The following is a 140759-nucleotide window of genomic DNA, read 5'->3' on the forward strand; positions in this document are numbered from 1 at the left end:
TAATTTTCCTTACTTTTCCTTAATTAAATTTTACATAAACTGAACAAGTCCAGACTACCATAGCCTATTTAATCAAATCATTATCTATCTCTGGCCATAGCCTTCTATCAATCTAGAAATAATACAACTTAATATTTTTCTTGCTAGGCACTGTACAAAAACACTTGGTTTCATTAAGTAAACTCCCTTAAATAAATAATTTAGAAAATTATTCTATTTTGCTCAAAATACACTAAACATTTGCCTTACTTAGTGATGTAGCTTGTACAATATTTTAAATAATTGATTACTCAATATGGGCAGTTGTTTCTTCTCTCTGCCTTGTTTTCCCAAACCAGATACTTCATGTCTTCTGAAGGACATATTCAAAAGTCTAAGACAGCAAGAAATCAGGAAGAGATAGCAGGAAATCAGGTACACACACACACACACACACACACACACACACACACACACACTACAGGAAGGTCTATGACTCAATGCTGCACACATAAATCTGTGAATGCCTGATGCTATACATAGCCAACATGACACTAAAGACCTTCTTCACTCAATGGGACTGTGGAAGACAATACTGGTAGTCAATTCAAGACAGTCACACAAGCGGTCATCAAGTGTGGCGCCAATGTGATGCGCTGTCCCCATTACTGTTCTTCATAAACTTAAACCCCCTCAGCCAGATAATCATATGCCCTGAATATGGATACAAGTTCAAGAGGAGAACTATCATCAGGCACATCTTCTGCCTGGGTAACATCAAGCTGTGTGCTAAGAGTGAGTGAGACATCAACTTGCCATTCCATCTGACACAGATCTACAGTGAGGACATTGGAATGTCATTCAGACTGGAAAAGAGTGGCTGGATAGTAGTCAAGAGAGAGAAGGCATTTAAGACTGATCAGGTGGGACTACCAACAGGCCACATAGCAGAGATACAGATCAGCTACAGGTATCTCACCGTCTTGGTATCTCACAGTCACATTGAGGAGGCAAGGAAGGCAACAGAATCCAGAACCACCAAAGGATAAGACAGGCCCTGAACAGCCAGTTCAATGAGAAGAACAAGATCCACACCACCAACCATGGATGCCCTGCAGTCATCAGATACTCTACCAGTATAGTGAGCTGGACAAAGGAGCATATAGGATGTGAAGACCTGGAAGCTCCTCACAATGTATGGAGATTTCCACACCAAGGGATCTACCACACTAGTCAGAATCCAAGGTGCAGACTAAGCATAGAGGCCTTAGAGACAGTCCAACACTTAGAGACAGGGTGAAAGATGCAGGCAGTTAGGGCATGCACTAATCAGCACAACCAGATATCTGGCATTGTATACAGGAGCATCTGCAGAGTGTAAGGGATAGACCCTCCCAAGGCAGAATGGAAGATTCCACCAGAAGGTTGTATAGAATAAGAGGGCCAACCCATCCTGTGAGACTTCCAAATCCAGACAGTCAGGAAGGACCGACCAATCACCCACACATTTTGGTGGCATTACTGCAGAGGATCAAGTGTTCCTCACACTCAGGGGATCAAATAAATATGTGGAGCTGAAGCCAAGGTCTCATGATTCCCACGTTTCCTTTCCTCTCCCATCACCGTTCTTTCAAATGGAATGTCACTTTTCCCTTCTGTGTTTAATATCTTTCAATGCCATTTCTCTATTCCTGTTACTTTAAATAATAAACGTGTTCGTAAAAAGGCTTCATTATTTTAAGACCTTTTGTCTCTGCAGCAAAGGATTCATTAATAGAACATCATCAGTTAGTTTCCATAACAAAATGAAATGTAAAGCAAGCTTTTAAGAGTCAAACTTACTGTGATCAAAAATAAATAAAACATTTACTTACCTACGCACATTATAATACCGATTGTCTGAATGAAGTATCTGAATGAAGTTAGGTGATTTAATTAGAGATACCAGATCTGGGCTGCAAAAATCCAGGCAACCACTAGTTGGAAAGAAGGAGACATTATTTGTCATGAAGAACAGTTTAGTTGTTAAATTAGTCCACAAATGAAATGAACTTTTCCACCCTGGACAATCACATCTACTGCAATAGGTCTTAACAAATCTTGAAAATGCTGATAGCCCTCAAATTACAACCATTTGTTTGTTGAAAGTTAAGGTGGCACTGGAAAAAAAAAAACATGACTTACAACTGGTCCTCACACTTATAAGACCATTGCCGCTTTCCTTGGTCATGTGATCAAAATCCAGGCACTTGGCAACTGGCATGTAATTACAATAGTTGCAGCATCCCAGGGTCACATGATTCCTTTTTGCGACACTCTAGGGTTCTTTTAACAAGTCAATGGAGTCATTCACTGAATGACCATGGTGGCTGACTTAAGCACTGTGGCCAAAAAAAAAAAAAAACTTGTAAAATTGGGCATGACTCACATAACACCACACCACTTAGGAACAGAAGTTCTACAGGAAGTTCCTGTGGTTGTAAGTGGAGGACTATCTGCCCTATATCTTCCATGAAAAAAAAGGACACTGTTTGGGGCTCTCAAACTTGAGGCCCTACAAGAATCTGTACAAGATTTTGCCAGAGCCGAAGATGCTGCCAGCAAGGTCAGAAAACAACACCACTGTAGGCTTACAGGCTGCGGAGTGGAGATCCAGTTAAGGGGCCTTCCAGCCAGGTCATGCAAACCATAGCCTGAGACCTATTGTGCCTGCTTGCTGTCAGGCACCTTGGCAGACAGAGCTCTGAGGTGGCTGCGGGGAGGAGGGCCAGGTCTGGCTGCCCTTCTGCAAAGGGTCCCTGACGGGCAAGGAATGGGAAGAAGAGGGGAATGTTAAGCAGGGAGAGGGGAAAGAAGGAGAAAGAGAGAGAAGGAGAGAACATTTTCTGTTCTCACAAGGAGAGAGGAGAAAAAGAAAAGCAGTTTGTGCAGCTCTCAGTGGGACGGTTGCCTAGACTATATCCTCCTAGATATAATCCTGGGATAAATATTATGTATCAGCCCAGTCGTAAATCCAAATGTTGGTGTTCTAGTTAATAAAAAATGCTGTCAGCTAAGTGGCCAAAAGATAATGTGTTTTGTAGCTCTATTTCATAAGCAGTTGATAAAAAGATTTCTTTCTTTAATAAGTTTATGTTTGATGGCACACTATAATATGCCTTGTTTTCCTTTATTTCTGACTCAGCAAGAGTTTTGTTTCCCTATATTAAAAGATTTCGGTGTTGTAGCACTTAGGCCAATGAACAAGTCTTTGTGTAAAACCTATGATGATTTGAGGTGGAAAACCCAGATGTTGTTCATAATGCTGTTGATGTGGACATGCACAATGCACAACCCACATCAAGTTATCCTGATCTGGGATAACTACCACCCAGTATTTTTTAATCATAAAAGTTTTTTTTAATTAGTGAATTTAATAAACGGAAACAATCCAGTTAGAAAGGGTGTGAGGATATATAGACACATACGTTAAAATGGGAATGAAAAGTTTTGAAAAGGGGAAAAGAAGATTTCTGTAAAATAGTTCAGTCCATTGGCACATTTTTTAAACTATACCATGTAGAAGCAGACTGCTCCATCTCCTCATTTCTACCAAATAAAGATATTTCAAAACAAATTGATCAAAAACACATCTCTTGAACCACTCTTTAGGATCTAGTCCAGTGGTGGCTAACCTTTTTGGGGTCCTGTGCCAAATATTGTGTGCACGCTTGCATGCTTGCGCTTGCATGCCAGGATCCAGAAGGCAATGCACGCCCCCACCCCCACACACCCTATGCACGCATGCACAATCACCACCCACTCACCCTCCGCTGCCCCCTTACCTGTACTGTGTCTCAGACTGATTTTCAGCTGGTTTGAGGCCCTTTTTGGCCTCCCAAAGGTTTGAGGAAGCCCCGTTTCATCATTTCCGGTATTTTCGGAAAAACAGGAAGTGATGAAACAGGGCTAGTTTTCAGCCTGCAAAGCCTGCAGAAGCCTTCCTCAAGCCTTTGGGAGGCAGAAAAAGGCCTCACACCCACCAAACATCAGCTGTGAGGCAGGCACATGTGCAGTGAGGTAAGTTTGCCTGCAGCTTGCATGCCAGCACAAATGGCTCTGCATGTCACCTGTGGCACGCATGCCATAGGTTCACCACCATGGATCTAGTCCCTTCTTTCACTTGCTTAGGACCAGCAGTATCCACAGAAACAAGTCACTTCAACCACAGTAACAAAATTGGTATTATAACGTTACAATACCAGATCCAATCATCTGGGGAATCTGTGCAGTGTTGTCATACATGGACAGAGCTTGTGCCGTGACATTGCAACCCTGCTAACACCAGCCTGATCTCCCTTATTGTCTCTCTTCCCATCTTATTAGGATAATTCCTTCAGCTGATCCTCATGTTCAATAAATTGGGGTTCTTCACCAAATCTCAGATTCTATGTTTTGGAATGCAGTTAAATATCACATCCACATCTTTGATGAACTATTTTTTTCTCCAAAGTTATGTTAACATATATAATAACTTGAAAGCTAAAACCAAAAATGGGTCACAAAGGAAGATGATCTTGGAATGAAGAAAATTATCAGAGCTGCCTCAACTTGGTCTTCTAAATAAAAATGATCCTTAACTCCATTTGTTGAGAAACGTATAGTTTACTAGAGGTCAAGTGAATTGCAGTAGTGCAAAGCCAGAACTAAGGGTTTAAACGTGGATTTCAGCTGCCAGAATTGCCCAATAGCATGGGTCCACAAGTCTTAAAAAGTTACCAAGGTTGGACACCCCTGACCTAGAATGATTAAAGCTATGATTAGTAGTGGACTTCAGTCTCTATGGCTCCTTTTGATGAAGACCATGGTATATGGAAGAATGTTCTTTGAAATCTAAGAGGAGTAAATATTGGGGTTTTATGATTAAGTATTTGATTGTGCTTTGTTTATTGCTGTTTACCAACCAGATTCCTCCAGGATTTGAATGGTTTCTAAGAATGGTAAAATAAATAAGTAGGTTAAAAAACATGAATTAATAAATGCAATTAAGTGAACTAAGAATAGTTTTTATGTTCTGTGTCTGTGAATTAAATAGAAAGGGGAAAGGTCAAGCATAACTGAATCCATAGATTGATGATACTTGCATGTTATATTCTAGTGAGTGGTGATAACAGCTGAAAAGATTAGTTTGGGGAAAAACTATGTAACATTTTGAATGAACACCATCCATGGGAAAAATTATTTTTCTGGATGACATGAATGGAAGAAGATGTGAGGCACGGAAAATGTTATTGGACCGTAGAGACCAAAATGAATGACAATGGTGATTGATGAGTATCTGCTTTAGAAAAAGGTCTGTTTGTTTTGGATATATAGCTTAAACAAAAATCTACTCATATGAACACATGGCAAAATAATGAAAATTAATCTAAAAATACAAATGAATTGTTTGTTTATGAAGAAGTGTGTATGATGTTTATTGATTAACGAAGACCAATTCAGCTTATGAGTGCAATTACTTAACAACAATGGAAATTGAGTCTACACAACTGAAAGCCTGACCTAGAAAACTCTTTCTGTGTCTCTTGATGACTTACACCAGTTCAAATGATCTACCGGTAGACATTTCTGAAAGTCTGTGCAGCTTCACGTTAAAGAAGCAAAACAAATTGATTTGTCCATCAGCACCATGGCGTGATTCCAGAAGCAGGAATCCATGCTTCCCTCTGCTGAATTAGATTCTAATAGCTGTAAATATTGCCGCCGCTTTTGGAGTTGCGCCACATGGTGATCTGGTCCAGCATTTTGGAAAGCCTCCAGAGCTGTGTAAAAGGTAAGTCAGGAGGAGATTATTTGGCCTTGTGGGACCCAGTGGGAGTGGGGAAAGGCCTGTGAGGCCCAAGGCACAGGAAGTAGAACATGAGATGTCATGACAAGTGGGCCTCTGTCTTTGCTGGGCCCCCAACAGCTTCCCTCATACCTGAGGCACTCAATGCACCACATTCGCCTCAAGACCTACACATTCATTTAAAAATTCATTGGGGAGAGCAGGATGTGGAGATCATTAAGTGAGATGCTTCTTTAATGGCTATTCTGACAGGTGACCATAATGGACAAGCTTCATTACAGTTGCATCTGGAGGACTATGTATATATAACCTAATAATAGCTGGTAGGAGTCATGATTGCATACTGTTCAATGTGTGACAAATGGCTATACTGTAAATATTGTAGGTTTTTTTCTACAAAATTAGCAAGATATATAGAGTAGAGAAACTTGCTCTTTTGGATGGGATATTTTGTGAAACAACAGCTAGACAGTAATATCCTTTCCTCTGCAAAATCAGTGTTGCTTCCTAAAATGGCTATTGTAATGTAAAGAACACTTTGAAAGATAAATGTTAACTCCATTAAAGTTCCATCACGATTTTTTAAGGCTGCTCTCTTTGGTTTCAAAATTGTCGAATTCCACTGAGAACTGGATTGGTGCAAGCAAATTCCTTCTTTAAATGCAATAACATAACCCATACTATGATGGAAGAAGAAATGCATTAAAGACTTAGAAAAAGAATGAATAGGGGAAATGGTGGGAAAAGTCCTTTTAAAAGGGGAGAAGGCAAATATTCATGTTTAAAAGGGGAAATGATAAAGTAAAAATATTTCATGCACATAATTCTGATTCTATGGTGGAAGACAGGTTATAATTTAACAGTGGTTAGTTCCTGGAGAACTCTGATACCATTGGAGAACATGACATAAGAAGTAATAAAGCAGAAAGTCGTAAGGTATAACATTCTTATCAATCAAACTACTGCAAATACTATTATTTTATTAAACCAGTTCATGGTTCTTGCACATTTCTAAATGATAATAAACTTAAACTGGTGAAAATGCAGTGAAAAGTATTGCTCATTTGTCACATTAGGATGTTTTCAATTTGAGCGAATTATGGTTTCGTTGTTTTAAAAAGATTTTAAAAAGCAAGCTGAGATATAGCTTTCCTATTTTGGAATGTACTAGATCTGGAGGTCACACAATCAGATTAACATGACTCAGCTTTTAAAGGATGAACAGGAAATATTTTTTGAATTGTGCACTGTTATTCTACATAACTGAGTTATATATTCTTTGAAGACAGGAATTTCAGTAAAACACAAATAATTAAGGCATATTTATTTTTAGCAAGGCAAATCTCTTCATATTGAAACTGATCAATGTTATTAAAAAAATTTGTTTTCTCCCATTTTTATACAATTATAAACAATAGATAAAAAGGGAGGTTGAGAGACTGAGGAAGTTTCTCAGTTAGTATCTGTATCAAAATATATAGATAAAGGTAATGGTTCCCTTCGTACATAGTAGTTTCCGGCTCTAGAGGGTGGTGCTCATCTCCGTTACAAAGCCGAAGAGCCTGCGCTGTCCAAAGACATCTCTGTGGTCATGTGGCCAGCATGACTAAATGCTGAAGGTGCACGGAACTCTGTTAACTTCCCACCCAAAGTGGTCCCTATTTTTCTACTTGCATTTTTTGCATGCTTTCGAACTGCTAGGTTGGCAGAAGCTGGGACAAGTAATGGGAGCTCACTCCGTTATGCGGCGCTAGAGATTCAAACCACCGAAGTGCCGACCTTTCTGATCGACAAGCTCAGCATCTTAGCCACTGAGCCACCGCGTCCCTATCAAAATATATAGGGAAAGGTAAATCTGTCCTTGATTCCAGTGGAGATGGGTGCTTCTTTGGAAGACCTAAAGTAATGTTCCTCAACCTTGAGCACTTGAAGTCTACACATCTTTAAGCTGCCAACATTAAGGGCAGGTTGTGGGCAGATCATTCTGGAGAAGATATGTGTGATTCCTTAGTCAACACTGAATTGATGGCACATTATCAAGGAAATCCAAACTCTCCACAGAACAAACTGGTGACTGTATCCATGCAAGTTTTGGGGCAGTGTGTAGAAGCAACCTTCCAGGACTTTTTAAATTATCCCTCTGTCTAATCAGTGGACCTGATATTCTGAAGTGATCCCCCAATCGAATGCTAATCTTGGCTTACCTTGCTTAGCTGCCAAGAGCAGCCAAGTTCTGCTAAATGTCCAAGTACAAAATACTGTACATGTATATATATATATATATATATATATATATATATATATATATATATATATATATGTATATGTATATGTATATGTATATATATATATATATATATATATATATATATATATATATATATATATATATATATATGTATATATATATATATGTCTCACCCAAGAAGATGCATCTATATAGAAAGAAGCAGACACAAAACTAAAGGTGATCAGGAAACATAATTTCACACTGTTACATTGCACGTTAGGTATGGAGCTGGAAGGAACCTTTGCTCATGCCTATTTTGAAGGCATCTATAAACAAACTGAAAATACTAGCTCATGAGAAGATTGATTTTATTAGCACTTAGATGTTAAATTTCTTTAGGACTCTTCGGACTTTGTAGTACACAACATTCATCTGGTCATTCTTACTATATGATTTTTTTAAAAAAAAATCTAGTCCACTGAAACCAGTCTTTTCAAGTCTTTTGGTTCACTTTTTTTAAAGCAAAGCACATTTATTTATATATGTTTTGAGAATATTTTCTATCAGTTTACCCCAAACAAACCAATAGGCAGGCAATTTCCTGAATTCCCCACCTTTGTACCCCCAAATTCTTTTTTAAAAATTAAAAATGCTTTGGTGTTTTTAGTCTTTTAGGAAAGAATACCAACTTTAGGGAGAAGTTGCATATTTTTGTTAACAAACTGGCAATTTTATAGTAGACTCTTCAAGATAGTTCAGGTAGATGCTACCTAGAGCTCACTATTTATTTATGTCAGATCCACAACTCCATCTCTTATTAATCCAGTTTTGTCAGTTTTCCAGATTTGCCTCCAGTAAATCAGTTCAGGCACTGAGACCTGCTGCATGATTCCTGATCAAGTGGTTTATGCGATCAATTTCTTGCTTCAAATTTGTTGAACTGAAGTTTATTGTTGGTCATAATGTTCTTTGCTCTATCCTTATTGCTTGTTTTTAACATGAAAATGTTTCATTTTATTCATCTCATTTGAGCAAGACGTCTACATTTTGAAGGAGGTTTTGTTGCTTTTAATATATTTTCAGATTGAGGCAACAGTTTCTAAATATTTTCTGTGGCCAGGTAACAATCTTTCCATAATTTCTCCCTGTCTCTCTGTCTCTCTCTTTAGTTTCTTCCTACTCTTCCTTATTGTACCCTCTAAAGATTGAGAAATGTTCCAAAACTTCCTTGCATACAGTACATGTTTCAGAACTCCTCACAAATTTTGGTAATATTCATATCTAAGAATTGGTTTAATCTAAAATCTAATCCTTTAATCTATTCCTTTCCTGTAAGTACATAATTCTTAATTTATTTGAAGGTATGAGTCAGATTCTAACCTGTTTTCAGATTACCTGTGGGACAATAGCTTCTAAGATGCACTGGCATTTTGATGGACTGGGAAGTATTAAAGTGTGAATGATCTCAATTTGCTTCAGAGATGTTTAGTATTTGCATATAAACACACTGTCTCACTACAATGCCAAGCAGTAGCTAAACACTTGAACAACCAATGAAGCAAAACAGAAAATGCTGAAAAACCAACAGCTTTATCAGTTTTCTTCAAATGGATGTTTTTGCCCTTTAGACATTTTGGAATACAACTCTAATCCAACACATCTGGAAGAAACTGATAGAGGATCAGAAAGGAAAACTTTGAATATTTAATTAAAGTAGAATAAAACTCTACTTCGTATTTGCAATTCCTCACTCTTAACCAATTCCTCATCCCTGTCCAAAGTAAAGCAAAAGGACTTTTTATAGCTATTTATCTTCCAGAAAAGTACTTTAAGGTTTTGGCAACACAAAGAGATAAAAACTCAAGTTCAAGTAGAAATAACTAGCCATTTCAATCCATCACTGTCTCAGCTAAATGAATCACAAAAGGCAGAACACTCAATCAAATGGCCAAAATGGCTAAATTGGTTGTTCAGCCACACAGTCAACTATGGCAGAGGGTAATCCTGCCAACCGTCAGCTATTATTCATGGAAGAGACTGAGTCTATCTTATTTGGAAGCTAAGCATGGGTCACGTTGTGCTAATAGAATGCTGAATGATCATTAGTTGTTCTGTTTTGACTGACTGATGGAAGAAATCTCAGTTGGAAAAAAATTATCAGTAAGTTGAAATATTCACTATTTGAATATCCATATATCCTAGGCTTGGAGTCCTTCTGATGAATTGAATTAGAATGTCCATCATTACAAGCCATCATAGTCTTTGAACACGCTAGCTAGGAAATGAAGCCATATGTAATCTAAAACCTTTAGAGAGCACAAGATTTGAGAAGGCTGGGAAATTCTATTGCACCCTCCATTTAATTTGAGACACACACACACACACACACACACACACTATATATATATATAATATATATACACATACATATACATATACATACACATACATACAAGTAACATTCATATGACCTTATCTGATTATTTGTCCTGTCTATATCCCACAATACAAAGTCAAGAAGGGGAAAGTTGAACTTCTTTGTTAAGAGAAATTATGATGAGATTCTTTTGTTAAAATCATACTAACTTCCAGTGACAATTGCATTATTTTCAGATGTATCACCTTATAATCTGTTCTACAGCATTCCCTTATTGATTTTAGCTTGATTGATCTACAATTTCCCAAATTCTCCTTTCCCCTTTTTGAAGTTTGTTCATTCCACTCATCTGATACTTCTTTCTTCCAATTTCCCAAATTAATGAAGTATAGCCAAATCATCACAAGTTCCTTTAGAAGCATAAGATAGGATTGATCTATACAGGAAATTCCAGCTCATTCAGGATCAACAGGCATTCCTGACAATATTTCTACCAAACTTGATAGAACATCTTCCACTGACTTTTTCAATTGCCTGGTAGAATGCATATTCTCTTCTCAGAAATCACTGAGCCAAAATCAGAATTCATGGGGGGTCTTTAAAAAGAGGCTGGCAGCCAGTTGTCTGAAATGGTATAGGGCAGGGGTGTCAAACTCACGGCCTGTGGGCTGGATGCATCATGGGCTGGATGCATCATGGGCTGCCCCTCCCTCGCCTGGTTTAGCGAAGGGGGAGAAGTCCTGATACCTCACATCATGCCACCGTGACAATGTAAGTTTTGACACCCTGCTGTAGGGTCTGCTGGTTGGGTTAGAAGACCTCCAAGGTCCCTTTCCTGCTTTATTCTGATTGATTGAGTAGTTTTGCTTTTTCCTTATTATCTGTTATTGTCTTCATTGAACAGATAATATTTTACATTGAATACATCTGAAGTATGTCTTTTTGTTATTCTTGTTATTCTTCACTAACCTCATCTCTTTACAAACGTAAGTCTTCAGGCCAATCCAGTTTACCTGCATGTATAATTCCTGGATAATCTGATCCTCTTTCTGCTCCCCTATATTTATTATTGTGATTTCCAGATTTTCACTAAGTGTTTTGTGAAGCCAATTATAAAGAAAACCAAATTAATAACAAACAACCACCCTTGCAACTGATAATGGAGATACTGAAGTGAAGGATAGCTTCACTTCATTATCAACAGTAAAGGAACAAACAGTTAAGTAGTACACTGAAGATTGGCAATTGGTAGAGCAGCCATGAAGCCCTTGGAATGGATTATGCCATGATAAATTTTTGTCTACAAAGATGATAATAGCGTGTGTCAGAGTATTCCCTGTAACACTCTATGAAAGCAAAAATACTTTAAAGAAGCAAGATAGGAAGAATAATGCCTTTACACTTTAATGATTTTGAAAATACCTAATAATACTGTAGGAGTCAAAAATGACTTGATGGCACCTAATCAATCAATCAATCAATCAATTTCGTGTTCTCATATCATTTCAGTTTATGATAGTTTTGGGAAACAGTTTTTGAATAAAGAGTGTTAAGAAGCTTCAAAAATTCAATGGTGTGATCCACAAATAATTTCACCTAGCATCACAAACTTAAGAATTCGGAGAATCTCCTAGTGCACAATTCCAGAGCGAATGTAGCTACAATAGAAATAGCACTTAGATTTATATACTACTTCGTAGTGCTTTACAGCCCCCTTTAAACAGTTTTCAACAACGTATTGACCCCAACAGTCTGGGTCCCCATTTGACTGAAGGATGGAAGGCTGAGTGAACCTTGAGCCAGTCAGAATTGAACTCCTGGACTGTGCAATGAGTTAGCCTGCAGTACTGCATTCTAATCACTGTGCCACCATGGCTCTTATGTGCATAGAAACAGTTATTACACTTTATAAGTGTAAGTATCTATGTATGTATATAGTAACAGGTATTACACTTAATAAGACTCAGAAATTTAACTATACTTTCTTTGGAAAATTGAAATGATACTGTAGATATAAATTGTAGCTTTAAATAATAGAGCTTTAGGACAGAAAAAGGTATTTTTAAAAAATAAAAGCAATTAATGCAATCCTTATATTAAAAATGACTGAAAAAGTTTGTACAAGTTCAGTAATCAAAGCTAGGAAATAACTAACTACAGTATTATAAACATTTATTCAGATGGAGTTTAATCCCAAGCAAATTGTCATCTCAATTATTCTTAACTCTTCTCAAAAAATTAATTAGACTTAAACAATTAAGACTGCCTACTTTTTGCTGAGAATAAAGCAATAACTGAATGATGAAAATATTTTATCTACATTTAGATAATGTAGATAAAATATTTATGTCATTCAGTTATTGCTTTATTCTCAGCAAAAAGTAGGCAGTCTTACTACATTTAGATAATGTATTCATATGTTTTATCATGAATGCTTCCTCTAAGGCAATAGTTGCTAAACATTTTATTGCAACCCAAATAATTTTAATTAAACATAAATATTTAAATTTCTTAATTGACACCACCAGCTATATAAAGATTATGATAATACTAAATTGCACAGTATGTATTATTTTATCATTAGGTTCCAGAATTTTGCTCTAGAATCTCAAATGTTTGCTATAATATTCATTCCCTGCCATTTGATTTTAGAAACAGGACGTGTATATTCAAAATAGTTTGGGAAGGAAATTGAGTATGCACCATCAAGAAATATTGAACACATATTTCTGTGTAAAAATGCAAAATTGCATTTTTTCCCCCCTAGCACAACCCATCCTATTAATTTACTGAAGCAGGTTCAACTCACGCTCGGAAAATACTATCTGTTCTGAAAAGGCTGATGCCCAGATTGCCTACATTGAATCATTTTTAATCTTGAAATTACATAATGTTGTATCTCTTCAAAGTCCTCACTTTACAAATGGATAAATTAGCACTATTTGCATATTACTCTTTGATTTTTGTTTGCCTATTTCTTTCCTCCCTTTACTCTTTAGCTGCATCAGAATACTATCCTTGTTCTAGCTGTCTGCGTTGTGAATGGCTCCGGAACAATTAGGAGCTCTGGTGTCTTTTAGAACACATCTAAACAATAGGGAATAAAAGAAAGCATGTGCTACATTGCATTTAACAAATCTGCCAAGCAGAACTAATGTAAACAGCTGGTTCTTTCTTAAGTGCAATATTTACTGTCTCTTTCCAATTATAACTGGGAGGGGGGGCACAAGATGTCAGAGCTGTGATACAACATCTCTACTCCCATTATTCAAATGACTTTAATACAATTCTGGGAAGTGCTTTCCAAATGCTATTGAACAACACCTTCCAGCAGCTCCAGTGATGAAGGATGTTGGGAGTTGTAATTCAGCAATGTTGGAAGTACCAGAGTTTGCCCAGTCTTAGAGCTGCAATCTTAGGTTATATTCAATTCTGTGGGGGTCTACTTGAGAGTTGCAGGAGAAAATGATACAGTAGTTGTATCTCAGCCACTTCCTAAGCATTGTTTGGTGGGAAGATCAGTGGAGCTATTTTATGCTTATCTATTCCCCTGGTCATCACTTCCTTTTTTCACCTTCCACATTTCCCTCAGATAGATTACTTAAACCAAATCAAAGCTTGTATAAAGGGGGCAACCTAGTTACAGTAGATCCTAGTCTGCCCAGGTATACAGAAGATCCTAGTCTGCCCAGAAACATTATTTCCTGCACTTGGACATCATTCTAACCATCTTCAGGCAGCTTATAGCAATTTGATAGGATTTGGGGTAGAAGAGTTGTAGGGATGAAAGTGTTAAATTAGCCATGTATGTATCATTTCTAAAACACATCAGCTGTTACTTGAGTATTTAGTTTCACTTCAAATGTTACTGTACTTTTTAAAATCAGACTATGCAATGTTTGAATTATAACCAACCCTGCCAAGACAGACATAAACATGAGATGTAAAAGACAAGTAATTTAGTCTGTGCATTTTTACTTAGTTTGACACATTTCTCCAATAACTTGCAAGATTCATGTGTTTACATCTAGTGACACACTAGTTCTAAACTTCATCAAAGCAAACTATGTATTTATATACATTTCTAAATGTGAATATTAAAACCTTAACCCATTTTTATTGAAAAAAGAAGTATACTATTATTTTCAGAACAATTCCAATACTTGGGTGCTTTCAAGCAAGCAGAGAAAAAGTGCTGTGCTTTAAATACATTAATAATAATATGTTATAAATTAAAGGATTCAGTAATATTTCTAAGATGCAAGGAAAGATTCAGGTGTATTAACGCAAAGAAGTCAATAATGCCCTAGCATTTTTGACATTCTTTTTTTTTCTGCAGATAGAACTACAATCCCTATATAGAAGGAAACAAGTCTGACTATCAGAGTTTAATACAGTAGAGCCTTTAAAAAGCAAACTATTTAGAACAATTATCTTCTCCGCTGGCCATCTACAAGAACTCATCCTATAAGAATGCAAATAAATATAGCATTTTGTAGGCTGTCAACATCTCCATGAATTAGGCTAGAGCAAAAGGCAACTGAACCTGTTGCACACCTCACAGCTTAGCAGTGACTTGAAGCAAAAAACTAGTAAGATACCAATATATGAATTTTTGGCTCGCTTTCAGTCGCCCTGACTCTACCCCAAATCAGGGACTTACATGGGTCATAAAAAGGTTTTTTTCTTTTCTTTTTAAGAACCTTGTTGTGCAGTTCTTAAATGTGGGCTTTGCTGAATAAGAAACCAAAAGGAAACAAAACAACAAACAAGAGAGGAAATAGCAAGTCAGTTCTTCCTGATACTGTTGTTTGTAGTTAAAGAGGTTTGTCAATGACTCTCATGTGCTTAAAATGTTTGTATCCTTATTCCAAAGTTTTGAATATATTGGGAGAGCACGCACAATCCCACAGTTCTAGTTAACCATAGGTCATTGGCAATGAATGTGAATGTGCTTATTAATATAAAATGCATACCAGCATGGTCTGATACAATTTCCAAGTCAATCTTGTCAAATTGACAAATACAGGAATGCATAGCAAAGTAGTTGTGATATATTGCTATTGCAATGAATTTCTCTCCCCTTCCTTCAAGAAGCTTAAATGATCAGTTCCAACTTTCATGTTTATGACTTGCTGGACAATGTTATAGAGTGAGCCAAAAAGGTTCTGAGAGATTCAGCTCGAGATCAACCCATACCAGTCTCCCAATTACCTGGTTACAAAGAGCAAATGAACAGAGCAAAAAAAAAATCGTTTTATTTTTTTATTATTATGCAACGAATGGCTCTCTCCTTTCCACTTATACATACATAACGAGAGACTTGTGGTTTTATGCTTGTGGTCGTTATTCATCCCTTTCGAATGTTTTAGCATCACTAGAGCCGTTTTTAATTCAACAACGTTCGGGTCAGGAAAAACCTCGGTTTGTGGACTTCAATCTTTGATCCTAAGATGCCTTTTTCTGAGGTTTATTTTAGCGGTCTCGGGGATCAGCAGGTCTGGTGGGGAACTCTCTCATATGCCCTTCGCTTCGGCTCTTTTGGGTCGGCGTGTTTCGTGCACCTATTTACTCCGTCCCACCTATCTGCTTTCTTCCCCACTAGTCACTTCGTTACCTCCGCCTTCCGCTAGAACCCCGATTCCCCTTTCCTCCCGACGCGATTCGTTTCCTCTCCCTCAACATCCCGCGCCACTCTGTCAGCTCCCTTCGAAGCATCCTCACACACACCCGCCGCCGCCGCCTTTTTTTTTCTCTCTCAGCCCATTCTGTCCCGAGCTCGGCTCCGCTCAGCAAGCCCCACCCCGTCATCTGTGGCCGCCTCCACCCGGCCTCGCACTTTCTGCTCTTGGCCCACTCGACCTCCCGCAGCCGTCGATTAACAGCTCCGGCGCCCTTCCCGCTTTTTTTTTCTTTCTTCTTCTTTTTGCTCGCTTCCCTTCCCTTCTCCTTCCACTTTTGCTCGCTCCTCACACCCAGCTCAGCACCTTCCCGGGACAGAGCCATTGGCCGAATTCCTCAGTTGGCTGAGCCGCCCAGGCAGGAGGACTCTCTGGCAGCGACAGCAAAGGGGAGGAAAAGGAAAGGGAAGCGGAGCCGAGCCGTTCCACCCCCCACCCTCCTCCGACGGCCCGTCCGCTCTGCTTGGGGGCGGATGGAGCGGCGTTTGCGCCGGGCGAAAACCGGCCGCTCCTTCCAGCAGCAGCGAAAAAAGATGGGTCCGTCTCGCCCCGCCGCCTTCCTTCCCCGACGGGCTGTCGCCCCGGCGCCGCGAATGGAGAGACTGAGCGCGCTCTGCCTCTGCCTCTGGATCGGCGTCGTCTCGGAAGCAGGTGAGGCAGGGCAAAGCGCACCATCGACGGAGCGCACGCTTGCGCCGCAAGTGGCGGGAAGGAACGGAGACCGGGGTGGATGTCCCCGGGGGGGGGGAGGGCAGCATGCGCGGGAGGCTGAAGTCGGATGGAAGGACCGGTGTGTGCGGGGGTCAGTGGGGTGGGGGGGAGACGGTCTACTGTCATCCAGTCAACCCTATCCGAATCCGGCAAGGCAGCGGCACACGCGTCCCCGACAGTTCCCCTTTAGCCTTCTCTGGGCGCCCAACGTTGCCTCTTTTCCTGCCTTTTCTCGTCCTTTGCAGCATTTGTTCCTATCGTCCCGCGTCAATGCTTTCTCTCTCTCTCTCTCTCTCTCTACCTGCCGCACCCGGCTGTCATTTTACACGGGATATCCCGCTCAATTTTGGATCCCAAACCCCACTTCGTGATCTTTACTGCCTTCCATGCTCCGTTCCTCTTGCTGTTGCTTTCCTCCGTTCCGGGCGCAGCATCTGCCTGCTAATTTAGCTTCTTCCAGCGCGCGTATCTTTTTTTTCTGTTTTTTCCTCGACGAAGTTGAACAACTATGCACCGGCAGAGGGCACTCTCAGGTGTTAATTCCCTCGCCCCCCCCCCCGCCCCCCATTCCCTAGAAAAAGTGATTTAGAAAGGACGCCTCCTTATAACTATTGCTAATAAGGATTATTTGCTTTGTCAATGCATGATAAGAAGAACAGGTGCTGGGTTCTTTAGGAAATCTCTTCTGCTGAGAACCTGTTCTAAGTTATCTTGTCCCTGGGTTTATGTACAGTTAGTCCTCAATTTACAACAGTTCCTTTAGTGACCGTTCAAAGTTACAACGGCACCCCCCAAAAAATGACTTATGACCATTTTTTCACACTTACGACCTTTGCAGCATCCCTATGGTCACGTGATTTACATTTGAAATGATTGACTCACATTTATGACAGAGTGTCCCAGGGTCATGTCATCCATCTTTTGTGACCTTCTGACAAGCAAAGCCAATGGGGAAATCAGATACGTTTAACAGCTGTGTTACTAATTTAAGAACTGCAGTGGTTCACTTAACAACTGTAGGGAGAAAGGTCGTAAAATGGAGCAGATTCACTTAACAACATACATTTCGGGCTCCATTGTGGTCATAGGTTGAGGACTATCTGTAATGTGTTTTTTTAAGTACAGCCTGATGCTTATGATTGCTGCTGTTCTAATTTAATTCAGCGGGCTTTCCAAATGAATTTGTTTGGGATTGAAAAGGTTTTACAGGGAAGGGATCCATTCATATTTCCTTTCTCAAGGGACTAGATGAGGTTTTGCTCTTATTTATTATGTATATGTCATGTGTCATTATGGGTTATAGGCCATTTCCAATAAAATAAAACCACGAATGACCATAAAACATAAAAGATACTCCATGTAGGATCAGCTGCTCCCACATTCTTCATACTTCGTTGTAGAAGCCTCTGATACAACTTGGCTCTCCCAAGTTTGTTTATTTATTTAGAACATTTATATGGCCTCTTACACACTCTCAGTAATTCTGGGCAGCTTACAAAAAAAATAAAAACCCAATATACAACAATAACAACAAAATAACCACCACCCCTCCCATCACAGCAATTAGTCAAAAAAGCCATTTGATGGGCTCCATCCCACTCTGTATCCTCTAGGCCTGTTGGTGATGTTCTAAAGGAAGGGAGCCACCATGGAGAAGGCCCTTCTTCTGAGTCCCACCAGAAGTACCTCCTTAGGGGATGGGACTCAAAACATTCCCAAGTTCAGTGACTGGTAATATATCTGGGCTTTAGTAATCAGTGATAGGCTGTAGAATTCTCTAAATTAGAAATATATTGTGGAAAAATAAAATTTCAGGCCAATTTCCTAAAGAGTTCACTTTTATATCTATACTTTCTGACTAATTTTAAAACTGGACGAAAGTAGGTGCGCATGGAAACAGCTGTTTCAGGTGCGTGTTGGGACACTTTATGCCTATCATGTTTCTGGCGATTTTAGCATTTATCAATAAAGCAAAATGGTGTTTGGGTCTGAATAAACATACTCTGGATCGAGCCCTGTAAAGTGCCAGGCAAGCCTGAAAGTGAATAGCTTGTCTGCGCAGGAATAAACAAAAAAAAATCTGTAGGCTGCATTTGCTGACATGGAGAAAATGCTTTTGTAGCAGACTGATACATGATTTGCTAGAGTTCAGCTGAGAGGCCATAAAGAGCTAGAGAAACCACAGAAAAATCTTGCTGCAGGAAGCTTTATATGTGGTAAGATCAATTTTTGCAGCGTAAGATCATTTTTGATAGCCTCAGCTCTAGAAGCATCATGATTGTAGCGTATTATTTATGGCTATTGTATCAAAAAAGTGATATAAAACAGGATCCTTAAATGAGCAATAGTTGAAACGTCTATGGAATGCAGCACAATGATACTATATTATGATCACTGCCATATGGGAATTTAATCCAGGGTGTATTAACTGAAGATACTGCTGCCTTTTTAATACTAGCTTGATGCATATACCATGGATATTATACACTGGATTGGAGTGATCAAGCTACAATATTAAAATGCATTTTAATTAATGTTACAACCAAGACTGAATCTAGATGACTTTGCCAACATTTCTGAGATATTGGCAGGTGATATACAGCAAGAATGACATCACTCTTGCGTGCAGAGTGCATGCTGTCATATTCAAATAAAATAATTTACTAATGAGGCATCGAGGTACTGGTGTTAGAACAGGCGTGCAAGATTCAAGGCCTCTTCATCCAAAGAGAGCAGGCCAAAAGAAAATGTACTTTTGTCTATTACTAAATTTTTACAAGTTTGGAGAGGTTTTAAGGGGCAAAGTAGGACTTTCTGCAGATATTTAAGGCTCCAGTTTCATCCATTAAAATTTTCAAAACCATTCCCCAAAGGATCCAGGCCATGCTGTCTTTTGAAATGCTATTTTCAACAGGACACACAAAGCCTAATGTGGCCCTTGAGCTGATAGAAGTTATGCACCCAGAGTTAAATTGTAAAAATAAAAAAAAAAGCTTTGGCTGCTTACATAGAAAATACTTTTAAACAAAACTATCATGTATTTGAGAATGGACTTAACTGTACATTATGTACATTATGTATATTATATACCCGTTGGGTTCTCATAACACCCTAAGCCAAAAGCATCTAAATGACCCTAAGGTTTAATACAATGTACAGTATAAACCAAGTTGCTCTCCATATAGCCTATTTCATAAGTAATAAAAGAAATATGTTTTTTTCTGTAATGGTGACTCTGGTGGAACAGGTTCTCCCAGAGATACGAATGACCTCAAGCCTGTTGGCCTTCAAGAAAGCAGGGAAGATCTAATGTGGTTGGTTGATGGATGTAAGGTTTATTGTGCGTGACCTCAATTTTATTTTTATTTGTTTGAATTAGTTTTTTAAAAAATATTGTTTTACTCTTGTTTTACTCTCAGAATTCCTTCTTGTAAATGGGTGGTCAAAAAAGGTTGCAGAATGAATAAATGAAACTTAGATAAATATCATTTATCTAGCTCATTTAAATCAGGCTTCAGCTTTAGTGTATTAAAACAACTTTGTTATCGATTACTTCTGTTGGGACAGGGACTGAGGGATTGCTAAGGGAATCTTTCCCTTAGCTACTAGACAGCATTGAGCAGAATTTCTTGGAAGAACGATTTTGTGGGAATTGGGGGATTTGGTGAAATAATTAGGTTTCTGCCTTCAGGTTTGCTGCCAAAGACTTCTGCTTTCCCCCACGGTTTCTTGGTTATGGATTCTACCAGGTTCTCTCGGTCTCTGCATGTTAATGCTCATATGAAACTTCTTGAAAATATTATAGGGATTTGAACATAATGTCTGATAATACCTTATGATCTATCTTTGCATTCCAGCTGAATAATAGATGATTTGCAGGTACCCAGCTGAAACTGGGAGCAATGATCAGTTTGATGAGAGTACATACAGTAAAGCTAATTGTTGGTGAGATGCAATGGGTAGGCTTTTTAATGAGACTGTGTGCAGTGCAAGAAACTTCTTTGATTCATAAAAATGGTTATTGTAAGGATAAGGTATGGTTATATTCAACTTTAGCCGGTTCTGTATGTATTTTCCTGCATTAGCCTAGCTTTGCAGCTCCCCAAAAATGTAAGAAAGTCATGTCCTAATCTAAGTCCTGCCTGTGGTAAAGACCCATGCGGTGGTGATTTAAAAAGTATTTCACTGATGAAATTCTCTTTAAAAATATGAGTTTTTTAAAAATCACTGCATCATATTTTGCACAATTTAAAAGTCGTTTTCCCTGCTCATTTGTAATACATTTCTGGAATTTGAACTGAGATTCGTTTTAGCTATCAATTTGTGGCCTGTGCCTATTTTTCAATTGTTTTTATGGATGGCTTAAATTCTAGTACTGGCTGTGATGTTATTGGTCTAGGGCAGTGTAAGAAGAATGAAGTTAGATGGTGATATAATGCATCTTTTCTAGACGCTATATATTCGTTGAAAAGCTGCAATTGACAATTCATTCTTAAATCCTTCCATATGATAGGATTTGAATCAAATATAATTTCAGGCAAGTCTGCATAGAATCAAACTATCTTGTACAATACAATTGTTCACCGGTTATTGTTAAAAATGTTGGCATCGGGCTCATCTGTTATCTTACTATATTCAGCCTTCACTGCAATTTGTAGCATATACAGGTTTTATTTCTGAAGATTCCATTCCAGTTGTCACAAATATTTTAAAGCAGCAAAATTATGAGCAAGAGTTTTACAGTACTGTCCAATGCATGTGTGCTTGGAAATAAATTTGACTTTTTTGGTGGGATTCAGTCCAAAAGACACCTGAGTAAATGAAAGGAGTCACAGTGATGCCATTGACTGTACCATCATTGACTGTGAAGTCAAAAAGGCCTGTCAAATGTATTCAATCGACTATGCTTATTGCTACAGTAATGGATTCCTAAATATTCCAATACTGAGCCAACCAAACCAGTTAGCAAAAATGGACGTTTCACTGCCATTCCTCTTGCAGCACTCTCACTTCCTTTCAAGCAAGGTTGTGACTTACCTATCACTAATCAAAACGAATCTGTGGCAGCACCATTTCTGGTTAATGACAATAAGTTACATACTCTTGTTGGTTAGGTTGGCTTCTGTGAAAGGCAAAGTGCATTGTAGTGCTCCGGTGTTTTTATTTTTGCCTGATCTGTACATTACTTTGAAGAATGATGAAGATTGATTTTTCTTCCAAAACTCTGGCTGTAAAATGGGGGACTAGACTAGAGGTACATATTCGGAGCCAGGTAACTTCTTAGACTACAGCCCAAATATAACTCTGCAGTAGTTAAGGTAAACAGACTCAGATCAGAGAGATACAAATTCACTTCCATTTCTCCAGGGATCTCACTGGGGAGCTAGTTTAGTTGGTTCTTGTTGATGTCTGTGAACTCCACAGAATTGTTGGGATGAAATAATTGAATTCCTCATATTGGTCACCTTGGGTTCTGTGGGAAAAAAAGGAGAGAGAAAGAGAGGGAGGGAAAGATTAAAGTTGTAGCCATGGTGGTACAGTGGTTTGAATGCAATACTGCAGGCTACTTCTGCTGACTGCCAACTACCATTAGATTCCCACCAGTTTAGGATTGACTCAGCCTTCCATCCTTCCAAGATCCGTAAAACGAGGGCCCAGATTGTTGGGGGGCAATCTGCTGTCTCTGTAAACCACTTAGAGAGGACTGTGAAGCATTGTGAAGCGGTATATAAGTGTTATTGCTATTATCCTGGATTAGGAAGGCTCAGTTTCCAATCTGTTTTCAATTTATGAAGTTTGTTGGGTAGCCTTGTTCAGTTATCTGCCAAAGCATTCTAATTTGCCTCATTTTATTGTGAAATTAAACTGTATATTGGGAAAGAATTCAAACAGCATACCTCACCACGAACACTCCGGAGAAGTATAAAAAATATTAATTTGTACACATTCTATAAAAAAAAATAATCCTGAGTTTTGTAATTTCAAAAGATTCCTTGCTCTTTTTTTCCAACAATCCGCTTAGCAATATCTATTCTAAAATGGCTCTTTAATTTGAACAATCTGGCAAAGTCTGTTGATACCTAATATTTAAATAATGCGATCTGCAGTCATCACTTGAATTCATTTTCCTACTAGCCAATCTAGCCACATGATTAAAGGTACACTAATTTTTCTGGTGAACCCTTGATTGACTTGCCCAGTTTTACGGATCAGATCTCCATTTTTAATGAGAAAACATCTAAAAGTATCCTTTGGCAATGAGCCAAGTAAAATCCAAATCCGCCACTTCTAAGAATGTAGTTGAGGGAGGCAGACAAATCCTTGCAGCAGACATACTGGATCATAGTGATATGATGCAGAGGCATATGGAATGTATAGCTGCCTCCCTCTTCCTTGATAGATCCCCACGTGCTATGGCACCTGCTTTAGTACTTGGAGCACTTAACATAATGTGCTCCATAGAAGTTCTTCCCGGCTGTAGCCGGTGACTTGGTGCTAGGCATTCCAATGGATTGTGATACAGTCCTAATTTCTCCTTTGTGGCGTTGAAGAGCCTCTGCAGCTGCTCCCAGAATTATTATGGTCTGTGGATGTCTTTGAACTTTGTTTCATATTTCGTGCCAATAAGGAGGACATTCAAGTTAGTCCTGTGATTATATTTTCCAGGAGGTCAAAATTGTATTGCTGCTTGAAAGAGTGTTTACTCTTTCAAGCAGCAATACGATTTTTAAGAAAGGTTTACTTTCTTAAGTGCTTCATCATTTAATTCAAGATAGCCATTCACCTCCATTATTAACTCTGGCTCCACCTCGGATAAAAATGGTCTTTGGCTGATGAAACAATGGGCTGCTGGATGAAAGTTTTGGAGCCATTCAATATTCGCATATATGAGGTTATGTATAATATATGTAGCTTCAAACCGAAGCTATTACCTCCCAAGGGAAATTCTGGAAGTTGAAGTCCATATCTTAAGAGTTGCCAAGTTTGAAAAGCTCAACAATAATGTATAATGTGCTTCACAAGCTTTCTTATTTTTTAAAAAAAGTGGGCATTTGCAGTCCATTGTTCAAGGAATGAGCATATGTAAGATGCTGAGAGACATGACTGGAGTGACATATAAGCCTAGGTAATGTATTATGATATACTGATAAATACAATGAAAATTTGGCATCAATATTCTTTCAACTTTTCCAACTTTCACTGCAGAGAATATCACCAGGAAAACAATTGCCAACATGATTCCGATCTTTGTAGATATAGGCACCTCCTGACATCTGAATGTCTTTTCCAAAGCCTTCATTGCTACTCTGTCAAGTGCTTGTCCATGGCATATTTCTTCACCACTGGTTCCCTTATGGTTGGCAGTTGATACTAAATGATAGATGTTATATATTGCTTACTGCAGGCTACTTCTGCTGATTGCCAGCAGGTTGGCAGTTTGAGTCTCACTGGCTGAAGGTTGACTCAGCCTTCCATCCTTCCGAGGTTGGTAAAATGAGGAGCCAGACAGTTGAGGGCAATATGCTGACTCTGGAAATTGCTCAGAGGGCTATAAAGCACTGTGAAGCAGTATATAAATCTAAGTGCTATTGCTATTATTAAACCAAGCAAGGATAGTAGGGTTATTTTCCAGGATCTATGATATAGGGGTAGTAGGTAAAACGGTGTAAAGCAATGCTTTGTAACAATTTATATTTCCCCTTTCTCTTCAGTTACTGAATGAGTACCAGTAGCCATTTTGTAACGTGATTCCAAATATTCCTACCAATCTTCTTTTTATTGTACTTTTCCACAATTATAAATCTCTTGTACATTCTTTAGAACTCTGCGACATTGACAATTTCACATATATCTACATATATACTTTTATATATTTTTAATTCTTATTTCTACTATCTAACCAGCTATACCACTTATCCCAGATCATAAAATATTCTAGTTCCTCTCTATCTTGCAGTTCCAAAGTAAGTTTAACCATTTCTGCACAGTCCAACACTTTCTCTATTACCATACCATCGCAAGGGGTATTGTCCAATTTCCAACTTTGTACAAAGGCAATTCTGGCCACTGTCACTATATGCAGTATAATGTATTTGGGTTTTTTACTGAATTCTCCTCTAATTATTCCTAATAAAAACATTTCAGCTTTAAGCTCAATTTGAATACCTATAATTTCCTGTAACCAATTTCTTATTTTTAATCCAGTATTTCCTTGTTTTGGGGCATGACCACCACATATGAAAAAGTACCATATTTGCACTTCCAGCATTCTGGACTCATATTTGGATATATCTTTGCCAGTCTTGCCAGTGATAAATGCCAGTGATAAAACATTTTATAGAGGTTTTCCTTGTAGGCAGCAGACATTGTTAATTGGTAGTTTTTTGTCCAAAATTTTTCCCATTCTTCTAGTTGAATATTATACCCAAAATTCCTTGCCCAGGCTATCATAGTCCCTTTAACTATTTCTTCTTCCCTATCGAATCTTAACAAATAATTGTGCATTTTTGTTATAAATTTCTCTTCTGATCCCAGTAGAATTCCTACCCATCTTAAAGGGGCCCTCTACCCTTGTTTGCTAACTTATCTGTCCCAATATTAACAGGATTTAGGCAAACAGTCAGAATCTGCCACATCTCAACAGGCATTTGAGAGGGAAATGAAATGAGAGAGATTCCTCTTGTGTTGAAATATAATATATGGGTTTTTAAGCTGCTCAGTGTGGAATATTTCTGTGTAATGTTTATTTGACTGTTTTTTTTTAACTGTTTACTCATGGCAAGATTGTAAGCTACTCGAAATTTTTGAGTGTAGTATAGTTCTCTCCCAAGGCAGAGCGGCACAAAGAGGTGTGCACTACTGTATATTTCATATAACGAGGCCTCACCCCTACAGGTTATTTTCTTTAATAGGTAGCCTCCAAAGAGTTAAATAAAGAAACTTAGCTGTGATGCCAGGTATGATGTCTGAGCCTTTGGTGGTAAAGGTCGGCAGTGGTTCATGGGAAAGGAAAAATTGGCAGCTGGGCCGGATATCCTGCATTTCCCCTCTTCCTGCAGCCGCTTGAACTACGTTCCTTATTTAGCTTTCCTGATAGGCAGGAGAAATCTAGTGGCGGAAACTGTCCTAGCCTGATAACAGCCCTTTTGATGGGTGCTGTAAGGTATTATGGCAGGCAAAGGGTTAGTTTTCATTATAGTAGGATAGGACAGAAGAGCCACATGACTGGCTTATCTTCCCCGTTTTCTCATTTAGGCAGAGCTCAAGTAAACCATTTATTAAATAGCATTTTTCACTGGAGATGGCATGTGCATTTGAGGGCTTTGGTTTGTATGTGACTCATTTTGTCTCCTTGTTGGAAAGCCATCAAGGCTGTGAGCTGATGACGTACTCCAGGGAAGCTCTGATGTAGGTGTCTGAGTCAGCTGGTGCAGGAAGGGGCTCATAGGGGAGAGAAGAGGAGAGTCCTGAAACATAGTTTCTTGGCAGGTGTCCAGATCTGGCAAAGTTTTCCACTGACTTATGTTAGTAAGCTGGCAGTTAACAATGGCATGGTATCTAGTGACGGAGGGTTTTTTTGGCTGGAAGTCAGGAAGAATTCTATATCCAAACAGCTTTTTTTAAAAAAAAACAAAACTTTGTAACATGTTCAGCATGAATCTGTTTGCAAAGACCCACAGTGATTTATAAATGCATATGAGAAGAAACAAAAATATTTTAAGTAAGTGTATCCAATGTGCATGGGTTAATTTGGAGTTTACTTATGGAGCAGCATGCTTCACAGATTCTACAGACAGGTCAGGCATTATGACTTTAATCACATAATACATTTTATAATAGGTCAACTAAATAAATGCATGTTTGGTTGCTAAGCTTGGTTAATGGTAAAATTGGCTAGTTTTTTTATCTTCAGTATATGGGGTGATCCGAACCTGTTTGGCCACGCTGTTTCAGTATACTGTGTTTTGAAAACCCAGAAAATGGCTTTAATCCAGTAGCAACTAATCCAGTTGTGCTAACGCAACCCATTTGTGCACTCAGTATATCTTAAGTTTATCCAGGATATCCATTCTGAATGGGGAATCTGGTCATTGCAGCCCAATAGGGCTTCAAATTGCAAAAATCTGAAGTAAAGGTTGACATGTCATGAATGGTTTGACACGGTGACTAATAAGTAAAAACCAGAGTTCTCAAGAAATAGTTAAATAAATCGAAACAAATTAAGAAAAGCAAACCAAATACATAGCACACTTATTCCCCACCACTGACCTAAACAATATTAACCCCCAATTTCATGGCACAACTAAATGAGTCATGCAAATATTTTCAGCCAGCAGAATTGCAGGCTGTTGTTTTTCCACGATGGTTTTGGGGTCTCTTGAAAGCGACAAGGCAAGATTGATTTCAGAAATTTATTAACAGTAATAGTAGGGCCATTGGAATTAACTGTGATAACATCTTTAGTGGTTGTATTGATATACTTTCCTTTGCCATTGATATTTTAGAGGATATTGTAAACCTTCAGGAGTCACTGAGATGTTGTAGTATAAAGCAGCATTAATTTCTGCCTGTCAAGTTCTTAGCCAGAGAACTATTGTACGTTAGCATCATATTTTGGCTTCAATGCTGGGGCCGGGGAGTTTTCAAATGGGATACTGTCTGGTAAGAGTGCCAGGGTTTTGGTTTTTTTTTTTAAATCATCCTCCCATTTCCTTCTAACGTTCTCAGCCATTATTAATAGGTTGCCTTTGCTGGTATTTTAATGTCAAATTAGCCCCCAAAGTGACTGAAGCATGAATCCAGGGAGAAATTCTGTGGAAAGATAAGCATTTTGGGCCACTGATTTGTCCCTAAAAATGCTCCTGGCTTATGTCACTAGCAGATTTTGCTGAGTTACCCTGTATTTACATCCTGATTGTTTAATAATGTCCCAGACTATTTTTTGGGGTGGGGGGAGGCTGCTGCAAATAACCTCCAAAAGGAAATGTGAAGATAAATGTTTGTTAAGTCAGCCCATGCACCTTGAAAGATACTCCTGCCTGTTCGGTGCCCTTTCTCTTTTATTTCAGCCCTATGTCTAATCTGTTTTCCTTGCTCATAGTTGAAAGCTTTCCGCATTTCCACTGTAGCATTTAGCATCTGCAGGAAGGAATAAAGACAATCTAGCAGATGGTGGCTGTACTACTAGAATAGCTGATAGCCGTGGTCTCCGGAGATGTAGACATAAAGAAAAAGAGCAGGGTCCTATAAAGTGTGCCTCAGAAGGAAGGAAGGAAGTTTTATTACTGGGCTAACTACTAAATTCATTTTTCTCTATTCGATGACTTCCTAGGGAATATTGTCTGATTAAAACTGGGAATAAAAATTCCAAGAATTACTTCAAAGGCCTACTGCAGAATTGCTTGGCCTTTGCAAAAACATTTGGCACATCGGAAATTTTATAGAAATTACACTTTTCTTTGCTTAAGGGGAAAATCAGGAGGAACCTGGATAATCCAAAAGATACAGAATAGCTTTCTCTGCCCTGGTATTCTCCAGATGTGTTTTTTGACTTGGTACTCTCTGGAGGCTAGAAGGTTTGGGAAAACTATTGCAAAACAAAGATATGTAGACTGCCAAGCTCTGTGTGATTTATGGAATATGCAAGACCCCCCCGTTCTCAACGCTTTCACTAAACATCCATGTGGGAAAGCAATGGAAGATAAATGATGACAAGTGTGCTGGTGTCATTGTGCAATTGCCAAGCCTTATATACTAGAAGCACACCTTGTGGAACAATGTAATTTCTGCATCTGTGGTCTGTTACAGCTGCCTGACAATGTGCAATGCTAGCTGGGTCTACTGAAAGAAAGCTTAACTGAGTTCATAGGACTTACTTTCAGCTAGATAAGGAGACACTGCAGCAGCCTTAACTTCTCATTTACATCAAACCAACATCACAGATTTTTAGTATATATTTGGTTCTTTACATATTCCTCATCTGCTTTTTATGCCATCCAGGCCTATCTTTGCTACTTATTTCTACAATACGGCAATACGGTATAACAAAGTTCCATATATAAAAAAATCAATCGTTTGCGAATGTGTCTTATGCAGCTCTTATCTTGAGCTGAGGTTTTTCAGCCTGTGAGCTTCAATTGAGTTATACTTGGTTAATTCGTGAATTGGAAAATTTCCATCAAATGCCAGGATTGTTGGCTAGAATGGGAGACTGAAAAAAACATTCTTAAAGAAGGCAGTGGTGATCCCCTTCCATATTGTCACTAAAAAACAAACAAACTTGAGAATATGTTCGTGTCATTGTTGGGAGTCAAACTTGAATCAAGTGAATTTTTATTTTGTACTTGGAAATAAATATATAGATGAAGAAAGAATTACCAAAAGGAATGAGAACAGAAATGTTGTTTGAAACACAAAATGGAATATGAATTTTGTCCAACCAATCTGGAAGAAAGGGATTTTTATTTATTTATTTATTAGCTTGTTAAATTAAGGAATGGCTGGTCCAAGGGTGTCTACAAGGGGGAATAAAAAAAAATCACTATCACAATTGTGGCCATAATATTCACTTTTTTGACTACTCTTTGTGGATCCTTCTGGGCTGGCTTACAGCCACCTGTTCAGAGTGGTGAGTTGTACCTAGCAATCCAACTCAAACTCTTGCAAGGTGTATTCTATTTAATTATTTTTCAGTCATTTTGTTTGGGTTGACCCAAGATGTAGCAAACTTCATTCAGAGGAGAAAATAATTGTGTTACTTTGTGCCGTTCTGAAAATTTAGAAATTGTTACTTTCTCCAACTGCATTTTTTATTCTTGCTATTTTGTCTGTTTTCACCCTTCCATAATCTCATAGATATGGGAATAGCCTCATTACATGCTTTTTTTAATGAATGGGTTCATATTTTACTCTAAGTCAAAATGTGATTTGGGTTCGTGAATCCAAGGACTTTAGTTTATAAACAGTATGCTTTGATTTAGCATGCTGGTGAACTCAATTAATGTGGCTCATTCAATAAATCAGACTTTTTCTTGTCCTTACCTCATTGTAAATAAAATCTATACAATGACCCAAGAGGATTTTTTAAAATTAAATGGTGCAACATGTACAGCTATATGCTTAGAAAAAGTTATTTAGAAACTTTCAAATAAGGAAACATGCAGGTTTTTCTTGTTATAATATGCTGTCTTGTTCATCAAAATTCACTACAGTATTGAAATGTCTGGACACATTCATATTTTATGCATTGTACCTTTGCCATAATGTAAACATATATACAAAACTAGTTCATGTGATTTTTGAATTGTGTCAAGCTTACTCAACTATTAAATGCTAGATATTTAATAGTAAGTGCTATCAGAAAATGGAAACAATTAGTATATATAAATATTTTCTTGTTATTGTGCTGTATTTTTTTTTAGTATTGCTAGAGTTTGAATGATCTTCTTAATAGTTCTGGAGAGGAAAATAACAATCTGTTGATTCGTCCTTTAAAAAAAAAGTGGATAGAAGATTGATGATTTTCTGGGAACAGTTTGACAAATGTTTATTGATATTTCTTTTTAGCTTACAGTTGATTGGTAAGACTACAAAAATAGTCACATGTAGCATGTTAGCTAACATATTTTTAAGCACAGTGGGGGAGATTTGTTATGGGTACAAATTTTTGGTGAGTTATTTGATACCCAAGATATCTCTATTAGATCATCTGCTATCCTTTTTAACATTAGGAAACTATTGTACTGTTTCTGCTATTTTATCCAAGAGGAAAAAACTATGAAGGGGGCCCTCAACTTGGAGGCTGAAGGAGAAAAGCATAAAAGCATACAATACAGGTAGTCCTTGAGTTACGACCACAATTGAGCCTGAAATTTATGTTGCTAAGTGAGACATTTGCTAAGTTAATTTTACCTCGTTTTATGACTTTTCTTGCCATATTTGTTAAGTGAATCCCTGCAGTTGTTAAATTAGTAACATGGTTGTTAAGTGAATCTGGCTTCCCCATTGACATTGCTTGTCAGAAGGTCACGAAAAGTGATCACCTGGTACCAGAACACTTCAACCATCATAAATGTGAGTCAGTTGTCAAGCATCTGAATTATGATCACATGACCATGGGGATGCTGCAATGGTGGTAGGTGTGAAAAATGATCACAAGTTACTTTTTTCAGTGCCGTTGTAACTTTGAGCAGTCAGTAAGTTAACTATTGTAAGTCAAGGACTACCTGTAATAATTTCAGAAGCTATTAAATGCATGATTCTGTTTCTGTCTCAGTGAGGTTTTCTTACTGTGATATCTGATTATTCTTCCAAATGTATTTACTAGCAATCATTTAAAAGACTTGTACAACTGCCCATCTTAAATACAATTTAAAACAATAAAACCAATAATGCTAAAATCATAAACCACCCAAAGTCAAAAAATCATAATCTCAGTCATACCCTTGGGATGTCCCACTACCAAATCCCAATATTCTCATCCTAACCTAGTGTTTGGGAGAAAAGCCAGGTCTTGATGGCCTTCCAAAAGGCTAAAAGGATGGGCGGGGGGGGGGGGCTGCCAAATCACTGGGGAGGGTATTCCATAGGGTAGGTGCAGTCACAGAAAAGCCACTTCAAATGGTTGTTTTATGACCAGTTGTTAAACAAGGACCACCTGTACCTCTGAGGGAATAATGTGCAACTCATGTATAATGGGAAGAAATCCGACTCCAGAAGTTGTGGGTGCTCCAGCACTGGAGGTTTTTAAGAAGAGATTGGACAATCATTTGCCTGAAATGGTATAGGGCAGGGGTGTCAAATTCTATTTCATTGAGGGCCGCATCAGGGTTGTGTTTGATCTTGGGAGCCAGAGGGGGTGTGGTAGGGATGGGCGTGCCAGCTCGACATCGCTTGTGTTGGGGACACCTGTGGTGGCCAAGTGCTAAGGCAGGACTTCCCTCAGACCCTCTCTCCTTCCTTCCTACCTTCCTTCTTCCTTTTCCTATTTCCTTCTTTGTCTTTCCTCTTCCCCTTTCTCCTTTCCTGTCCCTTCTTGGATGCTCAAATGAAAAAGGGGAAACATTTCTCTCTCACACACACACTCTTTTTTGCTCTTAGTTTGTTTTGCTAGCCCTCTGCCAGCTAAAACAGAGCTGGGGCAGGTGCATGCAGCCTGGCCCTGTTTTCAGCCACGATGGTCCCCCCCCCGCCCTTTTTGGCCAAAAATGGAGCCTGGGAGGCCTCCCAAGCTCCTTTTTCACTGGCAGAGGCACCACAGGCCAATCCTTCACTGTTTCCAGGCGGCCCTGCGGGTCAGATCTGAGCATCTGGCAGGCCTTGAGTTTGATGCCCCTGGTGTAAGGATTTCCTGCTGGAGCACAGTGTTCGACTAGAAAACTTCCAAGGTCCCTTCCAAGTCTGTTTTTCTATTCTGTTCTATTAAACAAAGTCTTTGTTGGTTCTGTCTAGTCTGAACCAAACTGGACATAGATCCCAATAGGGCTTTGCCCCAAGGGAGAACGCATCCCCTGTTGAATTTCTCTCAGGCAAAAGGATTGCTTGTAGAGACTGACAGGGATGGGAAAGGAGTGGGCAAATTCCTTGGCTAGCAGTTATTGGCAGGCCAGATCCAAAGGAAATAAATGCTTCCAGTGAGTGAAGGGTATCCCTCCTACAACAGTTAAAACAGCACATACCTAACACCACTGAGACACGGAAAGGCTGCTGTCAGTCCTAGTCCAAGAGGAGATCTGGAGGGTGGCTCTAGCTGACCTGATGGCTTCAGGCCGGATGTGTGGCTACCTGACAAGCTAACTTTGGCTCAGGGCGACTCTGAGAGGATGGAGGGGGGGGGTGGGGGACAGGGGGAAGGCATTGGAGGAAAGGAAAGCTGACAGAGTGAAATGCAAACATAGCCTAGCAGTGATGAAGGCTAAACCTGGCCCAGAGAACTCAGGAAACGAGGCTGGAGTGAATTGGGGAGGGGTGTGATGAGAGGGAGTTTCCTGGGGAGGCCAGAAAAAAATATAAACAGGCCAAAAGAATGCAGGGGAAAGGAACATATGCTGTTCCCTGGGTCAAACCCTAGAGGGCGCCACAAAGTTGGCAACTCCTATTGGAAGCGCTTGGCTTTACAGGGCTTCATCATCCTGGACATAGCAGCAAAAGAAACATATTCAGGGCAGAAGTCACTGTTGCTCCCACCCCCAAGGTTTTCTCTACTCTAGTCATAAAGCAGTATTCATAATACTTGATAATATGCCAGGGATGCCTGGAGTCAGGACCAGATATTTGAAATGCAACACTGCCCTTAGGTGAGCATATCTATCTGACTATTCAAGGGTATGCATTACAGGGCTGCTTTCCATTAATCTACACCAAATTTAGGGAAGTTCAGTGCCTCCCTTTGTTTCTGAGATTGACAGATAATCGAAATGTGTGAATGTAAGATATAAACAGATCCAAACTGAACTGGTGGGTTAGCAGGCCATATATCGTGTTAAATTTCATTTTTTAATTGGAAAAATATGTAAAATACCTGCAAAATTTAAAGTGCTTGGCCAAATTAAATATAATTTAAGTTGATAAAAGCAATCTATTTCCTATAAAATGTCTCAGAAGACCAAAAGAAACACCCCTTAATAATAAGGTTAGTGAATGTTAGACACCTCTCCTATTTTCCACGCAGCATGAATGCTGGCACTGGGCTAGGAAAGGCGAGATTCAATCTGCCAGACATCAGCCTGTGTGTTACATGTTTCTAAAGTTTGTTTAATGAAATATTGCTTACACATACATACACAAACACATTCTGTACACATAAATATACACATACATATGCACACATATCAAAATATTGTATAAAATATTACAAAACAAAAATATTATATGTAATATATATGCTACAATATATATGCTATGTACTAAATAATGTAAGTGTATTTGATTTTAGGATATTAAATGTTTTATTAAAACATTTGTGATGTTTTGAATATATAATTTAGTTCTAAAGCTTATCTATATATTGTTATTATAGTTTTACTTTGGCACTATTAAGTGTGATTCAAGTGCAAATCAGTAATGTTAAAAGTCATGTAGAAAATAGCCATCTGGTATAGGGAGTCCTCAACTTACAAACACAATGTTGCTAAGTGAGAAATTTGTTAGTGAGTTTTGCCCCATTGTATGACTTTTCTTGCTACATTTGTTAACTGAATCACTGCATGTCTTCTCTGCTGAGGCACTTACTCCCTGCAGTTGTTAAATTAGTAATACGGTTGTTAAATGAATCTGGTTTCTACATTGACTTTGCTTGTCAGAAGGTTGCAAAAGGTGATCGCCTCATAAATATGAGTCAGTTGTCAGGCATCTGAATTTTGATCATATGACCATGGAGATGCTGCGATGGTCATAAGTGTGAAAAGTGATCATAATTCACTTTTTTCAATGCCGTTGTAACTTTGAACAGTCACTAAATGAACAGCTGTAAGTCGAGGACTGCCTGTAGTGAAGTTGTCTGACTTACATTCACTATATTACATTCAGATGCAGAATGTAACCATTGTCTTGATGTTGCTGATCTGACCTTCCATATTGCTGCATTCTTTGCTTCAGGGCTGCTGCGTGTCTCAAAACGCATTCTTCTGGATGCAACAAATAAATAAGATGGGAAAATGGCAAGAAATTATGTGAGCATCTCTATTAAAGAATGCTGAGTAATCTGATTCCACTTCTTTTGGGCCAATACGTTGTGAAATATGTATGTACAAACAGAACTGCAATTAAATGCTGCAGTATATCACCTAAAAGTTCTCTATATAGTCCAATAATATCCCATGACTTTCAGCATAAGAGGATGCTTCAGATGCTCTGTATTAATGTCATCTAATGGACAGCTGAAAAGCATGTCTTCTCTGTGGAGGCACTTACTCCCTGGAGCAGCATTTCTCCCACACTCATATTTGAACCCCAACCTTGCTATCCTTTCATATAGCATGAAATATCTGGCTTTTTCCCTGAGCGCCGGGCTAGGCTGCTTGGGTAAGCCCATTTTGGTGATTTTTTTGACATATTTTCTTTTAATGCATTATATATCTATTCTACTGCCTGTTATTCTTCTAGAATTATGTGTTGTGCATGACTGATAAATAAATAAATAAAATATTTATAAGGTGATTGTTTCCTTTTCCCTGTGCAAGAACACACCTGTTTGGAAATCTTAACTTTTCCTCGGCATGCACTTACACTTCCATTGTGTTCCTTATTGACATTAGTCTCTTGTAATGTGCCTGCATTAAGATTAATGCCTTAACCATCACACCAAACTGGCTTTTTGCATTAACTAGGTTGTTTATTTTATTCCTTTTCTTCTTCAGTGTAAAACATGGCCTCTGTGAATGTTAAGGACAAAAGGCAACTCTGGAAAACATTGAACCAGTGATTTGGCAGGAGGGAGGTTTGCAGTGTAGTTCCAGTTACTACATCTGCAAAGCAGAAATGGAAGAGCGCACAAGCTCAGAATCAGGAAAGAAAAAACTGTGGCCTTGTCCTGACATTTCTGGTGCTGACATCACTAGTCAGCAATAACCTCTGTTCTTGTTGACACAGGGAACTAACCCAAAGGGCTGTCTAGACATTGAGTTGGCTGCCAACTTATTCACTAATATCTGGAAGTGCTCAGAGATCAGCTTGGAGGCAAATAGGAGGGAAAAGGGAGAAGTGAGAAAGGAAATGCCATTTCCCTTGTTTGATTTTTTTTTAATGGACTTCATTCCCATCACCAAAACCGCTCCTTCTCCCCCATGCTCACCCTTTCTCTCTGCTGAGTATGGACAATAATTTGAGTTACCCATTCTCCATGGGCTTATCATCACTGAGCCGTGGTGGCGCAATGGTTAGAATGCAGTATTGCAAGCTAATTCTGCTGACTGCCAGCAGTTCGGCAGTTTGAGTCTCACTGGCTCAAAGTTTACTCACCCTTCCATCCTTCGGAGGTCGGTAAATTGAGGATCCAGATTGTTGGGGGCAATAGGCTGACTCTAAACTGCTTAGGGAACACTATAAAGCATTGTGAAGCAGTATATAATTCTAAATGCTATTGCTATCAAATGGTTCTGCCTGAGACATCAGCTATAATCCTGCTACACCAATTTAAATCATTGTAAAGAGCAGATGGACTGAGACAGACATTCCAGAATTGGGTGAAACAGGAAACAGAAAAGCAATTTGGTGTATAGTATCCGGAAAACGTTGCTCATCAGTGTAAATTCAAATCTTTGAGTAAATGGCAATTTAATTTAATGTGCGAATTCAGTTTTAGAATCAAGCAGAATACTGTGAAACAAGAAGGATTGTTTATAAAGTTCATAGTTCTAAGGCAGAGTTTATTTGTTTAAACAACTGGAGCTGTAACAGGCAAATTAGCTATAAAAATATACTAGCTACTGACACCATCAGCACCCCCACGGACTATGTCAAGGAAAATTCAAGCGTTTGTGAGGAACATTAAACAAATTATTGTTAGATTCAAGTTATTCTTCTAACTCTGGAGCAAAAATCAATAGTTTTAATTTTTAGGGAACTGGAAAAGTATTGAGTGAGAAGGACAAAGTGTAAATACTTTGCTGGAAGAACAACTTGTTAATCAGCGATTCTAAAAATTATTTGAGAGGGAGGGAAATGTGAAAAATGCTGAAGCATACTGAGAGCAAGGAAGGAAGGTGGAAGAGATTTCCTGCTGGAAGAAAAGCTTTTAAAAATACTTGCAAGCCTACACACCAGGAAGAGCTTGTGCACCCGTTTGTCTCTACTGAGCATGTCAAGGAAACAGGGCCTTTCCGTCACTCTGTCTCTGACATATCCTGCCAGCAGGAGAAATCATGACAGTCTTTGAGTGACTGGCCATAGATTATAATAGCTGTTGGGAATAAGCACGTGGAGCTGCACTCAAGTCAAGCAGCTAGGGTTGATACCAGCCCTGGAAGGAATGAGATGTTTCTGCAACTACCATAAGGAAAAAGAGTGTAGCTTGGAACAGAACCTATAGGAAAAATTTATAGTAAAAAATGGAGCACAGTAGAACACACACACAGCCAATCTTTTTTGTACCAGGGATCATTTTCTGGAAACCCAGTTTTTCCACGGACTGTGGTGGTGGGGAATAGTTTTTCATGCTACCTAGATCCCCACATGTGCAGATGAGGTCTACGGCCCAAGAGTTGGGGACCCCTGCATTACAAGAAACAAGTTACACAAATTCCACACACTTTGATTTCTTCTTTTTTGCTGGTATGTGGCCTAGATTAAGCCAATTGTGATTTGTTGAACAAATCATGATTATATCATGCCATAGTTTGAAGCAAATCCATGTGGACTGTTAGTAACCTGGATCAGTACAAAATAACTGTTGGTTTTATCTACAAGGGATCCTCTATTATACAAAAAATGTATGATGAATATATGAAAGAATCATATATCAGTCATTCTTATTAAATATGGTCCAAAGTTTTTGCAAGAACACTTATGAAACAGGTTTATCATCACCTTGGGTACATCCTTGAAAATCAGCTTTTGTCTGCTGAATTAAGCCTTTTATAACTAAGGGTAGACTGTATGCTATTGGAATAATGACATGTAATAGTTCACTGAATAAGATGCAGTGCTCAGCAGCAAATGTCAACCTGTTTCTTACACAGAAGTTCCAACAAATCAAATTAATGGAATGAGGACAAAAATGCAACCATAAAGTCTTTCCTCAGTATGCAGACCATATGCAGTAATCTTTAATTATTATAACAAACTCTTGCTCTTCAGTATACTCAAGTTTGATGTAACTTTGCCAATCCCGGATCAAATTGTGAAATAACATCTGTTTTGTTTGCTAATGGTGATGAATAGAAATGCTTTTTAAAATTTCAGCTGTAGCCTTACTGGGGCTGGCCAGAATCTGAAGTTTCTCTGAAGGTTGTATTCTGATAAGCATTGGGTTCTGCCTGTCAGCCACTGATCTGAAAACTAGACAATGATTCTCTTTTCTATTTCACATAATTATACTGCAATTTTTACAGTTTCAAGGGATTCTTAAGTCCTTCCTTCCTTTATAATACAGCTGCTACTTCCATTCCATACTTGAATGTAATCTGCTTTGAATTTGAAGCAGGGGTGAAACTGTTAGTATGCAAATCACTTCGTGAATGGAGTGGCTTAACTATAGTTCACTAATGGATTCACACAACCTACTAAATCTTAAACAAATATTTACAAACCCTAAAGATATGAACTAGATCAGTATACTTTTGAAATCCTAAAGTTTCAGTGACAAGGTTAATTCTAAAGTATGAAAAAGTTGTACTCACTGGCATATACTTACTTTATAAAAATATTTTTGTAAGCTTAACCAGCTGCGTTTTTATTTGGTTTATTCATTATGATAAACACAAATTGTGGACAACCATTTAGAATTGAAGTCTGCATGATTTACTTGCAGGCTATTTCTTACTTCTGAAGGGGAAGAACTCTTTTTCCTTCCTACATCCTTCTAATCTGTAGATATATTTCTTCCGCAGTGCCATTTGTTTCAACATGAAACAGACGAAAGAAATTATGGTCAATATGACTGATTAAACAGTAGGTCTGTTTCTCTCAGCATTGAGTCGTCCACCACCATTACATGCCTTTTCCAAGGAATCATTTGATTCCTTGTCTCTGTGACAGTCCAATCTCTCTCCTTACTGTTAATGGGATGCTGAGTGAAATCTTTTCTCTAGAAACATGTGAGTTTTCCTCTACTGGTTGTGCAATTCCGCTGATGGGGAACATGTCCTGATTTTCTTGGTCTTCTGAGTTACATGCTGTTATCCTTCCTCCTTCAAGAAGGAGGTAACACATTCCTTCCTGGCAATGTCTTCTTTCCTGTGTTGTTTTTAGAGACATCCTTTTCCCTTGTCCCAAAACCCCACATCTTCCCTGATAAGCCTCAATTTGGCCAAGTGGGCTTTCTGCTCCTCTACTTTATCCTCCAGCAATACAATCACTTTGCACTTGGTGCAGGCATAGTTGACATCTTCGCTGGGCAGAAACACAAATATGGCATATATCTTGCAGGTTGCCATGTTATTTTTTTTCCTTCTCCATGTCCATATGCCTTTTGGAGGTTGAGCAGACTCCAAACGCTCTTCCCTTCAAGTTTTTTTAATACTGTTAGGGGCCTGAGCTGCTACCCTGAGCTGATGTCTTCCTTAATGACCTTCTGCTCACTTCCCAGAACATTTCAGGCCCACACAAATTTTGCCAGGCATTCCCTTTCTGTTTTATTGGTTTATGAATAGAGACATCGAATGGGAAGAGATCAGTTATGAGGGGCAGGGATGGTACTCTACTGGTCCGGCCTGGTTCAGCTGAACCGGTAGCTCTGAGGATCATCTGTGAGCGAACTGGTTCGCTCCAACTATTAGCTGCCCTGCCTGCCTACCCAAACCCAGCTCTATTCTGATCTTTATTTCCTGGTTTTCAAGCTCAGCTGCTTCACACGGCACAGTCGATTGCCACACGTCCGTTGTATAACACACAGGGAGAGTGCAGGATTGCAGGAGAAGGTCAGTAGTAAACCCTCTGTGTGTGCGCAAAGCGCACGCTCACCAAACCGGTTCTTACACCGGTTGAATCACACCCCTGATGAGGGGGAGTGGAAGAGAGGACATACACTCTTTATCAGTGGAAAATATATATTCTCAAAATCCCTCCCCTGGAAAGGGAAGCAATTGGTGCTTACTTTCCCAGGAGGGGTAAAAAGGAAGGGCTAGAATCTACCCCTTGGAGGTGGTGGTAAGCACAACATGGACCAAACAGCAAGTCATCACCATGACCAAAGCAGAAAAAATGGAGAAGAGAGTACTCCTGCCACCTTTATTTCCATTTAGTTAAGCAACTTAAGGCTAGCCATGTAGAAAATTTATAACTACAGGGAAATGCCAGGGCACGCCTTAGTAAAAGCCACATTAGAATTTATCCGAACAGCAAGAACCCTTTCTTCTATATATGCTGCAATCAGGTAACAAATGTTGTATAATAAGGAATTAGTTGTGACTGAGAGCCTTTTTAATATAGTGGTTAAGGCACCAGGCTAGAAATCAGAAGACCATGAGTTGTAGTCCTTCCTTAGGTACAAAGCCAGCTGGGCGACCTTGGGCCAGACGTACTATCAGCCCTAGGAAGCAGGCAATGCAGGCACATACCACGTCTGAGATCTTGCCAGGAAACCTGCAGGAATTTGTCCAAGCAGTTGCCAGGAATCAAGATTGACTCAAAGGCACCCCTTCCCCCACCCCCAAAAGAAGATATTACATCCCAGGCTTATAATATAGTAGTGATAGTCACTGCAGAATATATGCTGAATCAGCAATATCTGTTAATTGAAGAATGCTGGCAACAGGAATATTTGAATAATGACAAACCATAGTTTGTAAAAGATCTCTTGCTTGCAGTTTTCCCTTTAAATAACCATAAAATGGAAGATCAAGGATAGGGAAAACAATGCATAGGAAATACAGGTTTCCAGAAATAGCATCTGTTGAATTCTGCCTTTTTTTTTTTTTTTTGGAGTATCCCATCAACTCACTTCTGTTGATTTTAATATCCTGCTGCTGCCAGCTCTTACTTTGAAAAAACAAATATAGCTGAAACTGTAGCATGATTTTTTAATTATGGTAATTCTTTCTTCATGTTAACTCTGCTTGTTAGTTAGAATAATATTAGAATCATATATGCACTTTTAGGAATCATATAGGTACAGTGCGTATGAATATTTCCCTCATATGTTGGGATTTTTACCAGAGACACAGACTATCTGCATATCCATCAATAATGTTAAAATAATAGAGATAGTTGCCAGAGTCTACTCTTAGGAGGGAAGAATTGGGCTTAATCAAATTTTACACATGTCATAAGTTCAACCCGATGGGGTCAATGTTTCAAGAACCTTTTATAACAATTAGATTAAATAGAAAAGGAAGGTTAAGAGGAACTGGAGGCATAAGAGAATGGTACGAGGGCAACCTGCATTTACTTCCTGACTGCAGCGTTCACTTAACAATCACTGCAAAAAAAGTAAACTTGGTCATGTGGATGCCTCAATTTATGACCGTCATAATGTAAGATGAAAATTCTGGGTTCCATTACAGTCATAAGCTGAGAACTACCTATAGACACTTGGTACCCATTAACTGAGAAATGATCACAAAAACAAATTGTCTCATTCTTTACTGTACTTATTTTAAATTTCGCACACACTCACTTGGATCATAAGCTCAATTATTTTTAATTTCCTAGATTCTACCTAAGAGTTACCTTAGTGTAATGGCTAAAGACTCCAGGCTAGAAATCAGTATGTTCTTGTTCTGCCCTAGGCACAAAGCCAGCTTGTTGAGTTTGGGCCAGTCATTCTTTCTCTCTGCCATAGGAAAAAAAACAATGGCAAACTACTTCCAAAAATCTAATTTAAAAAAACCCGCAGGGTCTTCTCAAGGAGTCAAGACTGATTTCAAAAAAAGGAAATTTTCTATATTGTTATTCTGCACATGAAATCTTTTTAATTAACCCTGTCTATCATTTGTTAACAACTTATTGGATGGGACTGCACATAAATTTGGGCAGGAGTGGGAGAAAGCTTTGTATGTGGCCCTAAGGTCATGCACCTTGACCCTAAGACAATCTTTTTCAGCCTGACAACATAGATCTACCCGACTATTCCCATCCATCCTATCTGCTCCTCTTGGGTGGAATAAGAGGGATTGTAATCAAAGATATTTGAAGTGCCCTGTATTGGGGAAGTCTGATTTACAATATTGCTGTCATTTTAAAGTTAATCTGACCTCCAATTCCAGTGCTCATAAGACATTACTTTGAAACTTGGATGCTCTAAACCACGGGTGTCAAACTTGATTGTGTCACATAACCTATTAGAACATATTGCAGCATTTTTTTGTCTTTTGCGGAGTTGGGCTGTGCATGGCCTGTGCATGATGCATTCAGCCTACAGGCCGCTAATTTGACATCCCTGCTGTAAACCAAATGTGCATAAGTCGCACATTGCTTATAATAATATAAATTAACCGGTACCCCACCATCATAACTTTATAATAAGAATGACCAGCATGCACTCATTAAATATTTATATTGAGATTGTTCAGCAATTTGGATTTGATCTCCAAAAGATGTTTTGGGGAGGTAGAAATTGGCGGTATTTGAAATTAGCCATGCATTTTTCAGAAATATACACATATATACATACAAAGAGAGGTAAAAGATGGACTTGCTCCTCCATGCTACACTAAATTCCCTTCAAGATGTTTTCAAGCCTTCAAAATCTCTGCTTTGAGCTGACTGCTTCTCACTCTTCCAAAGTCACATTTACAGTCTAAGCAGTGTTTCTCAACCTTGGTGTGGGTTTAAATTCTCAGAACTCTGAAGTTAAAGTGGCTGAGTTGAGAAATGTTGGATTCTCGTGGCAATATATGGTTCCCTCCAGTGCTCTGTCCCTTTCCTGACTTATTCTCCACAAACTCCTGTGTTTTCTGACCTGAGTCTACTCTGGCTGAAACTCTAATTGGTGTTTACATCGAAGGAAAAATGGGTCTTAACAAACAGGAAGATTTCTTTGAATTCACACATGTGACAAAGACAGGAAATAAAAGCCTCACGACGAGGCTCATCACTCACTTGCCGAATACTTGGAAGATGTGTTTGTATTGGAAAGAGGGTTATATGAATGAACTTGTGTCAGGAACTTAAATGTAATGGGCACTTTTCCTTCTAGCTTTGCAGCTAGGTAAGGAAAATAGACGCTGGGGACGTATGTCTTTGAAATACTTGTCCCTTTTTGCAGTTGTAAAGGAAGAAACTACAGAGAACTAAATGACAGGAGAGAATTCTAAGCAAAATGATCAACGGTACCTTTGTTTACACTGTTCTCCTTCCTCTCTGTTACCCCCTCTCCACCCAAGTGGCACATGGTGTATTCCAATAGAGAGTTTGTTCCTTTTCCTGTTGTACTTTTGGAAAGCATTAGACAGGATACATCTGCAGGAATCCTAGAACCTAAACCTGCACATGCTATCATGGTGTTGTTGACTAACAGGTCATAAAAGCAGAGAGAGGGAAGAGGGTGAGGGAGAGAGGGAGATAAATATATTTCTTTGTTATTTTGCATCCTTCCTTGTATCCACACCCAGTTCCGTATCTGACAAGCATCTCTGTAGCAACCTATCTCGTTATCTCTCAGAACAGAATGGATGGACACTTATTTCAGTCAGCATCCATTGTTTGGTCTGCCTTTAGTTAAAGGAAGCAAGAAGTGGTGATACAGCTTTCAGAGCCAGTCCTATAAATGCTTGAAGCTGAGTCGATCAAGGACACGGGACCTGCTTGGTATAAAGAGGAAACTTAGGACTGCGAGGTGTATTCCAAAATGAAAACAAAACAACAATTGATTCTCACTTTTAAATTCCACATCCAATGAGAAAAAAGGGAAAATATATTTGACCCTTTGTGCTGCCTTTCCAAAGACATTTTCTGAGCTATTTTTTTTAAGTGGGTAGAAAAACAGAATGCGTTCTGTTAGAACAGAGTTGTGAACAGTTGGCTCATTGTTTTTCTGATCTAATTCTTCTCTTAAAGAATATTGCTAGAGAAGCCATTGCAGCAAAACTGGGAAATATATGGAAAAGGGCACAGGCTGTCTATTCTGTTGATCAGTGCAGGAAGGAAGACATTTATCCAGCCTTATATAAGAGGAAACAAGTCATCGCAAATTATTTTTCACAATGTTTTATTATATTGAGATACCAGGACAGCCAGTATGAAACAGTAGTAGTTAGAGGCTTATACTCAGAACAGGAAGACTGATGTTTTCCACTTTACCCTCTGCCACAGAAGCTGACTGGGTAACATTTGACCAATTGCCTACTCTTAGCCCAACTTACCTCACAGTGTTGTTGTGGGGAGAGATCGAAGGATGGAATGTTATGTAGCTACCTTGAACTTCTGAATGAAGGACAAGATCCAACTCTAATTCTATAATAAATATTATCATTACTTCATTGCCTATTGAAGTTTGTTTGCAAATTTCCATATGCATTTCCTCTCTAAGAATTTATATTGTTGTCCAACCATTGAAGACAGCAATGGCAGAAATGGTCACGGTTAGGCATTTACTTTGGCGTAATTGACTATACAAAGCCCTGAGTCTTCTAGACATCACAATTGGCCCCAAAGTGAAAAAATATCTCCAGAGCAGGATATTAAGAGTGTGGATTGGTATTCAGAATTACTTGGAAATACTTTGATTTAAAAATATTATATTTTCAAGGGATTTCTGAAAAATGTTTTCATTTATTTTCATTGCTAAGAACACATTTTTGTACGACATCCAAAGACTTGGTCTCTTTTCTTCTAAGGCTTGTTAAGTGATAGCTGCAGGAATAAAGTGATGCTTAACCCTTTCATCTGTGTAGTTCTCTCTCTGTCTCTGTCTGTCTCTCTCTGAGTTTGAAATAACCTTTTTCTCTTACTTGTTTTTCTATCTCAATGAGGAACTAAGGGAAGGAGTCTCTGTGTACAAAACTAGTTTGTTGGACTCTCAGAGTTTATGTGTGGTTAGTTTCATGCATAAAAGGATTAAGAGTGTTCACCCTCAGTTTGCTTGGCAGAAGAGTTTCTGAATATAGAAACTAACGTTTTTCTCTATAAAACAACAGAGCAACATTATTGTGCTTAAAGTTTCCTTTTCTAGTTTCAGAAGATTGGTTTGGGTGGGTCTTTTACTATTGATGCAGCCAATGAAAAATAGAAGTTAATAATTAAAAACACCCCATATTTTTATCCTGCAGAACTTTAAAAGCAGGAGGAAATTTATAATCTTTTTAAATTTGAATTTTTTTTAAAAAATAAAATATACACAGCACTTTTCTTTTTCACTGTCATCGTAAATTAATGTAATCTAATCTCCACTGCAAGACTCATAGACCTGTGAGCATATATACGGATGCACATGCTGTACATATACATCTATACATTGCACTGCAGGATCCGTCATCAGTATAAAATTTCTGTCTGTTGCATGAAATTATTTATAAAATGATTTCAGTATTTAAACAAAAATAACAATTTAACAGCCTTATACTGACCACTGACAGAATATTAACAGCTGAATATTAACAAATGAATTCTTTCTGAAATGCATTTAATTAATTAATTTAATTGGTCAGTTTCTAAGTCTGTCCGCTCAGAAATAACTCTCGACCATTTACAAGTTAAACACTGTAAAAACAAATTAAAAGATTACTGTGCCAAGGAGAAAAAAACAGCATCAAATCCTTCATCTTTCTTTAGCTAATAATTTAGCCTAAGCTAGTTTTAAGATTTTTCCCTGGTATTCTTCCTCTGAAAGAGGCAGTGGTTTCATCAGTAGCCCTCCTCTTCCTAGCAAGATAGCATTCCTTTTATAGTTGCAATTACAATACAAATAATAACTTATAGTTTTGGGCAAAGTATGGCTTTCCATATGTTATTGCATTCCACTTTCCAGCAGCCAGAGTCAGCATATCTAGTGCTGATGGAGACTGAGAGATGTAACCAGCATCTGTTAGGCTTTAGGTGTCTTTCGATCTATGGATTCAGCCTTTGTGTTCAGTCCAGATAGTTATAAAATTCTTTGTCCAGAATTTTTCCCAAACATATGTCAGTAGAGGTATTTTCTGCAAATGTCTAAAGGCTCAAGTTTGTGATCATTTTTAATGAGGATCAAACGAATAAACCGTGCATCTGCTGACAGGAAACAATAGATTTAGGCTGCTTCCAGGTAAATACATTAGGCAAGTGCTTCATCTTTTCCTTGGAATATTTATGGAAAGAAAAAAGATGAAAGAAAAGGTGGGAAAGTGTAGGAGAGTTATAAAGACAACATCTGGATTCTCTTACAACATTCTGCAAAGGAGGCAGGGAGATTACACAATATCATCTGGATATTCTCTTCATTTATTTAATTCAAAAGTTAATTCACCTCACAACATATCAATAGTTTTCAGATGGACCCATTGGAAGCTCCAGCAAGGGAAGAAAAATGGTTTAATCTTCCCATGATGTAATCAATGTCTAATCAAAAGGAGACTTCTGCTTAAGAGTCCTTGTTAGCTGTCAGCTGTCTGGGTATATGCAGCACTGTGCCATGGGAAATCAAGCTGGTCTTTCCTATACTACCGCTAAATCTGCTGAAAATTATTAATATTAATACTTTTTAGAGCATGCTTGTTTGACATTTTAAGTCAGATAGGTTTCTGAGGATATCTCTACATCACCACTTCCTGTGTTCCAAATTTAATAGTATTAAACACAACTAGGCAGGAAAAAGGAATTCTTGTGACATATTTATATTTGTTATTACATTTACATGGCTTTGGAGCAGCTTACTTTCTTCCCTTAATGAAATTGACAGATGCAATCTACGTGCAATCCACGTAGATTTAATAATAGTGTCATTTGTTTTTATATCACTCTTTATTACCCCCACCCCCACCCCCAAATAGGCATGCCTTGTGACAATCTAAGTTCAAATGTTTCAACTGGTATTTGCTCTCTATGGGACCTAGTCAATTACCAATCAAGTACCTAAACTACAGCAATCTGCAAATGTCCTAGTATTCGGCTTTAATGTATCTCAAGTATTTCTACCAATTTTAACAGAGTGTTGGTTTGTTTCTTTTGGGAAGTCAACTTCAAGTTTGACTCTAAATGTCTTGAGCAAAGGATTAAAAAAAGAATAGCTAATTAACACTGTAATAATCCCGGAATTGTCTGCCTCCTTCCTACCATTTCATATTGTTGTAGCTGCTGCTACTACTATCATTATTACTGCAATACTCCAACACGTATTACAATAAAAACTTTGTTGAGAGATGAATAGGTCAATCAGAAGAGGCATGTAAGACTTATGATGTATCTATAGAAAGTGGACCAAAATTAATCAAATAGCTTTGCTTTTACTACCATTGGGAAGATTCCTTTTTTAGAGCATTTAGAGTTACAATTTGGGACAAAGTGTAGCTTAGATGATACTGGCACATTTCTCACCAATCTATGGGAATTCTAGTTTCCAAATAAATAAATACACTTTATTTTACTTCTCAGGAATATCTTACCTATTTTTCCGGATTGCAATTCATTTTGATTTGGGGTAGAGACAGGAACTGTATTTTTCTTTGATGTTGCTGTTCCATCAACTCCCATTTTTATACATGCAAACATACTCTGGCCAAGAAGTGCAAATATTTAAAATTCCTTTGGCTATGGTGTAATTAAAAAAATATTTATGATATTTATAAATATTGCATTATTTTATCCCCATTTAGAACTTTAGATCTTCCAGAATTTTTAATATCAGGCTGTTTCATTCTCGGGAATTTTCCTTGCTGGAAAGAAGGAATTTTTTTAGTGCCTTATGTGTTTTCCAACACAGAAAACACAATACCCTTGTATATAAAGACAAGACTCTTATCCTCTGCTCAAGTGGTATTTGGTAACCTGGTCTTTAGAGTTCAGAACAGATTGGCAGATTAATTGTCTTTAAATATGAGCGCTTTGTTTCCTGTAAAAATGCAAATGTCTTCATAGAGACCTTTGATTGCATGGAGAATTGTAACCATGGTCAAGCAACTGTGATTATAGCCTGTCTCCATACTTCCTCTAACAACGTGAGGCAGTAACAGGCAAAGAGCAGAATTGGGTGACGTATGTTCTTCTTTGATTCCATTTGCCAAAGGTCTAAAACAATTAATTTATGAAGACCATTCTAGGGCCATAACATGCCTGAATAAATGTAGGATACAGTATTACAGGGCTGACAGACCATATTTATAATAACAAGCAGTGTTTGAGAAAAAGGCTTAGTCACCATTCCATTAATGAGAGAAGAATATAGCTAGGAATTTTTTAATCATAACTGTTAAATAAGCCAAAATTAGTCAAATGCATAGGCATATATGTATAGTCAACTGGACTATACTTACTGACAGTCAAACAATGGTTTACTAACCACAGTGATTGCAATTACAAAATACACTAAATCAAATCCACACTATTCACATTTTAAAATATAGGATCCCTGATATGAACTGGCACTGTGGGGTCACATTGAGGGAAGATTTCTGCCATTATCAGAATACTTAAGATATTTCTGCCATCTATAATACTAAACTACCCATCAAACATTACTTTTTAAATTACATTAAAGTTTATTATAAGATAAAATTACAAAAAGAAGCAAATGTTAGAAAGATAAAAGAAGAAAGGTTAGAAAGAGAATAAGAGAAAAAAAGTAGTGACTTCCAACTTTTTTCAATGCAGTAGAAAAAAACTATAACCTTAACTTTTTGTTTTACATTTCTAATTTCTAAACACTTCTGGTTATTTCTGTAATGGCGAAACCATTCTAATAATCAAAACCTAGAGTCAAAGTTTTATTTTTTTTCCAGTTTCAAGCAAAAAGTCCAGAAGTGGTTTCCAAATAGAAACCAAACTAGATAAATGTGTCTGTTTAATTAAATAATCCATCATCTTTACCATCCATTCTTCCATTGTGAGAATTTGAAGCTGAGGCAGATAAGGCCCGGTCAAATGAAGCCATTCCATGACATGGATATGATAGAGCCAATACTAAAGTATCGGTAATGTATTTATATTGAATTATATTCAATACTAATGTTAAAGAGTATATTATTGGATAATCTATTAGATAGTATCATGAACTTCATTTTTATTTCTCTCTCTAGATATGGTTAGTGGCTATTCTATGACACCACCCATTCTCAGCATCATAGAAGAGGAGTATATCATCAATGCTAAGGAGACCTTAAATATTACTTGCAGGTAAGAGTCAAATATGAATGTTTTTCATGTGGCTTCATCTGTGTGTGATGTGATTTTTGAAATGTTGGAGACCTCTTGTTATCTTTAGCATTGCTGAAAAGAGTGGATTTAAATTGATTCATTAGGAATACCTGAAATAAGACTTGTAATTTGGACTGCCACATCTGGTTGCAAAACTGAGGCAGCAAGGAGATATAGACAATGTTAACTTTATTGAAATATCTGTGCAAATAACTCTTTTGGACAGTGCATAGATTCAAAGCATAAGGATAGAATAACAGAGAAAGTTATATATGTAGGAGTATTCATGTTTTAAACTAATTTGGCACTTTGTGTAAAACAAAGAATAACATTTTGTAGTTCACTATAGCAACTTAAAATGAAGATACTATTTGGATTAGCCTTCCACATGAGAAAACCTGTATCAATAAAGTGTACAGCACACTGACCTGCCAGATTTTTGCATCTAATCTATACTGTATCTGAATTCAAGAGTTTGTCAGCATAGTCATGACCTGTTTATTAGCAAGAACTACATACGTACTTGCTCTGTTTTTTTAATTTGAATTGTTGAGCAAGAGATTTCTTGTGCAGTATGGGCATAGTATTGACACTGATTAGTTCCTACTTTAGATAAGCCCTAAAATCAGCGTTCATTCAAGTATGTACATATTTAGTTACTACACAGTTGTCATACAATTGCATTGTATTAGGAATTTCTGGTGGACATCAACAAAAAGAAAACAACATTTCCTCTGAGTAAGTAAAGCCTTTTATTTCATATTTCCTCCAAAGAAGAGAAAGAAGTTATATGAACATATTTTTAGTTCAAATCACATTAAGCAATAATTTAGATGACAAAGTCTCATAGGACATAGCAAAGTTTTTAATTTCCAGACTGGAATCTTATATGAAAAGCTGCTATTGCCAAAGTAAAGAGGCTGATCTGTCCTCTAAAGAGCAGAGCCACTCCCTTTGTTTTGATCCAGTTTATCCAGAGATAATAACCTGATATGCTCAGATCAAGACAACAAGATTAAAATATGATTATATTGTGCTTCCAAACTACAAATTCACGGAGAAAGAATTTTGTAAGGTTATTTGTGCCTGTTAGCCCTTGCCTACTACAAAGTTCAGATCCTCTATTCTCTGTACACTTTACAGAAGAATCATCTATTTTTTGTATCCCCCTCCTGAGATTTTTGTGCAGGGCATATAGAGGCTTTGTGAAGTGCCACATATAAATACTTATTTGGTCTCAAAACATGTATAGAATGGTATGAGGGCAACTAGAAGATCTCTAAGATCCCTTCCAACCTACTTACTTTGTCTTGATTATACTATCACATTAAAAATTCACTACACCATAATGGCACAGAAGACTTTTCTGTACTCTGATTTCACCTATAGGCACTGAAATAAAATCAGCCGATTAATTTTAGAGTTTCAATTCTTGAAGTGGTACAATAAAGAATTGGTGATTGCATGTGGCTCCCTACAGAGTTCTCTAGCTTAAGGCATAGTGGTGGACATGAACTTCAATTGCATTAAAGGAGGACTTATGAAGAAGTAGTCCATTAACTGTCATGGTCAGCACAGACTGTCTCTAGAAATGAAAACAGCCTTTCGGTTAGCTAGTCTTACATGATATTTTTTATCCATCATAAACTGAACCATAGTTTGTTTAATTAAAATATTTTCCATGTTTGTATGATATACATAACTTAATGGTAGAGCTTGGGCTTATGCAGCATGATGAATTAAAATGGTGTCACTGTGGATTGCTAGGAGACATAAGCTAAGGCACCAATACATTTCTTGTTGACACTGGTGCGGCATCTAGTTGACACTGTGAAAAATGGGGTTTTATTTATTAAAATATTCTAATATGATGCAAATAGGGCTTGGATCCTCAAAGAACTTCAGATGAAGATAATTTCATAACTTTCTAAGGCTGGGTTAAAGTATTTATGAAAATACCTTTTGAAACCTTATATGCATATTCAGTATGAGCATGATAAAAAAGTTCAATTAGTTATCTTATGGAAACTGACAGCAGAAATATGTAAGAAATGGGTGCTACCCTCCTCTCATTTTATGCAAGTTCAAGTATCAGTCAAATCAGCAAATATTTTGAAAGAGGTGTAAGTTACTGCTATCTACAGTTTGATAATATGACATCAGTAGCAGCTTGTATCTGTCATTATAGAGAAGAGGAAATTCGACCAGTCTCCTCTCCCTACTTTTTATGAACAGGCAGCAGCCAAATATTATTAGAAGCATGAAAGTTTGGGACAAGTTGGCTTATAAAAACCTGAACAATTGTCAGTATTCAAAATTAAAAAGCTAGGAGCCTTTAACTGGTCTCCCTCTCCATCTCTCTCTTTCTCCCTCCCTCCCTAAGGATCATCCCCTGGGTATCTACTGTAATTGGAATTTTTATTCTAGCTGACATCTAGGAAATAGGCCGAAAAGTTTGTAATGTGGGTGCTGAACTATGAATACGTCTGCAAAGTGCTGCAGTACCTTACAATGTTGGTTCTCCCTTTTATTATCCTTCATGTGTATTGTTAAGTATAACTTTGACCATGCTGGTTAAAAATTTGAGACTTATGATTCAAAACACCTAAAGAACAGTGAATAGAGGAAAGCTGCTGTAAAATTTAGAGACAGATGGAAGGAATCTCTTAATGCTTGAATTAAAGTAAAGTATCACATTGTTTTGGAGCCTGGTACATGACACATGGGGGAATCTGATTAGCAAAAAAACAAAAAAACCTCACAATTGGAAAGCAAGCATTGGTAAACATCTAGCTTTTCTTGACTCTTTTACTACCACCACTTATGTCTGCCTTTGTTCTTGCTACTTGGTCCAACTGTCATGCATAGTCTCTATACAATAGCAATAGAATAGCAATTGCACTTAGACTTTATAGCAGTCTTTAATTGGTTTACAGAGCCAACATATTGCCCCCAACAATCAGGGTCCTCATTTTATCAACCTTGGAAGGATGGAAGGCTGAGTAAACCTTGAACCTGTCAGGATTGAACTACTGGCTGTGGGCAGAGTCCAGCAAAACTGGATTCTAACCACTGTGCCACCATGGCTCCTTCAGAGACTTGACTGGATGGACTCCCTTCCTTCCTTCCTCACTCCCTCCATTCATTCATTCATTCATTCATTCATTCATTCATTCATCTGTCATCTCTTCATTCCAGAATATTCTGCAAATTGTAGTTCTATTTTCCTCTTTGCAACAGGAAAATGTAAGAAGCATAAAGGCCATTATTACAGTTTAGAAAACTTTACAATGCGACTTTGCTGGCAGAAAGAATGGGAGGGGGGAATATTAGAACAAAAGATTTGTCATAGACAGAAACATGGTAACAATCCATCTAACCCACATTCTCTTCTTCCTTTGGCTGAATAAAGAGGACAGCATCCTTTGGAATGGTTGTGGCCTGGCATTCAAGAAGACACTGTGCAAACGGGAAAGGAAGGTGAATCAGAGGTAGTGAGTGTTAACGGCATCCGAACAGTCAAGGAAGAAGATTGTGAGGGCACTGATGCAAAGCCCTATTGCAAAGCCTTGACCCTGACTGGGACTCAGGCCAACGACACAGGTTACTACCGCTGTCACTACAAATACATCAATGCCAAAATAGAAGGCACCACTGCTGTCAGCACCTACGTGTTTGTGAGAGGTAAGAGGGGGGAAAAGACTTGCTCAGCCAAACCATGCAGATTAAATCCTTGGCCACAAGCTGTAATAAAGCTTTTTTACAATGTGATGGCAATTCACTATTCAAGAAGTAGATTGATGTAGGATAACTTATGTTCACTTTAAATTTTTATTTTTTAAAAAAAGAGAGAGAGAGATGATCCCGCCTTTTGAAATGGAAATGCGGCATCATTTTGAGCAATGCAAGATAGAAATTGTCATGGGAAAACTTACTAGAATATTTCTATCCTGAAATTTATCTGTCATTGTGCTTGTTAACTAGCAACACTGCCATCAGGTTCCTATGCCAGGTTGCTTCCTTGTTGCCTACGTAAGTAGAAAGTATTTCAAAAAAATAAAACACGCTGATTTTGCAGTCACACCAGATAATTGGATTCCCCCATTTATATATTTTCATTTTATTCAGTTGTAGTAACAACTTTATTCAAACAGATTCATAGGCAATGTATCACATATATAATAAATGATTGGAAAAGTTAATCTAATACAATAAAGCTAACATCTAATTGTGATGACAAAAGATAATAACTTTTCCATTAAACTTTAAGATCTACCGAGGTTTTTTTTTATATGTACCCATGCCCTGGGGAAAAAATGTATCTGGAATGTCTCAAAAAAGTAAATTAGAAGCCAGACATATCTCTTTAGGAAGGGCATTCCACAGCTCAGGAATTATTTGTAATTATGTAGCATAAGTCTGATAAGAAAGGCACTTATGATAAGGAAAGCACTTTGGGTGTAGCCTTATGGGATACCCTGTTGTATACTTATGAGATAGGAAACATACTGAAAAGGGCTGAAAACAAACTGGCAACCTGTGCACTATTTTAATATTGGAAATATATGATCCATCAAGCCCAGTGGTTAAACGTCTGGCAATTAAGTTTTTCCTTAGAGTTTTTAGATTATCTTCAAGGAAAGCTTAATGAAAAATACTTTATTTCATGAATTTAGATCCCACTTTTTTCTGTAGGTACTAAGATGGCATATGTTTTGTTCCATCTTTCAGTTTTTTTCCCACATGGAAGATAATTCTTGTGAAATAAGCTGAACTGACTGACCCCAAATCACCCACTGAGTTTCTATGGTTGAATGAGAACTTAAAGCTCAATTTATCTGCTACTAGACCCGCATTCTACCCACTATGCCGTGCTTAGATTCCTCCAGGAAGTTACCAGAGAAGGAATCGTAGTACTTAACTAATTTTCTCTACCAACAGCCTCATTTGGGTGATCAGCCAAAGCTTGCAGAAGAACACATCTGCCTCTACTGACCAAGGGAAATTGAGGGAGTTCCCCCCCCCCATTCATTACAACATTTGATCAAAGACCACTTAATCAGAATGTCACAGCTTTGTCAGGTCTCAATTTTTGATTGTGCACTCTACAGAGAACTTCCCTTGCTGGGTAGCTTAGAAACAACAACAGATAATCAATTATTGGTCCTGATATAGCCAGTTATCAGAATGCACAATTTGTGTTTATAGGCTATTTTTCGCCTAACTATACTTTGCCTAACAAAAGAAAGAGTTGATTGCAAAAAGACAAAAAAGCTGTTAATGTTATTCTGAAATTTTTGAAATATCTGCAAACAGTATTTGAAGAAAGGTGAACGGTTGCCCACAATCCCAGATTGCAAGAGAACACAATATTCCTTTCGTTATAGCACCTATGTAGAATTGCAATCCACCTCTGTGCATTCTAAATATTTATCTGCCGTATCCCTCTGTCATCTGCATACAACTGGTTAAATTTGGCCAAGTACAAAGGGAGGGCAAGTTTTAAAAACAAATTAGTATCCACCCTCTTGTGGGATAGATACTGTTGTAGCTGTAGCCTGTTATCTGTGGGATTGAATTACATTGGTGCCTGGGGTGGATGTTTCTGTTGTCCTGGAATTCAGGGGCTTTCGGTTCTATGATGCCCTAGAAATACAGTAGTGGCCCAGGATACCGCTGCTAATTTAAACAAATTGTTTTGGATATAGAATAATAAGTTGTTTTGATAAAAATGGAAACAGAAAGAGATGAAAACATGCATTGCTAGATATGTTAAGGAAAGATTCTCTCCTTCCCCACCCCTCTTACACATTGCTTTGAATAATCATAATTTATGATAGATTTTTCAAGATTTCCAGAATGTTGTAATTTTGTCCATGTTTAAAGAAGATAACTTGCCTAGTGAACTAAGTACCATTCAAATAGTATCTTAAGTTTAAAATTAAGAAAGATTGTGCACTATAGCTTTTTCAGATCAAAACCTCTTTATCTGAAATATGTGACTCTTATGTAAACTTTCTTGCTAATATAATATATAACAATAGGATTAGCAGAAAAACATCTGTATTTATTATCTCAATCTTTTTATAATTGTTATCTAAAACACATAGTTTATTTGATATGAAGAAAGAATTATTTTTATATGTACTGTATATAAGTTTGATCAAACATGGTGAAATAATGCAAGCTATCACTGCTTGTATTCATATGGAATGAAAAATATAATACAGTGCTAAAAATACCAAAATACCTATTCACTTCAACTTTGGAAACTAACTAAAAGAACTGTGTTTGCTCCAGATTTTTGTTTAAGGGTTACTGCACAAATAGTCAGCCTTTGTTGGAAAGTATCAGAAAAATAAACCAGTAAGATGAATATATACAATGGTAAGAAGTGACAACTTAAGGATGAAAAGTACTAATATAGTTATTTAATCCCAATAAAATATCTGCCAAAGGTTTTCATTTCGCTTAATTTCCTTCCATATCCTTTGCTAACCTGAGTACTTCTTGCAGACAATCAAGATGGTATGTTACATAATTCAGTATTGTTCTTCACTCTCAGATCCAGACTAGCAATATTGATAAGCATCAACAACCAGATATATATTTCATGTATAATGTAGTTACCATATCTTGTACGAACTCTGCATGCTGGCTCTGTGTGTCCAAAATAAGAGTCCATAATAATGCAGAGGCAAATGTGATGTCTTATGCATTTATCTTGCTGAGTTTCTTGTAATCTGTGAAGTATAGTTCATTACCAATTACTCTTAATTATTTACTATTAGTAATAGAGCTCAGATGCAATTTTTGATTTGTAAGAGTTAAGAGTTATTTCATAATAGGAAAAAAAAAGGAAGGTTTTTCTGCCTATCACTTCTCTCTTTGAAATCCTCCTTCTATAACTGGCTTCCCCTTCCATATGCCAGTTTTCTTTTGTTTCTTGAGGAGAAACATCTTGGTGCAATTAGGAATATCTAAGTGATGAAACAAGGACGTTCATATCACATTCATGTGGACTTAGCGAACATGTGGTCACATGACTGATCGTTCACATATATGTGTTATTGTGCAACAATGCCATTCTATATATCTAGGAGGGAACCAAAATTGCCACACTGGAACTATGCCAAGGCCAAATATGATGTGATAAAACATATCACACACACATATATGATTAAGTCTCATTTTTACTTTCAATGCTATGGAACTCAGCATTATTACTATTGACACAGTCTTATTACTATTGGAAGCAAATCTTTTAAGGTATAACTGAGCACAGTTGGAGCAAAGTACATTGAAAAATGTATCATTTGTTTATATTTCATGTTACCAATAAAGGAGAATATTTGTAGCTCAGGGTTGAAATGAAAAATCCTTGATGCTTTCCGGACTTAGTTCTTGGTGCTCTCCTGCAGACGTTTTATTATTCAAGTTAGGTAACATCATCACTGACTACCACTGATGATGTTACCTAGTTTGGCTAATGAAATGTTGAAGAAAACAACCAAGTTCAGAGAACAACAAGGACCGCTTGTATTTTATGTTTCTAGACCACCCATTTCCCTCACGGATTCTTTAATTTTGGAACCACCATCAGATATTGCCAGCTATATCCTCGTAGATAGCACCCAAATTTTGAACCACACTAAAGTATTCTGGGTGTTAATAATGTTAACTATCACTTCTTCCCATGCACAAGATGGAATCTCTTTCCCTTCACCTTAAGCACATCTTGGGATCTGTTTTACATACCTCACTTACCAACATCTCGCCCTTCCTTTGGATAGAGGTATCGCAATGTTTAGAAGACAAGAGCTCACTTTGAAAGAATGCTACTGCTTTTGAGTTATCTGGGTATTAGTGTAAATCACTGACTTTGGGTATTTAGAATCCAATCTAAATTTAATATGGCCAATTAATGCTGAGCTCTTGAGGTTTGCCCACTGAGCAACTGTTGCTGGTATGTCAAAATAAACCATTCTCCGATAACAAACTCAAAATAACAATAGCCAGAGGCATTAGAAGTTTGGCAGGAATTTCCCCTCACAAATGTTACTTCTTTCTTAATCTAATCTGCCCTTGGTCTTTGCTATGAACATCTGTGGCTGCTCTTCAAATCCATCCTGGAGGAATATTTATATAAAAACACAGAGATGGAATAAAATCCAAAACCTCCAGTCAGGAGCATTTAGTAACAAAGAAGCTGATGTACGGCATTGCCCAGGGATGGGGGGAAATACCTTAAATTGACCTTGCACAATTGTAGGATGATGAAGTAAATTTGTTTTCTTAGTCTATAAATCCATTTTGCTCTTTGTCAGTGTAATCAGAGAGTAAGCTGAGGGCTCGAGGAAATAATGAGCTTCTGGGGAAAAAATGTAAGAATGAATACTTCAGAGAAGGTTGGTTTAGGATAAAGGAGGCCTTGGACAGTTTCTTTTCTGCAGATCTGGGATTGGGCTTCCATTCCTCACCCCACCCCACCCCCAAAAAATTCTCTATGGCTTACGACGGTTTTGCTATCTAGGCCAATTAATTTCTCGTTTAGCTGCTCTGGAGAAAATGTTGTGACAGTAGTTTTGTACTGTTTTCTATAGAGTTGTGTGCTAGAAGGTTCCTTTTGATAGACATGCTTGCCTTATTCTGCCTCCTAACTCCTCAGAATTTCACCCACCCAGTCAATGCTTCATTAGTCCTTGGCATCATCATCCTCTCCCTCTCAGTCTTTCAGAGTGGGGCTTTGTCGGTTTCCTGTGGTAGCCAGGTTTCAGTGTGTTGCAGATTACATGAGCCTCTTGGAAAAGATTGATCAGACTGAGCAGTTGAGGCATGTTTGCATTCCTATCAGACTGTCAGACCAACATCAAATATTCCATAGCCATTTTATTTTAACAGCTATGAGAATACATACTTAGATTTTATCTGCCTTTAAAACCATTCAATTTGCTGATAATATCCTCTCTGCTGATTTAAGGTTATAATGATAAATGACACCCTGATTTGTGATCCAGGGACCAGAAGAGAAATTTCATATGCCCAAATTAATTTATTTATATAATATTGTCAGATGAACGTTATTTTCCTTTCCCCTCTAAGTGATTCTGCCACTTTGTGTTTTATAGTGTTATTTTTAATTTTCAAGGTACTTTAGTTGTAGCTTTGTATGTTCCATGTGACTGGATGACTAAATGACTAAATAAAAATGCTGCTACTCTCTTGAATCACTTAATATAGAGATTTTCTTGCAAGCCAGCCATCAACTAGAAGGAATATATGTACTCAGGTGGAAAGCCGTCGGAAAGAATATCTATTTTAAATAAATAAATAAAATTTAAATTTCCGATATGTACTTCATGATTTATTTATTTTTATAAAAGGGATTATTTAAAGTCAAATGTGAATTGACTGCTTATTTATTTAGTACTACCCATGTGGGTAGTGCTTTATAGAGAGCAGTTCAATGCAACTATTTTCCAATTGTTAAGTGTCTGGGTTTGTTCGTACTTTTACTATATCTGCATATAATGTACTTTTTATCTCTGTGCAGTGATAATTATTAATTATCCTGTAGCCGTTGTATGTCACACAGATATTAACAAAACACTGAATTGTTATGGTTTTTATTCAGAGAAGCCTGTGGTTTTTTTTTATTGTCCCGATGTTTTGACTGGGCACAGTAGGGATTTTACCATTTATCTATTTATCTACATTTGTATAGCCATCCATCTTACATAGTGACTGGGGGCGGGGGGGAGGGATACCTAATAAAGTACATAAAAACAATTATAAAATACAATTTCAATTAATAACTAATAAAAACCAAGGTAGAACCTACAAAAAATGCAGCATGTCCAGAAAGCATAGAGGAGTGGATCTGGATAACTGTCATGCAGCCATCTAAAGGCTTTACTCAAACATGGGATTCCCAGGCTCATTGGCAAGACATGCTTTGAGAGGACCTGAAAGAAGATAACAGGGTTGGGACCAGCCTCACCTTGGGGGGCGGCATGATTTTAGTTTATTAGCACTAACCAAGGCAATAGTAGAAAAGACATGATTTAATTCAAAATTAGAACAAAATACATAATCCAAATTATAAGAGACGCGATGGCACAGTGGTTAGAATGCAGTACTGCAGGCTACTTCTCAGTTTGGCAGTTCGATTCTCATTGGCTCAAGGTTGATTCAGCCTTCCATCCTTCCGAGGTCAGTAAAATGAAGATCCAGATTGTTGGGGGCAATGCACTGATTCTGTAAACTACTTAAAGAAGGCTTTAAAGCACTGTGAAGCAGTATATAAGTCTAAGTGCTATTGCTATAAGTAAATCTTGAGTCCACTTCCACAATGAGATGGTGACCCATGAGATGGCATGCTTGTGAGAACCATCTGATAACTTGTATACCATAAACATTGGGATTGGAGTTTTTAATTGAAGCACTAAGCATTATGATAATCCCATATGAATAAAAATAGTTTGTTTTGGTCCAAGTAAGGTTGCCTATAGAGAAATCTCTTACCATCTCACTTGATTTTTATGTGCTTTGGCTATGAAGTGTAAGAAAGTACAATAGAGATATGACCTGACCTAACCTAGCCCGAACCCTATATAGTAATTACAGACATGGAATTTAAATTTATATCAAGACTAACACAAACATAAATATGAATAATATCTAAACACTCCTATTCCACAGTTTGGATCATGTTTTATAAAAGTGCTTATACATTTATTTATTCTTCCAAGCTTGGTATCATTCCTTACAGCAATTAACTAAAAAATGAAAACAGATTCTAGAAACTCATCACATTATCCTTATTTTTTTGCTGCAATTCCCTCCACCTTCTACATTTTCTACATTCTTTCTTTCTCAGATTTTGAACAGCCATTCATTAATAAACCGGAAACTCTTCTTATCTACAAGAAGGAAAATATATGTGTCCCATGCCTGGTATCCATTCCAGATCTTAACATCACTTTGTTGTTGGTAAGCAGTGATTTTTTTTTCAGAAAGATTCAGGATCCTACCTTATTGGCAAGCCTTCCCAGTACGAACAGAAATTGGGAGGAAAAAACATTCAGGAGGTAATAGAGAGAAATAAAAAATAAAGTGAAGCTGTTAAGACTATGACCTTTAAAAAGTTCTAGACTCTGCTAAAACGTTGACCTTTGAAAAATTTCTCCCCCAAATACCATGTTTTTCTTTTCCTTTTGGTCTTTGTTTGCTTTTGTATTGCTGTCTTTGGATTTTCTGTGGATTACGTTACCATGTTAATGATCTTCCTGGAGAGACCTAAAACCACAGCAAAGAGGTTTTTAGTAAAAGAGAAGAAATTTGTGGAGGCAACAAAAAAAATTTCAGTGGTATTGTTTTTTTTCTAAGGCAATTCAAGAAGGACAGTTTTTACAAATTGCAGTGTTTTTGAGAAGGTTATAAGAGCTACTTCTTACAACTTTTGATCTTCTTATTTCTTATAACTTAAAGCTATATTCAGCTTTGTTCTCAGCTAATTATTTTCATTGGCAAATATATTAAATGATACCTTGCCCAAAGCCAAGGATATGAGTTCACAAGCCGTATAGTGTTTTCATTTTTAGTATCCTGCTCAGGAATTGCTGCTATCTGCTGATAATATTTTGATCACATTAAATATTTCACTTTTCCTCTTTTTTAAAAAAAATAATTGCTTTGTTCTCTTAATAGAAGCCATTCCAGTTCATTGGGATAATAATTGTTTGATAAATGATTCATTAGAATTACTGTAGATAAAATTCACAAAGGGAGGTGCCTGTGGAGATAACAGCAAAAAATGAACAAAACTACAAATGATGCTTTATTTTATCAACAAGACAAGCCCCAAAACAGGAACTGGCTGCAAAAGCCATGTGGTGGAGAAGTTGTGGAAATTGTCCCTGCATTTCTAAACAGAGTTCCCAAAATGTTATTCTAGACAACTTCAGTCATCTATCCTGATGGAAAGAACATTCTCTGGGACAACAAACAAGGAATGCTGGTCCCCACTCTCCTGATCAAGGATTCCTGGTATGTTCAGTGTGAAACTCTCATTGATAAGAAACCCTTCAAATCTAGTTTCTTCATTGTCCACATTGCAGGTGAGTTTGGGAACTGTTTGTTCTGCAACTGTTATATAAAATTGCAACTGATAAAAGTGTTATAACCCTGGTTTAAGCAGTGGTTAGGTCATCATTTCAGAGGAGGAACATCAGGCATGAATCCTAATCCCAGTCCACAAACTGGTCACAGAACCTCTGGGGCAGAGATACTTTTCTCATCCTGAAGAACCATGAAAAAATCCAAATATATCTAATTCCATCTGATAAAGATTGGAGTGACAGCGCTCAATGATGAAATACATGCTTTTAAACATAGGCACTGACACCTTCACACTCTTAATTTCACCCCGCCTCCATTATTTCTCCATATTTCTCCATCCTAGAATATTCTTTAAGGAGGCAATGCACTATAACTTCGCACCTCACTTTCTCTTAGCTCTTTGACCTCTTTTCCTATTTCTCAAATGGACATTTGAAGTTTTAAGTCTCTCTTTCTCATTCTCTCTCTCCCTTCCTCTCTCTTCAATATATGCCCTTCCCAAGAAACATCTCAACTTATCCCAATCATTAATTATCACTTTTCCATAACACATATTTTAACTTGCATGTTGCTAACAACAATATAGTTGTACTAATACAGAGGCTAATTATAAACGTAAAAAGCATGCATACATTAAGGAGTAAACAACTGTTGCTGACAGAAATTATTGCAGAATTAGAGGAAAGTAAAATAGCATTAAAATTGAAAGGGAATAAAAGCCTTGGTGCAAATAAAATTTTATATATAAATATATATTTAATACAATGGTACTTGTCACTGTTTTTCATGGCAAAATACTTTACAAGGCGTATTACTTATCCAGAAATGCATTTGTTCTGTGGTTTTGGCCACAGAACTTTTGGACAATTGTAGGATGGTGCTTATTATATAAGAAAGAGATTATTGTTTTTAGGCAAGAATATAAGGGTTCACTCCAAAAATTGCATGAGAATACAGTTGAATGGCAAATATCAAATTTATCAAATGTAAGTAAATGAGCCTAGAATGCCAGTAAATCTGCAGTGTGTAATTTTATCTGACATAGTAGAAGAAGAACTTTATTGTCATTGTACAACGAAACTGTAGATGCACCCCAGCAACTGTTCGCAATACAATGAAACCAATTTTACAATAGTAAATACAATAGTACCATTTTAGTCACTTAAAACAAAAATTCTGTTTCCCAAGGAAATATTGAATTCTATTTGTTTAAATAGTTTTCTTTTTCTTACTACATTTTCTACCAGGCAATGAGCTTTATGATATTCAGCTGTTTCCAAGGAAGGCCATGGAGCTATTGGTGGGAGAAAAACTAGTTATCAACTGCACAGTATGGGCTGAATTTGATTCAGGAGTTAATTTCCAGTGGGACTACCCTGCAAAACAGGTATGAATTAACATTTGTTTTTATTTCCTTTTTAGCCTCTATAGTTAATATGTCTTAACTTATTCTTCTTCTTTTTTACAAGAATTTTATTAATTTTTTAAAAACAAACATATACAAACAAAACACAAAACATAATTCTTGTTATTGGTCTAAAGAGGAGGGAGGGAGGAAGGAAGGAAGGAAAGAAGGAAAGAAAAGTTTTCAATGTTCCCTGCTAGCTTCCCACAGGGAAATTCAATGGGAAAGATGGCAGGAAATTGAATGTTGCTCTTGCTGCCACTGCTTTTTTGCCCACATGTGCTCATTCTGAACCAAAGACTCAATGGGCTATGGATTGTCTAGTTTTGCATCCAATTCCTACTCCCAAATTCTTTTTCAGAGTAGCCCCACGTAGAACATTATACAATAGTCAAGGCTTGGATAATGTTGTGAAATATGCTCTTCATCATAATCACCACCTGCAAATCCATTGAGGTGATGAACTGCTAGCGCTCCCAATGGGTGAACCTGTTCTTTCAGGAGGAGGTTCTTTTACTAAAATAGATTATAGCTTTGTCTCCCAAGTGCAGCTATCCAACTACATCATTGTAGCTTCTGATGCTAATATTTTTTTAAATAGACAAGGACAAGAACAACTTAGTTAATTTTTTAAAGAGTTCTTAAACTGCACCTTCATCTACCTCTACTATTTTCAGTGTGAATCCTGCTGATTTGTAGCATTTAATACATGTTGCAAAGTGCAGCCACAACAAGTTAAATATCTTATTGGTCAGACCAAGAACTCACTTCACTGAAGCCATGCTGTCCACATTGTTACTATGTTCATTGTGATTTCTGTTTAGATATCTACTTTGAGCAAGAGCCAATACTTGGAATATGGTTGAACTTGCCATGAAAAGACAAAAGTACCCTCTGACAAGTTACTTTGGCAGCTTGGCTGACCTTTGACTCTTTCCTCCAAATGTGTCTCATTGTCTTTTTTAGTATTCGTCCTCTTGATGCCAGTGTTCCAAGTAACAAATCCTGAAACAGACAACTCTGGGACAATCACCTTCTCCACTTTAATAGAGAGGTCAAATTGGCACATCTGGGAAAACCTGAATCTCAGAGTTCAGGGTTTTCCCTTCCCCAAAAGAAAATCAAAGATCCATCCCCTGCCTTCATCAACCCATCACATGGCCCAATCATGTCTTCATCCCATCTGGAGACTATCCCCAGTCACTCTCCTCTCCTCCAGGTGCAGGGTGAAATGTCCTTGACTCTCCTAGAAAAGAATGTTGTTGTGGCTATCTTCCACTGCTCCTTAAAAAACCCCTTCCCAAATTCCCAAACTAAATGTGGCAGTCTAGAAGCTCCCGAAGAAAATTGGCTTCCCAGGCTAACACTTGACTTCTTGTTATATAGGGAGTTTTACAGAATTTGGGAGTCCTTGATGGTCTCTGAGCTTGCTTGTTTTCTTGCAGACATTTCATTTTGTTAACTATCACTGATGATGTTACCAAGTTAGGGTAATTAAACATCTGCAAGAAAACAAGCAAGCTCAGACAGCACCAGGGGCGCCTCATTTCAACCCTGAGCTACAAATATCCTCCTTTATTGGTTTACAAAACGTGCTAGAATTTCATATCCTTACTGTTGGACAATTTTTCACATGATTAAAAGAATACTTTTCAAAAACTCACCAAATAGAATGTTACCGTATAAGGACCTAGTTTTCCTTGACATCCTGGGGGGAAAATATTTTCCAGATAGTAATGTTTATATGAGTTTCCAGCTATAGTATCAAACTGGTTTAATGGTCATGAGAGCAAAATCTTTGAGAGAGACAATCCATCTTGTAACAAGAAAAGCTGTGGGTTTTATGCCTTTGAATTTCATTTCTTTTAATATCAACTCTCTTTTCTCTTCTCATATTTCTTCTGGCAGATGAACCGGAAAGTCATAGAACTGCCTGAAAGGCGGTCCCAGCAAACCCATACTGAACTCTCCAGCATTTTGGTCATCCAAAATGTGAGCCAACAGGACCTGGGAAAATATACATGCAAGGCTAACAATGGGGAGCAGAACTTGAAGGAGAGCATAGATGTCATCGTGCATGGTAAAAAAATACTAACTCAGACTAAGAAAACCTTTTAGGTTCTTTTAGATTCTTGTTAGCGCCTATCAAAACTGTGATAGGACTATAATTCCCAGCAGGACTGTTAACCTCTGAGGAAGTATCTAGTGCTTTGGCTAGAAAAAATGAAAAATGTGGCCTTGGGAAGGAATTGAGGTGGTATGTTGCCATATATGTTGTTCTCCAAGTGAGATTTAATGAAATAACCTTATCAGAAGAAACATCAATATGGGATTTAAAGTACTAATGGTCAAGGGAAATTAATTCAAGGTGGGCTGGACTTTGACCTCTTGTGGGCGTGAAGGGACTCATGACTGATGACACATTTGATCCCTCCCTCAGGCTCAGCCTGGTCATCTCCTACAGTAAATGATGTATTGTTTGGTACTTAATGTATCAAGAAGTTGTTCAGTCCATGGTCATAGGATAGGTATGTGCATGTTACTTTACAGAGAACAACGAGTGCAATGGCTTTTGAATAATCACCCTTTTTTAATGTCAAAAAGCAATAAATACGTTAGCTTCCTGGTGTTTTTCATCCATGTTGTTGACTTTAAAACAGTTTAGCTTCAGTTTCATATACTGCATACAGAACTTATACTGGATAACAGTGCAGCCAAAATTGGAAAGTTAAGGTTTACGTGTCTTGGAAACATCTGGATGTCCAAGAGCTGCAGATGGTATATTTATTTATGAATTTATTATGTATTTTTTGGCCACCCCCATTTTTCCTGTCAGTATCTATGACTGGCACATTGCTCAGCATTCCATATACAACTGAAGATAATCTTTGGCCTAAAGAACATCGTGCACACTATTGTAGGAAATGTGTGAGATTAATCATTCATAAATGCCCATTCAAAAACACTTCTTTGCTTGAACAGGAATACTCTTGGCAAAAGAAGTATAAAGCATTCAATTAACTTCTATGATGAAGTAATATTTATTTATTTATTCTCAAATTGATGCCCTTTTTCCCCCCAGTATGTAAGGCAGCTTAAAATAAACAAAAAATGTAGGATACAAATCATAACAGAAAAATCTAAACTCAAACCTATCGATCAATTAATTAATAGTAAATCTTAGCAAAATAAGATATTAACCTTCTTGCTAAATAGGAGAGCAGGAACCAAATGTCCCTCCTTAGCTAGACCATTCTGTTGCCTGGGAATCAAAAAGGAGAACGCTCCTTTCTGTATACTCAAATACAAAGTTTCTGGCAATACTCTGGGAGCATCCTTCGAAGGTCATTTTCTCCTGATCTGAATAACTGGACTGCTTCTTAAATAAGCACATTAGCATTCCTAGTATTTTTTTAAAAAAAATCAGCCAGCTTAGCACTGTGTTTTTGTGGCAAAAAATGTAAATTGGTGTATCATTTTTATGTCTGGAAAAAAGCAAAGATCTAGTGTGTGGATCTACATCCATAAAATTATAATTTTTCTATGGGATAGATATCTCTGCTCTTGGATCAGCTACTGGGTTCAACAACTTTGACTCTGGTTTTTTTTCTTCTTCTTGTTTTTCTTCATCCAACTGGTTTTTACAGAGAAGCCATTTATCTACGTGGAAAGGAAAAAGGGCCCAGTGATAGAAGCAACAGTGGGAGACGAACTTGTGAAGCTACCAGTAAAAGTAGTTGCTTATCCCCAGCCTGAGTTCCAGTGGTAATACATTCTTTTTAGCACACAAAGTCTTCTTTGGATTTAGGGGGAGGGAATTAGAAAAGAGAAAAACCACTACAGGTAGTGCTCAACTTACCTGACTTTATTTGTTTGTTGGTTTGTTTGTTTTAGAAAATTTATATTGCCGCCTATTCACACTCAAGGCAGCTGACATGAATTTATGATTTTTTTTGTGGCAATCATTAAGTGAATAACTGCTATCATTAAGCTAATTTACTGTTCATTATGGGGCATTTTGCCAAAAAAACAAAAGTAAACACTGTTTACTAATTGCAATCACATGGCCGGTGAGGTTGCAAGTGGCTATAAATGGGGTGTGTTGCCCAGCATCAGAAATGCCACCATGACTCCCAGAGTTCATAACCAGTCTGAGGGTGCTAAATTGGGGAAATTTCCATAAATAGTTCACCTTCCCTCCCTCCCTCCCCCCCCCAATAGCAATACACCAATGATGAATGAGTGCATGTATCTTTTTTTGGGGGGGGGATGGTGCTTCTCAGCAGATTCAGAGAAAGCTTTTCTTAAGGGGAAAATGAAGGAAAAGGGTATTTTTCAGAAATTCTTCATTTCACTGGCTGAAGCTCCATGGCTATCTTTTAGAAGCTTAAGCTATATGCATACCTTCTTTCTCTGCTTCTGCCCAGGTTTAAGGATGGAAAGTTAATTTCCAACAGGCAATCTCAATATTCCCTCCAGATCAAGGATGTGGCAGAGCAAAACTCTGGCTCTTATACACTGGTCCTGAAGAACGGGTTGGCTGGACTGGAGAAGAGCATTAACCTTCAACTGGTAGTTAACGGTGAGGAAGAACCAGATGACTTACGAGAAGAGAAGTCTTCAGGCATATAGCACTTAAATCAATATTCCCAATTTGTTTTATTCCATGAAAATCGTTTCCCAAATCTTCTCAAGTTAGGCATGATTTTAATTGCATTTTTTGGCATCGGAGGGTGGTTTTTAAATAGGATCCAAGGTCTGGGGTGGATCAGAATTCTGGATGGACAGATAAAGAGCCTGTTAGTGTTATTTGTGATGGAGGGAAGGCTATTATGGGCATCAGACATCCCAGTTTAAAAATAAAGAGATAAAAGTCAACAGTTCTACTATCGCAATAGGACTTAGACTTATATGCCGCTTCACAGTGCTTTAGAACTCTCTCTAAGTGGTTTACAGAGTCAGCCTATTGCCCACAAACAATCTGGGTCCTCATTTTACCAACCTTGGAAGGATGGAAGGCTGAGTCAACCTTGAGCCTGGTGAGGCTCGAATTGCCGAACTGCTGGCAGCTGGCAGTCAGCAGGAGTAGCCTGCAATAACAAAATAATATGTAGTCTAGACTGTACATCAACATACAGTTAATCCTTCTCATGTGACCACGATTGGGACCAGAATTTCCATTGTTAAACAAGGCAGTTGTAAGTGTTTTTAACACTGATTTTACAGTTTTATTTGCCATGGTTGTTTAGCAAATCACTGCAGTTGTTAAGCAAACATGGCTTAAGTGCATGGTCATTAAACGAATCTAGTTTCCCCCATTGACTTTGCTTGTTGAACACTGGGTGGGAAGGTCACAAAATAGTGATCACATGATTCTGGGTCTGATCACATGATTCTGGGTCTATTGTACATGCTTCCTGGTTGCCAAGCACCTGAATTTTGATTACATGACCAGGGGGATGCTGCGAAAATTGTAAGTGATCTTTTTTCAGTGCCATTGTAACTTTGAACAGTCACTAAATGAATGGTTGTAAGTTGAGAACTACCTGCATTTCCTTGGATTTGTACAAATAGTCCTTGACTTACAACAGTTTATTTAGTGACCATTCAAAGTTACCACAACAATGGAAAAAAAGTGACTTATGAACATTTTTCACACATACAAACAGCGACCCATAGTCATATGATTAAAATTTGGATACTTGGCAACTGACTCATATTTACAACAGTTGCAGTGATCCAGGGTCATGTGATCAACTTTTGTGACCTTCTGATGAGCAAAGTCAGTGGGGAAGCCAAATTCACTTAACAACCATGATACTAATTCAACAACTGCAATATTCACTTAACAAATGAGGCAAGAAAGGTCATAAAATGGAGCAAAATTAACAAATTTCTCACTTAGCAACAGAAATTTTGGACTCAATTGTGATCGTAAGTCGAGGATTACCTGTAGTATGTTCTTTTGTCTTTCTTCATCTCTCAGTGTAATAATTCAGGATCATTTTTGCCATGTTACTTTGGGCAAGCATGACATGCTCAATTTGGAGTAGGAGGAGTTGATTGGTGTTAGGCCATTTCCTCTCTGTGGATAGAATGAAATTTTATATGAAAGCTGCAAACAGGTTTATCTTTTTTTCTTTCTTTATTATTTTTAGCTGTATTATTTTTATTTCTGTTGATGGTTTTATTTTGAATTTACTAGAGTACTTTACCTTTTTACTGGGCAGCGTGAAAGCATATTTAAAAGTTTTTGGAAGTTAATTCTTCCCAAGAGAATAATATGGATGAGTAAAAGGAGTAGCAACAATTCAAAATTAGAGGGAGTTGGCCTGGTGGCTTTTGACACGTGAAAGAAAGGCATAAGCGGTCACCTAAAAGGGCAAATAATAAGACTGATATTTTATCACAATTATGATTTCAGTTCCTCCACAAATCCTTGAGAAAGAAGCTTCTTCACCAAACATTTATTCTCGTAAAAACCGTCACGTACTTACCTGCACTGTCTACGGCATTCCAGCTCCAGAAAAGATACAATGGCAGTGGAGGCCTTGGACACCTTGCCGAATGTTTCCCCAGCACAGTCTGTAAATGTCTTTCTTTTTTAAATATTCACTGAATTCTCAATACAGAACAAGGTGCAAAAATATGAGAGGTCTGTTCAGGCTAGTGTGCAAAGTCAACCACATTGAAGCCACTTCAGTTGCATCACATTGGCTGCTCTTTCTGGAAAGTAAGCCTTTTGGATGCAATTGAAGGTTTGTGCAATCTGGCTTTATTGTATGAAAGGAGTTTGGACAATGATGGTGGAATACTCTTACATTATATAATCTGTCCTTGGTTTAGTAAAGGCAGGACCATAATATTGACCAAGAGCTAGGTCAGGTCTCTTTTTATGTTTAAAAATCACATGGAAAAGACTGGACTCGAAAATTTCAGATTGGAACTGAAAGCGTGCTGTTGACAGAGGAAGGCTTTAAGTTCTTCCATCCTTGAACATCCTATTTCTACAGCTGTGGATTTGGATTCAGAGAGGTCTTTTAACACCTCCAATCAAGTGCAATATCTAGCACCTCCTAACAGGGTCTTAACCCAAATGGGTCTTTTGCCAAGTTGGTGTGGCAGGTTTACAGAGTTGCCAATTGGCAGTTGCGTGAGCACCCCATGTAGTCCATTGCACCTTTTCTTCTTGTCCAAAATAATGCAGGATCTTAAAAGCAGACTTGGAAGATTAATGGGAAAGTTTTCAGAAGTGTATTTCAGTAGCTTTATTACTCACTAAAATAATACATGAACTCAATCTATTCATGCCATTTGTAATCCTTGTACCTTAAAAGATTCTATTAATATTAAGATATAAGACTTTTATATGAGTAAATGGAAGGTGATATTTAAAGTTAAAGTAAACTCCTTGTAGTTCGATGAAAGCTGATAATCAAGTCTAGCAGAGACTTTATAGTAGGTTTGTACATATTTAACACTATTAAATTCCAAAACTGATTATTGACAGATGCTGGAAATATGTTTTCTATTTGTTAACATAAAGGAAAAACACTCTTCTGATAAACATATAAGCTGTATCCTTGCTATAACAAAAACTCAGTAAGCTTAATAAAAAAGTGTAAGTAAAAAAAGTTTCATATTTGATTTTCAAGCCATAGTAAATCAAGAGAATTTGTGTAAATCAAGAGTTTTTCTCTAGAGACTTTAAGATATATATATATATATATATATATATATATATATATATATATATTTGTTTTCTGAGGTTCTCATGGGTATTTATATGTAGATCTTTGGTTGTTCGGGTTTTCCCCGTAAGATTTGAAGTATCTAGGCAACGTTTCGATGAAGTCTCATTCATCATCTTCAGGCTTCTGTCTCCAGCTCTGTGCTTCTCAGAGTAATGGAGATTGCAGCTGCTTCCTCCTTTTAACTGCCAGTGGGGTGGAACTTGATTGGGTGGGGGCTTGGATCACCCACTATAAAGGAAAAGCAGCTGAGGACTGGACGTGCCAAGCCAAATTTAGAAACCAACAGGACCACGAACTAGAAGCCAAACAGCAAGATCACAACTCTCTAGCTCAAATCCCCAGCAACTAAAACTAACCTGAGCACAACCAAGCCCCTCCTGAACAGAACACGCCTCCAACCAATCAGAACACGGCTAACCCCAACCAATCAGAACACAGCCAAACCCCTACCAATGAGAACACACCCCCACCCAATCAGAACACAGCCAAGCCCCACCCAATCAAGTTCCACCCCACTGGCAGTTAAAAGGAGGAAGCAGCTGCAATCTCCATTACTCTGAGAAGCACAGAGCCGGAGACAGAAGCCTGAAGATGATGAATGAGACTTCATCGAAGCGTTGCCTAGATACTTGAATCTTACTGCTGGAGAAAACCCGAACAACCAAAGATCCACATATAAATACCCGCGAGAACCTCAGAAAACAAGTATATGTATATGTATATATATTTAATGCTCTTGTTCTTGCTTCATCAAGCCTATTTGTTTCTCAGTCCAATTGGAAAAGCACAATAATTCAGATATTACAAATGATCCCGAGGAACTCTTAAATGGACCACACAGAACTGTAATTTAATCTATTGCATAACAAAATTAATATCAGTTGCTGGGAAATCACAGCAAAAAAGTAATCATTTCTTATATTCTGTGGTTGGTCTTCTAGTTGGCCATGGTGGGAAGCTGGAATCAGAATTGGATTGATTCATCTGGGCTCTTATAGAAGATTCCATTTGTATGCGAGTTTTAGGCAAATTTTAGATACCACAATGATTAATTGCAATATTAAGGGCTGGATAATATCTAAATATATAAGTAAAAAGAGATATAGAAATACATATGGAAAATCTTCACTGCTTTTGTAAGTGGAAATTCAGCTGCTGCTTGTCAAAGTGGAATCTAAAATCTCAACTAAAATGGTTTTGGACACAGAGATGTGCGTGTTTAAAGCAGAAAGCCAAATTAGTTATAAGACAACAAACTAAATAATTTTCTAAAGTAAAGAAGATGAGGGAAAATAAATAATTTCTAAAAGAATAATATTAGGAACTCAGCAGCTACATAGAGGAAATCAGATTTGGAAAAGGAATTAATGGAACATTTGAATTTAAGTCAGTATTTTAAAAAAATTGCTGAGAGAGTACTATTTGGTTTAAACAAACATTGTGTTAAGACATAGTTTGTTCAGTTATGATTTATTAAGTAAATAAATGGCTGTGGTCTCATAGTTTGATAAACCTTAAACCAACAACATATGGCTTAGCACAGTGTGTCAACCCTGTATGGTATTTGAAACCAAATGTCTATTTGAGAAGTCCATACTGCTAGAAGAAGTGAGAAGGAAAAGAAGATGATGACCAGCAGCAAGATGGATGGTCTTGTTTACAGTGGTGATGGAGAAACATTGGGAAACCTGAAAGGCCAGTTTGGGGACAGTTCATTCTAGAGCTTTATTGGGTAGCTACTAACAATTGACACTGAATTAATCAAATAAATCAAGAAAGTCAGGCAGTTGCTAAAAGAAGCTCCTGAAATCTTATGACTTCTCATAGCCTACTTAATGTAGTCTGAGAGGCAGGCAGGTTAACCACTTTTTTTCTGGTCAGTTTAGCATAAGCAGATATATGGATAATGCAACTTTGTAAAGGCTACCTTCTAGCCTCAGTATTATGATGCTTGGCCTGTTCTTTATGACTCTGTTAAATTTGAGCTTTGTCTAGGGTTTTTCCTAGTTGTCCAGTTTATGGATTTTTGTTTTACATAGAAGCATTGTTTAACAATACATGCTAGACCCCAATACAGTGAAATTCATTTTTGGGAACAAAGACAATGAAAGGATCTCTATCTCAAGATGGCTAATGCACAGGAATCAAACTGTCCCCTTCTTCCTTCAGTTAGGACAATGGGCAGCAAACATTTATTATTGTTGAGGCAGAAAGGGGCCTCTACAGTTGAGGAGAGTGTGATAGCAAGTATCACTGACCCAGAAGGAAGTGGAGCATCTATAAAAATACCAATGTCATAGCTATGTAGTGTGACTGGTTAAGGAAATCAGGGCATTTCCAGTCCCATCAGAATTATTTGTAGCTCTGTCAAAAGGAAGAGGAGCTAGTGATTTATGAGCACTGTCTTCCAAGGCCACAACTTTTCTGCTTATCCCACTTCATAATGATTTCCTGTTTTTAAAAACAGGTTCTCATTTGTGCTGTGTACTGAAATACAAAAAGTTATTTTCTGCTCATCATCTGTACTGAACACATATAACCATTATGTTCTTGGTATGTTCAAATTTTCCAAGGACTCTGCCTACATACGGTACTCTTAGTTATCTTCTTCCTTTGTATGTTTTCTTCTTTTGCACTTTCCCAAAAGTGGTATCTGCTGGTCGTTGGATATCAAGATTCTGTAAATTCTTTACGGCTGCCAATCCTATTAAAGCTGCCTGAGTTAACAGCCATCATAATAAACATGGAGAAATTTTATAACAAATGATAAATTGTATGGAGGTCTATTTGGATTCTTCCTTTCTTGCTACTAATCAATTTTAGTAGATGTCCCCAACATTCTGGCCTCATTACAGAGAGGAAAAAATTATCATATCCCTTTTAGGTACATGCATACAAAATTTTATCAAGTTCTGTCTTGTTAAATATATCTGCTTTCCCTGTTTCCTTCTTAGGGTCTCTTATTTTTTCAATTTCTTTCTTTTTTGTGGGTACTACATAAACTGTAAACTGAAGTAGACCAAGGGCTGTACAACGCCATCAGAGAGACCGGATGCCTGAATGTAAGGACTGGAAGGATGTGTCACAGATTGATGCTGTGAACCCCATTGAAAGCATTGACACCTGGACAGAGTTAGTGGAAGGAAGGAACAAGGTGAGGCCATTTCCCTGTTTTCTTTCTCCATTGGAAAGAGAAGCACTTTGGATTTATGAAATGGAGTATTATCTGTTTTTTTAACATAAATTCAAACTGTATTGTCTTTCCTATATTACCAGTTTTTGATATACAGTTCATTCCAGTCTTTTAACAGACTAATGCAACACCTAAAGAAAAGTTGCAGAAAAAGAATTGGGAAAGGAGGAATGAATTGAGCAAGTTTGTTTTGAAAAACTAAAATTATTCGGTCTTTTGACTGAACTTATCAATTAATGGAAAAGAATATTTGTCATGAAATTATCTATTGAAAAATCTCATGATGAAATTGGTTTCATAGTATACTAGTGAATACAGTCATAAAAAAGAATGTGTTCAAGATTTGGATTTGATCAGACCAATGTTACACCTATCCATGCTTTGTATATTTCCTGAGCTATCCTGCATGTTCTTGAAGTCTTGAGAATCAACCTACCTTTCTTTCCCAAACAGGATTTCATATTACAAACCCTTTAGCATTATTGAGGTGTAACTTTATTATGATTGGTTGAAGGTTTTTATCTGCTTAGTGTTTACACATAAACAATGCATGCCATGCAATTAATAGCATATCTATAATTAACTCTGTGGTTGGGATCAATAGAAAGCAATTTATAAGACTAAGTCTTAATACAGGAGGTGTTTATTGAAATTAAGAAACATGAGAAAGTACTATAATATTTTGTCTGTCTATGCCAAATATGCAGATACACAGATGAAATTCTTATTATCCCTCTAAACAGACAGAAATTAAATTATACTGAGATAGTACTAATAGTATGTATATAATTTTAATTAAAGATTTACAAAGAAACAAAAGATAAATAAGAAATAATATAAACTAAAGAAAAAGCAACGAGACAAGGAAAAGTATGAAAAATGTTGCAAGTAAAAGAAAAAAAATAGCATCAGTAAGGCTGATGCTACCTAATTATATCTTTCAGCAGTGAGAAAATTGAGTTCCTAAAACCTTTGCTGGCTTGGATGGGAGGAACCATATCCATCTCAATCCAGTGAAGACCAAATGGTTGTGTGTTTGGCCTACCCAGATCTGGGGATATTCCATCTCTGAGCTTGAATAGAGTTGCAGTTCTCCATTTAATAGTGGCACACAATCTGGGGTTTTCTCTAACTCACAGCTCCTCAATTAGCAAGTAGTAGCAACGGTGTCCAGGAAGACCTTTGTACAGTTTTGTCTGGTGCACTAATTGAGTCTGAGGAATCCTTTAGAACAGGGGTATCAAACCCACATCGTCATCCCATGACATATCGCAACGTTTCCCCTTCGCTAAAGCGGGGGTGGGCGTGGTCAGTGCATGATGCATCTGGTCCGTGTGCCGCAAAATTGACACCACTGCTTTAGAAGATCACTCATAGCCTGGTCAACTCATGGTTTGATTATTGTAGCACATTCTACATAGGCTTGCCACTGAAAACCATCTAGAAGATTCAATTGGTCCAGAATATGGTGACACAGGCAGTGATGGGTACAGTTTAGTATGCCCATGTAACACCTTTCTTCATGACCTGCCTTGGTTGTCAGTTTGTTTCCTGGTTCAATTCAGGATCATTATCTAAGAAGCCTTACATGGCATAACTTACTGAGGGACTGCCTGTTTCATAGTATCTGCCTGGCCAATTTGATCTGGCAGGGTTGATGCATTCCCAGTTCCTTCAATTAAATAATGCCATTTATCAGGATTCCACAAGCAAGTTTTCTTTGTTAGCAAGACATGCCCTTCATAATGAGGCTCCCTTGAGGTCCAGAAGATTCCTTCCATGCTATTGTTTTAAAGGCCTATGAAAATTTAGCACAGGCCTTTGGTGACAGTGATTGAAGCCCTATTTGTATGGATTCGATTCTTTTTCTTTTTCTGTCTGTTTTTTTTCTTCTTTTTTGTCATTCTTGCCATCCACTCTTCAGCTTTTTTGTCTATTATTGTATTTTTCAAATGTTTTTCTTTGTAAACTGCCCAGAGTCAGGTTGCATATAAATTTAATAAATAATTATTGTCGTTATCATTAATACTTTTGAAAATACTTTTGAAATGTGCAGAACTTTTAGGCACAATACCTTATGCCACCAGACTTGAAATTCTGACCTAGAAAACCTAGAACTACACCGCCTTCGGTCCGATCTATGTATAGTATATAAAATCATACATTGCAATGTCCTACCTGTCAATGAATACTTCAGCTTCAACCATAACAATACGAGAGCAAACAATAGATACAAACTCAAGGTTAATCGCAACAAACTTGATTGCAGGAAATACGACTTCAAAAACAGAGTGGTCAATGTCTGGAATACTCTACCTGACTCTGTAGTTTCTTCCTCAAACCCCAAAAACTTTAACCTTAGACTGTCTACTATTGACCTCACCCCTTTCCTAAGGTCTGTAAGGGGCATGCATAAGCGTACCATTGTGCCTACCGTCCCTGTCCTATTGTTTCTTTTATTTTTTTATTTTTCTTATATGTATCCATGTATTCATAACTATGTTTTTACTTATACCTATTATCTTGTAAGCAATTGACAAACCATTTTTTCTAAAAAGGAGTCTCAGACTTCTTGTCAACACCTTCTTACTTTTTAATCCCTTTAAAATCTGCATTGCTATTTCATTATCTCATATTATTATTATCTAGCACCAGGGTTATTGAAATTGGCATTGCCTTATGTTACGTACAAGTTCTGCTTATCTCTTCTAAGTTGAGCCAGAAAAATAGTACCTACTCTTTAGTTAAATTCTTCAGTTGCCAGTTTTCTGTTACTCTTTACACACCTCTGTGCATTAATTTAAAAAAGGCATTGAGGATAGATTTTTCTTGCAATATGGTTCCCAAATCCAGGTCTCTTAAAGTGCCACTTTCACAATATTCTTTTTCCTTTTTATCAAAATTGTATTATTTTATCAGAATATAAAATACAAAGGAAAATAAAAACAATGGGAACTAAGGGAAGGGAAATGGGGGAAAGAGAAAATGTGGGGTAGAAGGGAGGAAAAAAAGGCATTGACTTTTGATTTTCGTTACACAGTAGAAGATAATAAAATTGCAACCTCAGCCTTTTACTTTTATGCAATATTATATACTAGCTATTTCTACAACAACAAACCTATTTAATCAGCAAAGCCAAAATCAAAGTATCTTTCCCATCACAAACACAAAATCCAGAAGTGATTTCCAAATAAAAATAAAATTAGATATATAGTATTAATTTCTTCAGATAAAGCAATCAGTTTAAGCAGCTTTACTTTTTTTGCTTGTTGTGGAAAGTAATATATATTCTACTTGCATATATTAATCATTATAAACTATCATTTATATTAGCCATGGTGACGCAGTGATTAAAATGCAGTATTGCAGGCTAACTGTGCCCACTTGTAGGAGTTTGATCCTGATTGGCTCAAGGTTGATTCAATCTTCCATCCTTCCAAGGTTGATAAAATTGTAAACTACTCAGAAAGGACTATAAAGATCTATGGATTAGTATATAAGTCAAAATGTTGTTGTTATTGCTATAAGCAAAATTCACTATACTCTTTCAGATTCTTTACATCCATTTTAAAACTATTTTTTTCTTTAACAATATTATAAAATCAATAAATTTTAATCATCTTTTAAAAATTTTTCTTAACATAGATACTTTCAAATATACTTTCAATAATGTTTTGCAAGCTTTAGAAATTACTCACGCATTATATACTGTATAAAGAAAACAACATTTTCAGACTCACTTTACAAATACAAAGAGCTACATTAAAACATTATTTCACTTATATATATCAAACTGGTAAAGATCCATCCTAATGACACTTAACTCTTTAAATTTGTCACTCCTTCCAGTTTATCCTCATAAAATAAAATATTTTTCTTCTTCAGCTGCCAGTTTTCTGTTGCTCTTTCCATACCTCTGTGCATTAATTTAAAAAAAGACATTGAGGATAGATTTTTCTGGTAAAACAGTTCCCAAATTCCAGATCTTTTAAAGTACCACTTCCAAAATATTATTTTTCTGTGAGGCAATAAAGAAGATATGGAAGACAGAATTTAAACATGTTACATTTCACCCATCTGAGCACATACCAATGATATGCATGTACCTCATAGTTGGTGGATAGATAACCAAACGTTTACTCACAAAATATATTAAATACCTACACAACTAAGGTTAGTAAAGCTGAAAGCTTCAAAGGCATGAGGGTATGAAGTTCAATACTTTTTTGGGCATCTTGGGGATGACAGTGGCATATGGAGTATTGCACAGTGGAATAGAAAAAGAATAAATGATCGTGAATGAATGAATGAAAGAAAAATAGATAGGTTGTTTATATTATTAAAAGAAAAGTGGCTTATAATAAAAGTAGTATTAGTATCCATCACTGTGGTTTCCTGGCTTGGTCTACCCTGAAAGGCTGACAAGTCACTACCAACTGGAACCAGTCATTGAGGAAGAATGGAAAACAGTGTCCAGCTTGTAACTAATTGAGAAAGTCACCATGTCAATAATGTTGAAAAACAACCAGAGCAGGTTCTCTATCACCATCTGGGCAATAGTTCTCCTTATTGGCAAAGGAAATGTTAAGGATTTTAAAAGGGAACCTTCTGTTTGCGGCATATATATTCACTGACCTGTGTCCTACCTACTATAATACAGTAGAATTATGTGGCAAATACAACACCAGCAAATCTATGATATGTATATAAAATCTGGATGTATACCAAAATACTGCAGACCGTATTATTTAGAATTGCAGATTATAAAGATAGTATCCAAATTTGCTGGTACAGTATTCATTTATTTCACAATGGAATTGAATTTCATTTCCACTCCTAAATCAGACTGATAGTTGAAAAATAATTCCATGAATGGAACCATGAAATGTCTGCATTGATTTAGTTAATAAAACAGTCTATGAGCAAGTTGCTTGGATAGTAATATGCCACTAAGCATTTTCTTGCAGTAAATACACTGGAATTGTTTGAAAGAGCATTGCATAAGAGCAGTTATCAGAAGAGCCATTCAGTTTCTTTAATGGATTGGAAAAATCTTCTGCCCATTCATGTTTTTGGTTCTCAATTCATTGCAGTCCAGCCTTATGTGTTAAAGCCAGTTATTTTCTGTTTCTCCTTCACTGGGGAGGGGAGGAATTCTTAAGGCAATTTATTTAAGGAGTGAAAAGCACCGGCAACAGCTCTTCACTTCCTCCCGTCCGTTATTCTCCACTGTTCTGTATGTCACCCCTACACATAAGTTTAATGTACATCAGCCTTAAAACTGATTTTAATTAGTAAGCCTGCCATCATCCTATCCAGCATATATCTAAACAAATGGTTTTGTTGGTGAGGTAGTATTTTGGAATATGAGACATTCCAGTGGATCTCCAATGGATGTCATCCATAATTTATTTTAGGGAGGTTTTTTTAATATCTTGATCTATTACCCTCTTTAAAAAAAACAGCCAGCTTTTAAAATTGTTTCTTTCCACTATGGTGGTAAATATAATAAAGCGCCAAGATCATGCATGCCTTCCTGTGACTAGTTTCCTATTCGAAGTGACAGTGTCAGCTACCAAACTGTGCCCATCATAGTGATGCAGGCAAAAGAACAAACAAATGGCTTCCAGTTTCCTCAAGTCACTTCCTGTTTTCATATGTCCCTCCATGATTACTTCCTGTTCAAGTACTACAGTCAGGAATTCCTCACAAAAAGGTGAGAAATGATGATAGGAAGGAAAGAACCATGTTCTTGTTCTGCTTCGATTTGAATTACGCCAAGTAAAATTCAAATTGATTTATGCCAAGTTTTCCAAAGTTTATCTGAAGAATAAAAGAAGTGGATTTGGTAATACTGCTTTGATTAGTCATTTGCTACATTTCTCAGTTTTTTCTTTGTCCCAAGTGATTATCTGGCACATTGTGTAATCTACATTTCCATCCTGTACCAGGATGAAAAAAGCAGCAGATGCATAAAGATAGAAAGTGAAAAAAGCAGCAGATGCATAAAGATTTGAAAATACCTTGAAATTCCAATCCATGCATTTGCAATTTAGCAAGACATCAGGACTTTGGAGGCATAGCACTATCTAAAAAATATTATATGGCATGGAAAAGAGAAGTTTACACTTAACTTCTAGCAATAGCCTGATGATCTAAGTTATTTTCCAACATTCGTGTTAGGTTTTGTGGGGGAAGTTGTTTTGGGGTTCTTAATTTGTTAACACTTGTTTATTTGTGTTTTCTTTTTTCAAATTGAAAGAAAGAAACGTTTTTAACAAATTGGCCAAAATTAGTTTGCAGTTGTTTTTAAGTTATAACAAGATGACCCACAAACCCCAAAAACTTTAACCTTAGACTGTCTACTATTGACCTCATCCCTTTCCTAAGAGGTCTGTAGGGGGCATGAATAAGCGCACCAACGTGCCTACCATCCCTGTCTTATTGTTTCTTTTATATATTTTTATTTTTCTTATATGTATCAATGTATTCTTAACTATGTTTTTACTTATACCTATTATCTTGTAAGCAATTGACAAATAAAAATAAATAAGTAAATAAATAAATAATAAAATAAAACTTGTTAGGTCATTCTTTCATAGCTGTTTCCTTACCTAAACAGAATGACCACAGTTGGGGGGGAAACAGTAGGACCAGGATCAACTTTTGACTTCCTGCCAGTTTCCCCATTGACTTTACTTGTGGGAAAATGACAGGGTTAGAAATCACAATCACCTGACCACAGCTGACTATGGCAGCACACCAAATCTGCAACGGTTACAGGTTTGTGAATGCAATTGGTTTGAAGTTTCTTCAGATTTCAATTCCACAGGAGTAATGGGCCCTTTCTGGATTTTGGAAGCATTCTTTCAGTAAGTCCACTTACTTTAAAAATTGTTTCCCATATGATGCACTTTTTGGGATAATTGAAGGTTACAAACAGCCAAACAGGAGAATTTTATTAGTATGCAGATTTTTCAGTCTGATTGTTTTATTTTGACATTATATTATATTGCTAATACTGTGATATACAGGAAGATATGTTTATTAGTGTGATGTAATGAAAGGTACAGTATATTTCTTTAGAAGAATGGAAAGAAGGGGAGTAAATTTCTGGCATACAGGTTATCATTCAAATAATTTTATTATATTGCTTTTATTCTCTTTTCAAGTGATGTTAGCTGCCCAGAGTAATGTATTTTGTGATGGGCAACCATATAAATTTAACAAATTATTAATAATTAGTGGGCTGTAACAATAACAATATCAATGTTTCCCCACCCATTTCTTTAAAATGTGGCAAATTTGTGAGTTTCAAAGCTATTTTCTTTTCCTATTATTCAAAAGTAATTCATTTTAATATGTTTTATATACTGATAGACTTTGGTGATTCTTTGTATGAGAAGGCAGGGTAATTTTTAAAATTAAAAATATAAGAAGTACTAAAATAAAATAATGGACATCTGCCCCTCTAAGACATTACTACTGTTGAATTAGACAACGTAATTAAAATAATAAAACACTTTCTCCATTACAGAATTAGTTAGATTTATTGAGAAATTTAAATATTAAGTATTATCTTATGTGGAAGGATCAAAATATATTTAAATGTTGGACTATATGATTATATGAATTTTGCTTTTTAGGTTGTTTATGAAAGCGTGTATTTATTTATATTTTGTTGTTGAATGGCTCATAGGAGGCTAAAACAAGAGAGCAAGTATTATACATTAAATAAAGTTTAATTTCAATAAAAAAATTTCAATAAAACTATTTTCCTTCTGAAAACAATATTTCCCCTCCACAGTTTTTCCAAGCAATATGTTCCCCAATGCTTTTGGGAACAAAACTTCATTAGGTTTAATAATTTTATGAATTTCCTGACTATTCTCTGAACTTTTTTCATATCTGCATGATGGTAGGACATCAAGTATGATGTTTCTCACTAGAGCTACCCTTCTGTTGTTTCTGGAAATGCTGAACAGGAATTCTGATTCACTAATCACTATATTCCAGTTCTTGGCAGACATAATGAAAAATAAAGCAAAGCTGTACTTAAAACTTCACATTTCTTTAAAAATTTCTTTAAAAATGAAGAAGTTAACAATATATTGCCTTATTTGTGAAACACAGTTTTATCACAGAAGTCCAGAATAATGTACAGCTATCCAGGTTATGCATCCATTGTGAGCTTCCATTGTCTTATAAACTAATTACAATTGTTTTGTTATTTAAACTCTGGCACTTACCTGCACTAGTGTATTCATACAACTTCTGTATCTGAAAGACATTGTCCAATGTGCCTATCTACCTGAATCTCCAATGGAGATTTATCCTATTTAATATTAATGTAGTTGGATATGTCAGAACCTACCGTTTGTTGATATATACTGGACCATTACATTTATAATTTAAATTAGCATTCTGCCTATTGTATATTACACTCTATATATTCTGCAGAAGTCATGAGCAGACATCAGGTGTTTTTCATCTGTTCTTTGTCCCGCAGTGATGAAGGTGTTTGATCTGTAAGCTGTGGTTTTCTGATGTCTCTCCCTATTAAATCTTCTTCCATGCTAGTCCCCCTAAATAAGAAAAGGACCATGAATGGATTTTGCTGTTTCACTGAGGAGGATATCTCAGTGCAACAGCAGCATTTCAACAGCAGCAGATTGTTGGAGAATATTCATACTGAGCACATGTCCAGTGAAACCAAATGCAGAGATAAAAGAAACAGCACATTGTGTGGACAACTGGCATGAACCTTAAATGATTTTATTGCACAATTTTCCACAGGAAAGAAGTGCTATGAGGATAGTAATCTTTAAAAATGTGTAGGGACAGGTGAAAGTCCTATATCTTTCCAAGTTAAAAACTTGGAGTTACAATACAAGTTTGATCTAATGGTTAAGGCATCAGCTAAAAGATGAGAGATATTGAATCCTATCCCCACCTTAAGTCATGATAGCCAGATGGGTGACTTTGGGCCAGTCACTCTCTTTCTGCCCAATTCACTTCCCAGAGTTGTTGTTGTGAAGAAAATCGGAGAAGGAAGGAGTATTGGGTATGAATGTCCCTTTGAGTTCTTTATAAACTCCTGGCCTTCAGGACGAGTCTTTAGATTTGGTTCTGCTAGTTAACCTGTGGCTCCAATAGGAGTGTACTAGGTTGACGTTGGCTGATGAGACAGAGAGATCCCTACCCCATGTTGCCCATCCTCTTGGTTTTTTTTAGCCTTTATTAAGCTTTATATCTTTTTATTATGCTGTAAGCCGCCAGAGTCACTACAACAGTGAGATGGGTGACATAAATGTAAGAAAAACAATAATAAAAGAAAAACAATAATAAAGCCAGGATAAAAAAAATCTTTGAAAAAAACCTATATTTGTTCATATTTTTTTTCCTCAGACCATCAGCAACTTAATTGTCCAAGAAGCCAATGTTTCTGTTATGTATAAGTGTGTAGCCTCCAACAAAGTAGGTCGTGATGAACGATTGATCTACTTTTATGTAACAAGTGAGTATCTTCAAAACAGAATTCACTTAAACAACCTGTTATATAACATTTGAAGAATTTAAAGAATTTTAGAGACTCCTTAATCTTTTTGAAATCACTGAATGGAAATTGTTTATCAAAGTATGTTTGGTGTTGTGTCTTCATAATTAAGCAATATAGAGCGTTAAAGCATACCTTTATTGTTTGCTAGTCCAAATCATTATCAGAACCATTATTAACAAATTATTGTTATAATTTTCATTTGAAAATTTAGACTTTTGAAAAATTCACTTTATAAAAATCTATATAATTGAGTTTGCACAGCTTGAGTTTGTATTTTAAAGTGCTTTATCTGAACAAAAACATCTATGACAAAATATTTAAGACATTATACATTCAAAGTCATGTGAGGTAGAGAAGCAAATTGAGAGATGTTTTAGAGCAAAGAAAGATTTGCCTTTCTGTTAACACACTTACACATTCAGGGTTTTTTTAAAAGGTGGCATTGCCCATTTCCAAGTGTTTCTGGTACAGTAGCACCACCTAGTGCCTTGCCTATTGAATAGAATCTGCATACTTCCAGATTTTAGAAGCGGAGGTTTTGAATTTTACTCACTGAATCCCCAGGACTTCTAGAAAACATCTTTGTTTACTAATGGAACAAATATGAGACAGACAGCAGTTTGCACAACCATTAAACTAAGCTAAAATGTGATTTAATGATTTCTGTTTCAGAGTGCAGTTTAGCCATTGTGTTAACAGAGCAGGCAATCATGTTAATCCATAACTGAAATTCGGGCATGGAATATTACATGAATATAATCACTGTGTTTTGATAATTAGGATTTGAGATAAGCATGTTATATGAATTTAGCCAATGAGATAATAGGGCTTGATTTTAATCTGAACTATTTATCAGTACTATAGTGCCTGTAAATAGATTTCCTTTTTGGTAACACAGAACTTGACATTGTTTCAATGTGAAACTGTAACTATACAATCATAGTAATTCTTTTATCATTGCCTGGATTAGAGTTGTTAATGGATCATTTATTTCAATTCTATTTGTTCAACAGATGAGAATATATATAGCTCAGGGTTGAACTGCAGAGTCCTTGATGTTTTGTGAGTTTGGCTGTTTGCTTGTAAACATCTAATTACATCTAACATCTAATTACTTGACAAAAATCATCAGTGCTAATGAGTGTAGGGTTTCTTCCCTAATACCCAGATAAATTGGGATTAACACCATACAAACAATTAAATAGAAAACAATACCCTAATAATCAAGGAGAAAACCACACCACCATCAGAGGCAGAGCAAGCTACTGTATATAAAGAAAAAGCAAACTCTACACTTACCAGTATTAAATGATGTTACCTGCTTGAGTAATGAAATGTCTCCAAGCAAACAACTAAGTTCACAGAGTACTAAGCACTTCACAATTTTGTGTGTGTGTGTGTGTGTGTGTGTGTGTGTACAACGCAAAGCCGCAGTACAACCAGAATATTTGACGCCCAAATTTCAGAGATCTTTGATTGGTCATGCATTAAAACAAACTTATAAAATGCTAAACGATTTGCTACAATTGTAAAACACGTAGCCCAAAGTAAATAAGGGCAGCAGTGTTGTATAAGCAGAATTGGGCACAGGCATTTTAGCATTCGTAAAACCACATCTGTTTTAGTGATTGAATATTTGTTTTCTTTTCTTGCTGTCTTGGCAGCCATACCAAATGGATTTGAAATTGAGTCTGAGCCTTCCGAGGAGCCCATTGAGGGACAAGACCTGAGACTAAGTTGCAATGCCGATAACTATACCTACGAAAACCTTCAGTGGTACCGGCTCAATCTTTCAAGATTAAATTATGAAGAAGGCAACCCTCTAGTCCTGGATTGCAAGAATGTCCACCATTATGCAATGAAGCTGCAGGGTGAATTGAATTTCAAACCTAACTCCAATTATGCTGCTTTGACACTCAACATCCCAAGTATCTCTCTAGAAGATGAAGGAGACTATGTATGTGAAGTGCAAAACAGAGAAAACAATGAAAAACACTGCCACAAAAGATATATCTCTGTACATGGTAAGGACCACTGAGAAAGTCAAATTAATAGGGAAAACCTTGTTGGGCTGAAAGATGCACTGAAACATGCAGATTTGGCTAATGCAAAACAAGGGCAACACTGTGAAGAATTCTAACCAATCAGATTTATTCTGGATTGAAATGACCTGAAATTAATCTCTGGGTTATAGATCTCTCTCTCTCTCCAGGTACTTTATGGAACAGAGATAATTCTTGGAGACTTGAGGCAGATGGAATTAGATTTCTTTGATGAAAATAACCTGAGTCCTCATAGCAGTAGATATGCTGAGGAAAAAAGTAATGGCTGAAATGACAAATAAAATGTTGTCCAAGTACAGAATATGTCTCCCTCATTATTTAAAAGTAGGTCTGGTGATTTGTGAATTGTTGTGATCTTAAATGTCCAGTGTTACACCATTTCCCAAAATGCACTGGCTATCATTTGGATTCAGATTATTCTGAGGAGACTTGCTTGGAAATAGAGTTATTAAATTTCTTATTCAAGTGTTATTTCATAAGAAGAAATGCTCCCATATTTTTATGCAGAATTGTGAATAGATATTTGTTTTCCTTTAACACTGGCACAATGCTAACACATTTACCTGCTTTGTTAAAGCATGATAACTTCATTGATAATGTTAGTGACAAGCTAGAATGTTTGCTTCATAAAATCATAGTTCAAAGTTGGCTATCAATCCTAACTGAAGGAGAAAAACATAGTGAAAATATACATTTAGAAAATATACATTTAGAAGATGTGAGTCAACAGATATATTTTAAAAAATCACTAACAGTGAAAGTGGTACAATATTTCCCATGTTTATAAAGGAAACTAATGTTGTGTTATAATTAATGAATGCTATCCATGTGTGAAAGAGAAATATGTAGCATGTATTTCCACATTTGTATGTATAGTATGTGCACATGCCACAGGTTGTCTATAAGGCAGTAATTGCAGGGGGAAAAGAAGAAATTGCTATTTTATTTTGCTTTTTTTTAAAAAAAAAAAGTTGGGTAATAGACACTTAGGCATGCAGTAGAATCCATTGACTTTTCAATTTTCCTGAACCCATTGATGTTGCTGTTTTAGCTTACTTCAGCTGAGCCAGAATGCAGTTTTAGAAACAATATTGTGTCATGTTTAATATTTATGCAGTTGGGTAGAGCAACCATGGATTTCCTGCCTGCAAATTTGAAAAGAGAACATAAGGGAAAATATTGTAAAACAAGTTCTGTTTTCCTGCCACTTACATTGGTAACAATTATAATGTTGCTACTAGATTGAAACAACATAAGCCAGTCAAAAAAAATCAATCAGAGAAGTATTTGGAGAGGAAAAATTGCATATTGAGATTGAAACAGTGCCAGGGATAACTGGAATAAGCCAGATATTCCAGTTTTTAGGAAAAAATGCTATACAAATTATTAGAAGAACCCAGCCTGTTATGGTGTTCAGGAAGGTTGTATTTATGTTGGCTTTCAAAGTGAATTAATATCTCAATCACCTGAAGATTTTAATTGGCCTCTTTTTATCACATAGTAGAAATGGCAAAAATGCTTTATGGATTAAGAGCAATCTTTGCTTTGATTTGCCATGGCCAGGGTTCTTTTTTATTTTCTATTTTTATGCTATTTGTAACATGCTCTCTTCAAGAAAGTGTTCAGCTCTCCCTGTACAGAGCACCTGTGCTTTATTCTCACATTTCTTGTATCTCATCGTTGTTCCCTTAATATCATTGCTTCAGCTTTAGAGATGCCCAAGTTGAAACAGAACCTGTCAAACATCCTGGTGAATGTGAGTGATTCTATAGAGATGCGCTGCAAGGTGGATGGTGTGCACATTCCAAACATCAACTGGTATAAAGATGAAAAGCTGGTTGAAAAAGTCTCAGGTACGGCTGGTTAGTTTCATGGGTTTAAGGAATGGAGTATTCATGGACAGAATACTTGCACACCTATGACTGGAAATGCAGAAGCTTGAAAGTTTCAAACCATTCAAGATGGATGGAAGGAAGGAAGGAAGGAAGGAAGGAAGGAAGGAAGGAAGGAAGGAAGGAAGGAAGGAAGGAAGGAAGGACAAACACCTGGTGCTACAGTGTATCCTCAAAATCATTCACATATACCTGTTGGTTTATACAACAATGTATAAGGAAAAAAATATCTATAATTAGTACATAGAACCTGAAAAATGTAGAAAAAAATATAAATTATTGTGAAGAGTGTGTGTAAAGCTCCAAGCAACAAACAGGCAACGCAGAATTTATTCCTTTGGTTTCTTTGAACCTTCCCTTTCCTACAAATACATTAATGTCCATGCTTGAAATATGGGCAGCAATCCAAATAAACTATTTGCATACATAAAAGCAGCATTTACCAACCTGGTGCTTTCAAGGTACATCATCTAAATTAAATTCTAGACAAAAGAGAAAATAAATTTGCACCATGTTTGAAAAAGACCTCTTTTGGACACAAGATCTAGTTTCTGTTTATTCTTTCTTGCTTTGGCAATTTTTCAGGTTGTTTTCTTTGGATCATGAGAATAGACTCTCACATTAGCAAATGTAATTTATTATATACATATTGCTATTACTTTGAAAAAAGCATGATATCTTCTATGTGAATTGTTTCCTAAGTACATCCAAATGGATGGATGCTAGTGTTTTATAGATATTACTTTAGTATGGGAGCATATGGTTTTAAAACTGCCAAGTGCCAATAGTAAGGTTAATACTATTAGTACTATTACTACTACTAATAGTAATGTTTTGTCTCAGTTGCTCATGCTGTGGTCACATCCCAAACAGATAGTGTTTCTCAAACCCGGGTAAAAGTGGCTTTTCTTTAGGTAATGACACACAAACCTATTATCCAATCACAGAAGACTGGATATTTAAATTGACTCAAAAGATTTTACTTACATTAAGTAAAAGAAGGGTTTTGTTTAGCAGTTTTGGATAATGAAGGAAAAGGTTTGGAAGCACTGGACTATTTTAATGCGCTCTCCATGGGGTAGCCTTTGATGAATATCTAGAACCTTAAAAGTTCAACTGATGCAAAATGTGGCGTTGCAGGCAGTTATGTGTACTTCCAGCACTGCATACGTTACATCAAGGACTTCAAACTTGGCAAGTTTAAGACTTGTGGACTTCAACTCCCAGGATTTCTGAGCTAACATGACTGGAGGAAGAAGTGAAGACCACAAGTCTTAAAGCTGTCACGCTTGAAGACCCCTGCGTTACATCAACCAATGCATCTGTTCCAGAGGAGCATTGGTTGCCAATCTCCTTAAAGTTCAGTTGAAGGTGCTGGTTTTGACCTTTAAAGACCTTTATGGCATGGGACTAAGTCATGTCAAGGACTCCCTCTCCTAGATACATTTTTCCCATTCCCATCAGATTAAGCTGGAGGGGCATTTGACGAGATACAGAAGGCAAGCAGCTGCTCTGTGGAACATTATCCCCACCCCCCAGAGAGAGATTGGCCTCAACTCTACTGATTTTTCAGAAATTAACTTTAATTTGGTATTAGGGAGTCCATGAAATGACTATGTTGCATATAGGACCTTGAGGATACCCTCCTGGGGTTTTACTTATAGTTATGTTTTAATTGTTCAGTTTTTATTGTATGCAGAACCCAAAGTAACCTTAATGAGATTGGCAGTGATATAAACTTGAGGAAGGAAGGAAGGAAGGAAGGAAGGAAGGAAGGAAGGAAGGAAGGAAGGAAGGAAGGTCCAACAATGAGCACTACTGGTACTTAGAATCAGCTACCTGAAATAGTATATAAATTCAGGAATGAAGGTACAAAGGATTGGTGTTGGTTTACATGCTATTATTCATAACCGAATACCTGTCTTTTCCTCCATGTTTCAGGGATTGACTTGGCAGATTCCAATCAGAGGCTCAGTATCCAAAGGGTGAGAGAAGAAGATGCTGGTCTTTACCTTTGCAGTGTCTGCAATGCCAAAGGTTGTGTGAATTCCTCTGCCAGTGTTTCTGTAGAAGGTACTATTACTAATTTCAGTCCTCTGATTTTATAGAGAGATTGGTGTATATGGAAATAAAGCAGCAGCAGAAGCAAGGTAAACCATTTGGAAGGAAGAAAGGCCTTTTGCCATACTGGGGCAATAAAACAAATTTCATTCTCCACCATTTATATCCCCAAAGGTTATGCCTAATTAGCCCAATCAAAAGAAAACATGGAAAATATCCAACAGTTCCTCCTTGGCTCTTTCTGTGTGTTGGCTTTCTCTCTGTGTGAATCCTTGTTTTGTTATATGCCTGCTCTAATCATTCATCTATTTCTTTTGTTCATGTTTCTCCTCACCTATAGGCTCAGATGACAGGACCAATGTCGAAATCGTAATCTTAATCGGAACAGGGGTTATTGCCATCTTCTTCTGGATTCTCTTGATCCTCATCTTCTGTAATATCAAGAGAGTAAGGCTTCTTTTCTAGCATGTTTGATTTGGTGTAGTAGCAAGCAGAATCATAAAAAGCTCCAACTTTCAAATCAGAAGAATATTTTATTATTATTAAATATAAGCAAATACATCCGAAAGGCATCTTGTTGGGGAAGATAACATAGGATAGCCATTTCTGTAGTCCCATTCCAACACTGTCATGCTTTTATTCTCCTTCAGGCAAAAATTATCAGCTTTTTATCAGGGAAAAAAATGGCTGGCAGCCTTGAATAAGGTTAGCCTTGCTGTGGAAAAGAACCAAATAGAGCCCCCTACTCTGTCATTTGCTCATGCTGTTTGTTTGTTTGTTTGTAAATAAAGTATAGCAAACTTAATAGGACAAAAATTCTCACAATGAATCAGTTTTTAGTAGATGTTATATAGAGTGACTGGATGTCAGAACCATTTTTTCTTTTTGCTAAGACAAGCAGAGCCAGTGTCAAGGATCAGGATTCAAAGAACTAAGCAAAATGACCACAATCTAGTCTTTCACAATCTTTCTCTTGTGTTGCAGCCTGCTCATGCTGATATCAAGACAGGCTACCTTTCCATTATCATGAATCCAAATGAAGTCCCTTTGGAAGAACAGTGTGAATACCTGACCTATGATTCCAGCAAATGGGAATTTCCTCGGGAGAGGCTTCGATTAGGTACACAAAAATATTGTGTTTGCTGGTGAGAGAGGAATAGCAATCATGGGGACTCTGATTGTGGATAAGGGCATGTACCGCAGGTAGAGCTGTACTGTAACAACAGTAAGATTTACCGTTTTTGTTGCCCCAACCAGGGGTGGGATCCAATCGGTGTAACGACTGGTTCGATGATTTTACATTTTGCACGCATGTATATTGTCATCGTCTAGCTGCCTGGACAGCTGAGCAGTGCTGCATGCGGGCGCGCAGCGATTGAAAAAGCACTTTTTTCCTGCTTTTGCAACTGCAGCTGTGTCGCGCAAAGCAGCTGCGGTTGAAAACGCAGGAAAGAAAGATCAGGTCAGAGCCCAGGCGGGCGGGTGGACCAAAACATCAGCAGACATAGAACCGGTTCTATGTATGCTCTCTGTTTGCTGCTTTTCATAGCAACCGGTTCTACAGAAGTGGACAGAACCGGTAGAATCCCACCCCTGGCCCCAACCCAACATCCACTGTGTTCTGGATTGCAGTATGCGTACAGCCAGGGTGGGTCTATCTAAAGGCACATGGACAGTGGATACAGCAGTTACTGAAGTGCCATCTTTGCCAGTCTAATGCCCTCACTTCTCTGGTATTTTCTTTTCAAAAGCAAGACATGACATCCTGCTTCAGCTAGTGATTTCCTTCCTTTGCTTTGTTGTCACTGCCTCTTTCTCACTTCCACTCTGTACCCTTACTGTGAAAAGGCAGCACCACCTGTTTTCATGGTGAAAATGCCATTATTTCCTCTTCCTTTTCATACCTTTATTTCTTTGTTGTCTCGATTTCCTGTTTTGTTTGAGTCTCATTCAAGTCATTGTGAATAGTTATATCAATTCCTCCAATTGCACTCTGGGTTTTTTAAAACCTGCTTTGCACCCTCTTACTTTTTTTCAGGTAAAGTCCTGGGCCATGGAGCTTTTGGGAAAGTAATGGAAGCCTCTGCGTTTGGAATTAACAAAAGCAACAGCTGTGAAACTGTGGCAGTTAAAATGCTGAAAGGTAGACAAAATAAATGGATAAATATGAGAATACTGGTGCTCTGTCTGGAAATATCCATCGAGATACTAATTGTTTCTGGAAGACAATTTCCCCATGATTTTAACAATCGTTCTTGAATGTTCAACTGTGGTTTGATTAAGAGAAGTCACAAATCTGATCTTACTGAACTAAAATAATATTTCACTGTCTCCATGAGATAGGATAGAAATCTAGCAAACAAATGAGAATTTTTGTGAACACTGAATTTCAAATAACTAAAATCATCTTTTCAAATCTGTTAAATTTTCTCCCCAACAGAGCTTTCAATTATTGGACAGGAAGCAGTCACTTGTAGCCAACGATTCAACTTATAAATACCTAATAAAATGAATTAATTGAAATAAGTTGTCCTGTAAATGATGTTTCGATAATGATTCCTGGATGTTTCATTAAAGAACATCACAATAGTTCATCATTTCTACAAAGCAAAATAGTGTTAATGTCCCAGAACACTGAAGAAAGCCTACTATATACTAGACTTCAGAGAGCAGAACACTCAAATTGAGAGTAATCCCTTAAATGCATAGCCTGATTCTGAACAAGAAATGTGAAGATTACCATCCAGCAAGCACTAAATTATTAGCTAACTTGAGTGTCATAATTTTAAACTTATATGCCTGTCTTAGGAATTCTGGTATTTCCTATCTCAGAATGGATAGAAATTGTCGTTCAATTACGCCAACAGGGAGACATGACTTCTGAGGCATGTCTAACAGTTCTGGGGCTACAGACCAAACATTCTGCTCTGTTTGGATGTGCTTGCTCAGGAACAAGAGAACTACATAAATCCTTTCCCGTTTTTCAAAATCCTAAATGCGGCATAGTGTACATTGAGGGTTTGTGTGCCGTAAAACTACCAGAAATAATTGTTGTCAAGTTAAAAGTAAAAAGAAGAAACATGAAGGAAAGATGGTTGGAGACAAGATATTTTAATATTTTAATTAACAGAACAGAATATCTTATTTGTAGCTTAACTGTTAATATAACTGATTAATGTCTTCAGCCCTAAGTACTATAATGGAATATTGATAGAATCTTATTTTATAAAAAGGCTTAAAGCACTTGAAAGTGCTAACAGATTTTTCTAATCAACTTAACATTTTAAATTGCAGCTTTTACATCTCTATTTATTTTAATTCTCTGTGGGGATTCTAAAAACTAACCTCAATGTGAATTAGGGTAGGGAAAACCAAGGAAACTATTTCAAAGGGCTAGGCATTGAGTAATACTATTACAACAGAATCAGGGTCTTTTAATAATTGGAGTTTGGTCTTAAAGCTATGCTCCATCCACTGTACAGAAATTGTCACTGTTCCACTGAAATTAGAAAAGTGTTATTGCTACTGTAGAGGGTTATTTTTCTCCTTGTTGTGGTATTTCTAATTTTTCTGGGAGTTTTGAGCTTTTCTTTGTGAAAAAAATCATCATGTCTGCCTGTATTGCTTCAGCTATTATTACAAAATTTACTAATACAAATTAGTAATACTAATTACTAACCATCAGACTTGAAGGAGATCATGCAGAGAATCAAGTCCAAAATCTGCACTAAAATAACACTGCTGAGTCCCTGAGTAAAAGAGCTGGGAGCTGAATATTATATATTATATTAGAGATGATCATAAAATGCTGATGCATCTTCACTGATCGAAGATTATATCTTTCAATCATTGAAAATAAAAAAGACTTATTGCAATTCAGTATTTGTAGTATCAGTATCTGCTTCAGTAGGACACTGTGGTTTTGCTCTGGTTCAAGTGCCATCTTTTGTACAGTGGCTGTTGAGGAAAAAAACAGAGTATTGTTTACCAGCATTGCTAGTTTTTGATCCAGGAAGTTTTTATTCCATCTGCTTCAGTGTGTATCAAAAAAATTTAATTTTTTTTTTTATGTCCTAGGGTTTATAGTTAGAATTCCAAGCTGGGGGGCAATTAAGGCACTACTTTGAGCTTCTGTTCGGTTAATGTACCACGTATATATAATTTTTTTTTTAAATCAGAAATTAAATCAAACATTTACAGGTGTTTATGTGTTAGCTTATATAATTTTTATTTATAATAGATGACTGATATTACAGACATAATAAATGATTGTTTTTATTAGTTTTGTTTTGATTTGATTTGAAAATAGAACTAAAATGATGGCAAATTGCTACTGAGTCACAGAGAGCTGAGGTGAAATTTGATGTCTTTATAAATAGCATTGATATGGAACTAGATTTTTCAGTAATCATTTCAATTTATTTATACATCCATCCATTTGTAGCTATCCCTGTATTGAGCTGTCATAATATATTTATCATGGCCTTAAGCTGAAGCAATATGCTTCAGAATTTTATTATTATTTTATATGTGTGTGAGTGTGTGTAACAACTCAGTTTTAAAACACAGCATTAAACTTCAATCACATAGAATAATAGTGATTAATCTTTCCCTTACATTAATATACATTCATAAGCAGCAAGTGACTGTATATCATCAATCTAAGATTGTAAATCCAGGATGACACATTCCTTCCCTTATAAAAGAGAAAAATTATATACTGCTTCATATAATAATAGATTCTAAAGTATTGGCTTATAATTCAGAATCATATTTGCAACCTTAAACTGTACTGGTCCTACCCAAACCACAATTAACAAACTTAAAAGCAAAAAATCAAAATGGGACAAGAGTTTCAAGTCCATATTGTATGAATTGATTTAAAAGTAAATAAATTTACAGTAAATCTTTTCTTTAAAAATATTTTATAGCCCAGGGACAAACATGTTTTTTTTTACTAAGAATATCATGAATTTGTATCTTAATTAATTTTTATGGAAGTTTGTAAATGTACCTGTTTTTTCCTATAAATTTGAAACATAGATACGCACAACAATCTCACTGTAGTAATGCTTTCATTACTACTAAGGAACTGATCATTAGAGTAGTATTATGTAATTGGAGCATAAATACTTTTTTCCTGTGAAGAGTCATTGATGCATGAGAAAAATCAATTTAGGAGGATTAGCAAAAATGGTGGCTAGATTCAGAATCAGAACCAGAAGTGGGTGAAGCTATCTCTGTAACTTTCTACCAATCAAATTAATTGGGCCAAAAAGCTGCACTGTATGAGCACTTTGGCTCTGAGATGTTGGGTGGGGGGGAGTTACTTGATGGTAGTCACTATAGGTTGCCCATCTGTATTTATGAAAAGCAATCAAAATAGATTTTAGGTCAATAATTTTGTTAGTTGGGTTAAAGATCTTGTCCCCTCTGTATGCTACTTATTTTTTTTCCCCACACATTTCTATTGACTTGTGCTCCAGTAAATAACTACCAGATCTCAGCGCTATGGTGGTTTTCCAGTACAATCCTCTATTTTCAGAAGCAAATCCCAACTCATAGTGAGGCTTAGCCCCAAGTACGTGCATTTACGGTTCTGATGTAAAAATAAAATATCCGTAAGAAAAAAAGCTTTGTTGTGCTGGCGCAATATCCATATAAATAAAGGGCCTTATTCAACAGGTTGCATATCGTTGCAAAGACGTAATTTAAAAACAGGATGCATGAAGAGAGGGTTCTTTTGTTTACAATGAATTGTTCTCCCTATGTAATGTAGAAGTTTTTTTATCCTTTCATCTGAAAATTAAATATAAATAGCTTTGAATGATTGAAAGACTAATACTGATACGTATAACTGAAGCTAGACTTGTTTCAGAGGGAGCTACTGCAAGTGAGCATAAGGCTCTCATGTCAGAACTGAAGATCCTCATTCACATAGGAAACCATCTGAACGTGGTAAATCTCCTGGGAGCTTGCACCAAACCTAATGGTAAATATGCTTCGTCAGTATTGAGTGGCAAATGGGAAAAATAAAAGCAATGCTACAAAATCTTTTTGTTTGAATAAGCACAAGTTCTGGTGTCAAAAAATTGCACTCATGCAGATTTGCAGGGGAGTGTGCTCTATTCCAGAGGTCCCCAACTCCCAGGCTGTGGCCTATTCAAAATTGAGCTGGAAGAAATGGGCAAGCGTGGACAAGTGAAGCTCCATTCACGTGAGCAGTGGGCGCTTGTGTCATGCAAGTGGAACTTTGTGGGCAAGCACAAGCACTTTCCGCTCAAGCGTCCTCTGCTCGCACAAGCAGAGCTTGTTCACACATGAGCACAAGAGCCTGCTGCTTAGGCAAGTGGATCTTTGGGTGCGAGGGCAAACATCCTCGCTTACACACATAGCTCCATTCCCATGGGCAGAGAATGAGCATGCGCCACTCACACAAATGGAGCTGTGCATGCGCATGTGCGTCTGCCACTCACACAGGCACCAGGCTGAGCCACGATTGGGGACCACTGCTCTATTCAACAATAAAACAATCCCTTTAGATATAAAGTTCTACCAGGAGTTGCCATAAGATGGGTGGCTATATAAACATTTTAAATAAACTATTGAAACTGAAACTCTGCAAAGTTGCTGCTAATTATTATTGGTAATATTTCACTCAACCAACTGACCACCCCTCAAAAGACAGTTACAGTTCATTACTTTTTCTGTGTTCCAAAGATGCTTTTTCAGAAAAGCAACTGCACCTTCTTGGTTTTTTTCCTTTGAAAACATCATGCTTCTCTCATCCAAAGTTGAACTGAAGAAATGTCTTGGGTGAAAAGTGAAAGTCCAACAATATGAAATGGATGATTAACATTTTCTGTGCAATTCCCTTCCTTCCTTTCTCCATTGGCTTTTCTTTTGCAGGTCCCCTCATGGTAATTGTTGAATTCTGCAAATATGGAAACCTCTCCAATTATTTGCGAACCAAACGGGAAGGATTCAGCCCTTACAGGGTATGTAACTGATGTTTTCCTAGCACTGTTTCTAATCCCTATCTTTGGAGAAGGTGATGATCTTCTGAAGAATATTGAGCAATGAAATTGGAAGCATGTTGCATGTATAAACTTTTATGTAAAGTCTCCTGTCACTGTTGCGTTATATTTGAATGGAAAACTAACTACATGAAATGGTAGGACATATTTTGTCACTGAAGACAATGTCCTGTTGGAAGAATAATGATTATGATAATGAGAAACCATAACTTTTGCTTTCAAATTGCCTTCCCTACTTGTGATTTTCATAATCTGGAAATCTTGCCAAAAGAAAATCAGCTGACAGGGCAAAGTAGGAAGGCTTGTGGAAGCAAGAAGAATACACAAAAAATTTTTTTCATTTATTGCTCCACTGTTTTAAATTGTCCCCTTCCTCAATCAGGTTCCGAAGCAGTATGTCTTTAAATGTCTGTTGCATGGGAACAACAGTGGAAAGGGACTCTTGTCCTCTTATTCAGTTTTCTGGGCTGCCAAAGGCATGTAGAAGTCAGCATTGCAAAAAAGGGAGACTGGAATAGATAGACCTCTATATTTGTCTTTATTTGTTTAGTCTCGTCCAATTTCAGATTTATAGATTAGCTCTCTCCATTCTTCCTGATGTTATACAAATTAGTTTAATGTTTCTTCTGTTATATCAATCCTTTACCACCTCATTTTTTTTTAACCATAGCTGATTTAGCTAAGCAATTTGATTGCAGGACTTGACTAAAATCAGGTACTCTTAGCTTGGAAAACTTCCAGTGACATCACTGGTTTGGTGAAGCCTAGTATCTCTTTGTTCGATACTATTTGCTATGCAAGATGTGCACAGTACAGATAGTCCTCAATTTATGATCACAATTGGGTCATAATAAGTCAAGGTGGTCACATGATGGGATTCAATTTTACAACCATTTTACGATGGCCATAAAGGGAGTCACTGCAGTGGTTAAACAATTCATGTGAACATTAAGAAAATCCAGGTTATCCAATATCCTTTTCCATTACTGGCTGCATAAGGTGTAATTGATTTGGCTGTGGTACAATCCATTTGGTGAAATCCATGTGTATAAATAGTGTAATGGTCAAATAAACATTTATTCAATGTAAACAATGTACAAGAGCTGTGGTGGCACAGTGGTTAGAATGTAGTATCTTAGGCTATACTTCTGCTGTCTGCCGGCTGCCTGCAGTTAACAGTTCAATTCTCACTGGCTCAAGGTTGGCTCAGCCTTCCATCCTTCTGAGGTCAGTAAAATGAGGATCCAGATTATTGGAGGCAATATGCTGACTCTGTAAACTGCTTAGAAAGGGCTGTAAATGCTATTGCTACTGGTGATCCTCAGCTGATTTTCTTGGTAGAACTTCACCAAGTGATCGCCTACTGCATTCCTTTCTCCTAAACGAAATCTGTCAACGATTTCTCCATTTTCTCAGATTTGTAGGTTGAAATTTCCATAATTTTATACTACATAAAATGTACCTTTTTAAGAATTTCTCTACTCTTTTCAGATGTTAGCATATAATTGCTCTACTTCTTCTTTGGATGCATCTGTAGGTGCATTTATTTGGAAAATGATGACATTCAGACGTTTTGCTCTGATTCAAATCTCTATTATACTCTAATTTACTATTTGGAAGCTTTCGACTTATTTGATGATTTTCTTGCTTGTTATCAGTACTCCTCCATTCCTTCTGATGCTGTCATTTCTGGAATAGGATACTATCAACTCATCTAGCTGAATATAGCTGTTTCCAGTCCAGTTGATGGCAAGAATGCCTATTTTGATACTAGCCATTTCTTTCTTGATGATATCCCGCTTCCCATGGTTCATACTTCTTACGCTGCAATTCCAACCGTACAGCCTTGTTCATTTTGTTCCAGCACAGATGGTGCCTTTCATCGTAGGCTTCATTAGCATTCAAGCTCTTCAAGGGGATTTCTGCTGCTGTCTCATTATCTCCCAGACTACTTGTAACACGTTGGTCTTCCCAATAACACATGTGATACTTTCTTCCCTAGAAGTCCAACCTTTGCTACCATACTCAAGCTTTTATCAGAATTTTCCCCCACACAATATTAATCTATTTATTTATTAACTATATATGCTGTCCATTTCACTATCAAGCAACTCTGGGTGGCTTAAGACCAGTGGTGGGATTCAAATTTTTTTTACTACCGGTTTTGTGGGTGTGGCATGGCTTGGTTAGTGTGGCAGGGGAAGGATACTGCAAAATCTCCATTCCTTCCCCACTCCTGGGGGAAGGTTACTGCAAAGTCCCATTCCCTCCCCACCCCACTAACCTGCTTTCCAGCTCTGTTCTCCTGTGCAGGGAAACAAAAGACCCAGCCGATCAGCTGGGACTCGGGAGGCAGAGAATAGATGGGGGTGGGGCCAGTCAGGTGGTATTTGCTGGTTCTCCGAACTACTTAAAATTTCTGCTACCGGTTCTCCAGAACTGGTCAGAACCTGCTGAATACCCCCTCTGCTTACAACATTATGAAAACATAATACAAAACAGTAAGACCTGTAAAGACATTAAAATATATAATATTAAGAAGCATTAAAATTAATCAAAGTTTTGATAAAAGAGATCAATATGCAAATATTCTATCGGGGGAATCTTCCTATTTTATTAAAATAGGATACCCCATTGCCCCCCCCCCCCAAGCCAGTTGCCAGTTGAGGGTTTCAGGGTCTTTTGGAAGGCCAAGAGGATGGAGGCTGATCTCATTTCAAGAAGCACAATGTTCCAAATGGTTGTGAGTTATAGCAGAAAACGTTTTTCTCCTGGACCCTGCCAGCTGAAATTCTTTGCCAATGGAGTCTGCAGCATACCCCTTCTTGATGATAATAAAATTGGAATAGGCCACTAAGTCTTTCTCCAACCCTTCCCATTTGTCTGGGCTGAGGACTGGCATTTAGAAGTACTATAAAATACAAATAGGGATTTCTTATTTTCACCACCCACCTAATAAACTGTATGGCTCATCTGTGTTGTAACTGGTTTGTCTGCTGTTCTCACGTTTACTCTACCTTTTTATCTGCTCAATAAAGTTTAGTGTGTTTGGACTGCTTGATCTAATATGAGAAGAAATATCCCTAGTGATTGAATAATTTGCCTCCTAATCAGTGGTTAGAGTGCAGTACTACAGGCTAATTCTGCTGCTTGCCGGCTGCCTGTAGTTTAGCAGTTCAATTCTCACCAGGCTCAAGGTTGACTCAGTCTTCCATCCTTTTGAGGTCCATAAAATGAGGACCCAGGCTGTTGGGGGCGGTTCAATATGCTGACCCTATAAACCACTTAGAGAGGGCTGTAAAGCACTGGGAAACAATATATAAGTGTTAGTGCTATTGCTAACTTTTGTCATCCGGTTGTCTTAGGAAAAATCCCCAAGGCTGCGCATCCAAGTTCGTTCCATTGTGGAAGCCGTTCAATCAGACAAAAGAAGCCGGTCTTGCACCCGTGACAGTGCAATTCTTAACAGGCTTCTAATGAACAAGAGTCAGACAGCAGCATCACCACATTTCATACAAGAAGGTAAAAATAGTGTCCGACTGTTTTTCCTTTAGAGGACTATAATTCATTGTGCAGGGTTTCTTAAATCATGCTCCTAATGAATCTTGAAAAATAATGGTAAATAATGTGGGTTACTATTTATCCTAACCTTAGTGATTAGAAAACAATGGGAAAGCAATATACTGAATGTTTTAATGGAGAGCCAGTTTATAGGATAGGGCGAAATAGTGAGTCATTACTGGTATTTCCAGTTTTTCTTTATAAGAATTAGGTCACAATAAAGTCAAGAAAGACCCAGAATTTTCAGGGGATCATGTTATGAAATTATATAGTGTATGCCATAAACGAAAATGAATGAAGGTATACCTGTAATAGGAGTGAGGTTTTCTTGACACTCGCTTCATGTGCTTCCTCGGAGATTTTGATAATATTTCCTCTTCATTTTTTATTAAATATATCTCCAAAATTCAGAGGGAAAATATTTAGAATTCCAGTGGCAGCACCCCCTGAAACAATTTCTTAGGTATTTGAAAGAGACAGAATTAGAAGAGGGGGCAAATTAATTCAGACTATTGAGCACTGAATGAATTTAAGATTTATGTATTAAATTCAGTTTCAGAAATACCTTGTGGATAATCCTTTGCTTCTTTACAAATTCTTAATTTGATGAAAAAAGTGTGTGTATGAGAGGGGAGGGAGAGAGAGAGAGAGAGAGAGAGGAAGGGCTTTTATTTGGGTAAGAGTATATGCATAATGCTGACAAAAACCTCTGTGCTTATCCTGTTTTATAACTAAGTTTGATAATAGTTGCACTATTAATGAATGTATTAATGAATACAATTATTTCTAGTTGTACAGCTGAAGCAATTTTATTCAAATATATAGTCAAGAAATTTCACCAATATGAATAGTAACTAATATAACTTTGCTAACATACTAAATAAGCTGGATTGTAGTCATAAAAATATATTTTCTTTCATACTGTTTCAAAAATAGGAGTTTAACATTTTGCCCTTCCCAGTTCTCTCTTAGAGACCCAGATATTTTGTATGAGACAGTTCCCTTTTATCAAAACAATCTCCTGCCTTCTCAGGCACACCATTGTCTGTCACTTCATGAATATATATATAACTTTCCAGAAATATATACCGTTTTAGCTAAGGTCACATGGCAAAGATATATGATTCTACAAAAGATCAGTATCATTCCATGGCTTAATCGTTTGCAGCACCTGGGCAAAAAGAAACACACAGTTTTCCTGCAGGCAAGCAATTTTGTTATCTGACTTTCTTTTTTCAATCAGGAGACAGATGCAGAAAGCTCCCCCAAAAAGATATATTCAATTCAGTCTCAATTTCTTTGACAGAATTCATGTTTATTTGCTGTTAAATCTCTCATAATTAAACTGCTAACTCCTGGCAGATAAAAGATTTACTTCAATTAATGGATAGATATCTAATAAAGAGATATCCTATAACTTGTGTAAAGGTTGGCCATGTTCTCAGCACTATTGCACTTATTACTCAGCATACAGCAATGTTTAAGCTCCATTGTTTTCATTTGAATTGTACAGAACTGGGTCCTCTTAGACTCCCAGCTGCTGCTTGAGGGGAGATTCATTATACACTCATCTTGTGTGCCAATTGTGCCCTTTTGTGGACCGTGAGCCCTGAACTCAAGCCTTCGTCACTTCTCATTTGGATTACCGCAATGTGCTTTATATGAAGTTCCCCCAGAAGTCAGCATTGGTCCAAAATGTGGTCACTTGTATAGTACTGAGCACCTCTCAGATTGTCCATGCTATACTATTGTTGTATCAGTTGCACTGACTCTGTTTTCAAGGTGCTGGTTATCACCTTTGAAACTGTAGGAAAAGGGGTGGCACAATAGGAGTGGTGAAAAGGGGGGATCAGCCTAGAATTCTTACATAGCTACAAGAGAACTAAGTCCAACTCCCTTTGAGTGCCATTGAGCTTTATCCATCAGGCTTTTAGCAAAAAATCAGGGTAATTTAACCTTCATGTGTAGACCTGGTCTTTCATACCTGACAAAAGTCCTATATAGCATCAGGCCAGGTTATCCAGAAGACCATCTCTCCCTTTGTAAGTATCCACTTGTTAAAGTGTTGGCATGGGTGAGATAGGAAAGAAAGGAGTGGTATGAACATCATTTGGTTGTAATGACAAGTTTTTATAATGTTATGTTTCATTTGATTTTCATTTTGTTTTGCTTGTTTTTACTGCCTGCATACAATGCCTTTGTTCTTTAGTTGTCAGCTACCCAGTTTGTTTTCACTAACTAATAACCAACGATAACACTGTTCCTGGACAATAGTAATTGACCCCAGTTATTCCACTACTTTTTTCTACTTAGCAAAATTTCTGTGGGACATCATCCCACTCCTCCAAATGCAGTGGTACAGTATATATCCCGATGCCTGGGGAAAGCAACCTTTGCTTTGCCACTGCCAGCCTACAGAATGTAACCTTCTTGCTTACACTTTTATACAGTGGATGATTTATGGCAAAGCCCCCTGACAATGGAAGATCTGATCTGCTACAGCTTTCAAGTTGCCCGTGGAATGGAGTTTCTGGCCTCTAGAAAGGTAAGTGATCTATCTGTCCATCCGTCCATCCAACTATCCATCCATCCATCTCAATATGTGTCTTCTCTTGATAGTTATGATTGGGGAGAAATATCAGTAATCCACAGGATGATACAGGATGAAAACAAATGTAGAGAAACTTTGAGAAAAAAAAAAGGAAAAGTGGTTAGAGGATTCCACTGTCTGTGGAAGAAAATCTGCTTTCCTTATGGGGTGAGAGCAGGAACAGGTCTGAAGTAGGATGCAAATTTTGACAAAAGGCCTGACTATGGGTTGAGCCATCTGTTCAACAACACTGATTTAAAGATTGGGAAGGAGTTATCCAATAAAGGAGAGACACTGTTTTCCTACCCACTGCACAGATCACATAGCAATAGCAAAAGCACTTAGATTTATATACTGCACCCATGCTTTATAGCACTCTCTGAGCAATGCTATATTGCCCCCAACAGTCTGGATCCTCATTTTACTGACCATGGGAGGATGGAAGGCTGAGTCAACCGCAGGCAGTCAGAATCTACAAAATGAGGTGACGGAGCCTACCAGTAAATTGCAGTCAACATTGCTCCCCCTTCTTAACTGACTTTCAGTTGGGAAATACACGTGTGCGCATGCAATGAAATGAAACCCATCCAAGTGAGCTGTTAGGACGTTTTTCTGTGTGTCTATTAGTTCACATGGTAGAGCATTGATGCCTAACACAGGAGCAGCAAACACTGCTCTCCCATAGAAATAGTCATTTGGGCATTTTTTATCATTTGTCCAGCTGTCTTCTAGAATGTATAAGTAGCAGGGTGGAAAGCAACACACAGCTGGCTGACTGGCTGCCACACCATTGAACAGGAGTACAGTTTTATTATAGGTCCCACCTGTGCCATTTTGTTTCAGTTGCTTGGCCAAGCAGAGACAGCGCAAAGCTATTGAGAGCAAGGTTTACTTATGTTTGCTTATGCAATTCTGGAAGCACCTGCCATTCTACCATGAGATGCAAAATACTGGACCAGATTGCCTTTGATCTGATCCAGAACAGCATTTCTTACTTTTTTTCTTACAATCAAAGCTGTGGTTTTGCAAATAAATACGAGGGACCATAAGGTATTCAGTAATTTCTAGAAATGATTTCTTGCCTCTTTTACTTTTGTCTTTCACTGAGAGGACAAGCCTGAAAGAGATTTAAGCATTTTTCTTTTTTTCAATTTTTCTGTCCTTTTTGAAAATTTTATATTAACATTTATTTGTGATTTCTCCCTGCACCCTTCTGCATTTTCCTGTAGTGTATCCACAGAGACTTAGCAGCTCGGAACATCTTATTGTCAGAGAACAATGTGGTGAAGATTTGTGACTTTGGTCTGGCTCGGGATATCTACAAGGACCCTGACTATGTCAGAAAGGGCAGTGTGAGTTCTGGGTTGTTCTCGGGATAAATAGGAACTGGTTTCTGGTGTTGGTTGTCAGTTATTGTATAAAAATTGTTATTGTTATTGTTATTGTTCAGTGTTATTCTATAAAAATCAATATAGCTGTGTTAAACATGAGCAGGGGTGACAAAAATTCATAGTGGAATGAGTTCTATTGTGTAGATACTTAATTAGTCCAATTAAGATATTGCCGGTATGTATTTTGAATTTATTTTATTTACTAATGTCCTTTCAGTATCCCAATGCGGAGGAAATATTTGTCCCAAGAAAGGTACCTGAAGGAATGAGGCAGAGAAATGTTTTATCTAGTGTAATTTCTTGATATAAACTAGGTATTAGTTCAGATGGAAAATATATGCCTGCTTTGTGCAATCTATAGCCCTTATTTCTGAGCTGTCATACTACAGTCCATTGCCATTAACATACTATTTGGGGTTGATTGAATTGGAAGTCAACATCAACCGGAAACCACTTGCTTCCCACCACTAAAAGACTCAATGGCCTTTAGCAGGGCTTGCAAGCAATCTGTGAGTCAGGCACTGTCTCCATTAACCGATAAAGGTCCCTTGATACAACTTTTTAAAAAAATATGAAGTAGAAGATAGGACTTTTTTTTTCTTGCAAACCCATAATCTATAAAAGTGCTTTGAGAGAACAAATACTTACTATTAAAATGTTATCTTGAAATACTTCTGTTTTTTTAATAGCAAATGCAACTACAGTATTTAGGCAGATAAGATTATGCCAGATTGCAACTTCCTGGTACTTGAAAATTTCTTATTTATTTTATTTTCTGCCCATCTTCAAACACCATTATAGAATCTTTGGGGGTGTTTTTTTTTAAAAAAAATGACTAAAATATTGTTTTTCCCCACTGTAACATCTGTACTTGCTATCACTGTACTATAGGCCCGTCTTCCACTCAAGTGGATGGCTCCAGAAAGCATCTTTGACAAAGTTTATACTACTCAGAGTGATGTCTGGTCCTTTGGAGTCCTATTGTGGGAGATATTCTCTTTAGGTAAGTATTAAATATTAGTTCTCTTTATGGGATTAGCTATGATTTTATGAGCATACAATTTTAAAAGTAGACTGCAACACTCTCCATATTTCGGGATTCCCCCCATCACCTGTATTTCCTACAGTTAAGTGATCAGTTGCAAAATTCATCTACTTGTTTTATCATTACAAAACTTATGACTGGATGCTGCATATGTCAATGATCTACTATCTCAAAACTAATAAACCAGATTTTAATTATGGTCCAGTTATAATTAAAATGGCAACATCTACCTGATTTTAACTGAGTTCAAAAACCTAAGCAGAATCAATACTGGATAGTGTTTGGATGAAAGACCAACAAAAGATACCAGCACTATAAGCTAGATTTTGAAATTAAAAAACATCATGGAAGACAATGACAACCCATTTTGATATTCTTGCCAAGGAAATTACACAGATAATCCATAAAGCCATTAGGAGTCAAACTTAGTTTGAAGTGGACTTTACTTTTAATTCTGAGAATGTTTGTAACATTCCCATATCATGCCAACTTTAGAAATTAAGACTTGGAAATGTCTTGAGTAGTTATTGAACAACCACAAACAAATCTTGTGATTCTGACCCTTTTTACAGAGGATGTTTCATCTTGTTTAATGGCTTCTGAGTAGCTACAAAACAGTCATTGTGAATTAGATTCCATTACAGAATTATTTTTTTAATGCCTGTATTTTATTATATTGCATTTAATCAAAACAGTAGATAGATACAGCTGCAAGAATCCATCTATTTCTTGAATTCCCCTTTCTCTTTATACCACTGCATCTTTTTAGGAGCCTCCCCTTACCCTGGAGTACAAATCAATGAGGAATTTTGCCAAAGACTAAAAGATGGCACCAGGATGAGAGCTCCAGAATATGCTACTGCAGAAATGTGAGTCAAAGTACTTCAATATATAACCAACAATGAAGATACTAAATCAACAAATTATAGATGCGCAGGAGGTTTCAGAGCTTCTTGTATGGGAGACTGAGATGAATTATAGTCTAACTGCTTGCATCTCTTTTGTAGTAACACAACTGGTCTCAAGTATAGCATCCAGTTTAAGGTTGGGTTTTTATTTTATAGAGCTTTTTCATTTCATCTGTACCTAACTAATCTTATGCAAAAATTGGTTCTTTGCAGCTACAGAATCATGCTGAATTGTTGGTATGGAGATCCCAAAGAAAGGCCAACATTCTCTGATTTGGTTGAGATTCTGGGAGATCTTCTTCAAGAGAATGTTCAACAGGTCAGTTTCCAATTATTATCAGAACACAAACACAAGCAGAAGTAGTCAGCAATATTTGGAGTTTATTATTATTGTTGTTGTTGTTGTTGTTGTTGTTGTTTTGTCACACAATCAGCCAGATGATTGCACCAAGACAAATTCCTTGTGTGTCCAATCACACTTGGCCAATAAAGAATTCTATTCTATTCTATTCTATGTTCAGAATGGATTTGGCATTTTATCCATCTAACAAGTCCTTCTGAAGGGATAGAGAGATGTTGATGTTTGATGGTATTAAAGGTATCGTTGTTAAAGGTAACACTGCCTTTTGCAATTGACCCATGATATTTTGTCAATGCCGATAGTATTCAACTGGTGCTTCAGTTGTTTTGGGATTGCACCCAAGGCACTGCCTTTGTTTTCTTTTGCCACAATCATTCTGTTTCTATTTCCAGGTGTTTATATTTGTTAATTTTCTCCAGTTCTTTTTCTTCTATTCTGCAGTCTACAAGTACTGCAACATCCACCATCTAGACTTTTTTATTTTTCTTATCAACAGTTAAGTCTGGGATATTATGTTGCAGGTGCCTATCTCTTAGAATTCTAAAGTCCCAGAGCACCTCAGTTTCTTCATTTTCTATTGCTTTTTCTGTTTTGCTCTTGCCTGTTCTTGCTTGCAGGCAGATGTTATTATTACTGAGTAAACATAGTGTGATCTGGTGTTTAAGCTGGTTATCAGTTTGTGAGAATGAATATTTAGAGACTCCCATTTCCCTCTTAAAGTGGCTCTGTCATTACATAATATGTGGCATAGCTTTCAATGCAATCGTATACCTCTAAATTAGATGTTATTGGACAGACATGTAATGTTTTCATAGTCCTTATATTAAAAGCTAGAAGCATAAACTGTTTATTATATTATACCTATGCAATATCATCAAGTTGGAAGAAACCACTTTATGTTCCAGCCATTCTGATAAAGAATCTTCTTTGCTCTGTTCCGGTTAACAAATGCAGCTTATCATATCCCACAAATATCCTATTCAGTCTAGATTGCTGTGTGCCACAGGCAGATCTGAGATAAAAATATGTATTTTACATACATACATACATACATACATACATACATACATACAACTTGTGGTATTACTAGGTTGATTCCTTCTATGCTAAGAAAGTCACAAAACAATTAGACTTCGTATTAATAAATTGTGTGCAAGAATATCATGACCAAAAAAATGCATTGACTGTATCTTGGCTATACTCAATATTTAGTTTTGGATTATAGTTGTTTATTATATACTGCAGAATGTGCAGCTGGAAGCAGACAGAGGATAAGAACTGCATTAGGCTGTATTTGGCATCAGAAATGTTGAATTATAATGCTATTTTTGAAGCCTCTGAAACTTGCTAGACAGTTTTCAGTTTTTAAAAACCCACCCAATTTATTATTATTCTCTTTGATAATGTTAAAGTATTCTTGATTGCTTTCCATTGCTATTCTTCATTGCTGTTCTTCATGCACTCACATTATTTAGTTGCATAAGATCAAGCAGTATGTTTTCTTGGAATAACCCCCTGGACTTACAAGTCACAGATTTTGTGACCCAGTTTTTGATATTATTCCCATGTTCCCAACCCCCCACCCAGGGTATATCATCAAACTGGCTGGCTTATTTGTATCACAAAAGAATTGACATGATTTCTCTCTCTACTGTGATTTCACCATTCTTCCCAATTGATAATGATATTTTTATATAAATTTTATTAAAAGTTGTAAAGAGAAAATAAAAGTTAACAAAAAGTAATATAATAAAGAAAAGAAATAAAAGAGAAAGACAAACATCCAGAAAGAAAAGATAAAATGAAACAGAAGCTTGATTTTGTTTGCAGCAAATACAAGTATGATTACAAAATCATCTCTTAGTCCATGGTTACAAAAAAAAAACCCTTATTTTTTTATTATATACATTTTATTCTAATCAAAATTACAAGTCATAAGTGCATATTTTCTGGTTTATGCAATTATCTATAAAGGTTTTTTAAAATCTACATTAACCTTAGCTTTCATATCACAGATACATTCCGCTTCTAACTTCAATAGCTACTATTTCTCAGCAGCACAATTTGAATGTATAATTTTAAATCTGGTAGACCCAATCCTCTTATTTCCTTTCCATCTTGAAATACCTTATTTGTGGGGGAGGTGTCCTCTTGCAATACAAATTTAGATACATACTTCTGCCGTTGTTTAAATCAGTGGTTCTTAACCTTTTTGAAAGAATCGCCCCCTTAAGCCATTGAGGAAGTTATCATCACCCCCCCTCCCCTAACATAACCTCTCAATCACAACACAGGGAAATAATTCTTCAATTTATGCAAACACTTTTTTTTTCTTTAAAATTGAAATCAGGACATATTGATGCAAATAATTTATTTCCAGTCATTTTCCCATATCTCAACTGTGTGAAAAATTCTGATGCCACCCATCACTTTACTCCCAAACTTTGTGATACGTGTATTTCATTATTATCTTATTTATTCAAGACACTTAAATGCAATGACCACTGAAAAAGAAAATTCAATTGCAAGAAAATGAAATGCCTGAAAAAAACCAGTAACATTTAATGATTTAATTATAAGTAAATTTTAAGATGCAAAAAGAAATATAAAAAGGGCATAAGAACAAACCGGAGTGCAGGAACTAAGAATTTCAAGACGAAAACTCTGAAACTAAATTAAGATTCGAGGAAAATATATATTCATGCACACTGTAAAAAGGGATAAAAAGACAGAAAGAAAATTTTTACAGAAGGAAAGCAACAAAAATCAGAGCGACAAATTTAATGCCTAAACTGAAGATAGATTATACACACACACACACACACACAAAAAGTTAAAGTTTACATGAAGAAGACAAAAAAAAATTGAAACCATAAAACCGAGAAACCAAAATATAATATCGAACTGGAGTGCATGCTAAAAAGGTACAATTTGCCAAAGAGACACACAAAATGTTTTACAGAGCACAACAAGAATTCTAAAACGAAGCCGAAAACTCAAACTGGAACGTGAAATCCAATGCAAGAAAATACAACGATAAGAGCTGAGACAATTATTAACAAAGAAAATGTATGTACACAAAAAGCAAAAAAAGAACATCAATGGCTGCCTTGTGCTTGGTGAGCTGATGCCAATTTCTTGATGTCTGGAACCATTTTTGTTAATCTCATTCTTAAATCGCCACGCTCAGTGATCTTCATCATGTTCCTTGACTTAGAAAGGATCTGTTGGACGGCGCTGAAGCCCCACTCCACTAAGTAAGTGGAAGGAAAGGCTAAAAGAAGCAACTTAACTTCCTCCCACAATATCGGATAAGTGTTCCTCATTTTCACCCAAAGAGCTTCTTAGCCGTAACTCTGAAAATGTGATTGGGCTTCACAGTAGTATTTCAGATCTGTCAGTGGCTCTTGCAGTTTGGGATGAGGTTGTGCAAAGTCTGCTGTGAAAGGATTTAGCACCCAAGTGGCCACTTCCAGATTTATCAGATCATAGAATCTGGTTTCCATATCTTCTTTTAGTTGCTTCAAGTGGCAGAAAAAAATGTCCAAATCTTCTGCTTGGAGTTGACGTTCATTACCAAGGCTTGGGAACTGATACAGCTCCTAGCGACTCATGTTGCTTGCAAGGAGGTCCAGTTTGGAAATAAATGAGCAGATTATAACTTTGGCCTTAAGAAAATTGATTTTATCTCCTTGCAGCTTTACGTTCACTTCATTCAGCTTGTCAAAAACATCAGCAAGATAAGCTACATCCAGACGTCAAAGTTTAAGAGAACTGCTTAGACTTGGATCAATGGATTAAAGAAATTCGACAACTGTGCCAAAAAGTTCGTGGAATCGCTGCAAACACTTTCCTTTTGAAAGCCACCTTACTTCAGTGTGCAAAAGGAGACATTCAAACTTCTCGTCATTTTCTTCACGAAGCTTGTGAAAAAGTCGGTTGTTCAAGGCATTTGACTTAATTTTATTCACAGTGTTAATGACGTAACATATAGACTCGTGCAAACGGCCACTCAAATTTTTTGAGTCAAGGTGCTGTCTATGAACAATGCAATGGACAGTCATAACTCAAGGTCCAACCGATTTTAGATGAGCTTGAAGCCACGATATCATCCAACCATGGATGCAGCTCAGTCGGATGCACATGCCACGACATTTATCAAAGGGATGTTTTTCTCATTAAAAAACTCTTCAACCTTTTTAAATATTGAAGAACCTTTTGTGTCAGTGGCTAAATTTTGAGCAAATAACAGTTCTTCCCTGATCTCTTCATTTCTGTTGATGAAACGGACATAAGCCAATAACAAGGCTTCATTTTCACAAATTGTTGACTCATCAACCTGCATCACGAATTCTGTACTTTTCAAGCTGTCAATAAGCCTTTCTTCCACATCAGCAGCCATTTCATCAATTCTTTTTGATACGGTTTCACTGCTCAAAGGAATCGATTGTGTGACAGTGCTTGCACTGGGCCCCAACATGGTGGCAACAATTTGTTTCACTGCTGGTAAAATCAGCGATCGCGTGAGGCTTGACACATTTTGTTATCAACAAAGATACTTCATAGGAACAAATGAGCCCCTTGTCGGCGTTGAGTGATGATTTTCCAAATAACTTCTCAACAGTGCTGCAATCCTCAAACTTGGCCTTTAAGGATTGGAAAAACGATACCGGTTTGTCGGCTTTATCCGAATGAATTCTTACCAAATGATCTTTCAGTCAGGAAGGCTTCATTGCTTCATTTGAAAATGTTTTCTCACAAAGAAGACAAAATGGAAGCTGTACGTTGGAAGGAGATGGAATGAATCCCAATTTTAGGTATTCCATCGAATATTGGCTACACTTCCTCTTCTCAGCCATGTTGAGAGGTCTTCAAAATGAAAGGTACTAACTGCAAATTAAATTTTCGACTGCACTGGAACACTATAAAACACATGTTGACGTCGATAAACCTAGTTTCAACAGTTACGTTGACATCATGGGACATCCACTCAGCATGCAATGTTTCAAAAGAAGCGCTCACCCCTCCATCACTGCCCATTCTGGCCAATGGCACGCCACTGTATGGGTAGAGTGATAGAGGCTGCTGTGCAACGCGCATGAAGATAACCGATGCATATTCACATATGTATGGCGTTCTGTACTGAAGCTAGCTGGAGAAACATTTTAAAACACAGTTCAATCCACTAATAGTGAGCGATCTGATGTTTTTGTATGACAGATATACAGCGGTTCACTGTACGAAAAAAGTCTCAAAAGTGTCCCCAAAACTTCTCACTCCATTGCCCCCATATCGCCCCCCTTCCGTTCCTTTGCCCCCACATTGCCCCTTTTCGTTCCATTGCCCCCTGAAAAACAAAATCACCCCATGGGGGGCGATATCGCCCAGGTTAAGAACCACTGGTTTAAATGAACCATCAATTGTCAAAACAGATACTGCCTGAAACAAAAAGTAACATCCTAGGTAAAACAGGTTAAATCCGTATTAACAATTATTTGTGCTGCCCATGAAATGTAAATCAATTTCACTCATTTTGTAAAATTCTCTCCAAAATCATATTTTCAAATTTTTAATTAATCAAAAAGTCCAGTTCAAATTATTATAAGTCTTCTCTCCATCTAAAAAGATCAGTGCAGCATGTTTTTCGGTACCTTGTTCCAAATATTCCAAAATATCCAGTACAGTTCTAACTTTATCGTTTAACTCTCTTTTAAGTTAAAAAACCATATTGGTCCTCATGACTAAATTCTTGAAAAAAATATTTTCTATCTATAAGCTAAAATAATTATCCACTAATTTTAGTTGTTCCATCAGCAATTAATACAAGGTTGGAATGGAATGCCTTAGTTTCAAATGTTACAAAACTAGAAATTGATATATTATATTCTAGTCTTGCTTATTTGGGTATTTTATATTATGGCCGCTTCTAGAAATGAAATTCCATGGAACTGATAATTATGCAAATAGTTAAATGTTAAAGGCTAATGTGTTGTATCATTTTTATGAGATAAATTATTGTTTATTACTTTCCTCAGTATATGTCTACACCATCATAGGCAACTCTTTATAGATGTTCTCCAACTCTGTCTTATTAACGATACAAAGAGGACACCAAAATTGTATTTATATCCATTACTGTGCTTCCTGTTGGTAAAATATTCTATCATCATTACTCATAAATTTATCTGGATTCTATTAGGAGGGGAAAGATTATATCCCGTTAAATGACTCTCATAGTTCTGAAGATGATGGCTTCTCCCAGGTGGCTTCATCCATTCAGCAGAATTCTGATGAAGAAGAATTTGACATGAAGATACACTGTCATAATATAGCAGCAAGGTAAGCTGGTACTGGTTTTTGAAAAATATGATAGGAAGTCAGAAGTAGCCCAAAGACAGCCAATGTTTGAACAAAGATTTTACAAGGATTGCATATCTTTCTCATACTGATAAAACTTTCCTCAACATTACCAGTCACATCTAAAACCTTTCCAATGAGACTTTTTAAATTCTGTTTATTTAAAATAGACTTCACAATTATTTGGATTAGGCTTATTTGTATAATGTATATGCAGAGGGCTGCTTTCATAATAAGTCAACAGTTAGCATGTCCTACTTCCTGTAGGACAATGAATATCTTCTCTGTATTACTAAAGATGGCTACCTCAAGCACTAAGAAGGAAACTGCCAATTGAAATTACAAAGTGACAGGACTTGTGACACAGAAAAAGAAATTCACTATTTCCAATCAAAGGATTAGATGTTTCTAACGCAAAGAGATTAAGTTTCTATGCTTTTGTTAGAAGATTAGGAAGATTAATCTGAGTTGTGCTGAAAAGATGTATAAAAGTGTCCTAATATAAGAGAAAGGGGATCATGATAGGGAAAATAATCCTTTGCATGCCCAAAGTATCACATATAATCTTTGGCATCTCTATCAAGTATTAGGTGACAATTGATTTTAATGTATTTTATAAGTACAATTACAGATAGATAATTCAGCATTAGATGGACAAATAATATGGGTTTGAATACTAAGGCAGATTCTTATATTCCTATATTTTAAAATGAAAATCAGCCTTGGAGGCTGCTATCAAAATGGAAGAATAGCAATGGGAAGAGCGAGGTTTTAAAACTTCTCTATAATTCTTTTTTTTTTTTTGCTCTTTCCCTGATAGGCTGGAAAATTTAAACATGGATAATTCCATGTTGATCTTCCTTTCTTGATCCCAAGCACATTGATTGTATATTTCATAAAAAAGGAGATTGCTGCAAACATAATTATATGATGTACAGGTAGACCTTAAATATGCAATCTGGGGAAAGAATTCCTTCAGCCCAAGCTGATAATTTGCTGCAGAGTTAGTATTTGTAATTAATCCAGGTTGATTCAAAGAAGAACAAAAAATGAAGGCTACCAGAGCTGAATTCTGTATCTTCTCTGATTTTCCTCTCATAGATATTATAATTGTGTATCTTTCCCTGGCTGTTTGACTGGCGGAAATCAAATACGATGTCCATCCAGATTAAAGACTTTTGAAGAATTTCCTATGACCCAAACTATGTATAAAGCTCATCCGGTGAGTAGATAGTTTTAAAGGTAACAAAAGGAAATGCAAAAGCCATTAATTTGTACTTATTTTTCTGCAAAAGTAAAGATGTCTTCAAACTGAGTGACTCCTTTTGTATACATAGAAATATTCAGCAATACAGAAAGGTAGCCTTGATGACTTTAGACTCAGCTACTTATAGAGCCATCTCTTTCCTAGCTATTTCTAGTCATCCCACCTGGTCCAATAGAAGAAGCGTGGAGTGTCTGCTGGCAGGACTCAAGAGGAAGTCCTTTTCTGCCAAGGCACCTGCCCTGTAGTACATTATACCTGAGATTAGGTTAGCCTTCCACCACTATGTTGCATTTTCACAAGGCCCTAAAAACTAAATTGTGATAAATCCTGTCTCCTGGATTTGTTGACAGTTATTTTATGAAGCTCAGTTGCTATGTGTTTTAATTTTACATTATGTATTTTATTTATCTATTTTATGTAAGATGCCCAGAGTCACATTATGTGAGATTGGCAGCTATGTAAATCAAATAAATAAATGGGCTGGCTATTGCATTCTTCGTGACCTTGATGATGTTTCAACTTCCCAATTTAGTCCTGGGATATCCTAGTGGATTCCACTCTATAAAGCCTTAGTAAGACCACACCTAGAATACTACATCCAGTTTTGGTCACCACACTATAAAAAAGATGTTGAGACTCTAGAAAGAGTGCAGAGATGATTAGGGGACTGGAGACTAAAACATATGATGAATGGTTGCAGGAACTGAACATGTCTAGTCTAGTGAAGAAAAGGACCAGGGGAGACATTATAGCAGTGTTCCGATATTTGAGGGGCTGCCACAGAGAGGAGGGGGGTCAAGCTATTTTCCAAAGCACCTGAAGGCCAGACAAGTAATAATTAATGGAAACTGAACAAGGAGAGATTCAATCTGAAAACAAGGATAAATTTTCTGACAGTGATAGCAATCAACCAATGGAATAGCTTGCCTTCAGAAGTTGTGGGAGCTTCATCACTGGAAGCTTTCAAGAAGAGACTAGACTGCCATCTGTCAGAAATGGTGTTGGGGCTCCTGTTTAGGCTGGGGGCGGAGGGGTTGGACCAGATGGCCTACAAGGTACCTTCCAATTCTGTTAATCCATTAATACAACCAAGATCAGACTGTTTAGCTTTCTCAGAATCAGTCAAGATCAGTTAGGTGCTGCAATCTGCTGTGACAGAAATTTGTACAGTAATCTAAAGATTACTGTACATTAAAAATTATATATGTGCATGTTTCATTTTCTGCCATAATGAAACACTCACATAAATCGCAACTAGCTTGTGTGAATAGCCAAGAAGCTTTCTAAATAAAGAAGAAAGATATTAACTAGATTTTACATTCAACTAGACACAATCACACTGATTGGATTTTTAAAAAAGTTACATTTGGGTGAGACACAGCGGAATATAGTATGATTTCAGTGTGGAGAAAGTAAAAACCTCAGGACTCACATCTCCCAATACTCCTTTCTGGTTTGTGAATAGCATCCCAGTAGACTTTTCCTTCAGCAGACAGTACAATTGAAAATGGGAATGGAAGTATATATGTAACTATTCTCCATTTGTTTGGGGTTCTTTTGTTTGTATTCTGTCTGTGTTATTTTTCACAAATAATTCAAGATGCAAACATATCCAGCATCTCTTCTTCCTATTTTCCCCACAAGAACAACACTGTGAGGTGAGTTGGGCTGGACCCAAATCGCCCAACAAGTTTTTATGGCTAATGCGAGACTTGAACTCACAGTATCCTGCTTTCTAGCCTGATGCCTTAACCTCTAGACCAAACTGATATACCTATGTTCCCTGGCATACTTGACAGCTACTTGGTTGAGAACATAACTTACATGCAGAGGATTATGCACTAGAATCCATCTTCACCATTTCCATTCTGTAGATGCTTCCCTGGCACCACAAAAATATCTACAGTAAATGCTTTAGTAATGGTGGAAATAGCAAAACCTTTGCATGTATGGTGCCTGTCAGTGACAACGCATATGCAGAGATACGTCTATAAATGAATGTGTGTGTGTGTGTGTGTACACATGTGCATATGCGTGTGTGTGCATGTGTGTTCACCTGCATACAGGAACCTTGAGACAACAAGGTTTTGCACCAATTTGTAATCTCAAAGCTCCAAAAAAATGGTTCCTTTTAGACAGAGAATTTCAGATTCCCCTCCCCGCCCCACTTGCAGGCTTAGCCAAGATAATGTGAACAGAAGAATGATAGGCATTTTCATAAGAAAGGCATGAAAAGTATTTATTCTTTCCAATGCCTATAATTTCTCTCTGGTAATCTGTTGCCACTCTTTATTATTTAGAGAAAAATAAAATAAAATAAAATAAAAATAAATAAAGCTACTCCTCCTTCCTGTTCATCAGTATGTGTATGAAACAATCCACAATGATGAAAAAATGATGGGACATGCGCCACAAGTTTACAGTACACTATTCATCATTTGCTCCTTCCCAAATATGCCTCAATTTCCATCAGCAATTATTCTGCCATGTTATATAGCAAGTCATTTTTCCATTTTGGCAATTTGGACGCATGTACAGAAACTGTGTTGGCATTTATAGGAATAAATGTTTTCCCCCCTCTTAGATTTGGGAGACTCTGTACTTTTCTGTTTTTTTAAACACAAATTCGTTCCATCTTATTCCTCTATAAAGTCTGTACTGAAAGTTGTGCTCATTTGCATATGCACAAATATAAAAAGCCACATATCAACAATTATTTTCCCAGTATATAATAGATCCCTAACATATATATATTCTCTATATATTCTAATATATAGATATATTAGAAAAAGAGAACAGCATTAGCACATGTGCAAAAGTACAAAATGAAACAGATAATTGCATACTGTATGCGGTTTATGCATTCTGTCCTCCCTTTTAACCATTGCTTCTACTTCTTGCAGGATAATCAGACAGACAGTGGGATGGTTTTGGCATCAGAGGAGTTTGAGAGGATAGAAAACAGGCACAGAAAAGAAGGTGCATTCAGGTACTTCATTATCATGCTCTCCCAAATGATGTTCTCTCTCTTCTTGGTCATTCAAAATGCCCAATGGTGCTTTCTGCCAGTGGACTAGAAGACCCAAAATATATGCTCTCCTGAAAACTGGTGCTTGTGGCAGCACTGCTAAAGGCACCTAAAGCAAAACTTGTGATTAAATGGAATGACTTTTCAAAAGAGCTACAGTATTTGAAATCTGCAAAGAAAGTGAAGAATACTGCTTAAAGGCAACACAGATAGTGTTGCCATTCCTAGGGAAATGGGATGCGTTTTCAGTGCTCAGGATAAAAAACCCAAGAGTAAGGATGAACTTTACTTGGGTAATAGCACCCTTGCTATACCCTTGCAGTGTGATTGTATGTGTGTAACAAACGGATTAGATCATGGGTGTCAAATTCAATTTCACTGAGGGCCGCATCAGGGTTGTGCTTGACCTTGGAGGGCCGGGGGTGGGCATGACCATGGTGGGCATTTGACACAGGCTCAAGATGCATTTTTTCCCTTTGCATTCAAAACAGCTATTGCAGACAAAGGGAGATTTACTTTCTGGCACAAATAGTCTCAATTCCATAACGTAGAAGGTATGAAAGAGAAACAAGTTTAACTTGACAATTGAGAGTGATTTTAAAACAATATGGAAAAAGATACTACTCTGAACATACAAACTACACTGGCTGATGTCTTAATACTTACAGTAAAAGGGATATACAAATAACAAACCCAGATTATGACCTTGATAATTTTCTTTTTTCTTTTTAATAAAGTTTTATTTGGGTTTTCACACATACAAAATACAAGTAAAACATCTTTTTTGAAAATAGCATGGTCCCGGGTTGAACTTCTTTATACAGACACAAAACTCAATTTCATGCTCCTTTTTATATTCTATTCCATATCTTATACTATGTTACATTTTCTATATAGTTTTTCCCCTCTTTTGATTTTCTCGATTTTAATTTGATTATCTCATCTCAATTAAAATCATTATATTATACTTTTGTCTATTCTGTTTCAATTTCATATTAACTTTTCTCATTAAACAAGTTTTCTCCTGTAGTTACTAATTGGAGTATGACACCTTTATATCTTTTAATTACATCTATTCAACTCTTATTTAAACTTCAATATATACCTTAAGGTTATGACCTTCAATATAATACATAATACATAACTTCCAATCGAATTCTGCTTGGTACATTCTTATAATACACACTATTTTTTTTTTAAAAAAAGATTGTAAATATATGTAATTATAAACCCTCATTCCATTCCAGTTCAGTTCTATCATTAATAATCATTAAAATCTTAACTTCTTTAACACTTCTTTTCAATTAAATATCATACTTCCTTAAAAACACATATAATCTCCATAATTAATTTTTCCCTTATTTCTCTTCACATTTTATAAATCATTAAATATTCCTTTTATGACATTTATTTATTGACAAGTATTCCACTGAATTACGATAGCTATTTTATCAGACATTTTAATCATACATTGTTTCATATTTTCTGAAATTATTTCTTATGTACCTTTGCAGAATCCCTTTTTCTGTTAAATTTTCACCCATTATCTCTAAATAGGCCCTGTTTCTCTGTATTTTGTTTCTGTCCTTTATGACTTCTTTTCCTTTCTTTCTTCCCTCTCATCTTCTCCCTCCCCTTTTTACCCCCTTGTCTCTCTATTTCTAATTCTCTCTTCTGCATTTCCCTCTTCTGTTGCTTTCTGGTTTTATACTTATTTTTCACTCTATATTTTTTTGGAGTTGTTTTTCCCAATCTTAAACTTTCCATTCTCTTTCCCCCCCTTTCCTTTCCCCCCCCCCATCTAAGATTACTTGTTCATTAAAGATGGCTTCTTCTTTGTCGCAATCTTCTTGTTCTGCAGGCATTTCTTGTTGTTTCTCATAATTCCAAATCTCCATTTCTAAAAACTGAAATACAAAGCCAAAAGAACCTCTCCCTTCTCGTGCATCTTCTTTGTACTTTTTAAGTTCCATTTTCAGTTCTTCTACAAGTGGAGCCATTTTAAACAGTTTTAAACAACCACCCGATTGGTTTTAGTCATTCAAAACAATAACCAAGAACCAGAAGTCATCAAGTAATCCAGATAGTCCCGAGTTATATCTTCTTATTTCTTTTTCGACTTTCTATTCCTGGGGTTTTTGTTGCGATATTTCAGTTAGAATGTATCTTTTGGAAGTCTTGTTGAGATTTTGCTATAAGTTCTTTTTTAATTCCAGGCAGTTTCCTTCCTTCCAGATCCTGCCCTTTTATTCTTCCTCTCTCCTTTCCTGTTTTCAAAAGCTTTTAATTCTCCAGAAATCTTTATTATCCCTTTGACTTTTTATTTTCAGCATTAAATGCCTATTGATGTAAAAGTGGATTTTTTTCCAATTTCTTACTTAAGTCTCTTAGCTGTCAGTATAGGAAAAGGAGAAAAAAAATCAAATCTTTTCCCTTTTCTCTCTCCTTCGCAGCTTAAAAATCTTCTTAGGGAACAATGTTATTGTTTTTTAATAGTTTCAATTCCAGGGTACCTTATTTGTTGCTTTTGCTGTTTGACCCGGTCAACCAAAACTTTCTCCTCTTATCTTCCTCTTGCACATTCTTTTTCGGTCAAGTTCTTCTTTGTGGTGGCCATTTCTGACCACCGCTGCAACCACCTTCGGGAAAGGGAGTAATGGCCAGCTGGGGAGGAGAGATGTGGCTCTCCTCAACCCTGCAGGCAGTCTCCCCCCTCTTCACCACCTCTACGGGGTGGCTTAGCCCCGAAACCAGCCAGCTCGGGGCGCTCCAGCGGCGAGCACGGATCGAAGCCTCGCAGAGACGAGGTTTCGGTCTATCACTGAAGAAGCTCAAACTGGAAGCCCGACCTTGATAATTTTCTTATATTGGATTTACAAAAAAGGCTTGTTAATGCTTTGAAGAATTTTGTGAGAAGAAACAAAGAAAAAAAGAAAAGAAATCAAATTTTAAGATATTATTTGAAGGGATTAAAGATCAAAATTGTTAAAACTAAAAAACAGCAATATGATGTTGATTTATTTGATCAAAGTAAAAATACATAATTTTTCATTTCCAACCAATTTATTGGTTTTCCTGTTGACTAAAGTGTTGAGGCTTTCAGGATTTATTTACAGATAAGGGATGGGATATGGGAAGAAAAGATCACTGCTTTTATTTTAAGAGATGGTGATATGTTACTGAAATTGTTTAGATGGTATTTGTTGTGATACAGAAAAACTGACTGGGCCATTTATGAATAGAATAGGGATTCTTTATCTGCTTATGGAAAAAGTCTGTTTGGAATGTGTGGTTTAAGCATAAGTCTATTCATATGTAGAGATGGCAAGATAATGAATACAAATCTAACGTTATAATTTGATTGACAAAATGTGTTTATGATGAAAGTTTGAGAGAATTGGTGAATGATACCAGGCTGATAAAAGCTGCTGAATGTAGATATGCCATTTTTTTAAATAGTGTCAACAGTGAATCTTGGGAAAAGTAATAAAATTAAATTAAACAAGTAGAAAGTAGATTGGCTGCAGGAAGGACTCAGTCTTGTGTCAAAAATACCAGAAACTGCATTAATCTCCCAACAGTGAATAGTAATATAAGGGCCATGGATATGAAAGCTTCCACGAGCAGAAATTTGTTTATTTGAAACATTTGTATGGCTATCCAACTTAAACATAACTTTTTGGGTGGCTCACAACAATAAAACCAATACTAAAATCATAAACTATAAAATAAAAAAATCATGAAAAGAATTACATTACAGAATGCCACAGAAATGCATGGATGATGGAAAATGTGCAGGCCATTTGGTGAAACAGATTGCAGCTAAAAATGCTGCATATAAAAGAATTAGTGCTACAAAAAAGGATGAAAGGTATGGTAGAATATGGAAAGATTGCACAGCTGTAGTAAAAAGAAAAGAAAATGCAGAATAATTTTGATGGAAAGAATAGAGAATGAAAAAGGCTAAACAAGAAGACTAGTTGGATACATGGAGATAGAGGTAAAAGTTATGGCATGTTTATGGAAATGATTTTGATTTGTTGAAGAGTGGAACTTAAAGAAATGCTATAAACGTTATTCTCCAAAAAAAAGATGAAAATGTAGTCATAAAAGCTGTGAGAATATTGCTTAAGGCTGTAGCTCACATTGATGTAACTGGAAAAATACTCAAGTATAGATTTGGCTTGTTATAGCATGGCTTTAGAAAGATGTGCTTACTTTGTAGCTTCTTTTTTTTCTTACCTAAATTTATACATCTTCCAGACCAACCCATCTTCAAAATGGTTTGTTCTTATTTTGACCTTTCTGTTGTTCACAAACTTTTTGAGGAAGCTTCAGTTAGAATATATCTTTGTTGGAACTGACTTCCTGGTTTTTTTTTTCCTCCAACAGTAGTAAAGGATCCAACCAAAATACAGACCCAACAGTGGATCAATCCAAGCCAAGGGGCAGAAGTCAGCCATTATATCAATCAGAGCTCCGAGGTCAGACTTTTTATAATAGTGAATATGGGGAACTATCAGAACAGTCTGAGGAAGGCAACTGCACTCCACCAAATGAAGGCACCAGTCCCTCCCTCCTTCATGCTTCGTTCTTTTCAGACCAATGTTAAAGGGGAAGACAGTCATGGAGACACCTTGCTAAGATCCAGCAACTTCTTCTCTTTGTGTACCAGTGTACCCTTCAGTGAAGATTATATTTCTTGTCCTAGAAGAAACCACAAGGGTGATTCTTGTGGAACAGATGGAGAACTCCTTGGTTAGGAAGATGGATGCTATGCCTTTCAACCTAAACACTTTTCTTGCCTTTGACATGAATGAAAATCCTTGCTCCGATGCTCTTTTAAGGAAGAGATCTCAGATGCAGTGTGTGGGATCTCTTTTGAGAGCTTCAATCATTGCTCAGGATTCAGACTCCATTGAAATAGTTTGCCATAACGAGCTTTATTTCAGGTCAGATAAAAATAGATATGTCTTAGCTGAGCAATTTTCCTGATGCAGTTTGGTTTGTTTCTGCTCTTGTTTTTTCCCTCTATTAGGAGAGATGGATTTTTTTTTTTAATTAATGTGGGCAATGGTGAAGCAGCAACATCCCCAAGCTTGGATAATCCTTCACTCAATGTAGACATTCCAATAAACAAGGTGTAACTATATTTAAGTCTTTCATAGACTTATTTCGTTTATATTAGACACTAAAATAGTCTCCCAGCTCAAATATTTTCCATACTTGCACTGCTTTAGACATGTGGAAATTGCTACAATGCCAAAAGGAAATATTTCATTTGTGTGTGTGCCTTAGGAAATTCAGCAATTTAAGGAGATTTTATTTTCCTGGATTAGTTTCACATACTGCAAGAAATTAGTTTGTTTAACCATTATTTATTGAATAAAATACAACTGTCTGAGTTTACATAACATTCCAGGCCTGGTGTGAATTATACCACTTTCACTGAGAAGCAGAAATTGTATAACCAATAAGAGATATGTCTAAAAATAGAGAATGAAATTTTAAAAACTCACAATCCTTTATATGTCCAAATTATGAATCTTTTAAAGTATTCTGTAAAGGATCTATGTCACCTAAACAATCTTCCTTTTTCGGTTTGATGGTTTTGCAACTTCTGTTAAGGGATCAGAAAATTAATGTGATCTATGATCCTACCAAAAAGTTGGTATTGTCCTTGTAAAATCTATATACACTGCTCAAAAAAATAAAGGGAACACAAAAATAAGACATCCTAGATCTGAATGAATGAAATATTCTTATTAAATACTTTGTTCATTACATAGTTGAATGTGCTGACAACAAAATCACACAAAAATTATCAATGGAAATCAAATTTAGCAACCCATGGAGGTCTGGATTTGGAGTTACACTCAAAATTAAAGTGGAAAAAACCACTACAGGCTGATCCAACTTTGATGTAATGTCCTTAAAACAAGTCAAAACGAGGCTCAGTAGTGTGTGTGGCCTCCACGTGCCTGTATGACCTCCCTACAATGCCTGGGCATGCTCTTGATGAGGTGGCGGATGGTCTCCTGAGGGATCTCTCCCACACCTGGACTAAAGCATCCCCCAACTCCTGGACAGTCTGTGGTGCAACATGGTGTTGGTGGATGGACCGAGACATGATGTCCCAGATGTGCTCAATTGGATTCCGGTCTGGGGAATGGGCGGGCCAGTCCATAGCATCAATGCCTTCATTTTGCAGGAACTGCTGACATACTCCAGCTACATGAGGTCTAGCTTTGTCATGCATTAGGAGGAACCCAGGGCCAACCGCACCAGCATATGGTCTCACAAGGGGTCTGAGGATCTCATCTTGGTACCGAATGGCAGTCAGGCTACCTCTGATGAGCACATGGAGGGCTGTGTGGCCCCCTAAAGAAATGCCATCCCACACTATTACTGACCCACTGCCAAACTGGTCATGCTGGAGGATGTTGCAGGCAGCAGAACGTTCTCCACAGCATCTCCAGACCCTGTCACGTCTGTCACATGTGCTCAGTGTGAACCTGCTTTCATCTGTGAAGAGCACAGGGCGCCAGTGGCGAATTTGCCAATCTTGGTGTTCTCTGGCAAAGGCCAAACGTCCTGCACAATGTTGGGCTGTAAGCACAATCCCCACCTGTGGACGTCGGGCCCTCATACAACCCTCATGGAGTCTGTTTCCGACCATTTGAGCAGCCACATGCACCTTTGTGGCCCGCTGGAGGTCATTTTGCAGGGATCTGGCAGTGCTCCTCCTGTCCCTCCTTGCACAAAGGCAGAGGTAGGGGTCCTGATGCTGGGTTGTTGCCCTCCTACGGCCTCCTCCACGTCTCCTGGTGTACTGGCCTGTCTCCTGGTAGTGCCTCCATGCTCTGGACACTATGCTGACAGACACAGCAAACCTTCTTGCCACAGCTCGCATTGATGTGCCATCCTGGATGAGCTGCACTACCACTTGTGTGGGTTGTAGACTCCATCTCATGCTACCACTAGAATGAAAGCACCGCCAGCATTCAAAAGTGACCAAACCATCAGCCAGAAAGCATAGGAACTGAGAAGTGGTCTGTGGTCACCACCTGCAGAACCACTCCTTTATTGGGGATGTCTTGCTAACTGCCTATGCTTTCCACCTGTTGTCTATTCCATTTGCACAACAGCATGTGAAATTGATTGTCAATCAGTGTTGCTACCTAAGTGGACAGTTTGATTTCACAGAAGTGTGATTGACTTAGAGTTACATTGTGTTGTTTAAGTGTTCCCTTTATTTTTTTGAGCAGTGTATTACTTAAGAACAAGAGATATAGTTCTTGGTTAAGATAATAGAGAAGAATATGGCGGTATTCAGCAGGAATCTGACAAAATTGTATTACTCTCCTGTTATTTGTAGGTTTTTCTTTCCTGTTTCTAGTCATTTATGTATGATTTCCCATTCCTGAAGAATAATCCAAATTTTACACTCAGAAGAAATATTTCAAATATTAATTTATCTAGATTTGTATAATTTGCATAATTTATTCTGATACTAGAATTTGGAAATACCTGAGCATATGCAGGTACTTGCCTGCAATGAAAGACACAACCTTTAGCACTGCTGAATTTCCTATTTTTATTTGGAAGCTGTTGCTTGGACACTTTTGTTTTCACATTTGTTGAACAGATTCTGTGTTCACATTTGTAGGAACAATGCGGATATATCCAATCTGATATGCTTATTCATTATGCCTTACATAATCTGCCAGTCTTCCTATCCATGCTCCAGTTCTGAAGGATATTGCTGTAAGAAAACATTACAAGAATATTAATGAAAGCATTATAAAATGGGTTTTGATCAGCCTATATACTTCCTTTTTGAATCCTGGACAGTCCTTGCTGCCACTTTTGATGGTGTTTCAAAGTCAAATGATTTCTGCTTGCAGGCCAGGCTTCTGTTTAAAAAACTGAATTTTACTTATTTTATTTACCATTTGGGGCATATTTTTGTAGATAATATATATGTGTGTGTGTGTTTGTGTGTGTGTATATATATATATTTACCATATATATATGTATCTTCCATAAGGCAGTTTTATGCTTTTACTTCCTTGTAACTATTTTTCTCCTTGTCTTTTCTACATCATTTTGTACTTTGTGCAAGTGCACTCAATGATATATTGTTTATTACATTTCTTATGTATACAAGAATATAATTGTGACCTTAATTATTTCCAGAAAATTCAAAATGTTATCATTCTGCGCAGAAAGATTGATTTAAACAATACCTTCTGTCAAAGAGAGTATAAAATTTAAAATGTCATATAAATGATACATTGGGAAAGACTTAACTGAAGAACTGCAGAATTCCTTCCTGCTAGCTGAATTTCTGCTGAAATAGCTGACAGCATCGTAGAACAGATTCATTTCAAACACTGCGATATCCACACGCAAATAAAGATTCCTATATTTCCTGTTCATAACTTGCATGCAAAAACACTCCCATAATGTTATAACTCTGATCTGATCTCCTCTTTCAGTTTGTAGTGGGAAGCAGAAAAAATGATACTACAGCTCCTTCATTAGCTGAATATGACGTCTCTTCAAAATGTACATATGAGGGATATTTTGAAATTATTGAGCTAGATGCTTTTTCAGCATTCATTTGCAGCTTATGTTATTGGCATTGTTCCACCTAATTTTAAATGGTGATTTATTTGGGATCAAGTCATTTGAAATTTTCAACTAACCAGTGTAATTATTTGAAAATTCTCCAAGGTAGAAAATCACTTTGTAAATGATGACCCTCACTTAGCTTTAGATATCATTGCTCTTTAGACCTCTTTCTATGTAATGTTAGATTATTGTTTGTTTTAGAATACAATATTGTGTATATCTATACAACATACACATGCACACCAAGATACAACACTTTTGAGACGCAAAAACATTGCAGAAAATGTTGAAGAGCATTCTAAACCCAAGATGTCATGCATGACTGCCAAACTTTACTTTTTATCTGAAATTTACATTGATTAAAAAAAACCATTACAAGAAAAATGGGGGGAGTTGGTACACTGTATTTCTAAAATGTATTCATGGACACATGGGCAACCAGAAAAATTTAGCCTGTAATTAAATTGCTTTGTCTAGAAGCAAATACTGCCCCCTAAAAAGGGAAGCAGATAATAGAGACTTTAAGGAAATATGCCATTTTGCACTATTAAGGAGAATTCTGGTAAATTGGGAATCTGTAACAGTTATGTCCTTTATTGCAATCAATTTGTGAACAAAAAAGCAGAGTATACACAACACAATATTTTCAAAGTTCCTTATGTGCTCACCAACTCCCTACCCCATAGGGACCCCTTTTCTTGTCTGTGGCACATAGTTAATACGAAGTTTGAGCTGACCCTTCCTAATTCATTACTCTTCAGTTTTGCCCCACTGTGTACTAACAGTGTGATTATGAACATACCCCTTTTTTGGAGAAGAAGAAGAAAGAAAAAGAAAGAGAGAGAGAGAGAGAGAGAGAGAGAGAGAGATCATGATTTCCCTAGGCTTGTATAGTACCCAAATGAGGGGGATTTGTTGGAGCCCTGACACTAATTATGTTTGACTTTAAGTAGTTTGCAGGTCTCCAATAATAATAAAGTCAAAAATGGGGGGGAACTCAATACGACAATATAGAATATTCAAATACCGAGAAACAACTGTAACTCATATCTATTTATTCTCCAGAGGGACAAAAATCCTACATCCTCCCTGATGCAGTTGATTAATCTAACTTTGCTTTATCCAATTTGTAGTGCAACATGCAATTAGGCGCAGATACATTGACTCCCAAGCAGGACTTCTGTCTCAGAATAGTAATCATTAAAACACAATTATAAAAATGAAAGTATGCAGAGATTACCAAAAGTTCATCTTTTCTTTACATTTATTATTTTTGTTGCAGTTATAATTCTATTCAAATTCTCATGCTCTACTATTTTTTACATTATATACACACAACCATTGCAGCGTCCCCATAGTCACATGATCGAAATTCAGATGCTTGGCAGCTGGTTCATGCTTATGATGGTTGCAGTGTCCCAGGGTCACATGATCACCTTTTGCGACCTTCTGACAAGCAAAGTCAATAGGGAAGCCAGATTCACTTAAGAACTGAACTGCAGTGATTCGCTTAACTGCGGCAAAAATGAAGCAAACTTCACTTAACTGTCTAACTTAACAACAGAAATTTTGGGCTCAATTGTGGTCATAAGTCAAGGACTATCTGTATTAGGCCTGAGACTATCCAAGACTTGAAATAAAATAACTTTTTTCTTATGGAACCCCAGTCCACAATCTAAAACTTTTATTTTAATAGAACACAAAGACCAGCTTAAGAGTATTCTGTATTTACTTCCATATGTAAATAGGAATTCAACAATAATTATTCAGAATTATAAACAAGAATAATTCTGCAATAATAGAATGATTTTAGAGATGTAGTGCCATGATGTCCTTATGGGCAATCTTGCAAAGCTGCTTTCAAAAAGTTTAAAAGATATAAAAGTATATCCTATACTTCTAGCTTTCCTTGGCCAGAATTCTGACATCTATTTATGCATTCTGAAGCACAACTCAATCTACACTTTCGCCAGAGATGCAGCAAGCCAGCTTTGCCCAAGTATGTTTTCACAAGGAAATCCAAATTATTAATTAAAAATAAAGTCTTCATTTAGGAAACTGTTAGTAAAGAGACTCGCAGACCGGAGTTGAATTCAGCTCTTTAATAATAACAGTAACTTCAACTGCAGTTGAAACCGCAGTAGCCCTTTTAATAGCGGCTGCTCCATGGCTCGCAACCAATGTCATTTAGTTAAATTTCCCGCCGCTATGGCGGCCAATCAGGTAATAACGTTACTAACCAATTATATTGTTGCTTCTGTTAACCAATAGAAACATCGCCCTAGAAGTCTCTATTTAAATACACTACACCCCTCCCCTCTTGGTTCATTCCAATGTAACATAGTCGCGCAGGTAGGCGGGGCTCTTGTGAGTCCTTGTTGACCTGCACAGTTCAGTCCCTGTGTTGGTCTCCGCTGGTTCAGACAGGCCAGCTGTCCATTCCCCTGGACTCTCCTGGGAGGGTGCCTCGACCGCGCTGCTTTGGTCATGTCTTGGGACTGTCGATCTTACTCGGTCTGGGCTTGCTGGATGAGCAGTGTGGTCTCCTCGCTGTGTGTGTGGGCAGGTTGAGTCAGCCTGGCTGCTTCTCCCTTGAGGCTCCTTCAACTCCTTGTTTCTCGAAGTCTTTAAAAGGTAAGTAATTTTTATTTTCTTTATTAATTTGTGTCCCCCCCCCCTCTGGATTTTTCGTTATTGTCTGGGGGTGTTTGGAAAAATGTTTGTTCTGTGTTTCTGGGAACATTGGTGTCTCGTTCGATGTGTCAGAACCGTAGCTGGTCGATGTGTCATTTCCATGATCTGTCATCGGTGGTTTCTAAACGTAGGAACGAGGGCCAGTGATTTGAGTAATCATTGCTGGTAACCACAATGGTTCTCCGGTAAGATTTTTTGCGTAGACTAAATCACCTGGTAAGAAAGAACGGTACTTACTGGACAAGTCTGGTGGCTTTTCTGGGTTGTAGGTAGGGTGCAGTCTATCCAAGTAAGATCGCAATTTTCTTCCCATCAAAAGTTCAGCTGGGCTTTTGTTCATAGTTGTGCATGGTGTTATATGTTGGATGGTGAGCATGGTGTTGAATTTTTCTTGCATATCACTTCTGTCAAGCTTTTCCAGTGCTTCTTTCGTAAAACGAACCATGCGTTCCGCTCTACCATTTGCCACTGGATGAGCTGGCGCTGTCAAAGCATGTCGTATTCCATGTTCCGCAAGAAACTGTTCAAAAGCCAAGGCTGTAAACTGTGGCCCATTGTCCGATACTACTACATCTGGTAGACCGTGGGTGGTGAAAAGTTTTTTTAGTTGTTTGGTGACAGCTTCTGTGGTTGTTGAATTCATGATGATGACTTCCAACCAGTTTGAATAGGCATCGGCGATTAGGTAAGTGTAACCTTTTGTAGAAATCCATATGGATTCTTGACCAAGGGCCTCGGGGTGTCTCCCATTCAAGGACTGGTGCTGAGGGGGGGGGGGTCCGGAAGACTGGCATTTGTTACATGTTTTAACCCAGGCTTCAATGTCTTTATCTATTCCTGGCCACCAAACGTAGCTTCTGGCCAGGGACTTCATTTTTACTATGCCGGGGTGTCCTTCGTGTAGCATGGTTAGCACCTTTTCTTGTAACTTTTTTGGAACCACCACCCTGTCTCCCCACAAAATGCACCCTTTTTCCAACAATAATTCAGTTTGCCGGTTTTTAAATGGTTTAAAAGTCTCAGTTTTCATGTTTTCCGGCCAACCCCGTCCCACCCAGTTCAATATCCGGCTCATCAGAGTATCTTTAGCCATTTCCCTGGCAATGTCTGATGCGGTAATTGGCCAATTTGGCATCATTTCAATTTGTAGTGTCTGTGTGGTGGGAGCTGGATCGTCATCGTGCCCTGGTAGTGGTACGCGGCTTAAGGCATCTGCGTGGGGTATGGCTTTCCCCGGGTGATAAATGAGTTTGTAACTGTAAGCTGTTAGAAATTCTGACCATCTAGTCATTCTTGGGGACAGGATATTGGGGGTTGCCCTGTCTCTGGCTAGGATTCCCAATAATGGTTTGTGGTCGGTAATCAAAGAAAATGTCCTACCGTATAAGTATTCGTGGAAGCATTTCACTCCCGAGATGGCTGCCAAAGCTTCTCTGTCTAGTTGGCTGTAGTTTCTTTTGGTTTTGAATAACGACTTGGAATAAAAGGCAATTGGTGCTTCTCTGCTGTCTGGTAGTGTGTGGCTGAGAATTGCGCCTATTCCGAAAGGCGAAGCGTCACAGGTGACAGTTAGAGGTAGCGTGTTGCTGTATTGAATCAATACTGATTTCAATGTAATTAGATCCTTAATTTTTTAAAATGCTGTTTCTTCTTGGTGGCCCCATTTCCAGCTGGCTTTTTTATCGAGAAGTCTATGCAGTGGTTCTGCTACTGTTGCCTTCTGTGGCAGAAAGGCATGATAAAAATTAATGAGACCCCAAAAAGCCTGTAAATCCATTTTGGTTTTGGGTCTGGGGGCTTCCTTAATCGCTCGTATTTTTTTGTGTGGGGTGGATACCTGCTTCATCAATAAGGTATCCCAGGAACTCAACCTGGTTTGTGGAAAGTTGGCATTTTTCTTTTTTGACCTTGAGTCCTGCTTCTCTAAATTTTGTCAGAACTGCCTTTAAATGGTCTTTTAGTTGTTTTTTGTTTTCAGCAGATATTAATACGTCATTGAAATAGGGCACCACCCCTTTTAGACCTTGTAGAAGGCATTTCATTAGGCTCTGAAAAACGCCAGGGGCTACGCTTACGCTGAATTGTAATCTATTGCATTTAAATGCTCCTCTGTGCGTAACGATGGTTGTGCCTCGGCTGTTTCAGGATCAACGGGTAATTGTTGATAAGCTTGCATGAGGCTGAGTTTTGCAAAAATTCCGCCTCTTCCCAATGAATGCAACAGGTGTTGGACTACTGGGACGGGGTATGCGCTCTGTTGCAATGCGTGGTTCAGGGTGGCCTTAGAGTCACCACAGATGCGCACGGACCTGTCAGGTTTTATAGGGGTCACAATTGAGAGATTAGTTTGTTTAGTTGTTTGTCAATTTTAGGTCTTAGTGTAAATGGTACCCGTCTGGCTTTGAGTCTAACTGGAGCTATGTTCGGGTTTAAGTTAAACTATATAGGAGTCCCACGGTACTTGCCTAGGGTCCCATCGAACATGTCATGGAATTTTTCTATCAGGTCTTTTTCCCAGTCAGTCATGGTGTTGTTGATTCCTGTCATCTTGATCCCGAGCGGTTCGAACCATTCCAATCCGAGCAGGCTGGGGCGATCTCTGTCAACGATGGTTAATGGCAGGGTCTTGGTGTGCCTTTTAAATTTTACTTTGAAGTGTCCTAGCCCTACTACCGGTATTTTGTTACCCTAGTAGTCCTTGATGATCAGGCTTTGCTTCTCAAGTTCTCTGCGTTGTATATCGGGAATTAAACTTTTTATTGTGTTCCTTGACACCATTGATAAATACGAACCAGACTCTACTTCCATCTCGCATGGCTCACCTTCAATCAGGACATTGATTCGAACCTTCTTAGAGTTTGTTGTCCTGGCCGTCCCAATTGTGATAGTTTGGTGCGTTTCTTCCTTTTCATCTTTCCGTTGACTTTTTCCGTCACGGTTCCAACGGCTTCCCGTTGTCTTTTCTTTGTTTCTGGGGGAGTACTGCCTTGTCCCCTTGAACTATAGCTCTTTTTGTTTCAGCATATCCTTGCAATGTGCCCCTGTTTCTCACAATGTCGGCATGTGGCATCCAGGAATCGACACTCAGATCTTGGGTGGTTTCCGCCGCAACCCACACACTGGAACTTGGATCTTCTGCTTCGTCTCTCTCTCTCCAGTTCCTTTCTGAATAGAGTCTGTTCACTTCCTCGTCTTCGTCATCTGAATCGGTTGATGATTCGATGTCCTCATGGTGAGAGGTCGTGGCAACGTGCTTTTTGGTTCCCTCTGTCTTCTTCTCTTTGTTCATGCTCGGGCTGCCCGCCATGTTCGTCTGCTTAATTTTTGCTGCAGATTTCTTTGTGGCTTCAGCGGCAGTTGCTTCAGCAATGGCTTCGTTGACGGTGATGTTTGGTCGGTTTAGCAGTTTGCTCTGTAAGGTTGCGTCTCTTAGTCCAAGGACTATGTGATCCCTCATGGCTTTGTCCATGTTGAGGAATTCGCATGCCCCCCTCAATGTCTCTTAATGCTGCTACGAAGTCTCCAATGCTCTCGCCTTCTAGTTGGTCGTGCTTGTAAAACTCGTGTCTTCTAATTAGGTTGGATACGGCCGGTGCGTAATGGTTCCTCAACATCTGATTCAGGTCTGGCCATGCCATCTGTTTAACATCATTTGGTCTTGCTAACGCTTTGGCCATTTTAAAAACAGTTGGACCGCAATGCGTTAGGAATACGGCTCTCTTCCTTTGGTCGGTGATTCTTTGCAGCTCGTTGCTTTCTAAAACATCAGGAATCTGTCAATGTACGACTCCCATTCTTCTTCGGCTGGGTTGAATGGTGCAGGTGGCGAATTGTTGCCGGCCATCTCGTTGATCCTTCGGCTGTTGTTGCCACATGCTTACGGTCTTTGTCTCTTTAATCCCACCTTCGTCGACAGTGTTCTGTTGCCAGTAAAGAGACTCGCAGACCGGAGCTGAATTCAGCTCTTTAATAATAACAGTAACTTCAACTGCAGTCGAAACTGCAGCAGCCCTTTTTATAGCGGCTGCTCCATGGCTCGCAACCAATGACATTTAGTTAAACTTCCTGCCGCTATGGTGGCCAATCAGGTACTAACGTTACTAACCAATTATATCGTTGCTTCTGTTAACCAATAGGAACATCGCCCTAGAAGTCTCTATTTAAATACACTACAAAAACTATACAGGATTTCACCCAAAATCAACTAGAAGTACCATTTCCCTTTTATATGTGAATTAGGAAGCTGTCTGTGCATGGGTAGTAGCAAGGAAAGCAAGCACATTAGTGATTTAACTGAGTTAAAAATTAAAGGACATCATTAAATGTAGGTTTCTTGCATTAGAACTGAAGGAAATTAGTTGTTACAGAAAATCACTTGAGGATGTGAAAGAAAAGCAAAGGGGTGGAGGGAAGTTTTGCACAAATAATTTCAAATACCTGAACAAACCAGGCTGAGAAATAATTTTTATAATAGTTTTATTTCTTACTATTTTTTTTATAATTCAGTGTTTTGTTCTTTTTTTAAAATTGTCTAGACAGTTTCAGCTATAGCCTGTTCTAAACATATTTTAATTTGCTCACTGTACTGCTAGCTGGGTAAGTGTAATTAAAAATTGGCTTTACGTTTTAATAAACCACAAATTAGTTTGATTACTTTTGATTTAAACGACGGTTTGAAAACCCCTCTTTGCTAGACTTGCTGGATTGGGCAGACAATGGAAGACAGGTGATTATGCAAATGAGTTGGTCCAATACAAATCCCCATATGTAGGATTTATAATATAGGTGATAACCAGCAATTTTAATCACACCCGGAAGCTTACTGTAAACCACTGCAATTCATAGAAATTGCCCTTGTTACTGCATTCTGGACTACAGTAATTGCGGATTCCAAATTCTCTTCAGGGACAGCCCCCCAGAGACTCCACTGCAGTGACTCACATGGGAGGTGATTAAGAAATGAGACGACACTGTAAGCAAAGCCTCTTAATCCAGAAGAGACACAATTAGTACAGGTGACTTGACTTACGATCACAACTGAGCCCAAAATTTATGTTGTTAAATGAGAAATTTGTTAAGTGAGTTTTGCCCCATTTTACGACCTTCCTTGGCACAGTTGTTAAGTGAATCACAGCAATGGATAAATTAGTAACCCAGTTATTAAGTGAATCTGGCCTTCCCACTGACTTTCTTTCTGACCTGGAACACAGCAACGGTCAGAAATATGAATCGGGGACCAAGCATCTGAGTTTTGATCACATAGTCATGAGGAAGCTGCAAACATGATGTGGTCATAAGTGACATTTTTCAGTGCTGTTGCAACTTTGAACAGTCACTTAGTGAACTCTTGTAAGTCAAGGACCACCTATACATAAGATGAACCTGTGCAAAGGCTTCCCTAGCCATAGGGGCCACATTGTCTTTCAGCAGGAACGAGTCCAGCAGGATTCCCAAATTATGCACCAATTCCAAAAGGAGGAGTGCAGCTCAGGCAGAGTTAAAGAAGAAAAATTTCTAGAGCTGAAAGGTCTTAAAACCTACACGGATGCATTCTGTTTTTTGAAGCATATTTATAGCCATTCAGTTGTTTCAAATATAAAGCCGCAGGCTGGTAGCCATCCCATGTCATTGACTTTTCATAAGTGAGCTTGTATGTACCAGAAGATTGCTTCAATTACAATAATAAATCTACATATTTGTAAGTAGGCTTCACTGAGTCAATATGGCTTCACTATGAATGGGATTGTGCACCAGCGATGAACCACCTGGTTAAAATGAGCTATGCATAATTCATAATTAGGCAAGGACTGAAACTCATTTTTGAAAATCTTTCTGCATTTAGGCAAATACAGCCCAAATTTTAGTGGCCTAGTTTGTTCAATCACCTAAGCCCAATGTAATTATGAGCCATAGCTTATGACCATTCAACCACAGTTGTATTGAGAAAACAATCCATTGTTATATTTACCAAGTATCCCAACATTGCAATATCAGCAATTTTGATGCATTCATGTTTTGTGAATGAAAACAATGCTAAAGATGAGGCACAGAGAATGTGACCTTATGCAAGTCCCCAAAAAGATCTTAAAGGCAAATTCTTGGATGGCACATTTTAAATATATACCATATAAAAATCAGGATAAGCAGCAGGTTCAACAAGGATTCGCAGAAGAAACTGGATCTAAGAAAATGGGCATTTATCTTCCTTATTTGGAATAAAGAGTACCAATAAAAGAAAATATTTGTACCTCAGGATTAAAATGAGGGGTCCTTGGTGCTCTCTGAGCTTGCTTGTTTTGTTGCAGACGTTTCATTACCCAAACTAGGTAACATCATCAATGCTAGTAAGGAGTGCTATTTGCTCTCAGTTTATATTCTGGTGTCTTGCCTGCCTGTGAGGGTGGGGACTATCTTAGGGATTCTTTGGTTGGACTATTTACTAATACCTATTATCTTGCAAGCAATTGACAAATCAGATAAATAAATAAATATAAATAAATAAATAATGGCTCTTTGGCCGTTTCATAATTGGGGTGTTGCTTACTTGATTGTTGGCCTGAAGTTGACCTTGGAATTAATCTATGGCTAAGCTGATCTAAGTGCTGATTACTGGTGGAGAGGTGCTGGAGTCTTTTTGTTCTCTTTTGAGCTGGCTGATTGTCTCCTTTGCATAGTATATAGATGTTGTTACTGTGAGTCTATTGGTGGCTGATTTGTCAGAGTGCCAAGCTTCTAGAAATTCCTTGGCATTTTTGGATTTGGCCTGGTCTAGGATTGTCACATTTTCCAATAACGAGTAAACGAAGAGTAAGAATATTGAGGGTGAAGGTTCGTTCTTCAAGCTTGTGGGTTGGTTTCTGAATGTTTCATTACCAGGCTAGGTAACATCTTCAGTGGAGTATAAGGGATGTCAGTGTTCTTCTGTTTGTAAGGGCTTCAGGTGTGCGTGTGTCGAGTGAGGGTCTTGTGTTGGGTCAGCTGTGAGTGTCGGTGAGTCTTGTGCTGAGTCTTGTGATAAGGAGATTACCTCAGGGCAGGGTCATTGGGAGGTGAACTGCTGGTGGGAGGGGTTGCGTGGATTGGTTGAGGGTCGGTGCTCTCTCTGATTGGCTGTGTGGTTGATTTGGATTTTGAGGGGTTCCTAGGCTGGTCGGAGGTCAATGTGTCTGTTGACAGAATTGCTTGTGGAGTGCCAGGCTTCAATGAACTCACAAGCATGGTGGGTGGTAGCATGGCAAGCGTCATGCTGCAGCAGCACCGCAACACTAAGAAAAGCAGAAGAGAAACAGCTGCTCAGCGTCTTTCTCTGTAAAGGCTATCCAAAAACCTTCATATTTCAACACACAGCACTCAAACCACAACACACTACACCAGTGGCGGGATTCAATTTTTTTTACTACCAGTTCTGTAGGCGTGGTTTGGTGGGCATGGCAAGGGAAGGATACTGCTAAATATTTATTGATTTGATTTGATTTGATTTGTTAATCTCTTACAAGATAATAGGTATAAGTATAAACAAGAGTAAGAATATAGAAAATAGATACAAATAAATGGGGACAACAGGACAGGCACGGGAGGCAGGATGGTGCACTTATGCACGCCCCTTATAGACTTATTAGGAATGGGGTGAGGTCAATAGTGGATAGTTTGAGGTTAAAGGAGTGGGGGTTTGAGGATGTAACAACAGAGTCAGGTAGTGCATTCCAGGCATTGGCCACTCTGTTGCTGAAGTCGTACTTTCTGCAATCAAGTTTGGAGCGGTTAACATTGAATTTGTATCTGTTGTGTGCTCTTGTATTGTTGAGGTTGAAGCTGAAGTAGTCATTGACTGGTAGGACATTGTAGCAGATAATTTTGTGTACTACGCTTAAGTCCAACTGTAGGTGGCGTAGTTCAAGATTGTCCAAGCCCAGAATTTCAAGCCTGGTGGTATAAGTATTCCATCCCCTCCCCACTCCTGGGGGAAGGTTACTACTAAATCCCATTCCCTCCCCACCCCACTAACCTGCTTTCCAGCTTTGTTTTCCTGTGCAAGGCAACAAAAGACCCAGCCAATCAGCTGGGACTCGGGAGACAGAAAATAGATGGGGGCAGGACCACTCAAAGGTGGTATTTGTCGGTTCTCCGAACTATTCAAAATTTCCGCTACCAGTTCTCCAGAACTGGTCAGAACTTGCTGAATACCACCTCTGCACTACACAGCCAACCACCACACAAAAACTAACCCTACCATACACAAAAGGAGTGTCAGAAATGACAGCCAGAATCCTCCAACCCCTAGGAATAACAATAGCCCACAAACCCTGGCACTGACATCCCCTAAACTCTGTTGAAGAAACGAAATGTTCAGAAACCAACTCACAAGGTTGGGGAACAAACCTTCACCGTCATCCTATACCTGAGCTACATGTATTTGCCATTATTGCAAAGTAACAGAGTGAGCTCCCGTTACTTGTTCCAGCTTCTGCCAACCTAGCAGTTCAAAAGCATGTAAAAAATGCAAGTAAAAAGTTAGGGACCACTTTGGTGGGAAGGTAACAGCATTCTGTGCACCTTAAGCGTTCAGTCATACCGGCCACATGACCACGGAGACATCTTCGGACAGCCCTTGCTCTTCAGCTTTGTAACGGAGATGAGCACTGCCCCGTAAAGCTGGAAACAACTAGCATGTATCTGCGAGGGGAACCTTTACCATTTAAGAATACTTTCTGAATGTTTCTCAGTATAAAATATATATCTTCCAGTTCATGGAACGTTAGCCTGAAGATTTTCCAAAAAGAAAGGTATGTACATGCAGAAGGGGTGTACTTCAGGTTTGATTAAATTGTTTAATCTTTATCAGGACTTAGGAAACGTGCTTCTTTGTTGTGGTGCCTGCATCTGGAACAGCATTTCCCCAGAGAGACTTAGACAGCTCCTATCCTGATGACATTCAGAAAATGACTGAAAACTTGGCTGTCTCCCAAGCCTTGGGGCAGAGTGGCGGTTGAGCTCCTGTAGGATTTTGTTGTTGTTGTTGTTAGAAATTATGTACCTTCTGTATCCTTATAGTTTCTCTGATTTTTTTTAATTTTTCTTTTTTGAAAGTGTAAGCCAGGGTCATTTTGGATTGAGTGCCTCTAAACTGCATAAATCAATCACTCCTGGCACCAATAATTCATAAGACTTGCAGCATAGGTTTGTTTTTTCCCTCAGAATAGAGGCCACATGGTCTGAATTTGGAGACATTAACATTCATTTTGGTTAGGATTAAATCATTCTCTAGCTGACCTGGAGCTGAAAAGAACCTTTTCAGGTACTCTGGGTTTCCAGAGATTCTTGATGAATTTCCCAAGAATTTGATAGGCAATTATGCTGAGTCTTTGTGCACTTGCTGGAATGAAGAGATAGAAACAGCCTTGGACAGGAACATAGCTGAGTAGCTTCTTCTAGTTCACTGATTCAAAGGAGCTCCTTGGTTTACTGATAAGTTCTGGTAGATGCTGCAAAGGAACACCTAGAGCAGGGATGTCAAACTTGATTTCATTGAGGGCTACATCAGGGATGTGTTAAACCTCAGGGGCTGGGGTGGGTGTGCCCAGGATGGACGTGGACAGCTTGACGTTACTCACGTCAGTGGGCACCTATGATGGCCTGAGTGCTCTGCCAGTGAAAACGAGCTCCTGATCTCCATTTTTAGCTGCAACCGTCTCCTGCAACCCTCTGCCAGTGAAAACAGAACTCCGTTTTTGCTGGCAGAGGCACCATGGGCTGGTACTTCACTGTTTCCAGGGCAGCCCTGAGCGCCAAATCTAAGCACCCTGTGGGCCAGATCAGGCGTGTGGGCCTTGAGTTTGACACCCCTGACCTAGAGTGACAATGGCAGAAGACAAACTGAACATGAGTAAGAGCTCAGATTCAAGCTGCTCTGTGGAAGTAAGAGCAGTGAAATGTCAATACTTCTCTACTCTTTTTACATTTCCAGATGCTATCTGGCAGCTCTTTTTAAAGTAACCTTGAACTTTTGGCGAAAGGATGCACTAGGATATCTACTGAGTGGGTGTAAAGAGTTTATTTAGCAGGGCATTCAGTGGATATTGCTTAGGTCCCTTCAAGGTTAGACACTAACTGTGTAGCTCAAACTGAGGTGAAGAAAGATTCACCCTAGGATGGTTTGAGTCTGTTAGCCCTGAAGACATTAACTCTGCCCAGTGATGTAGTAAGTGGCGGCTGGAGGGCAGTCTGGCCCAGGTAAGGGCTGCTGAATAACGAAGCAGTTAGTAGTGGGTATAGACTTGAGTTGCTGCTGCCTGTGTGCCAATCAGCAGATTGGTGGTTGGCATCAATGCAGCAGCGACAGAGGAAAAGAATTGTTCTGTCAAGCCAGCTTTGACTCCTGGCAACTGTCCCCTGCAGTTTTCTTGGCAGCATTTTTCAAAAGTAGCTTGCCAGTTCTTCCTTCTTAACATTGAAAGAAGATACCGGCTTTGTGTCTCATGCAGAACTATAACTCACAGTCTCCTCATTTCCAGGCTAATGCCTTAACCAATGCATCTCTACTCTTTAAAAAAAATAATAACCTGCTCCAAGCATTATATATTCTAGATGTGACCCTACTTCCAGAACATTTGTAGGGGGGGTTGATTGGTGAAAGCCTCCAGGGAGGTGATAGAAACATGGCTTATAGCTGTGGCAAATGGTATCACCAACCCTCAAAGAAGCAGCTGTGTGTCCTTTACTCATGAAGGCATCACTCGACATAGACTCCATCAACTAGTCACCAACTTTTCTTTCATAGCTTTCGTAACAGCTGAGAAAAAATGTGGAAGAGATTACCCAAACCTTTCTGAGGGAAGTTTCAGGCCTGGATACAGTATCAAGGTCACACTGATCCCTCATGTTGATGGCTTGTGGCTGGAACAGGATAGAGGGAGTGCAATCATCTTCATCTTCCTTGGCCACTCAGCTGCCTTTGATACCATCAGTTATGGTGTCCTTCTCTATGATCTCTGGAATTTTAGAGTGAGAAACACTGTTTAGAATCATTCTGCTAATCCCTGTCAGAATAATTCTAGTAGGTATCTGTTATAAAATGTTACACAGCTTCTGGAGCCACCGTGGGGTATCACCTATTGACAAAGATCAGGATTTATCAATATGCTGATAATGCTCATTTTGATCTGTATATAGTTAAGATAGAAAAGATGCTGTCCCATGGCCTGGAGCTGTTAGAGTCTGAAAGGGATAAACTGCTTTAAAGTCTCAGCATGACTAAGTGGTTTTGGTTCGGAAACCATCTAAGGTCAGGGATATATCACTATTAGTTCTGGGTAAATCACACTCCCAGTTTGTAATAGATGGCAATTGTGTTCAAGAGGGACTCTGCACAATTTTATCTTCTGCACCAGTTATGACCATTCCTGGATCAGGAGACCTTACACAATCATTCATGCCATGGTCACGGTTGAGTTACAAGAAAGTACTGAAGTTGGGATAGCTCTTGAAAACTACCTGCAAGCTACAACCAGCTTCAAGTCACTTCCCTTAAATGCTGGATATAACATAACCTAAGTAGTACTCCTTGTTGATAGTGGCCCCTACTCTTCCCCAAGACCTGCATGTCCTTACCCTCCTGGTCTTCCCCCCCAAAAAACCCTGCTTGAGGACTAGGTTTTAGTGAGTATTAAGTTCAAACACACCCCAACCAGGCACCCAGATGAAACCTAGCTTCCTAATAAATGATAGCCGTCCATTTACTCAGAGCCAAGCTGCACTAAAAGCCTCCAATACAGGAAACACAATGTTGCCAGCCAATCAAGACAAAAAAAAAGCTACAAAACAGACAGAAGATATTAGAAACACCAATCAAGCAGAACACAGCAAACTCCAAGACCAATAAACACAGACCAAGACTCCCAACCAATCAGGATGAAGAAAAAACCATTCTGGCACAGCGTAGGCCAGCATCAAATTTAAAACAGAAACGGCTGTGAAAGTCTGACGAACACTATACCTGATGATGGCAGAGGAGATTCTGCCAAAACGTTGCTACATCTTTAAAAGCACAACTATAATGACGTAGGAAAATACCTGAACAAAGCTGAATACCATATATATATATACATACATACATACATACATACATACATACATACACTTTCATCCACATCTAAGGGCATCTTGCTAATTTTATATGGCAAAAACTAATAAGAAAAAAAGGTGACATCTTCTTCCTAGTTCCAATCACAATCTAAATATCCATTCCTTCTGATAGCAAATTCAATTGTCAAGGAATGGGACCAGAGAAAGCAGTGAAAGATGTTGGCATGCGAAAGGGAAAAATATTTTTCATAAATCCATAAATATTTCAATTGCTTTAAATGTCCATTTTTCATAATGACAGATTATCTATCATTATTTCAGGCCAGCATGGAAATTTAAGACAAGGGAGATCTCCATTCATCCCACATGATTCATTGCAAGGATTTCCCTTCGCAGGTCTGGGAACGATAAACATTTCAAAAATAAGAGCTTTTCCCCAACTCTATAAAAAATAATTTAAAATATACTCCATGTGATGACAGTGAATGGGATTTAAAGCTTGATTACACATTTTCAAGGTAACTGCTTCTACTGAGTAGAGTAGAACAAATTCAAGAATCTGGATCTGCTCAGTCATACTATCTACATCTCCTTTGTTGGAGGAGAACATCTCTCAAGGCCTTTGGCCCAGTCATTCCCCAGAGATTGGAGAAGAGAAAAGCTCTTAGAAGAGCTAATTGTCTCCTCTTTAACACTGCAATATCTCTTAAAGCATTTGCCTCTTGCTTCAAATACTATACATTGATGTCAATGAAGGTACTTAAAACTATGATTGGTACATGGTGGAAGCTTTGAATCAAGACAACCCCAATTTTCCTTCTAAAATTAGGCCTTAAAGTCACTAGATGTTGGTGACAGGGTATTTTCAGGAGACTATGTGACTATCTGTGTTGTGGTCTAGACAAGAACATCAAGGGTTACATATCTGCCCACCTAGTGATGTTATGTAGCTAGTAACGCATTAATCCAGAGCCAATCTGTTCTTTGAAACAAAAAGAGTTTCCTACATACCCTAAAAAGGATGCACTCTGAA

General features: G+C 37.6%; 1 protein-coding gene across 2 annotated transcripts; it reads left to right on the plus strand.

Moving 5' to 3' along the window:
* The first annotated feature begins 16289 nt into the window (after positions 1–16289).
* Positions 16290–121366, plus strand: FLT4 (fms related receptor tyrosine kinase 4). Of its 2 annotated transcripts, none has more exons than XM_026696589.2 (30): positions 16290–16745; positions 48605–48701; positions 52135–52406; positions 59602–59714; positions 60679–60841; positions 62090–62229; positions 64156–64327; positions 65895–66012; positions 66675–66829; positions 68672–68834; positions 73017–73155; positions 82603–82711; positions 84418–84777; positions 86523–86669; positions 88650–88781; positions 89110–89216; positions 89754–89889; positions 90808–90912; positions 94648–94761; positions 95679–95767; positions 99172–99328; positions 101818–101912; positions 103187–103309; positions 104240–104351; positions 105163–105262; positions 105515–105620; positions 111862–112001; positions 113121–113241; positions 116190–116275; positions 120707–121366. In XM_026696589.2, the coding sequence occupies exons 1-30, from the start codon at positions 16568–16570 to the stop codon at positions 120924–120926; spliced, it is 4269 nt and encodes a 1422-aa protein (XP_026552374.2). In that variant the 5' UTR covers positions 16290–16567; the 3' UTR covers positions 120927–121366. The 2 variants fall into 2 exon arrangements, with proteins under 2 accessions (XP_026552374.2, XP_087780425.1); XM_087924299.1 differs by having other exon boundaries at positions 16501–16745; positions 73020–73155.
* The last annotated feature ends 19393 nt before the right edge of the window (positions 121367–140759 follow it).

Source organism: Pseudonaja textilis, chromosome 2, assembly GCF_049901715.1.
Source record: "Pseudonaja textilis isolate UNSWEBS1 chromosome 2, rPseTex1.2, whole genome shotgun sequence".
Classification (NCBI taxonomy): domain Eukaryota; kingdom Metazoa; phylum Chordata; class Lepidosauria; order Squamata; family Elapidae; genus Pseudonaja; species Pseudonaja textilis.

What these genes read in the sequence shown, in the direction of transcription:
- FLT4 (XM_026696589.2), top strand. Translation starts at nt 16,568, where the DNA reads ATGGAGCGGCGTTTGCGCCGGGCGAAAACCGGCCGCTCCTTCCAGCAG. An exon ending in CACCTACGTGTTTGTGAGAG is followed by an intron (nt 52,407 to 59,601) that starts GTAAGAGGGGGG and finishes TTTCTTTCTCAG; the next exon opens with ATTTTGAACAGCCATTCATT. An exon ending in TTAACATCACTTTGTTGTTG is followed by an intron (nt 59,715 to 60,678) that starts GTAAGCAGTGAT and finishes ATGTTATTCTAG; the next exon opens with ACAACTTCAGTCATCTATCC.